At 45.3% G+C, this 144,179-nt stretch overlaps 1 pseudogene; it reads right to left on the reverse strand.

Moving 5' to 3' along the window:
• Positions 1 to 139,205: 139,205 nt before the first annotated feature.
• The window catches only part of LOC123116499 (GDSL esterase/lipase At5g45910-like), a 10,279-nt pseudogene continuing 5,305 nt past the window's right edge, over positions 139,206 to 144,179 (reverse strand).

Genomic DNA, 144,179 nt, shown 5'->3' on the forward strand with positions numbered 1-144,179 from the left:
GAGAGAAGCCTCTAGTGAAACCTATGGTCCCCGGGTCTATCTCTTATCATATTTCCTTCCAATATACTTTTATTTGCATCTTTATTTTCTGCATCTATATTATAAAATACCAAAAATATATTTATCTTATCATACTATCTCTATCAGATCTCACTTTCGCAAGTGGCCATGAAGGGATTGCCAACCCCTTTGTCGCATTGGTTGCGAGTTCTTTATTTGTTTGTGTCGGTTCGTGGGACTTTTTGAGGAGCCTCCTACTGGATTGATACCTTGGTTCTCAAAAACTAAGGGAAATACTTACGCTACTATTGCTGCATCACCCTCTCCTCTTCGAGGAAAACCAACGCAAGCTCAAGACGTAGCAGCGACCTCCTAGTCTGGTGTGGCTGGGCGTGGCCCAGGGAGAGCGGCGCGCTATGACCAATGTGGTGCCTCTAGTCATGCAGCAGTCATGCTACCCTCCATGGCCCATGGGATTTGAGGTCCCCGATGATGGTCGACGCGGTGGCGGCCGTGGATCTTGTCCCCAACCAAACCCTTCATCAATTTTGCCTATAGCCAGCCGACGGCATGTTGTGGTGTTGGTGAGGGTTGCTAATTCCCTGCCGGCGTACTGGTGGAGGCACATGTGTTCGTGGCGAGGCTCCGCGTGGTCTCAGCTAGCTACCAGATCGGGGCGACGTGGATTCCGGTAAAAATCGCGCCTACTGCGGTCATGGTGGACGATGGCGGCATCTCTGACGTCGTGTCCTCCTCAAGGCATTACCTTTGTAGGTTGCGTCAACACGATCGGGATGTTCCATGGGAAACCCTAGTCTGGGTCTCCTAGATCGGTTGATGACGGCGCCTTCGGTGTCGTTCTCCCACATGGGGGCATCATTTTGGAGTAGGAGCTGGCTATAGGGGACAGGAGCAGGAGTGGTGTTGAAAGAAATATGCCCTGGAGGCAATAATAAAGTTGTTATTTTATATTTCCTTATTCATGATAAATGTTTATTATTCATGCTAGAATTGTATTAACCGGAAGCTTGATACATGTGTGAATACATAGACAAAACACTGTGTCCCTAGTATGCCTCTACTTGACTGGCTCATTGATCAAATATGGTTAAGTTTCCTAGCCATAGACATGTGTTGTCATTTGATGCATAGGATCACATCATTAGGAGAATGATGTGATGGACAAGGCCCATCCATTAGCTTAGCATAATGATTGTTCAGTTTTATTGTTACTGCTTTCTTCATGTCAAATAGATATTCCTCTGACTATGAGATTATGCAACTCCCGGATACGAGAGGAATGCCTTTTGTGCTATCAAACATCACAACATAACTGGGTGATTATAAAGATGCTCTATAGGTATCTCCAAAGGTGTTTTTTGGGTTGGCATAGATCGAGATTAGGATTTGTTACTCCGAGTATCAGAGAGGTAATGCACATCATAAGAAGCCTTGCAAGCAATGTGACTAATGAGTTAGTTTTGGGATGATGCATTACAGAACAAGTAAAGAGACTTGCCGGTAACGAGATTGAACAAGGTATGAAGATACCGACTATCGATTCTCGGGCAAGTAACATACCGAAGACAAAGGGAATAATGTATGTTGTCATAATGGTTCGACCGGTAAAGATCTTCATAGAATATGTGGGAGCCAATACGAGCATCTAGGTTTCGCTATTGGTTATTGATCAGAGAGGTGTCTCGGTCCTATCTACATAGTTCTCAAACCCGTAGGGTCCGCACGCTTAACGTTCGACGACGATTTGTATTATATGAGTTATATGATTTGGTGACCGAATATTGTTCAGAGTCCCAGATGAGATCACGGACATGACGAGGAGTCTCAAAATGGTCGAGAGGTAAAGATTATTATATTGAATGATAGTATTAGGACACCGGAAGTGCTCCAGAATGTATCGGGTACATATCGGAGTACCGGGGGGTGTTACCGGAACCCCCCGGGGGGAAGATATGGGCCATATGGGCCTTAACGGGGAGCACACCAACCCACAGAGGGGCTGCTCCCCCGCCCCCAAGGAAGGAGGCCAAATAGGATTAGGAGGAGGGGCGGCGCGCCCCTCTTTCCTTCTACCCCCTCTCTTCCCTTCTCCCCCTTCCTCTAAAAGGAAAGGGGGCGGCCAAATCCAACTAGGGGCCCAAGTAGGACTCCTCCTACTTGTGTGCGCCTAGGGCTGCCTCTCTCCCTCTCCCTCCTTCATATATGTGGGGAGGGGGCGCCTAGAACACACATCAACTATTCCTAGCCGTGTGTGGCGTACCCTTCCACAGTTTACGCCTCCGGTCATATTCTCGCAGTGCTTAGGCAAAGCCCTGCGCGGATCACTTCACCATCACCGTCACCACGCCATCGTGCTGATGGAACTCATCTACTATCTAAACACTCTGCTGGATCAAGAGCTTGAGGGACGTCATCGCGCTGAACGTGTGCAGAACTCGGAGGTGTCACACGTTCGGTACTTGATTGGTTGGAACGAGAAGAAGTTCGACTACATCAACCGCATTGGCAAACGCTTCCGCTTTCAGTCTATGAGGGTACGTGGACACACTCTCCCCCTCTCGTTGCTATACATCTCCTAGATAGATCGTGCATGAGCATAGGAATTTTTTTGAAATTGCATTCTACGTTTCCCAACAGTGGTATCCGAGCCAGGTCTATGCGTAGATGATATGCACAAGTAGAACACCAAGACTTGTGGGAAGTGATCGTCATACTACTTACCACCAATGTCTTATTTTTATTTGGTGGTATTGTTGGATGAAGTGGCCCTGACCAACCTTATTTGACCACGTTCATGAGACTGGTTCCACCGACAAACATGCAACTAGTTTTGCATAAAGGTGGCTGGCGGGTGTCTTGTTGGGGAACGTTGCATAAAATAAAAAAAATCCTACATTCACCAAGATCAATCTATGAGTTCATCTAGCAACGAGAGAGAGAGAAATATCTACATACCACTTGTAGATCGCGTGCGGAAGCGTTCAAGAGAACGGGGTTGAGGTAGTCGTTCTCGTCGTGATCCTATCACCGGAGATCCTAGCGCCGAACAGACGGCACCTCCGTGTTCAACACACGTACGGTCAGCATGACGTCTCCTCCGTTTTGATCCAGCAAGGGGGAAGGAGAGGTTGATGAAGATCCAGCAGCACGACGACGTGGTGGTGGATGCAGCAGGGCTTCGGCAAGGCTTCGCCAAGCGACTACTGGAGGAGGAAGAGGTGTAGCAGAGGGAGGGAGGTGCCAAGACTCAGGGTGCGGCTGCCCTCCCTCCCCCCTCCTTTATATAGGCCCCTAGGGGGGGCGCCGGCCCTGGAGATTCAATCTCCCAAGGGGGGCGGCGGCCAGGGGGGTGGAGTGCCCCCCAAGGCAAGTGGTGCGCCCCCCCCCCCCCCCACCCTAGGGTTTCCAACCCTAGGCGCAGGGGGCCCAAGGGGGGGCGCACCAGCCCACTAGGGGCTGGTTCCCCTCCCACTTCAGCCCACGGGGCCCTCTGGGATAGGTGGCCCCACCCGGTGGACCCCCGGGACCCTTCCGGTGGTCCCGGTACAATACCGGGTGACCCCGAAACTTTCCCGATGGCCGAAACAGCACTTCCTATATATAATTCTTTACCTCTGGACCATTTCGTAACTCCTAGTGACGTCCGAGATCTCATCCGGGACTCCGAACAACATTCGGTTTGCTGCATACTCATATTCATACAACCCTAGCGTCACCGAACCTTAAGTGTGTACACCCTACGGATTCTGGAGACATGCAGACATGACCGAGACGGCTCTCCGGTCAATTACCAACAGCGGGATCTGGATGAACCACGATGTCGAGGATTCAAGCAACACCGTATACTATTCCCTTTGTCAGACGGTATGTTACTTGCCCGAGATTCGATCGTCGGTATCCCAATACCTCGTTCAATCTCGTTGCCGGCAAGTCACTTTACTCGTACCGTAATGCATGATCCCATGACCAGACACTTGGTCACTTTGAGCTCATTATGATGATGCACTACCGAGTGGGCCCAGTGATACCTCTCCGTTATACGGAGTGACAAATCCCAGTCTCGATCCGTGTCAACCCAACAGACACTTTTGGAGATACCTGTAGTGCACCTTTATAGTCACCCAGTTACGTTGTGACGCTTGGTACACCCAAAGCACTCCTACGATATCTGGGAGTTACACAATCTCATGGTCTAAGGAAGAGATACTTGACATAGGAAAAGCTCTAGCAAAACGAACTACACGATCTTGTGCTATGCTTAGGATTGGGTCTTGTCCATCACATCATTCTCCTAATGATGTGATCCCGTTATCAACGACATCCAATGTCCATAGTCAGGAAACCATGACTATCTGTTGATCAACGAGCTAGTCAACTAGAGGCTCACTAGGGACATGTTTTGGTCTAAGTATTCACACTTGTATTACGATTTCCAGATAATACAATTATAGCATGAATAAAAGACAACTATCATGAACAAAGAAATATAATAATAATCCTTTTATTATTGCCTCTAGGGCATATTTCCAACAGTCTCCCACTTGCACTAGAGTCAATAATCTAGTTACATTGTGATGTATCGAACACCCATAGAGTTCTGGTGTTGATCATGTTTTGCTCACGGAAGAGGTTTAGTCAACGGGTCTGCGACATTCAGATCCGTATGTACTTTGCAAATATCTATGTCTCCATCTTGAACATTTTCACGAATGGAGTTGAAACGACGCTTGATGTGCCTGGTCTTCTTGTGAAACCTGGGCTCCTTGGCAAGGGCAATAGCTCGAGTGTTGTCACAGAAGAGAGTGATCGGCCCCGACGCATTGGGTATGACTCCTAGGTCGGTGATGAACTCCTTCATCCATATTGCTTCATGCGCTGCCTCCGAGGCTGCCATGTACTCCGCTTCACATGTAGATCCTGCCACGACGCTCTGCTTGCAACTGCACCAGCTTACTGCTCCACGATTCAACATATACACGTATCCGGTTTGTGACTTAGAGTCATCCAGATCTGTGTCGAAGCTCGCATTGACGTAACCCTTTACGACGAGCTCTTCGTCACCTCCATAAATGACGAACATGTCCTTTGTCCTTTTCAGGTACTTCAGGATATTCTTTACCGCTGTCTAGTGTTCCTTGCCGGGATTACTTTGGTACCTTCCTACCAAACTTACGGCAAGGTTTACATCAGGTCTGGTACACAGCATGGCATACATAATAGATCCTATGGCTGAGGCATAGGGGATGACACTCATCTCTTCTTTATCTTTTGCCGTGGTCGGGCATTGAGCTGAGCTCAATCTCACACCTTGCAATACAGGCAAGAACCCTTTCTTGGATTGATCCATTTTGAACTTCTTCAAAATCTTATCAAGGTATGTGCTTTGTGAAAGACCTATGAGGCGTCTCGATCTATCCCTATAGATCTTGATGCCTAATATGTAAGCAGCTTCTCCAAGGTCCTTCATTGAAAAACACTTATTCAAGTAGGCCTTAATGCTGTCCAAGAATTCTATATCATTTCCCATCAAAAGTATGTCATCTACATATAATATGAGAAATGCTACAGAGCTCCCACTCACTTTCTTGTAAACGCAGTCTTCTCCATAAGTCTGCATAAACCCAAACGCTTTGATCATCTCATCAAAGCGAATGTTCCAACTCCGAGATGCTTGCACCAGCCCATAAATGGACCGCTGGAGCTTGCATACTTTGTTAGCATTCTTAGGATCGACAAAACCCTCCGGCTGCATCATATACAGCTCTTCCTTAAGATAACCGTTAAGGAATGCCGTTTTGACGTCCATCTGCCATATCTCATAATCATAGTATGCGGCAATTGCTAACATGATTCGGACGGACTTAAGCTTCGCTACGGGAGAGAAAGTCTCATCGTAGTCAACTCCTTGAACTTGCCGATAACCCTTAGCGACAAGTCGAGCTTTATAGATGGTGACATTACTATCCGCGTCCGTCTTCTTCTTAAAGATCCATTTGTTTTCTATCGCTCGCCGATCATCGGGCAAGTCAGTCAAAGTCCATACTTTGTTTTCATACATGGATTCTATCTCGGATTGCATGGCTTCTAGCCATTTGTTGGAATCTGGGCCCGCCATCACTTCTTCATAGTTCGAAGGTTCACCGTTGTCTAACAACATGATTTCCAGGACAAGGTTGCCATACCACTCTGGTGTGGAACGTGTCCTTGTGGACCTACGAAGTTCAGTAGCAACTTGATCCGAAGTACCTTGATCATCATCATTAATTTCCTCTCCAGTCGGTGTAGGCACCACAAGAACATTTTCCTGAGCTGCACTACTTTCCGGTACAAGAGGTAGTACTTCATCGAGTTCTACTTTCCTCCCACTTACTCCTTTCGAGATAAACTCTTTTTCCAGAAAGGATCCGTTCTTGGCAACAAAGATCTTGTCTTCGGATCTAAGGTAGAAGGTATACCCAATGGTTTCCTTAGGGTATCCTATGAAGACACATTTTTCCGACTTGGGTTCGAGCTTTTCAGGTTGAAGTTTCTTGACATAAGCATCGCATCCCCAAACTTTTAGAAACGACAGCTTAGGTTTCTTCCCAAACCATAATTCATACGGTGTCAGACGGTGCCCTATTTAAAGTGAATGTAGTTGTCTCTAGAGCGTATCCCCAAAATGATAGCAGTAAATCGGTAAGAGACATCATAGATCGCACCATATCCAATAGAGTGCGATTACGACATTCGGACACACCGTTACGCTGAGGTGTTCCAGGCGGCGTGAGTTGTGAAACGATTCCACATTTTCGTAAGTGTGTACCAAATACGTGACTTAAATATTCTCCTCCACGATCTGATCGTAACAATTTTATCTTTTTTTCACGTTGATTCTCTACCTCATTCTGAAATTCCTTGAACTTTTCAAAGGTCTCAGACTTGTGTTTCATCAAGTAGACATACCCATATCTACTCAAGTCATCAGTGAGAGTGAGAACATAACGATATCCTCCGCGAGCCTCAACACTCATTGGACCACATACATCGGTATGTATGATTTCCAATAAGTTGGTTGCTCGCTCCATTGTTCCGGAGAACGGAGTCTTGGTCATTTTGCCCATGAGGCATGGTTCACATGTGTCAAATGATTCATAATCGAGACACTCTAAAAGTACATCAGCATGGAGCTTCTTCATGCGCTTGACACCAATGTGACCAAGGTGGCAGTGCCACAAATCTGTGGGACTATCATTATCAACTTTACATCTTTTGGTATTCACACTATGAATATGTGTAATATTACGCTCAAGATTCATTTAAGAATAAACCATTGACCATCGGGGCATGACCATAAAACATATCTCTCATATAAATAGAACAACCATTATTCTCGGATTTAAATGAGTAGCTATCTCATATTAAACGAGATCCAGATACAATGTTCATGCTCAAACTTGGCACTAAATAACAATTATTGAGGTTCATAACTAATCCCGTGGGTAAATGTAGAGGTAGCATGCCGACGGTGATAACATCGACCTTGGAACCATTCCCGACGCGCATCATCACCTCGTCCTTCGCCAGTCTCCGCTTATTCCGCAGCTCCTGCTGTGAGTTACAAATATGAGCAACGGCACCGGTATCAAATACCCAGGAGTTACTACGAGTACTGGTAAGGTACACATCAATTACATGTATATCACATATACCTTTAGTGTTGCCGGCCTTCTTGTCCGCTAAATATTTGGGGCAGTTCCGCTTCCAGTGACCCTTCCCTTTGCAATAAAAGCACTCAGTCTCAGGCTTGGGTCCATTCTTTGACTTCTTCCCGGCAACTGGCTTACCGGGCGCGGCAACATCTTTGCCGTCCTTCTTGAAGTTCTTCTTACCCTTGCCCTTCTTGAACTTAGTGGTTTTATTGACCATCAACACTTGATGTTCTTTCTTGATTTCAACCTCTGCTGACTTCAGCGTTGAAAATACTTCAGGAATGGTCTTTACCATCCCCTGCATATTGTAGTTCATCACAAAGCTCTTGTAGCTCGGTGGGAGCGACTGAAGGATTCTGTCAATGACCGCCTCGTCCGGGAGGTTGATCTCCAGGCGGGACAGGCGGTTGTGCAACCCAGACATTTTGAGTATGTGCTCACTGACAGAACTATTTTCCTCCATCTTACAACTATAGAAATTGTCGGAGACTTCATATCTCTCGACCCAGGCATGAGCTTGAAAAACCATTTTCAGCTCCTCGAACATCTCATATGCTCCGTGTTGCTCAAAACGCTTTTGGAGCCCCGGTTCTGAGCTGTAAAGCATGCCGCACTAAACGAGGGTGTAATCATCAGTACGTGACTGCCAAGCGTTCATAACGTCTTGGTTCTCTGGGATGGGTGCTTCACCTAGCGGTCCTTCTAGGACATATGCTTTCTTGGCTGCTATGAGGAGGATCCTCAGGTTCCGGACCCAGTCCGAATAGTTGCTGCCATCATCTTTCAGCTTGGTTTTCTCTAGGAACGCATTGAAGTTCATGTTGACATGAGCGTTGGCCATTTGATCTACAAGACATATTTTGCAAAGATTTTAGACTAAGTTCATGATAATTAAGTTCATCTAATCAAATTATTTAATGAACTCCCACTCAGATTGACATCCCTCTAGTCATCTAAGTGTTACACGATCCGAGTCGACTAGGCCGTGTTCGATCATCACGTGAGACGGACTAGTCATCATCGGTGAACATCTCCATGTTGATCGTATCTTCCATACGACTCATGTTCGACCTTTCGGTCTCTTGTGTTCTGAGGCCATGTCAGTACATGCTAGGCTCGTCAAGTTAACCCTAAGTGTTTTGCATGTATAAAACTGTCTTACACCCGTTGTATGTGAAAGTAAGGATCTATCACACCTGATCATCACGTGGTGCTTCGAAACGAAGAACTTTAGCAACGGCGCACAGTTAGGGGGAACACTTTCTTGAAATTATTATAAGGGATCATCTTATTTACTACCACCATTCTAAGTAAACAAGATGCATAAAACATAATAAACATCACATGCAATTATATATAGTTGTGACATGATATGGCCAATATCATATAGCTCCTTCGATCTCCATCTTCGGGGCTCCATGATCATCATCGTCACCGGCATGACACCATGATCTCCATCATCATGATCTCCATCATCATGCCTCCATGAAGTTGCTCGCCAACTATTACTTTTACTACTATAGCTAATGGTTTAGCAATAAAGTAAAGTAATTACATGGCGTTAAATCATTGACACGCATGTCATACAATAATTAAGACAACTCCTATGGCTCCTGCCGGTTGTCATACTCATCGAGATGCAAGTCGTGATTCCTATTACAAGAACATGATCTCATACATCACAATATATCATTCATCATTCATCACAACTTCTGGCCATATCACATCACATGACAATTGCTGCAAAAACAAGTTAGACGTCCTCTAATTGTTGTTGCATCTTTTATGTGGCTGCAATTGGGTTCTAGCAAGAACGTTTTCTTACCTACGAATAACCACAACGTGATATTGTCAACTTCTATTTACCCTTCATCAGGACCCTTTTCATCGAATCCGCTCCAACTAAAGTAGGAGAGACAGACACCCGCTAGCCACCTTATGCAACTAGTGCATGTCAGTCGGTGGAACCTGTCTCACGTAAGCGTACGTGTAAGGTCGGTCCGGGCCGCTTCATCCCACAATACCGCTGAAGCAAGAAAAGACTAGTAGTGGCAAGCAAGTTGACAAGATCTACGCCCACAACAGATTTGTGTTCTACTCGTGCAATAGAGAACTACGCATAGACCTAGCTCTGATACCACTGTTGGGGAACGTTGCATAAAATAAAAAATTCCTACGTTCACCAAGATCAACCTATGAGTTCATCTAGCAACAAGAGAGAGAGATGCATCTACATACCACTTGTAGATCGCGTGCGGAAGCGTTCAAGACAACGGGGTTGAGGTAGTCGTTCTCGTCGTGATCCTATCACCGGAGATCCTAGCGCCGAACGGACGGCACCTCCGCGTTCAACACACGTACGGTCAGCGTGACATCTCCTCCGTCTTGATCCATCAAGGGGGAAGGAGAGGTTGATGAAGATCCAGCAGCACGACGGCGTGGTGGTGGATGCAGCAGGGCTCCGGCAGGGCTTCGCCAAGCGACTACGGGAGGAGGAAGAGCTGTAGCAGGGGGAGGGAGGCGCTAAGACTCAGGGTACGGCTGCCCTCCCTCCCCCCTCCTTTATATAGGCCCCCAGGGGGGCGCCGGCCCTAGAGATTGAATCTCCCAAGGGGGGTGGCCGCCAGGGGGGTGGAGTGCCCCCCAAGGCAAGTGGTGCGCCCCCCCACCCTAGGGTTTCCAACCCTAGGCGCAGGGGGGCCCAAGGGGGGGCGCACCAGCCCACTAGGGGCTGGTTCCCCGCCCACTTCAGCCCAAGGGGCCCTCCGGGATAGGTGGCCCCACCCGGTAGACCCCCGGGACCCTTCTGGTGGTCCCGGTACAATACTGGGTGACCCCGAAACTTTCCCGATGGCCGAAACAACACTTCCTATATATAATGCTTTACCTCCGGACCATTCCGGAACTCCTCGTGATGTCCGGGATCTCATCCGGGACTCCGAACAACATTCGGTTTGCTGCATACTCATATTCATACAAGACCCATCCATTAGCTTAGCATAATGATTGTTTAGTTTTATTGTTACTGCTTTCTTCATGTCAAATACATATTCCTCTGACTATGAGATTATGCAACTCCCGGATACGAGAGGAATGCCTTATGTGCTATCAAACGTCACAACATAACTGGGTGATTATAAAGATGCTCTATAGGTATCTCCAAAGGTGTTTGTTGGGTTGGCATAGATCAAGATTAGGATTTGTTACTCCGAGTATCAGAGAGGTATCTCTTGGCCCTCTCGGTAATGCACATCATAAGAAGCCTTGCAAGCAATGTGACTAATGAGTTAGTTTTGGGATGATGCATTACAGAACAAGTAAAGAGACTTGCCGGTAACGAGATTGAACAAGGTATGAAGATACCGACTATCGATTCTCGGGCAAGTAACATACCGATGACAAAGGGAATAATGTATGTTGTCATAATGGTTCGACCGGTAAAGATCTTCATAGAATATGTGGGAGCCAATACGAGCATCTAGGTTTTGCTATTGGTTATTGATCAAAGAGGTGTCTCGGTCCTATCTACATAGTTCTCAAACCCATAGGGTCCGCACGCTTAACGTTCGATGACGATTTGTATTATATGAGTTATGTGATTTGGTGACCGAATATTGTTCAGAGTCCCAGATGAGATCACGGACATGACGAGGAGTCTCAAAATGGTCGAGAGGTAAAGATTATTATATTGAATGATAGTATTAGGACACCGGAAGTGTTCCAGAATGTATCGGGTACATATCGGAGTACCGGGGGGGTGTTACCGGAACCCCCGGCCGGGGGGAAGATATGGGCCATATGGGCCTTAGGGGGAGCACACCAACCCACAGAGGGGCTGCTCCCCCGCCCCCAAGGAAGGAGGCCGAATAGGATTAGGAGGAGGGGCGGCGCCCCCCTCTTTCCTTCTACCCCCTCTCTTCCCTTCTCCCCCGTCCTCTAAAAGGAAAGGGGGCGGCCAAATCCAACTAGCGGCCCAAGTAGGACTCCTCCTACTTGCGTGCGCCTAGGGCTGCCTCTCTCCCTCTCCCTCCTTCATATATGTGGGGAGGGGGCGCCTAGAACACACATCAACTATTCCTAGCCGTGTGCGGCGTCCCCTTCCACAGTTTATGCCTCCGGTCATATTCTCGCAGTGCTTAGGCAAATCCCTGCGTGGATCACTTCACCATCACCGTCACCACGCCATCGTGCTGATGGAACTCATCTACTATCTAAACACTCTGCTGGATCAAGAGATTGAGGGACATCATCGCGCTGAACGTGTGCAGAACTCGGAGGTGTCATACGTTCGGTACTTGATTGGTTGGAACGAGAAGAAGTTCGACTACATCAACCGCATTGGCAAACGCTTCCGCTTTCAGTCTATGAGGGTACGTGGACACACTCTCCCCCTCTCGTTGCTATACATCTCCTAGATAGATCTTGCATGAGCGTAGGAATTGTTTTGAAATTGCATTCTACGTTTCCCAACAGTGGCATCCGAGCCAGGTCTATGCGTAGATGATATGCACAAGTAGAACACCAAGACTTGTGGGAAGTGATCGTCATACTACTTACCACCAATGTCTTATTTTGATTTGGTTGTATTGTTGGATGAAGTGGCCCTGACCAACCTTATATGACCGCGTTCATGAGACTGGTTCCACCGACAAACATGCAACTAGTTTTGCATAAAGGTGGCTGGCGGGTGTCTTGTTGGGGAACGTTGCATAAAATAAAAAATTTCCTACGTTCACCAAGATCAATCTATGATTTCATCTAGCAACGAGAGAGAGATATGCATCTACATACCACTTGTAGATCGCGTGCGGAAGCATTCAAGAGAACGGGGTTGAGGTAGTCGTTCTCGTCGTGATCCTATCACCGGAGATCCTAGCGCCGAACGGACGGCACCTCTGCGTTCAACACACGTACGGTCAGCATGACGTCTCCTCCGTCTTGATCCAGCAAGGGGGAAGGAGAGGTTGATGAAGATCCAGCAGCACAACAGCGTGGTGGTGGATGCAGCAGGGCTCCGGCAGGGCTTCGCCAAGCGACTACGGGAGGAGGAAGAGGTGTAGTAGGGGGAGGGAGGCGCCAAGACTCAGGGTGCGGCTGCCCTCCCTCCCCCCTCCTTTATATAGGCCCCCAGGGGGGGAGCCGGCCCTGGAGATTGAATCTCCCAAGGGGGGCAGTGGCCAGGGGGGTGGAGTGCCCCCCAACGAAAATGGTGCGCCCCCCACCCTAGGGTTTCCAACCCTAGGCGCAGGGGGGCCCAAGGGGGGTGCACCAGCCCACTAGGGGCTTGTTCCCCTCCCACTTCAGCCCACGGGGCCCTCCGGGATAGGTGGCCCCACTCGGTGGACCCCCGGGACCCTTCCGGTGGTCCCGGTACAATACCGGGTGGGGAAAACTTTGTTTTTGCCAATCTAGTTTTTGCCAACTTTGCTTATGCCACTCTAGAATTTGACATTTCACTTTTGCCACTCTTAGCTTTTGACAATACATCACTTTTGCCATTTCGTGGAAAAAACGATAATTTTAGAGTGCCAATTGTGATACATGTCAAAGGCTAAGAGTGGCAAAAGTGAAATGAAAAATTATCGTTTTTGCCACGAAATGGCAAAAGTGATGTATTGTCAAAAGCTAAGAGTGGCAAAAGTGAAATGTCAAATTCTAGAGTGGCATTAGCAAAGTTGGCAAAAACTAGAGTGGCAAAAACAAAGTTTTCCCATATCGGGTGACCCCGAAACTTTCCCGATGGCCGAAACAGCACTTCCTATATATAATTCTTTACCCCGGACCATTCCGGAACTCCTCGTGACGTCCGGGATCTCATCCGGGACTCCGAACAACATTCGGTTTGCTGCATACTCATATTCATACAACCCTACTGTCACTGAACCTTAAGTGTGTAGACCATACGGGTTCGGGAGACATGCAGACATGACCGAGACGGCTCTCCGGTCAATAACCAACAGCGGGATCTGGATACCCATGTTGGCTCCCACATACTCCTCGATGATCTCATCGGATGAACCACAATGTCGAGGATTCAAGCAACCCCGTATACTATTCCCTTTGTCAGACGGTATGTTACTTGCCCGAGATTCGATCGTCGGTATCCCAATACCTCGTTCAATCTCGTTGCCGGCAAGTCACTTTACTCGTACCGTAATGCATGATCCCGTGACCAGACACTTGGTCACTTTGAGCTCATTATGATCATGCACTACCGAGTGGGCCCAGTGATACCTCTCCGTTATACGGAGTGACAAATCCCAATCTCGATCCATGTCAACCCAACAGACACTTTTGGAGATACCTGTAGTGCACCTTTATAGTCACCCAGTTACGTTGTGACGTTTGGTACACCCAAAGCACTCCTACGGTATTCGGGAGTTACACGATCTCATGGTCTAAGGAAGAGATACTTGACAAAGGAAAAGCTCTAGCAAAACGAACTACACGATCTTATGCTATGCTTAGGATTGGGTCTTTTCCATCACATCATTCTCCTAATGATGTGATCCCGTTATCAACGACATCCAATGTCCATAGTCAGGAAACCATGACTATCTGTTGATCAACGAGCTAGTCAACTAGAGGCTCACTAGGGACATGTTTTGGTCTAAGTATTCACACGTGTATTACGATTTCCGAATAATACAATTATAGCATGAATAAAAGACAACTATCATGAACAAAGAAATATAATAATAATCCTTTTATTATTGCCTCTAGGGCATATTTCCAGCATGTCTGTTTCTCCAACTTTAGTTGAATCGAATTTGACTGCGGCCCGGTCCTTGTTGAAGGTTAAAACAGCAAACTTGATAACCAACCATTGTGGTTTTGTGCTGTAGGTAAGAACAGTTCTTGCTAGAAGCCCGTAGCAGCCACGTAAAACTTGCAACAACAAAGTAGAAGACGTCTAACTTGTTTTTGCAGGGCATGTTGTGATGTGATATGGTCAAGACATGATGTGATATACGTTGATGTATGAGATGATCATGTTTTGTAAAAGTTATCGGCAACTGGCAGGAGCCTTATGGTTGTCGCTTTATTATATGAAATGCAAACGCCATGTAATTGCTTTACTTTATCACTAAGCGGTAGCGATAGTTGTAGAAGCAATATTTGGCGAGACAACCACGACACTATGATGGATATCATGATGTTGCTTTGGAAATGGAAATCAAAAGCACAAGATGACGATGGCCATATCATGTCACATATTTTGATTGCATGTGATGTTTATCTTTATGCATCTTATTTTTATTAGTATGGCGGTAGATTTATAAGATGATCCCTTAACTAAATTTCAAGGTATAAGTGTTCTGTCCGAGTATGCACCATTGCGAAAGTTCTTCGTGCTGAGACACCACATGATGATCGGGTGTGATAGGTTGTACGTTCACATATAACGTATGCAAGCCAGTTTTGCACATGCGGAATACTCGGGTTAAACTTGACGAGCCTAGCATGAACAGACATGGCCTTGGAACACTGGAGACCGAAATGTCAAACATGAATCATATAGTAGATATGATCAACCTAGAGATGTTCACCATTGATGACTACTCCATCTCACGTGATGATCAGACATGGTTTAGTTGATTTGGATCACGTATCATTTAGATTACTTGAGGGATGTCTATCTAAGTGGGAGTTCTAAAGTAATATGATTAATTGAACTTAATTTATCATGAACTTAGTCCTGATAGTTTTTGCATATCTATGTTGTAGATGTTGTCCCGTGCTACCACTCCCTTGAATTTTAATGCGTTCCTAGAGACAGCTAAGTTGAAAGATGATGGTAGTGTCAGACCCCGATTCTATGCCACACCAATCTAGCATCTAACACTTCATATCACTTTACGGCCTCACGCACGGTATTCCCACGAGTGTCACCTTACCATGCCCGAGACCGTTTGCGCCTTTTGGCACACGTATATGATAATGTCGCTAGCATCCATATGAAAAAGAACCCGGGCTGACATGGCTAGTCGAGAACCCAAAGTGGCACTAACTTACAGGGACAGGCATACATGACCCAGCATCAAACGTGTCGGTCATCACCGAGTGAATCCGGGCTGTAGCAACTGGGCTAGCAGGACTCCGGTAAACCGGACTGTAGCAGGCTAACAGGACTCCGGTAGACACCGCGTGACATTTCCCCGAAGGGACAGACACAGGATCGAAGAAGGACACATGCCGGCCAGCCTAAGTGTTCCGGAGCAGTAGCAAGCTACCAGGGCTCAGTGGAAGCACTAGGAGACATTTCCCGGTAAGATAGGCTACTAAGGATAAACAACTAGATAGTCAGATCCCACACATAGCAATACACATTACACGTACGCATAACATGCAAGTATGTGTTGTACAACATGGCATCACAACATAACTCAACAACTCACATAGATAAAGGCTTAGAAGAGCCATCATAGCATTATTACAAGCAGGGGTCACCTGACCCAATATTCAGAGCAAACAGGCAACAAGCGGAAGCATTACATGTCTGAGTACAGACATCTACAAATGAAAAAGGCTGAAGAGCCTGACTATCTACAACATCCGATCAAGATCGTAGCTGAGGTACAAGCTACTTGTCGAAGTCCACGAGAACACTAGTAAGACCAAAGTCTCCGCTGCAAAAACATAAATAAAGCAACATGAGTACAAAGGTACTCGGCAAGACTTACATCAGATCCTATCATACATGCATTTGTATCAAGAGGGTAATGTGGGGTTTAGTTGTAGCAAGCCAGCTTTGACTCTGTGGCTATCCTGTTCTACGACTACGAGAAACTCTTGAGGTGAGACAACGTACACGAGTCCACTAATCACCACACAATACACTACTATGGATTCATCCCCGTCTCCCTACGAGAAGGCCATCCATAGCACTCTCTTGAGCATTTTAGAGTATCCACTTCAAGTTGTCTATGTACCATGTAAGCATCCAAGAAGTCCATAACCGCGGACCCGGCTATTCGAATAGATCATGTTAACCCTGCAGGGGTGTACTTCTTCACACACGCTCTCGCCACTTACCGCCATGTACACGTCATGTATCTCGGAAACCTTCAAGCGGAAGCCTGGCGAGGGTGTCGCCCACGACCTGACTAACCATACAAGACTCTAGTCCAGGTTTATCGCCTATTCGGGTTCCATCCGCAAGGAGATCCGGCCGGGGTGTCGCTCACGGCCCCAAACGATGTGTGCAGGGTTCCCGAGCCCACCATCCGGGTGCCACTCGGTACACCAGGCCACGTGTGCCTAGTCTGTCCGAAGCCCACCCTGTCGGGTGCCACTTGGTAGAAAAATAGCACTACCTACAAACACCAGAAACTAGTTGCGACTCCTGGACAGAGATCAAGTCGGTTAATAAGTCGAGAGAGTCAATTAAGGATCCCAATGTGTGGTAGTATCGAGTCATTGGACAACATACATAGAACTCAGTGCTTAAGGACGGTTCCAATGAGACAACACACCATGTACTCCTACATGACCTCTCACCGCTAGCTTTACCAAATCATGTTCACACACTTAACTCTCAGCATCAGAACATAGCATTGTACTCCAATTAATTCCCAATGAATCAGACCAGACACACTCTAAGCAATAGCAGGCATAGCATGGTAGGAACACAACAATGGCTTCAATCAACTCCTACACATGCTAGTGGGTTTCAAGTATTTACTGTGGCAATGACAGGTCATGCAAAGGAATGGGTTCAACTACCGCAGCACAAAGTAGCAGATGAATCGTTGTTGTCCTAATGCAATAACTGAGAGCAGGAGCTAGAGAGTAGGATTGTATCAGAATGAACAAGGGGGTTTGCTTGCCTGGTAGATCAACAGAGAGGGCACTGCTCCTCTGACAGGTACTCAGGAGCGCTCTCCGGAGCAGGACCTATCGAGAAGGAACGGTGTCGACAATCAATACACAAGCATATGCAACAATATGATGCATGAACATGGCATGTAGATGCGATGCTGTTTGAGATAATGCAGTTAGCAATCATTTGGTTGAAGTTCATTTGAACCAAGAGTTCAAATGCAACTCCAAATTAACTCTTTATTAATGCCATTTACATGTTTTCACTTATACAGCATGTATAAGTTGGTTTGTCATGCATGAAAATAGTACAGATGGAAAGATTGCATTTTTCTGATAATTTTTCATATATAAATTATTTCAATCTGAGTTACGGATGAATTTCTATGAATTTTTGAAGTTTATATCATTTTCTGGAATTTCCTGATTAATTTTAAATCCAGAAAATGAATAACTGCGTCAGCCTAACGTCAGCGTGACATCAGCGAGTCAACGGCCAGGTCCAGGTCAAACCTGACCAGTGGGACCCATACGTCAGTGTCATGATTAATTAATGGAGTTAATTAATTGTCAAGCTAATCTTAAACTAAAAATTAGCAGGGCCGGGCCCCACATGTCAGTGTCACGGGGGGGTTAATTAGCGGGGAAAGGGGGCTACGGCGCGAGAATGGAGGAGTGGGGAGAGGGGAATGGAGCATAAGCTCACAGCGGACTCGACGGGCTTGTCGGCGAGCTCGGGGACGCGCTGAAGACGGCGGGGCGGCGAAGACGATCTCCGGCGACCGGAGGCGAAGATGGCGACGGCGACGGCTCCACGGGGCGTCCGGCGACGCGTGGCTTGACGGGGAGGACGAGGACGATGGCACGGAGCTCGGGGACGTCTCAGATGCTCACGAGGGGCGCGGTGGCTACGGCTACGGCGAGCGGTGGCGACAGGCGCGTTTGGGCGGTCGAGAGAGAGAGAACCAGGGGAGGAGGGGGGAATGAGAGAGAGGGAGAGAGGCGCGGGGCGTCGTGGCGACGTCCAGGGAGGCCAGAGCGATGAGGAGGGAAGCAGGAGGTGGCGGCGACGTGGCCACGGCCGGCTGTGGCGTGGGCATGCAGCTGCTTGGGCGAGGGGGAGGAAGACGATAGAGGAGGAGTCCAGGTGGGCTGGGCTGGCCAACTGGGCCGGCCAGGCCGCACAGGAATGGGCTGCACAGGGAGGTAAGCGCCAGGTAAGTCTCTTGTCCCTTTTATTTCTGTTTTTGTTTCTCTTTTCTATTTTTCTGACATATGTTTTGATTTAATAAAAATGCTAAATCATTTTATTTACTTATACCAATTTTTGTAGGAACTAGTGGAATTATTCCAGAGCTCCTCAATAAATGGCATAATTTTTGGACATATATTATATATATAACAAATATATATCCAATGCAAATATTTATGCATTAATTCCAAATGCCCAAAATAAATACTTATGGGCTCTTAAAAATATTGGTTTGATTTTTATATCTGTCCAATATTTTCAGAGGGCAACATGAGCATTTTCTTGGACCTTTTTGGAGCAACTTTTATTTGGGTCATTTCCAGAAATGATTCTGAGGATTTCACAAATCCTCATTTCAAATTTAAATGGAAATTAAGCATGATGCACAAATGACTAGCTAGCCTTGAGCATACCAGAACTAGGGATGTGACAACTCGCCCCCACTTGAAAGAATCTCGTCCTGAGATTCATGGGTCGACGGAAAGAAAGTGGGGTACTCCAGTCGAAGACGATCTTCTCGCTCCCAAGTAGCTTCTCTCTCGGAATGATGAGACCACTGAACCTTGAGAAACTTGATGTTATGACGTCGAGTGACACGCTCTGCTTGATCAAGAATGCGAACAGGGTACTCTCGATATGTGAGGTTATCTTGGAGATCAAGCATTTCGTGGTCCACTCCGTGGATAGGATCCGAGAAGCAACGCCTGAGTTGAGAGACGTGGAAGACATCGTGCACTCTGGAAAGATGTGGGGTTAGTTCCAATTGGTAGGCAACCTCTCCTCGTTTAGCGAGAATGCGAAAAGGACCAATGTAACGAGGAGCCAACTTGCCCTTGATACTGAATCGATGGGTACCCTTCAAAGGAGTGACCCGAAGGTAAGCTTTGTCGCCAATTTCATAGGTCATATCCCTATGATGACGATCATACTGGCTCTTTTGACGAGACTGGGCTATTTTCAAATTCTCACGAATGATGCGAACTTGCTCTTCTGCCTCCCGGATCATGTCCGGTCCAAAGAATTATCTTTCACCGGTGTCTGACCAGTTCAAAGGTGTTCGACATCTTCGTCCATAGAGAATCTCAAAAGGAGCTTTCTTGAGACTGGATTGATAGCTATTGTTATAAGCAAACTCGGCAAAAGGAAGACATTTCTCCCAATCCATACCGAATGAGATAACGCAAGCTCTAAGCATGTCTTCAAGAATTTGGTTGACCCTTTCCACCTGACCACTCGACTGAGGGTGGAAAGCAGTACTGAAGGAAAGATGGGTTCCCATGGCAGTTTGGAAACTCTCCCAGAAATGAGAAGTGAAAATACTACCACGGTCTGAATTGATCTCTAGTGGAACACCATGAAGTGACACGATTCGAGAAATGTATAAGTCAGCAAGCTGACTAGCAGTGATACTCTCTCGAACAGGTAGGAAGTGTGCCACTTTGGAGAGACGATCAATGACTACGAAGATAGCATTATTCCCTTTATTGCTCCTGGGAAAACCGGTGATGAATTCCATACCAACTTTATCCCATTTCCATTCAGGAATAGCTAAAGGCTGAAGGGTGCCAGCAGGTCTTTGATGCTCTGCCTTAACGCGATGACAAATGTCACAGTTAGCAATGAACTGAGCAATCTCTCTCTTCATCCTAGTCCACCAGAACCTCTGGCGTAGGTCCTGATATGTCTTAGTACTACCGGGATGAATCATGAGAGGAGATTCATGCGCCTCCTTAAGAATCAATTGTCGAAGATGTTGCTTCTTGGGGACCACCAAGCGGTTCCCAAAGAAAACAACACCTCGATCATCAACAGAGAAACTACCAGCAACTCCCTTCTTATCGTTATCCTTGATTCGAGAAATACCTGTATCATATTGCTTGCTAGTTATGATCTGATCCTCAAGAGTAGGTTTCGCCACCAAGGTAGAGAGGAATCCGTGAGGAGCAATGTGAAGATTGAGCTTACAGAATTCCTCATGGACAAGTGGTTGGCCTTGTAGCAACATGAGATTGTTGCAATAGGATTTACGGCTTAGCACATCAGCCATGACATTGGCTTTGCCTGGGGTGTAGGTAATCCCTAGATCATAATCTGTGATCAACTCCAACCAACATCTTTGCCTAAGGTTCAAATCTGGTTGGGTGAAGATATACTTGAGGCTCTGGTGATCGGTGTAGATCTCGCAACGTTTACCAAGAAGGTAATGTCGCCAGGTCTTGAGTGCATAGACTACGGCTGCAAGCTCCAGATCATGTGTAGGATAATTCTCCTCATGTGGATGCAACTGTCGAGATGCATAGACAATCACATGACGATCCTGCATAAGAATGCAACCTAGTCCCTATCGTGAGGCATCACAATAGATAACAAAGTATTTAGTGAAATCCGGTGGCACAAGTATGGGAGCAGAAGTCAGGCACCTTTTCAGTTCCTGAAAACTGTACTCACACTGTGGGGACCACTCAAACTTTTTATCTTGAGAAGTTCTGTGAGAGGTTTGGCCACTTTAGAGAAGTTTTCAACAAAGCAGCGACAATAGCTGGCTAGACCAAGGAAACTCCTAACTTGTTTAACAGTTTCAGGTGGAGTCCAATCGAGAACGGCCTTAACTCTCTTGGGATTGACAGCAATGCCCTTACCAGAGATTACGTGGCCTAGGTAGGTCACTTCTGGCAACCAAAATTCACACTTGGAGAACTTGGCATAAAGGCGGTGCTCTCTGAGTTTTTCTAACACAAGTCTAAGATGTTCGGCATGCTCTTCCTCGTTCTTCGAGTAAATAAGAATATCATCGAGATAAACCACGACGAACTTATCTAAGTACTCCATGAAGATCGAGTTCATCAAGCGGGAGAATGTAGCTGGAGCGTTGGTTAGACCGAAGGACATGATGGTGTACTCGTACTGGCCATAACGAGTGACAAAGGCAGTCTTGGGGTTGTCCCTCTTTTTGATCTTGATTTGGTGGTAGCCTAACCTCAAATCCATCTTGGAAAAGACGGAGGATCCAGCGAGCTGATCATACAGGTCGTTGATCCTGGGGAGCGGATACTTGTTCTTTATCATGACCAAATTAACGGGACGATAATCTACAACCATCCTGTCCGTACCATCCTTCTTCTTGACGAAGAGGACGGGGCAAGCCCAAGGAGAAGAACTAGGACGGATGAAACCCTTTTGCAAGGACTCATCAAGTTGTTTCTTAAGCTCGGCTAGTTCTAAATGTGCCATTTTGTAAGGTCTCCTAGAAATTGGAGCAGTTCCTGGGATAAGATCTATGACGAACTCTACATCTCTGTCAGGTGGAACACCTGGCAGTTCCTCTGGAAAGACATCCGGAAAGTCACGGGCTACCGGGATATCTTCAAGGTCTGGAAGAGGGCTGACATTAAGAGAATAGAGCTGACGCTTTGCAACTCTAGTGGAGACAGTGACTATCTTGCCAGATGGGTGTGTAAGCTGAACAGATCTTGTGTAACAATCAATCTTGGCATGATGAGCTGTTATCCAGTCCATACCCAAGATGATGTTAATATCTGAGGACTTGAGGGCTACAAGTGATGCAAGAAATACAAGTCTATCAACAAGGATTTCATTACCATAGCTGATCCTGGTGGTTTGCCACCTAGACCCTGGGGTTTGAATTTCAAGCGGAATTGGCATATCACAAAATGACATGTCGTGCAAACGAGCATAGCCTTCAGAAATGAAGGAGTGAGATGCTCCAGTGTCGAATAGAACCGATGCTCGATGACAGTTGACAAGGAGTGTACCAAGAACGACATCCGGATCATCATGAGTGTCTTTAGATGAGACGTGATGCACACGTCCACATTCAGTGGGGGCTGGCTTGGCACTGATCATCTTGCTTGATGGCTTAACACAACCAACAGTCTTCTCGGGCTGGGGTGGAGCATAACTGGCCTGAGGGCAGTCACATGCATAGTGTCCTGGCTTCCCGCATGTGAAGTAAGTCCCTGAAGTTGGACGTGGACCCGTACTGACAAGTGGTCTACCAGTAGGCCTGGGTGGAACATATGACTGAGCTAGGGGAGGCGCCACATAAGTTGGCCTTGGTGAATATCTGGAAGGAAGAGCGGAGTTTGGAACCCAAATCCGGCGCTTCTGAGAACTAGAACCGGAGGAAGATCCCAAATCACGGGTGTGTTTACGAGACTCCTCGTAAGTGAGCTGAGTTGTCTCTGCATTAATGGCCTTGTTCACAAGGGCTTGGAATGTATCACAATGATGCAGGTGGAGATCACGACGCAACTTGGGGTTGAGACCCTTCCGGAACCTAGCCTGCTTCTTGGTGTCCATGGACACCTCTTCTATGGCATAGCGAGCGAGGTTCTCAAACTCTCTACTGTAAGCATCAACAGCCATCTTACTCTGGGTGAAACTACAGAACTCTTCTCTCTTGCGATCGATGAGGGCCTCAGGAATGTGATGCTCGCGAAAAGCCTCAGTGAAATCCCTCCAGGTAGGAATCTGGCCAGCTGGAAGCATAGCCTCATAGTTCTGCCACCAAAGACTAGCAGGACCTTCCAGGTGGTATGTGGCATAGGTGACCTTGTCATCTTCAGCTACGTTCACGGAATGCAACTTATGAGTGATGCTACGGAGCCAGTCATCTGCATCGAGTGGCTCGATGGAATGATGAAAGGTAGGTGGGTGCAAGCGGATGAAGTCATGAATGGTTACAGACCCTTTGAACTGATGTGCGGTGTTCTCCTCAATACGTGCCAACAAGCGGTTAGACTCACGCTTGTTCCTCTCCATCTCTAACATGAACTCTGCCAATGAAGGCTGGTCGGGAGGATCCTCGTCCCTACCATCTCCGTGGTTCTGGCTACGAGCAATAGAACTTCGCTTAGCTGATGACATCCTGAGAAACGAAACCAAGGACAGAATCAGCATCATCTACAGGCTATAGAATGTAGGACAAGGAAATTAGTATCTCTCGAACTCCTAGGGCAATTCCGGCAGCATAACGACAGTAAAATGCTCAGAATGAGACATCCTACTAAAATGGGGTAGTACAACAACTCAACAACACCACTCAAGGTTCTGGGATAGTACTAGACAGACTACACCGGAAGTACTCGAAACTGGGGTATGACTCTGATCAACCAATCCTATGGGACTACGGAGTAGTAACACGTGATCCTGATAGATGGAAGAGAAAGCCTAGTTCCTTAACCCCGTAGGAAAGATAGGATGACTCAGATCAGAAGGCCATGAGGTAAAGGAGTAAAAAGAGCCTTACGTTCCTTCCCACAATCAATTCCCTTACATAACTAAAGAATTTCTAGACTCAACTTCGACCAGTTTGGCTTGGTAATCCTACAGGCAGTCAGGCTCTGATACCAAAGCTGTCAGGACCCCGATTCTATGCCACACCGATCTAGCATGTAACACTTCATATCACTTTGCGGCCTCACGAACGGTATTCCCACGGGTGTCGCCTTACCATGCCCGGGATCATTTGCGCCTTTTCGCACACGTATATGATAATGTCGCTAGCATCCATATGACAAAGAACCTGGGCTGACATGGCTAGTCGTGAACCCAAAGTGGCACTGACTTACAGGTACAGGCATACATGACCCAGCATCGAACGTGTCGGTCATCAGCGAGTGAATCTGGGCTGTAGCAACTGGGCTAGCAGGACTCCGGTAAACCGGGCTGTAGCAGGCTAATAGGACTCCGGTAGACACCGCGTGACATTTCCCCGAAGGGACAGACAAAGGATCGAAGAAGGACACATGCCGGCCAGCCTAAGTGTTCCGGAGCAGTAGCAAGCTACCAGGGCTCAGTGGAAGCACTAGGAGACATTTCCCGGTAAGAGAGGCTACTAAGGATAAACAACTAGATAGTCAGATCCCACACATAGAAATACATATTACACGTACTCATAACATGCAAGTATGTGCTATACAACATGGCATCACAGCATAACTCAACAACTCACATAGATAAAGGCTCAGAAGAGCCATCATAGCATTATTACAAGCAGGGGTCACCTGACCCAACATTCAGAGCAAACAAGCAACAAGCGAAAGCATTACATGTCTAAGTACAGACATCTACAAATGAAAAAGGCTGAAGAGCCTGACTATCTACAACATCCGATCAAGATCGTAGCTGAGGTACAAGCTACTTGTCGAAGTCCATGAGAACACTAGTAAGACCGAAGTCTCCGCTGCAAAAACATAAATAAAGCAACATGAGTACAAAGGTACTTAGCAAGACTTACATCAGATCCTATCATACATGCATTTGTATCAAGAGGGTAATGTGGGGTTTAGATGTAGCAAGCCAGCTTTGACTCTGTGGCTATCCTGTTCTACGACTACGAGAAACTCTTGAGGTGAGACAACGTATACGAGTCCACTAATCACCACACAATACACTACTATGGATTCATCCCCGTCTCCCTACGAGAAGGCCATCCATAGCACTCACACTTTGTCTTGAGCATTTTAGAGTATCCACTTCAAGTTGTCTATGTACCATGTAAGCATCCAAGAAGTCCATAACCGCAGACCCGGCTATTCGAATAGATCATGTTAACCCTGCAGGGGTGTACTTCTTCACACACGCTCTCGCCACTTACCGCCATGTACACGTCATGTATCTCGGTAACCTTCAAGCGGAAGCCTGACGAGGGTGTCGGCCACGACCTGACTAACAACACAAGACTCTAGTCCAGGTTTATCGCCTATTCGGGTTCCATCCGCAAGGAGATCCGGCCGGGGTGTCGCTCACGGCCCCAAATGATGTGTGCAGGGTTCCCGAGCCCACCATCCGGGTGCCACTCGGTACACCAGGCCACGTGTGCCTAGTCTGTCCCAAGCCCACCCTGCCGGGTGCCACTTGGTAGAAAAATAGCACTACCTACAAACACCAGAAACTAGTTGCGACTCCTGGACAGAGATCAAGTCGGTTAATAAGTCGAGAGAGTCAATTAAGGATCCCAATGTGTGGTAGTATCGAGTCATTGGACAACATACATAGAACTCAGTGCTTAAGGACGGTTCCAGTGAGACGACCCACCATGTACTCCTACATGGCCTCTCACCGCTACCTTTACCAAATCGTGTTCACACACTTAACTCTCAGCATCAGAACATAGCACTATACTCCAATTCATTCCCAATGAATCAGACCTGATACACTCTAAGCAATAGCAGGCATAGCATGGTAGGAACACAACAATGGCTTCAATCAACTCCTACACATGCTAGTGGGTTTCAACTATTTACTGTGGCAATGATAGGTCATGCAAAGGAATGGGTTCAACTACCGCAGCACAAAGTAGCAGATGAATCATTGTTGTCCTAATGCAATAACTGAGAGCAGGAGCGAGAGAGTAGGATTGTATTGGAATGAACAAGGGGGTTTGCTTGCGTGGTAGATCAACAGAGGGGGCACTGCTCCTCTGACAGTTACTCTGGAGCACTCTCCGGAGCAGGACCTATCGAGAAGGAACGGTGTCGACAATCAATACACAAGCATATGCAACAATATGATGCATGAACATGGCATGTAGATGTGATGCTGTTTGAGCTAATGCAGCTAGCAATCATTTGGTTGAAGTTCATTTGAACCAAGAGTTCAAATGCAACTCCAAATTAACTCTTTATAAATGCCATTTACATGTTTTCACTTATACAGCATGTATAAGTTGGTTTTTCATGCATGAAAATAGTACAGATGGAAAGATTGCATTTTTCTGATAATTTTTCATATATAAATTATTTCAATCTGAGTTACGGTTGAATTTCTATGAATTTTTGAAGTTCATATCATTTTCTGGAATTTCCAGATTAATTTTAAATCCAGAAAATGAAGAACTGCGTCAGCCTAACGTCAGCGTGACGTCAGCGAGTCAATGGCTAGGTCCAGGTCAAACCTGACCAGTGGGACCCATACGTCAGTGTCATGATTAATTAACGGAGTTAATTAATTGTCAAGCTAATCTTAAACTAAAAATTAGCAGGGCCAGGCCCCACATGTCAGTGTCACGGGGGGGTTAATTAGCGGGGAAAGGGGGCTACGGCACGAGAACGGAGGAGTGGGGAGAGGGGAACGGAACATAAGCTCACAGCGGACTCGACGGGCTTGTCGGCGAGCTCGGGGACGCGCTGAAGACGGCGGGGCGGCGAAGACGATCTCCGGCGACCGGAGGCGAAGATGGTGACGGCAACGGCCACGGGGCATCCGGCGACGCGTGGCTTGACGCGCGAGGACGAGGATGAGGGCACGGAGCTCGGGGACGGCTCGGATGCTTTCGAGGGGCGCGGTGGCTACGGCTACGGCGAGCGGTGGCGACGGGCGCGTTTGGGCGGTCGGGAGAGAGAGAACCAGGGGAGGAGGGGGGATGAGAGAGAGGGAGAGAGGCGCGGGGCGTCGTGGCGACGTCCAGGGAGGCCAAAGCGATGAGGAGGGAAGCAGGAGGTGGCGGCGACGTGGCCACGGCCGGCTGTGGTGCGGGCACGCAGCTGCTTGGGCGAGAGGGAGGAAGACGACGGAGGAGGAGGCCAGGTGGGCTGGGCTGGCCAACTGGGCCGGCCAGGCCGCACAGGAACGGGCTGCACAGGGAGGTAAGCGCCAGGTAAGTCTTGTCGAGGCGACCCGCGAAGAATGTCAAAATAGACACTCAAGGCAACAAGCAACAAGAGGCGAGCAGGGCCGCGCCCGGCAACAAGCCTTGTCGAGGCGACCCGCGAAGCCCCCCTCGGCAAGCACCTTGCCGGGGCAGCTTGCAAAGAGACCAGCAGGGACACCACCCTTGGGGATGAGAGCTCTGACACCATCGACAACGTTAAGACCAAGATTTGGAGAGCACATGCCTGGTAGCATGCGTCCCCTCACGAAGATTGGCAACCCACGAGTCCCCGTGGGATCAGAAGATGAAGACCCCCGGCAAGACCCTTGCCGGGGACAACTCCAAGGCCTGCCGGGGACGATCGCTGGGCCGCGGCCAGGCCCGCGCTTGGTAAGGTTTTGCCACTTGACCATCTCTCCAACGCAGCGATAGGCATGCCAGCTAAGTAGTCGCCTGCGTGGCGGCATACAGATCTTCGTGGAAGCCTACCATTTCGACAACATAGCAGCTGGTTGGCCAGCGTGGCGATGCATGCCTCATCGGCCCGAACACGTGGTGAGGCGAGGAGGAGCGGCGAAGGATGAGATGGCCTCTGTTGCCATCTCCAATAAAGTGAAAGGACATGTAGGCAACGCATTAAATGCGGTTGTCCTACATTGATCAAGCGATAAGCTCGTATCACTGTAGCTTGCCACCTCCTATGTGCTGCTATGGCAACCCCTTTTTGTATAAAAGGAGGCCCAAGGCACATAGAGAGAGGATTCGTACTTTTGGACAAAGCAAACATCATGGCTAGTTCAAAAGCTCAAGACATTACGCATCCTTGCGGCCCGAACCTGGATAAAAATACTCGGTGCGCTAGCGAATCGGTTTGCTCTTTGTGCAACTAACCCCCCACCGAACGTAGAAGGGATCCTTGTGGCCCCATAGGTGATCGGTTTCCCCGACATCTTTGGCGCGCTAGGTAGGGGGCATTAGTCATGAGAATCTGGTCTGTAGTTGGTTAAGTAGCTCCTTCATCGCTATGCCTCCAAAGAAGAAGGCGACCACGATGGTCGGCCCGTCCTGGGCCGCTCCGCACGCCCGCACGCGAGCAGGTGACGGGGTGGGTGCCAGTGGTGGAGGACATCGAGATCGTCCACTCCATATGAATACAAGAAGTCAGGCCATCGGCGTCCTCCGCAGCGGCGACGGTGGTCGGCGCGCCGCCGTGCCCAAGGGTGGAGCTGTGCTACTTGCGGGTGGTGCCGGGACCGCCAAAGGCAAAAGATCGACCTCGCCAACACGCATGTCACGGTCCGCTCAGCTCGTGCATGACGAACTGTGCCGCGGTGATGAGGACCCCGGGCGTCGCCACGGCAAGAGCCCCCAATGTCAGTTTCAAGATATGCAGGGCCGACATGCACATCATGATGCAGGTGAAAAAGGCGCGCGGCCGCGGAATCATGATGGGACTCCTTCTAGCATTGCTAGAAGTCTGATTTCCTCCCATTCCTCGCACCCGTCGCTGCCACTCACGCGAGCGGAAGCACTGTCGCGAGCGGAAGCACTGTCGCGAGCGCAGCTGCTCCTCGAATTTCCTCGTGTCTTCTAGCCCTGACGGAGGGGCATGGCGTGAGGGCGATGAAAGTCAACATCAGCCCATATGCTGCCATTCCTGCAGCCCCTCATGTGAAGCCGCAAGGACCGCGGGTCCTCCTCCTCCATCACCCGGGTGAACGGGGTCAGAAACCGAAGGCGGCTACTTACAGGACTATATAGCCTGATGAAGAACTCATAGGGCTGGTCCATGATGTGGCCGCCCATCAGAGGGGGAGACGCCTGTGGATGCGCGGCTGGGATACCGCCCCGACTGCCTCCTCCCCGAGCACCGCGATGACCTCGGCCTTGCCCCCTTCCTCTTCCCCTCGCGGCGGGTTCTGCCACCAGAGGCTCCGGAGGAGGAGGGATGCGTTGTCGAGCAAAAGTCCTCGTCGCCGCCACCGAAGCGCCAACACGCCCTTTCACCATGGTAAGTCAGAGGAAGATGACGAGTGAGAAGGGGAGAGGAGGGCAAGTGTGGGGAAGCACCGTTGTCGGTGTCAAAACCGGCGGATCTCAGGTAGGGGGTCCCGATCTGTGCATCTTAAGCTGATGGTAATAGGAAGCAAGGGACACAATGTTTACCCAGGTTCGGGCCCTCTCGATGGAGGTAAAAACCTACTTCCTGCTTGATTAATATTGAAGATGTGTGTAATACAAGAGTAGATCTACCACGACATCGTAGAGGCTAAACCCTAAGAGCTAGCCTATGATGGTATGATTGTAATTGTGATCGGCCTTCTAAGGACCATCCTCTCCGGTTTATATAGACACCGGAGAGCTAGGGCTTACATGGAGTCGGTTACAAGGAAACATAATATCCGAATCCCCAAGCTTGTCTTCCACGCAAAGGAGAGTCCCATCCGGACACGGGCCAAAGTCTTGAGTCTTGTATCTTGACGCTTCTATAGTCCGGATGATGAATATAGTCCGGCTGTCCGGATACCCCCTTATCCAGGACTCCCTCAGTAGCCCTTGAACCAGGCTTCAATGACGATGAGTCTGGCATGCAGTATTGTCTTCGGCATTGCAAGGCGGGTTCCTCCTCCAAATACTCCAAGGTTATTATCGAACACGTAGGACGTGTCCGGATCTGCAAGATGATCTTCACATACCACCATAGAGAGAATGATACTTCAACTGACAACTTTTAGACGACGTGACATGCCATTCTGGTTAGGTCACTATCCGAGTCGTTTTCGCACTCCCAGCCTCAGCGTATATTGCGAGGCGGTTTCCTCAGCCCGTCTTTGTCGAAGCGAAGATCGTGTCCCCTTATCACGGGATTCTCATCAATACGGGTACGGGTAATCCAACCGCACCGCTAATCACGGCGAGTGGGAGGTGAGCGGGTTCCACCAGGCAAGTGGGGAGGCGCAAAAAACTCTTACCTTCTCTTATAAAGAGAGAAGGTCTCCTCCTCTATTACCCATGCCTTCCCCTCTGCTCGAGCCCTAACGCCCAAGCGCGCTACTTCTCCATCGAAGAAAGGTTTTCCAAAGATGTTCGGATCCGGAGCAGGAGGCAAATGGATGGCCTCTACTGTCCGGGAGAAGGATATCAAGAGGCTCCGGGAAGTCGGGTATTTGGCCAAGAAGATTGGCCACCGCCTCCCACGGCGGGACAGGTTGTCCCTACTCTGGAGCCTCACGAGAGAGTCGTGTTCCTTCCCCATTTCGTCTGTGGGCTCGGGTTTCCCCTCCATGCATTTGTACATGGAGTCATGTATTACTATGGGGTTGATTTTCATGATCTTTCCCCCAACTCTTTTCTCAATATCTCGACGTTGATCGTCGCATGCGAGGCCTTCCTCCGGATTCCGCCTCACTTCGGCCTGTGGCTAAAGATTTTCAATGTGAAGCCCAATGTGGTGAGCGGCGAACACGCCGAGTGTGGCGGCGCCATGGTGAGCAAGATGCCCAAGGTAGTTTGGCCAAAGGGCACTTTCAACGACTCCGTCAAGGAGTGGCAGCAGCAGTGGTTTTATATCACTGAACCACACGGCGAAGATTGGGCTACAACTCCTGAGTTCAGATCCAGAGCTCCACTGCGGCTCACGTCCTGGCCCAAGAAGGGCCCGAACTGGTGTTCGTCTGATGAGCTATCACTATTCCAGACGCCCGTTCAGAGTATGGTTAACAAGGACGTCAAACTTGTTGTCGTGGTCCAGGTGATGCTAGTTCGCCTAGTTCTCCCTTGTCAGCATCGAGCCTACACTTTGTGGGAGTTCGACCCAGCCGAGCACCAAACCCTCCGGGAGATCTACGAATCCTCCCACGAGGATATCTGGAAGGTGCTCTTCAGGTTCGGCAAATGGCCGGATTCCTCTGAGGATCGGGGGTATCAATTATCCCATTCTCCAAGCCCAGTAAGTTGCAGCCATGCCCTGTCCATCCATGCTTCAGTTGGCATGTCCTGAGGGAAAATTCTAATCGTGTCTCGTTGTGACCTCAGGGATGGATAAAGAAGGTGGAGCGGATACAATGTCCGGCCCCACTGCCGGAGGAACCGGCCGGACCTCTTCTAACGAAGATGCTGGTCCCTGCGCCTTACAAGGCGCCCAAGAAGGAGGCCTCCAAGAAGGTCAAGAAGACCCGGAGTGGCCTTCGCTGTCGCGAGGCTTCGGACGCCAAATCCGAAGGCTCCAGCGACGCTCCTTCCGAAGACGAAGAGAAGGAGGCATAGGAGGACGAGCCTCGCTCTGCAGGCGGGAAGAAGCGTGCAGCTTCCCCGTCCCGGGAGGCCGAATTGCCCAAGAGAGGGCGAGGTTCCCCTCCAGAGGCATCCACCCCGGCTGCCGATAATAGCCCGGAGTGGGATCCCGAGGCCCAGCCCCTGGGAAAATTGTGATTAACCGAAATCCAAATACGCCTATGTATCCAGGGTCGTCTAAGCATGGTAGTTTTAACTATCGCCACATTTCATATAGCCCGGGGGTTCTCCTGCCGGACAGTCCTCATCGGAGGATTCGTTGAGCTCGAACGCTGTGGCGAGTGAGACGCCTTCGGGGACTCCTTTTCCGAAGTCTGGGCGCGACACCGAGGTGTCGTCTCAAAGAGACTCAGAGTCGGATAAGGTTCTGGAGGCCTCTAAGGCTCCAGGATCGGGCGAGCGGCCACCTTCCACGGAGGGAGGTTTCACTACTCCGCCGGCAACCTCTGTCTATGCAGAGTTGCCAGGTGGTCTATTGACATCGTTAAAGAACGCGTCCGTCGTTGATGAACATCGGACCCTTATGGGTACGGTGGTTGGAAAGATTCAGGCTGCCGAAAGCGGGCTGAATGAGTCCTGTCTTGGCCTTATAAAGGCCTCTAAGGTATGGTTTTAAGGAACCTTTGAAGAATTAGTATGATATGAGGAGTAGCCCCTGATACACTGTCCGGCAAAAGAGAGTCGGGCAGGGGATCAAACCCTCTATTGTAATGGGAACCTTTGTTTAATGATGCATACTCATTTGTTTTGAAAACAGGCGTCTGCGGAGAGGACTGCCGCCCATGATGCGAAAGTGTTCGAACAGAAGCAAAGCCTGGAACGGGCTGAAGAAGAACTTGGCCGTGTGAAGAAGCAATTAGAAGAGAAGCAAGGTATTTATAAACATTGTCTTGCATTGAGCATAAGTGAGTAAGTGTGCTTATTGAAAAGTATTTGTGTTATACACCCTAGAAGCGAGTGCCGAATATGAGGCACTGAAGAAGGCAGCGGCTGAGGCCCAAGAGAAGGTTGCCGCCGAACAGGCGTTGCGTGAACAACACGAGGCTAGGGTCGTCACAGCTGAGCGGGAGCTCCAGGATGCTATGACGAAAAGCGAGAGCTTGGAGCAGAGTCTAGTAGGGAAAGAATCCGAACTCGCCCAAGCTCTCCAAGCCACGGAAGATGCTCGGGAAGAAGCCCGAGGTGCTGTACGGGACATTCAGGAGGCCCGGAAAGTTGCCGCTGGTAAGGCCTGTTGTATCTATTGCCATTATTACGTTATAGCATGGAGAACTCTAAGCGGCAAGCTGAATTCTTGTTTTTACAGGGGCGTTTGCGGATCTGCCTCGCAGCATATCAGATGCTGCCCAATTTTACCGGACCGAGGAGAGGGAGTCTGCGGGGAGGGACTTCTGGTCGCAGTATCTAGCGCCGAACTATCCGGTGCCTTTTATCGATCAGCTGAAGCAGCTGGTCGAATTGCACCAGGCGGCCAAACTAGCCATGAAGGACTTGACTATCCGGTTGTGGCCTGCAGAGCCAATTCCAAGCAGTTACTTCAGACTCGTGAAGCGGATTGTGGGCTCCTGTCCTCGGCTTGATACTATCAAGCGATCAGTCTGTATAGAAGGTGCTCGCATGGCGCTTGCCCATGCGAAAGTGCATTGGGGGAAGCTTGATGCGGAGAAGCTGATAACTGAGGGGCCACCGGAGGGTAAGGAGCATCGCAAGCCCGAACTGTATTATGAAGGTGTAATGAAGAGTGCCCGCCTGGCGGCGGATAAGTGCACCAAAGACATTATATTTCCCTGAGGGCATTCTTGCCAATGTTTGTAATATGGGATAATGGCACTATTATTATATGTTGCCTCTTTTGTTTGAACATATGTTCTTCCTTTGCGGCTGTTTATTCTATGTAAATTCTAAGAGTTGGCCAGTCGTCGGCTTTAGCCCCCACGTGAGCAGTACGGGGGTGTTCGGGGTATTTCTGAACACTCTTTATCCCATGATTGGGTCCTTATAAGGAGGTGTTTCACACCACGAACCAGGCAATCGTACTATAGGGCTTTACTAATCATACTTGGCCATAGGAATTCGAGTATGGTCGGCGCAGCCCCTAGTGTTCGGAAGGCCGGACTAGGGGCTCTATTGGCACCTGATCGGAAGACCGATCCGTCGCAATCTGCATTTTATAGTGGCGTTATGCGAAATAAATCTTTAAGGATTTTACAACCTCTCGAACAGCTGACCGGCTCTTGCAGCATCATGACAGTCGGTTTTCGGCTTTCTCTACTGAGGCACTCGTCTGGCTGAACTGGGACACAATCGCAATAGTTCTCCCAGCGCTACCTTAGCCGACGGAACGGAATGTAAGGCACCAAAACATGGGAGCCGGGAAAACCCAACCAATGACCCAAGACACGATTCGGAGCTGATGCATATAGTGCTATAAGTTCGGGGTGCCGAGCGACCGAAAAGGTGGTCGGACTTTGTTGCCGTATTGTGCAGCCCCTGGCATAACCAGGCGTAACACGAAGCGTGGCTGCTGTATTGTGGCAAAGAGGCGTCGATGACAATCGACGGCCAATGCATGTTATTTAAGTCTACGCATTGCAGTAGGATGATATGACTACGCATATGAATGCCATTGATAATTAGGAAAAAGAGATGGTTTTTTGGCGGAACCTGTGGTGGCCGGACTGGAAGGGGCTGTGAATGGATCAAAGGTGAATTCGAACTGCCGTCAACCTGCATGGTCCTATCCTTGTGTGTCCGGGCCAACTTCACACCGCCGAACCTGCTCTGCATAAAAGTTAGTTCGTGAAGGTAAGTGCGCGGAGGCCGCCGAACGTCCTCCTGTGTTTGGTCTAAAGGTTCCTGATCGGACCTTGGTGACCCCGGCCGCTATTCTGAGAAGTAGCCCGGACTCCTCGGTCGGTGTCCGGATAGTTGGCTGTCATATCAAAATATTGATAGGCATGCCCGACTTGTTACTCCGGCGGCTGTATGATTTCCGCTCTAGTGGCGGGGTTTGGCCTTGTACGTAGGCGTGAATATATCACTGGTGTTGGCCTTACGGCTTACCACGTGGAATCTAGTCAGCGTGGTTTATCCCGTTAGCAGATGGTGAGCTACCGTATGAGGGGAATGCGCTGATGATGCGGCGTTTTTTGGTCATCTGAGAACGACCGTTAGGGCAATGGGCCAATGAACTTGGCCTTTGCACCTGACATCTTGTAGAAGGTGTTATTTATAAATTTATACCCGTGGGGGCTTTGTGTATTATGGAGCCCCTGGACTACTAGGTCTTGGTATACGGCAATTGAATTGCCATGGTTTGTATGATAGGGGGGTCTCTTGACTAGACGCTTCCCTTCATTGTTTTCGGCACACCACCGGTCTCTTTGTTTTGAAGATCCGACATTCTCTATTGGTGTGTTTTGCCGTCTTTCTTGGAGTACCGTGGATTGCACACGGTTGATCAAGTATGTGGCTTGGGCCGAATAGGCTTGAGCCATTCTTTGTCTGTTGGCCGGACTGGGGGTTGCTGGACTTGGCGCCAGCTTCCTTGGCTTGACGTTTATGGCCACTGTGCCGAGGCTTTAGGATGCCTCTCTGTGTATCCTTTTTGCTGTCTTGGACCGTGGTGGTGTGTGAACGTCGGATTGTGTGCCTTTGATTCTCCTTCTTAGGTTGAGTAGCCAGTTCTGCCTCGTATGCCCTTTGCTAGGGCGGTCAAATCCGTATGTTTCGGCGGCCAGGATCTTGGTCCACCTATCCGCTAGCAAATCTCGGTCAGCTTGAAGCTGCTCTTGCTTCCTTTGCAGACTCTTTGCCGTGGCTATGAGTTGTTGCTTAAAGCGAACTTGTTCCACTGGGTCTTTAGGCACACCGAATTCGTCCTTGCCGAGGCTTACCTCGTCTTTGGAGGGGGGTGTATAGTCGTTCCTTTCTAAATATCCCACCATAGCCGGTCCGGCCTGCTTGAAGGTAGGTTGATCGGGGTTGTATTCCTCTTCGGCACCATCTGGGATGATTCCACCTCTGGGGCCGGTATTGATGTGGCGGGGCTTGGAGCGGCGCCGAGGGCGCCCATGCTTTGCTTTTCCTCCTGAGGGGTTATCTTTATTGCCTCGTCACCATTGGTTTCTTCTGGAGTATCCGCCATATGTATATCGTGTAAAGGGGTGGCTATCCACTGCCCTGTGGGCGGTGACTCCGGTATGTCTCCTGCATCATCGTACATACCGTCGATGTCTTCGAAGTCGAAGTCAAGCATGTCGGTTAAATCATCGATCGTGGCAATGAAGTGGTGGTGGGTGGGCAGCGAATTCCCTCGTCACCTACTTCCCACTCAAGCTGGACCTAGCTCGGCCCAGAGCCTCCTGACAAAGAGAGAGACTTTAATGAGTTCAGCATGTCGCCAAAGGGCGAGTGCTGAAAGATGTCCGCAGCGGTAAACTCCATTTCCGGAGCCCAAATTAGCTCGGCTGACTCGAGAGCGTGCGGACAGGGACCAATGACCGGATACGAGTCCGGGGTTCCAGGGTTACAGGCCTCCACAGAGATGAGACCTGTGTTCGGCTCCACCGCCGATGAGTGTGCGGCCTGCGGGGCGGGGTCCACCCCTCCGTCCTTGGGCAACGCAATCTGCTCTGGATTTAGATCTGGGGCTACTGCATGGATGATGTCCTGAGCATTGTCCGACAACAGGTCTAGGCCATGCTCGTCGTGACTGTCCGGCACTCCTGGCATAGGGTCGAATCCATCGAAGATCAAGTCTCCGTGAATATCCGCCGTGTAGTTCAAGTTTCCGAACCTGATCTGGTGGCCAGGGGCGTAGCTGTCGATTTGCTCCAAATGGCCAAGCGAATTGGCCCGCAGTGCAAAGTCGCCGAACACAAAGATCTGTCCGGGGAGAAAAGTCTCACCCTGGACCGTGTTGTTGACGATTGAAGATGCCATCAAGCCTCGAAGCAACGACACAGAGGAACTCTCAATGAAAGAACCAATGTCGGTGTCAAAACTGGCGGATCTCGGGTAGGGGGTCCCGATCTGTGCGTCTTAAGCTGATGGTAACAGCAAGCAAGGGACACAATGTTTACCCAGGTTCGGGCCCTCTCGATGGAGGTAAAACCCTACTTCCTGCTTGATTAATATTGAAGATATGTGTAATACAAGAGTAGATCTACCACGAGATCGTAGAGGCTAAACCCTAAGAGCTAGCCTATGATGGTATGATTGTAATTGTGATCAGCCTTCTAAGAACCATCCTCTCCGGTTTATATAGACACCGGAGAGCTAGGGTTTACATGGAGTCGGTTACAAGGAAGGAAACATAATATCCGAATCGCCAAGCTTGTCTTCCACGCAAAGGAGAGTCCCATCCGGACACGGGCCGAAGTCTTGAGTCTTGTATCTTGACGCTTCTATAGTCCGGACGATGAATATAGTCCGGCTGTACGGATAACCCCTTATCCAGGACTCCCTCAACCGTCCCTCTCCCCTTTTATAGAAGAGCGAGGCTGGAGCCTGGCCAGCCAGCCCAAGGGGCGGCCACCGCGCACGGCCAATGCGGTCGCTTGAAGCATGGGGAATCGGTACCGGACCGCTCCCCCAATCCACAAGCGCCTGATTTCTGCCTCAGCATTAATGCACACGTCCTCCGCACCCGCCGCCTGCCCTTCCCAACGCATGGGGGTACGTGGAAAAACAGAAGGGGACGCGAGGACAGGTGGTACAATTGATTTCCACCCCGTGATCGTGGGGTGCGGCACCATGCAAGCTATGACCCGAGTCCACTTAGTAAATGAGTATTGCCCCTGCAGATTCCTTCCTTTTTAATAAGGGAAATGCGGGCCGCCTCTTTGCTATCGATTACGAAGATGACGCATGCATGCTAAGGCCATCCTGCACATGACCCCCCACATCACGCACTCGATGCGAGTTGTGGGGAAGCGCAACTGACAGAAAGATCGTGGCAGTTCGCCTCTGCCATGCCCGCCCGCGCACTGCTTTGGGCCTGGCCCAACTACGCCTTGGGCTTATGTGTGGCCCAGGCCCGGGGCCTCCTATTGGTGTACAAAAGTGTGGGTACTTCTGTACCCCTTACTTGTGCACGGACGGTCGCAACCAGACCTACAGCTGGGCTTGGCAAAGCAGAGGAGGACAGCAGGAGGCAAGATAGGAACAAAGAATGTCAAAATAGACACTCAAGGCAACAAGCAGCAAGAGGCGAGCAGAGCCATGCCCGGCAACAAGCCTTGCCGAGGCGACCTGCGAAGCCCTCCTTCCCCCCCCCCCCAGCAAGCTCCTTGCTGGGGCAGCTTGCAAAGAGACCAGCAGGGCCACCACCCTTGGGGATGAGAGCTCTGACACCATCGACAATGTTAAGACCAAGATTTGGAGCACATGCCTGGTAGCATGCGGCCCCTCACTAAGATTGGCAACCCACGAGTCCACGTGGGATCGAAAGACGAAGACCCTTGGAAAGACCCTTCCCGGGGACAACTGCTTGCCGGGGACGATCGCTGGGACGTGGCCAGGCCCGCGCTCGGCAAGGTTTTGCCACTTCACCATCTCTCTAGCACAGCGATAGGCATGCTAGCTAAGCAGGTGCCTACGTGGTTGCCAGCGTCTTGGATATGGGGGTATCTAGCCCTGCCTGCCTGCGGCCCTCCACGTGGCTCCATCGACGGCCTGGTACGGCCTGACATAAACACCAACACCACAAGACCCTCGCGAGGGTCCAAGCCTCGCGAGGCGGACAACGCCAAGACCACCGAAGGGAGCAGCCTCCTCAGGAGGGCTCCCGAGGGGTGGAGAGTTCTATGGAAATACCTCATGAGGTTCAGCTGATGTGAGCCATGACGACCAAGGCCAGGTGGGTGCCAGGCGGGCGCAGAGTGCAGGTTTCCTCTTTGATGCAAGGGAGGCAAGACACAAGCATGGAGTCCCGAGGAATCAGCCAAAGGTTGCCATTCCGGTGCAACGAGACCATGACCGCTAGGACGGCAGGACAGAGGTCATCAACGAGCCCACCGCAGCGTCGCGATCAGAGGCTTTTCGCAGGCGAAGACTACTTTATTTAGGATAGACTGTACTACTTGTCCCCTTTCAAATCTATGAGCTGAGCATTGAGGCGGCCAACGGCAACGAGAAGATCATGGCAAACAGGTTCCTGATGGCCCTCAAGGATGGCGCGCGTTCTTGGCTCCTGAACCTGACCGAGGGGTTGGTCTCTTCCTGGGAGGAGATGTGCATCCGCTTCATCGCCAACTTCCAGGGCACTCACGACCGTCCGCTGGCCGCAGTTGACCTACGACGCATCAAGCAGCAACCTGGAGAGACCCTGCAGAAGTATATCCAGCGCTTCAACAACGTTCGCCTCAAGATCCCCAAGGTGTTAGACGAGGCCATCATATCCGCGTTCACCGATGGTGTCCGTGATGTCAAGATAAAGGAGGAGCTCGCCATCCACGAGGATCTTTGCACCGCTCTGGAGATGTTCGACAACAAGTGTGCGAGAGCTGAGGAGGGACGCATCTCCCTCCTCGAGCTCCCTGATGCTGAGCCAGAAGACAGGAAGACCAAGACCAAGGACACAAAGCGCAAGGGACCAGCCGTGCTTGCGGCCGAGCCAGAGACCAAGCGAGGCTGCGACCACCCCGAGTCATCCAAGGGCAAGCGGCTGTTCTGTGCCTTCCACAATGTTTACAGCCACAACACCAGTGACTGCCATGAGCTCAGAGCTCTCCCCGACAGGTGCCTTAGTCGACGCCCCGGGCGCAATGATCAAGGCTACGTTGGTGGAGGTGGCCGAGGTGGAGGACGTTAGGACGGACGCGACCATCATCAGGAGTGGCATGACCAGCCTCGTGAGAACCGCTGGCAGGACCAGCCTCGTGAGGGCAACTGGAGGGAGCAGCCTCATGAGGATCAACCTTAGGGCAACACAGCCTTGCCTCCTCTGCCTCCACCGCCAAGGAGGAATGAAGATCACCACCGGGGCGAGGGGGTTGGGGGCTTCCAGGAGCCGCGAGCCATTTCCTGCATCTTGGGCAGCTCACAGACCCCGGCTTCCCACCGCGTCATCAAGCAGTTCGTGCACTAGGTGAATGCAGAACTCCCCAAGCCTGAAGCAACTCGCCCTCTCAACTGGTCCTAGTGCACCATCACCTTCGACTTCTCGGACCGGCTCAAGTGCACGGCTACCGCAAGCGCACTCCCCATGCTCTGCTCCCTAGTCATCAGCAACGTGACCATCACTAAGACCCTCATCAATGGCGGAGCAGGGCTCAATGTTCTCTCTGTTCAAACGTTCGACAGGCTCCAGGTGCCATACTACCAGCTTCACCCCACCAAGCCATTCTTAGGAGTGACCGACGGATCAACACACCCGATCGGGCAGGTTCGCCTCCTGTCACCTTCGGCGAGCTCAACAACTACGACACCGAGCTCATCGAATTCGACATCACCGACATCTGTCTGCCCTACAACACCATCCTAGGGTACCCAGCACTAGCCAAGTTCATGGCAGCCATGCACCACGGCTACAACGTCCTCAAGATGCCAGGAAGCGATGGTGTCATCACAATCACCTGTCAGGAGAAGGATGCAGTGGGCTCCCTCGAGCGCGCCTTCCAAGCTACAACAGTTGAGAACCCCGAAGATGAAGATGGCACCCTCCCTCCTGAGGTCGCCCCCAAGACAAAGAAGCTGCAGCTGGGACAGGGGTCTCGTCAGGGAGCTTCACTCGAGGACGCAGCGCTGAGCCTCATGTCTCCGGACGCGGCACCTTCACCCATTGCATAGAAAGGCGCACCCGGTACCCCTCTCAGGCTGGGCTCGACGGCTCTCCTTTGGAGGGCCTCAGATCTAGCCAATGTCATGAGAGTGGCGCTCGGGAACCATGTGGAGGCGCTCTTCAGAGCACGCTTCCCAGGAGAAGGCAGCAGGCGTGAGGCACCAGGCGTTCAGGAGTTCATTAGCAAGGCAATCAAGGAGATTCAATAAGGAAGGGTTCTGTAAGGCGATCGTCGCTTGCCGCGTGGCGCGGCTCACTGCCTTGGTGAGGGTAAGGAGTTCCGTGTCTGCATCGACATCCCCAGGCTCAATAGGGCCGCGTCTCGGCAGCTCATGTGGCTGTCTCGTGTCGGCTGATGCGAGAGACCGCCTCACAGCTACATCCGCATGCCTTTTGGCCTGGCGGGCATGGCTGAGGCGTTCCAGCGCTGCATGAGGGACGCTCGAGACAGCCTGCGGGGCCAGGCACCAGGCGCTCCCAGTGGAGATGGAGGAGCACCTTCAGGAGCCTCTCGGCCCCTCCGAGTCTTCCGAGGCTCGGCACCAGAGCGGCTCATGACGAACAGCTTCAGCGGCGCGCATTTTTTTTGGCTACTTCGACAATTCTTCAACAATTCTCTCTAGTTCTTTCAGCTTGGGGGCTCCCCTCGGGCTGCATCATCTCCAGGCCGTGTGGGTCTAGCCCCGCGGCATGTACTGTTTTGGATTCATCAGGACTATCTAATCATTTTTGTGAGCTTGTCTATGGTTGTCACTCCATAATCACCATGTGTGCTGACTAACACCATTCCCGCATGGCCTCACGACACTCGCATTGGCACGGCACTTGTGCTCGGGTCCTTCCCTGCAACACTGACAAACCCAGGGATCAAGCTCTGGTTCGCGGCCTGCCTCGCGTACACAACCTCGCACGGTCCTTGGTGCCTCTGTCTCACGCCCTGGGGGCTCCCGGCTTTCTTTGTCATCCAGTCTGCAGGTTCACCTAGCGATGGGCCACGGGTCAGCCTCGACAACCACCATCTGGCCTTGCGAGTCGCTTGCACGTTAAAGGGGGGCCTCCCGAGCATCGCGCATCGGGAGCTCCTACTAGCTCTCCAGCCCTCACCCGCTGGCCTTGACCACGACATCGCGACCTGGCATACCAGCGTCGGCTGAGCTCACTCGAGGGCCGGGTCCCAAGGACGTAGAGCACCATGGCGAGCAAGATAGGAAGGTGGCCATCGCAGGTCACACCCAACGGCACCACGGTGCTACGTCTTGAGCTTGCGTTGGTTTTCCTTGAAGAGGAAAGGGTGATGTAGCACAGTAGCGTAAGTATTTCCCTCAGTTTTGAGAACCAAGATATCAATCCAGTAGGAGGCTCCTCACAAGTCCCACACAGCTACACAAACAAACAAAGAACTCGCAACCAACGCGATAAAGAGGTTGTCAATCCCTTCACGGCCAGTTGTGAAAGTGAGATCTGATAGAGATAATATGATAAGATAAATATGTTTTTGGTATTTTATAATATAGATTGGAAAAGTAAAGATGCAAATAAAAGTAGATTGAAAGCTTATATGATAAAAGATAGACCCGGGGGGCATAGCTTTCACTAGTGGCTTCTCTCAAGATAGCATAAGTATTACGGTGGGTGAACAAATTACTATCGAGCAATTGATAGAAAAGCGAATAATTATGAGATTATCTAAGCATGATCATGTATATAGGCATCACGTCCGTGACAAGTAGACTGACTCCTGCCTGCTGATACGTCCATTTTGCATCATGCTTTTATATCAATATTTATTGCATTATGGGCTGTTATTACACATTATACATCAATACTTATGGCTATTCTCTCTTATTTTATAAGGTTTACCATGAAGAGGGGGAATGCCGCCAGCTGAAATTCTGGCTAGAAAAGGAGCAAACATTGGAAAGCTATTATGCACTTCTCCAAAAGACCTGAAACTCCACGAAACTTATTTTTGGATTTAATAAGAATTATTGAGCGAAAGAAACACCTCAGGGGGGCACACCCTGGCCAGGAGGGTGGGGGCGCGCCCACCCCTACTGGGTGCGTCCCCTGTCTCCTGGGCCCCCTGGTGCCCCCCCCCCCCCCCCCCCGGTGTCCATCTTCTGCTATATGAAGGCTTTTACCCTGGATAAAATCGTGGGCAAGCTTACGGGACGAAACTCCGCCGCCACGAAGCAGAACCTTGGCAAAACCAATCTAGAGCTCCGGCAGAGCTATTCTGCCGGGGACACTTCCCTCCGAGAGGGGGAAATCATCACCATCGTCATCACCAACGATCCTCTCATCGGGAGGGGGTCAATCTCCATCAACATCTTCATCAGCACCATCTCCTCTCAAACCCTAGTTCATCTCTTGTATCCAATCTTGTATCTAAAACCACAAATTCGTACCTATGGGTTGCTAATAGTGTTGATTACTCCTTGTAGTTGATACTTATTGGTTTACTTGGTGGAAGATCATATGTTCAGATCCTTAATGCATATTATTACTCCTTTGATTATGAACATGAATATGCTTTGTGAGTAGTTACGTTTGTTCCTGAGGACATGGGTGAAGTCTTGCTATTAGTAGTCATGTGAATTTGGTATTTGTTCGATATTTTGATGAGATGTATGTTGTCTTTCCTCTAGTGGTGTTATGTGAACGTCGACTACATGACACTTCACCATTATTGGGCCTAGAGGAAGGCATTGGGAAGTAATAAGTAGATGATGGGTTGCTACAGTGACAGAAGCTTAAACCCTAGTTTATGTGTTGCTTCATTAGGGGCTGATTTGGATCTATATGTCTAATGCTATGGTTAGGTTTACCTTAATACTTTTGTTGTAGTTGCGGACGCTTGCAAAAGGGGTTAATCATAAGTGGGATGCTTGTCCAAGTAAGGGCAGTACCCAAGCACCGGTCCACCCACATATCAAATTATCAAAGTACCGAACGCGAATCATATGGACGTGATGAAACTAGCTTGACGATAATTCCCATGTGTCCTCGGGAGCGCTTTTCTCATTATAAGAAATTGTCCAGGCTTATCCTTTGCTACAAAAAGGATTGGGCCACCTTGCTGCACTTTATTTACTTTCATTTCTTGTTACTCGTTACAATTTATCTTATCACAAAACTATCTATTACCTACAATTTCAGTGCTTGCAGAGAAAACCTTACTGAAAACCGCTTATCATTTCCTTCTGCTCCTCGTTGGGTTCGACACTCTTACTTATCGAAAGGACTATGATAGATCCCCTACACTTGTGGGTTATCACCTGCATCTACTACTATTACTCCACACATCGACTGCTATCCGGCATGCATCTAGAGTATTAAGTTCATAAGAACAGAGTAACACATTAAGAAAGATGACATGATGTAGAGGGATAAACTCATGCAATATGATATAAACCCCATCTTTTTATCCTCGATGGCAACAATACAATACGTGCCTTGCTGGCCCTGCTGTCACTGGGAAAGGACACCGCAAGATTGAACCCAAAGCTAAGCACTTCTCCCATTGCAAGAAAGATCAATATAGTAGGCCAAACCAAACTGAAAATTCGAAGAGACTTGCAAAGATAACTTAATCATACATAAAAGAATTCAGAGGAGATTCAAATATTTATCATAGATAAACTTGATCATAAACCCAGAATTCATCGGATCTCGACAAACACACCGCAAAAAGAGTTACATCGAATAGATCTCCAAGAAGAGGAAGGAGAACATGGTATTGAGATTCAAAGAGAGAGAAGAAGCCATCTAGCTAATAACTATGGACCCGAAGGTCTGTGGTAAACTACTCACAACTCATCGGAGAGGCTATGGTGTTGATGTAGAAGCCCTCCATGGTGGATTCCCCGTCCGGTGGAGCGCCGGCGACGGCTCCAAGATGGGATCTCGCGGATACATAAGGTTACGGTGGTGGAAATAGCTTTTTGTGGTCGCCCTTGATGGTTTTGGGGTACGTGGGTATATAAGGAGGAAGAAGTACGTCGGTGGACGCCCGAGGGGCCCATGAGATAGGGGGGCGCACCCAGTAGGGGGGGCACCCTCCACCCTCATGGCCGCCTCGGCAGCTTCTTGACTTGCACTCCAAGTCCTCTGGATCACGTTCGTTCCAAAAATCACGCTCCCGAAGGTTTCATTCCGTTTGGACTCCGTTTGATATTCCTTTTCTTCGAAACACTGAAATAGGCAAAAAAACAGCAATACGGGCTGGTCCTCCGGTTAGTAGGTTAGTCCCAAAAATGATATAAAAGTGTAAAGTAAAGCCCATAAACATCCAAAACAGGTAATATAATAGCATGGAACAATCAAAAATTATAGATACATTGGAGACGTATCAAGCATCCCCAAGCTTAATTCTTGCTCGTCCTCGAGTAGGTAATGATAAAAACAGAATTTTTGATGTGGAATGCTACCTAGCATATTTCTCAATGTATTTCTCTTTATTCTGGCATGAATGTTCAGATCCAAATGATTCAAAATAAAAGTTCATATTGACATAAGAAATAGTAATGTTCAAGCATACTAATCAAAGCAATCATGTCTTCTCAAAATAACATGGCTAAAGAAAGTTCATCCCTACAAAATCATATAGTTAGGCTATGCTTCATTTTCATTACACAAAATACTCCCATCAAACACAACCCCGGTTTCAGCCAAGCAATTGTTTCATACTTTAGCAATCTCAAACTTTTTTCAACTTTCATGCAATACATGAGCGTGAGGCATGGATATAGCACTATGGGTGGAATAGAATATAATGATGGGGATTGTGTGGAGAAGACAAAAAAGGAGAAGGTCTCACATTGACGAGGATAATCAACGGGCTATGGAGATGACCTTCAATTGATGTCCGCATGAGGAGTAGGGATTGCCATGCAACGGATGCACTAGAGCTATAAATGTGTGAAAGCTCAACAAGGGAAACTAGTGGGTGTGCACCCAACTTGCTTGGTCACGAAGACCTAGGGAATTTGAGGAAGCCCATCGTAGGAATATACAAGCCAAGTTCTATAATGAAAAATTGCCACTAGTATATGAAAGTGACAACATATGAGACTCGCCATATGAAGAACACGGTGCTACTTTGAAGCACAAGTGTGGAAAGAGATAGTAACATTGCCCCCTTTTTTCTTTTCTTTTTCTTGGGCCTTTCTTTTTTTCTTTTTGGCCTTTCTTTTTTTTCTTTTTTTTCTTTTTTTTTCTTTGGCCTTTCCTTTTTTTTCTTTTTGGCCTTTTTTTCTTTAGGGACAATGCTCTAACAATGATGATCATCACACTTCTATATATTTACAACTCAAGAATTACAACTCGAAACTAGAACAAGATATGACTCTATATGAATGCCTCTGGCGGTGTACCGGGATGGGCAATGAATCAAGAGTGACATGTATGAAAATTTATGCATGGTGGCTTTGCCACAAATACGGTGTCAACTACATGATCATGCAAGGCAATATGACAATAGTAATGTATGTCATGATGATAAATGGAAGGGTGGAAAGTTGCATGGCAATATATCTCAGAATGGCTATGGAAATGCCATAAATAGGTAGGTATGGTGGCTGTTTTGAGGAAGATATAACGAGGTTTATGTGTGATAGAGCGTATCGTATCACGGGGTTTGGATGCACCGGCGAAGTTTGCACCAACTCTCAAGGTGAGAAAGGGCAATGCACGGTACCGAAGAGGCTAGCAATGATGGAAATATAAAAGTGCGTATAATCCATGGACTCAACATTAGTCAAAAGAACTCATATACTTATCGCAAAAATCTACAAGTCATCGGGGGAGGTTGGTAGGAGTTCACCATCGCGCGCCCCCGACCTCCACACAAAGGAAGGCAATCAAAAGAGCACCCCATGCAATAAATTTGTTACACAACTTTTACCATACGTGCATGCTACGGGGCTTGCTAATTTCAACAAAAGCATTCTTTAAATTCATAATCACCCAACTAGCATGACTATAATATCACTACCTCCATATCTCAAAACAATTATCAAATATCAAATTGATCATAGCATCCAATTCACTTCTATGATAGTTTTTATTATACCCAACTTGGATGCCCATCATTCTAGAACCAATTTTACAACCATAGCAAATACCATGCTGTTCTAAGAGACTCTCAAAATAATATAAGTGAAGCATGAGAGATCAACAATTTCTTCAAAATTAAGCCACCGCCGTGCTCTAAAAAATATAAGTGAAGCACTAGAGCAAAAATTATCTAGCTCAAAAGATATAAGTGAAGCACATAGAGTATTCTAATACATTCCAATCAAGTGGGCTTCTCCCAAAAGGTGTGTACATAAAGGATGATTATGTTAAACTAAAAAGAAAAGACTAATATCATACACGATGCTCCAAGCAAAACACATATCATGTGGCGAATAAAAATATAGCTCCAAGTAAAGTTACCAATGAACGAAGATGAAAGAGGGGATGCCTTCCCGGGGCATCCCTAAGCTTAGGATTTTGGCTATTCTTGAATATCTTGGGGTGCCATGGGCATCCCCAAGCTTAGGCTCTTACCACTCCTTATTCTATAGTCCATCAAATTTTACCCAAAACTTGAAAACTTCACAACACAAAACTCAACAGGAAATCTTATAAGCTTCATTAGTGAAAGAAAGAATAACCACCACATAAGGTACTATAATGAACTCATTATTTATTTATATCGGTGTTAAACCTACTGTATTCCAAGTTCTCTATGGTTCATACCCTTACATACTAGCCATAGATGCATCAAAATAAGCAAACAACACACGAAAGGCGGAATCTGTCAAAAACAGAACAGTCTGTAGCAATCTGTAACTTTTGAATATTTCTGGAACTCCAAAAATCCTACCAAAATAAGACGTCTTAGGAAATTTTTCTATTCATCTACAACGAAAATAATCAACGCAAAATCACGTTTCTGCGATTTATTGAATTATTTCTCGTGAGCACAAAGTTTCTGTTTTTCACCAGAATCAAATTAACTATCACCATAGGTTATCCTCTAGGTTCTACTTGGCACAAACACTAAATAAAACATGAAAACACATATAAACATAAAGTAGATAAAAAATTTATTACTAAACAGGAACAAAAACAAAAAACACAAATAAAATTGGGTTGCCTCCCAACTAGCGCTATCATTTAATGCCCCTAGCTAGGCATAAAAGGGAGGATAGATATAAGTAGTGCCATCTTTGACATTCGATTCATAAGTAGCTCGCATGGTAGATTCATAACATAATTTAATTTTGTTTCTTGGAAAGTGCTTCATGACTTTCCTTAATGGAAATTGGAATCTAATATCCCCTTCCTTCATATCAATAATCGTGCCAATCGTTCTAAGGAAAGGTCTGCCAAGAATAATAGGACAAGAAAGATTGCAATCTATATCAAGAACGATAAAATCTACGAGCACCAAATTTATACTTGCAAAAATGAGAACATCATTGATTCTTCCCATTGGCTTTTTAATGGTGGAATCCGCAAGGTGCAAATTTGGAGAGCAACCATCAAGATCATGGAAACCTAGAATATCACATTAAGTTTTCGGAATCATGGAAACACTAGCACCCAAATCACATAAGGCATAACACTCAGGATCTTTAATTTTAATCTTTATAGTAGGTTCCCACTCATCATTAAGTTTTCAAGGTATAGAAACTTCCAAATTAAGTTTTTCATCGAAAGATTGCATCAAGGCATCAACGATATGTTTGGTAAAGGCTTTATTTTGACTATAAGCATGAGGAGAATTCAACACGGATTGCAACAAGGAAATACAATCTACTAAATAACAATTATCATAATTAAATTCCTTGAAATCCAAGATAGTGGGTTCAATGCTATTTAAAGTCTTGACCTCTCCAATCCCACTTTTACTAAATTTAGCATCAAGATCTAAAAACTCCCTTATTAAGATTCATATTGCAAAACAAAGATCTAATAGGGGACACATCAATAACTTTAAGATCTTCATCATTATTTTCATGGAAACTAGAAGAACACCCTTTAACAAAGCAATCTTTCTTAGCATGCAATCTAGCGGTTCTTTCTTTGCACTTGTTAATGGAACTTCTCATAGCTTTGAGAGAATCATTGATATCATGCTTAGGAGGAGTAGATCTAAGTTTCAAAGAATCAACTTCAAGCGAAACTCTATCAAAATTCCTAGCCAAATCGTCAATTTAAGCAATTTTTCTTCAAGCAAGGCATTAAAATTCTTTTGAGAGACCATAAATTCTTTCACATTATTTTCAAAATCAGAGGGCATCTTATTAAAATTACCATAAGAATTATTGTAGGAATTTTCATAATTATTAGAGGAATTACTAGGGAACGGTCTAGAATTAAAGTTTCCTCTGTATGCATTGCTGCCAAAATTATTCCTACCAACTAAATTTATATCCATAGATTCATTATTATTCTCAATCAAAGTAGACAAAGGCATATCATTGGGATCAATAGAAGCACTCTTAGTAGCATACAATCTCATAAGTTCATCCATCTTTCCACTCAAAACATTAATTTCTTCTATAGCTTGCACTTTTTTACTAGTAGATCTTTCGGTGTGCCATTGAGAATAATTAGCCATAATATTATCAAGTAATTGTGTAGCTTCTCCTAAGGTGATTTCCATAAACGTGCCTCCAGTGGCTGAATCTAAAAGATTTCTAGAAGAAAAATTTAATCCGGCATAAAATTTTTGTATGGTCATCCATAAATTCAAACCATGAGTAGGGCAATTGCGAATCATCAATTTCATTCTTTCCCAAGATTGGGAAACATGCTCATGATCAAGTTGTTTAAAATTCATAATATCGTTCCTAAGAGTGATGATCTTAGCGGGAGGAAAATACTTAGAGATAAAAGCATCTTTGCACTTGTTCCAAGAATCAATACTATTTTTAGGCAAAGATAAAAACCAAACTTTAGCACGATCTCTAAGTGAAAACGGAAATAACTTCAATTTGACAATATCATTATATGTATCTTTTTTATTTTGCATCTCACACAAATGAACAAAGTTGTTTAGATGGGTAGCGGCATCTTCGCTAGGAAGGCCAGAGAATTGATCTTTCATAACCAGATTCAGCAAAGCAGCATTGATTTCACAACACTCAACATCATTAAGAGGAGTAATCGGAGTACCAAGAAAATCATTATTGTTGGTATTGGAAAAATCACACAATTTGGTATTATCTTGCGCCATGGCGACAAGTAATCCAACACACAAGAAAACAGAAAAAGGCAAGAGAAAGAGAGAGAAGAAGATTGGGAAAGAGAGGGTGAATAAAACGGCAAGGCTGAATGTAACGCCCCGGATCCGATGCGCCAGGTGTCTGTCAGTTATTCGCCGTCGTTGCCATGTCGTTGCCATGTAATTTGCTTGCATGTTGCATTTTATCATGTCAACATGTGCATTTCATTTTGCATACGTGTTCGTCTCATGCATCCGAGCATTTTCCCCGTTGTCCGTTTTGCGATTCGGCGCTCCTATGTCCTCCGGCGTCTCCCTCTTCTCTCTTTTTGTGAGTGGGTATTAAACGTTCTCTGAATGGACCGAATCTTGCCAAGTGGCCTTGATATACCACCGGTAGACCGCCTGTCAAGTTTCGTGCCATTTGGAGGTCGTTTGATACTCCAACGGTTAACCGGGTAACCGTAAAGCCCCTCTCTCTTTGCAGCCCAACACCCCTTCCAAAGTGGCCCAAAACACAGCAAACTCCCCTCCATGCTCTCGGTCGTTCGATCACGATTGTGTGGGCGAAAACCGCTCCTCATTTGGACTCTCCTAGCTCCCTCTACCTATAAATATGCCTTTCCCCCGAAATTCGCGGATCAAATCGCAGACGAAACCCTAGCCCCGCTCCCCTCGCGCGCCGGACATGTCCAACCCCGCCGGACATGTCCAGCCTCCACGTCGTCTCGGCCAATCCGGTGCCGCCACGTCGCCTCCGCCGCCGTCTCCTCCAACACGCAGCCGCCACGTCGCCTCCCAGCCGCCACGGCCCGCCCGAGCCCGCGCGTGGCCCATGGGGCCCATCTGGCCGCGCCGCCAGTCCGCGCGAGCCTGAGCGCATCCGTTCGCGTGGCTCCTCCCCGAGCATCCCGATCCGCGCCGCCGGAGTCCTCCGTCGCCTTCTCCTCGTCGCCGCCGTCCGCCGGCCTCGCGGAGCACCTCCGCCCGCCGGAGACCGTCTCGCCGGACCCAGGTCGCCGCTCCGCCCCATCCTGCCTTCTGCTCTCTCTCTCTCCCTCACCCATTCTCTCTCTCTCTCCGTGGACAGCGCCGCCGTCGGAGCTCCCGTCGTCGCCCGGCCTCGCCACCATCGGGAACGGATCCGGCCGGACCCGATCCGCTCGGATCTGGTCGGGGCCCCTCCCGCCTCGCCTGGCATTGCCGGCTTCTCTCGCCGAAGAGCCAGCCACTGCCGCCGCCTTGTCTCTGCTCGATCGGGAGGACGACGACCGCGCCCCGACCTCATGGGTCGCAAGGTCCAGCCAGGCCCGCGTCCGGCCCACCTCCTCCAGCCTGCCTCCTCTCCTTCCGAACTGGGCCGAGCCCATGGTGAGCTTCCCGCTATTCCCCGCCCGAGCACAACTTAGTTAACTTGCGCGCGTCTATTTTTTTCCAGAAAACTGCTAAGTCCCGAAATTGTAATAATATGTTGCTCTGTTCATCGCATGATATCTCTGCATCCGTAGCTCCGTTTTGCGCGTGTAATATGTCAAATTGTTCGTCTCGATGAGTACATCATTTCATTCAATTGCATCATGTTCATTTGAGATCATCGTGATGCCCGAATCATCGTTGCAAGAGTGTTTCATGATGTTTTCTGTTGTCTGTTAACAGAACGAGCTCAATTGTCATTTTTGCCATGATTGATGTGTGCATCCTATGAGGTTGATGTCTACATGTGTTTTGAACTATGCCATGACATCTTTACAGAGGTGCTTACCATGTATTTTTGTGATCAATGTGGTCACTAGCACAAGCATGCAAACTAGGCATCGTGATGTTGCTGTTTTTAGTCCCTGTTCTGCTGTTATTTTGATGCCATGTAAACTTGATGCTACAGAGAGATCCATGCATATTTTGAGATACTTAAGTAAGGACATTTTGAACATATGGTTTTCCTCTATCCATTCATGCCCCTGGTTGCAATTATGGAGTAGTATAGCATGTCATTTTCGTGCTCTACTTTTGCTACAAAATGTTTCCTGGCAGATTGTTTACATGTTATTCAATTTTGCCAAGGTTGTTGTAGTTGATCCTTGCATGCTATGAACTTGTTCTTACCTTGGTTTGTTTCATAAACATGTCTTCTTTCTTATGCTATGCTTATATTGTCATGCAAAGACTTGTGTTGAGTGAATCGAGCTTGTTAAGTAGGGTACATGTTGTTACTGTTTTGCTAGGCTGAATCTGTTATTTCGTGATGCTATGTAAACCTGCTGCTACAAGTCATTCTATGCATAATCTGGAGATGTTCACTAAATATGTTTTGTTCTACATGTCATGCTCTATCCATACATGCCCCTGGTAGCATTTATAGCTTGATGTAACTTGTTCATATCTTGCTCCAAAGTTGCTTGATAATGTTGTTGTCAGCCTGTTAACATTAAGTTCAGTTGTTGCCATGTGTTTTGCTAGTGATCCATGCACCCTATGGACTTTCTCTTGCCATGCTTAGCTTCACAAACATGCCTTCTTACTGTTGGTTGCCTTGCCATGCCATGTATTGCTCTGTGGTGAGTTGCACAAGCTCATCAACATGCCTTCATAATTATGTTCCTACCATGTATGAATCTATAATATAACTTGCTATGTTTACGTGGGTGCCATCATATTTTCTGATCCTTTTTGGCTTATGGTCACTAAGGGACTTTTGATCTATGCTTTGAGTAGATTCATGCCATGCCTTTGTTTGCCATTATAAGTTCCTGTAACATGTTGTTTGATAGCTCTAAACATTGCAACCTGATGTTATTTTCTGCAAAGTCTGAATTGTTATTACTTGCAATCTTGCCATGTGTGTTTGAGCATGTTCTAGTGATTTCTAGAGATAGCTCAATGTTCATATGTTGTAATGCTTTACCTGTACATCATGCCCATGTCTTTTGTTTTCATGTTGAGATGCTGTAGCATGTTGTTTTGGTGCTTGCAATATGCCTAGTTGCTGTTTTGGACAGATTGTTGCTATAACTTGTATATAGTGTGTGTGTTGAACCGTTGCTCCGTTTTGAGTGTGCTCTATATGAAACTTGCTTGATTTTGCATGTAGCTTCATATTATCATGTTGCATCCATGTTTTGAGGTGTTTGCTTGATGTTTCTATGCATTTTGCATCAATGCCATGTTTAACTTGTTTTGCTCATATCTTCTAGGCCGTAGCTCCGAACTAAATGAACTTTATATGTAACATAACTAGAATCTCGTGTAGATCATCTTGGTGCATCTTAACTTGCTGTTTAACAACTTCAACTTAATGTTTGTTCAGATCTGGACCATTTTCGAAATATGCATATGAGGACTTACCGGATTTGTTATATGTTGTTTCCGGCCTCATTTAAACTTGCCTTGATGTGTTGCTCTTGTTTGCATCATCTCTTGCCATGAGTAGCTTCATGTAGGCTTATCATGCATCATGCTTGGTTGTGCATCATGTCTTGTATATGTGTGGTGTGTTGACCATGTTGTGTGCTTCTTTTCGATAGCTCCTCTTTCGTTGCGATCGTGAGGATTCGTTCGTCTACGCTTGGTTCGGCTTCATCCGTTCATCTTCTTCATGGACTCGTTCTTCTTCCTTGCGGGATTTCAGGCAAGATGACCGCTACCCTGGATCTCACTACTATCATTTCTATGCTAGTTGCTTCGTTCTATCGCTATGTTGCGCTACCTATCACCTGTTTATTCAAGCCATCCCATATTGCCATGAACCTCTAACATTTGACACCTTTCCTATGCAAAATGTTGTTTGGCTATGTTACCGCTTTGCTCAGCCCCTCTTATAGCGTTGCTAGTTGCAGGTGAAGTTGAATATTGCTCCATGGTGGACAGGATTTTGGTTGGGATATCACAATATCTCTTATATTATTAATGCATCTATATATTTGGTAAAGGGTGGAAGGCTCGGCCTTATGCCTGGTGTTTTGTTCCACTCTTGCCGCCCTAGTTTCCGTCATACCGGTGTTATGTTCCCGGATTTTGCGTTCCTTACGCGGTCGGGTGATTTATGGGACCCCCTTGACAGTTCGCTTTGAATAAAACTCCTCCAGCAAGTCCCAACCTTGGTTTTACCATTTGCCTCACCACCACCTATATTTCCCTTGGGAGTAATTAACCCAAGGGTCATCTTTATTACAGCCCCCCCCCCCGGGCCAATGCTTGTCTAAGTGTTGGTCCAAACTAGAGCACCGTGCGGGGCCATCCCTTGGCAACTTGGGTTACGTCGGTACCTGTACGCTTAGCTTATCCGGTGTTGCCCTGAGAACGAGATATGTGCAGCTCCTATCGGGATTGTCGGCGCATCGGGCGGTCTTGCTTGTCTTGTTTTACCATTGTCGAAAAGTCTTGTAAACCGGGATTCCGAGTCTTATCGGGTCTTCTTGGGAGAAGGTATATCCTTCGTTGATCGCGAGAGCTTATCATGGGCTAAGTTGGGACACCCCTGCAGGGTATAATCTTTCGAAAGCCGTGCCTGCGGTTATAGGCAGATGGGAATTTGTTAATGTCCGGTTGTAGATAACTTGACACCAGATCCGAATTAAAACGCATCAACCGCGTGTGTAGGCGTGATGGTCTCTTTTCGGCGGAGTACGGGAAGTGAACACGGTTTCTGGGTTATGTTTGACGTAAGTAGGAGTTCAGGATCACTTCTTGATCATTACTAGTTGACGACTGTTTCGCTTGCTCTCTTCTCGCTCTTATTTGCGTATGTTAGCCACCATATATGCTTAGTCGCTGCTGCAGCCTCACCAGTTTACCCCTTCCTTTCCCTTTAAGCTTTGCTAGTCTTGATACCCATGGTAATGGGATTGCTGAGTCCTTGTGGCTCATAGATTACTACAACAATAGTTGCAGGTACAGGTTATGCGATGGTCATGACGCGAGAGCGATGCTTGCTTGTCTTGAGTTCTTCTGCTTCTTCTTCAATCAGGGGATAGGTTCCAGGTCGGCAGCCTGGGCTAGCAGGGTGGATGTCATTTGAGTTTCTGTTTGTGTTTCATCCGTAGTCGGATGATGCTATTATATATTGTGATCTTGTATTCGTGTGGCATTGTATGCCTTATGTATGTATCCCCATCTATTATGTAATGTTGATGTAATGATATCCACCTTGCAAAAGCGTTCCAATATGCGGGTCTATCCTTGGTGGGACCTTCGAGTTCCTTTTGGATAGGGTCGCATATTGGGCGTGACACTGAAGTGGGGGAGAGAAAAACGAGAGGCAAATGGAAATAATGTAATTGCGAGGGAGATGAGTTTGTGATGAGTACTTGATATGTCTTGACTTGAGCGAAGACCTCCCCGGCAACTGCGCCAGAAATCCTTCTTCCTACATAGCATAAGTATTTCCCTCAGTTTTGAGAACCAGGGTATCAATCTAGTAGGAGGCTCCTCACAAGTCCCACACACCTACACAAGCAAACAAAGAACTTGCAACCAATGCGATAAAGGGGTTGTCAATCCCTTCAGGGCCACTTGTGAAAGTGAGATCTGATAGAGATAATATGATAAGATAAATATGTTTTTGCTATTTTATAATATAGATGGGAAAAGTAAAGATGCAAATAAAAGTAGATTGAAAGCTTATATGATAAAAGATAGACCCGGGGGCCATAGGTTTCACTAGTGGCTTCTCTCAAGATAGCATAAGTATTATGGTGGGTGAACAAATTACTATCGAGCAATTGATAAAAAAGTGAATAATTATGAGATTATCTAGGCACGATCATGTATATAGACATCACGTCGGTGACAAGAAGACCGACTCCTGCCTGCATCTACTACTATTACTCCACACATCGACCGCTCTCCAGCATGCATCTAGAGTATTAAGTTCATAAGAAAAGAGAAACGCATTAAGAAAGATGGCATGATGTAGAGGGATAAACTCATGCAATATGATATAAACCCCATCTTTTTATTCTCGATGGCAACAATACAATACATGTGTTGCTGCCCCTGTTGTCACTAGGAAAGGACACCGCAAGATTGAACCCAAAGCTAAGCACTTCTCCCATTGCAAGAAAGATCAATCAAGTAGGCCAAACCAAACTGAAAATTCGAAGAGACTTGCAAAGATAACTTAATCATACATAAAAGAATTCAGAGGAGATTCAAATATTTCTCATAGATAAACTAGATCATAAACCCACAATTCATCGGATCTCGAGAAACACATCGCAAAAAGAGTTACATCGAATAGATCTCCAAGAAGAGGAAGGAGAACATGGTATTGAGATTCAAAGAGAGAGAAGAAGCCATCTAGCTAATAACTATGGACCCGAAGGTGTGTGGTAAACTACTCACAACTCATCGGAGAGGCTATGGTGTTGATGTAGAAGCCCTCCGTGGTGGATTCCCCCTCCGGCGGAGCGCCGGCGATGGCTCCAAGATGGGATCTCACGGATATAGAAGGTTACGGTGGTGGAAATAGCTTTCCATGGTCGCCCTTGATGGTTTCGGGGTACGTCGGTATATATAGGAGGAAGAAGTACGTTGGTGGATGCCCGAGGGGCCCACGAGATAGGGGGCGTGCCCAGTAGGGGGGCGCGCCCTCCACCCTTGTGGCCACCTCGGCAGCTTCTTGACTTGCACTCCAAGTCCTCTGGATCACGTTCGTTCAAAAAATCACGCTCCCGAAGGTTTCATTCCGTTTGGACTCCGTTTGATATTCGTTTTCTTCGAAACACTGAAATAGGCAAAAAAAAACAGCAATACGGGCTGGGCCTCCGGTTAGTAGGTTAGTCCCAAAAATGATATAAAAGTGTAAATTAAAGCCCATAAACATCCAAAACAGGTAATATAATAGCATGGAACAATAAAAAATTATATATACGTTGGAGACATATCACACGGGCATAGGAGTGAGCATCATCTCCCTAACGGATTTGGGCATCAAAAAGATAAGCCTCGGCTCGCTACAGCACTAATTTCTCTCCTCACACGCCTCGCCTCGCAATTTCACTTGGACAGTTCAACTCCTCTTTTCGATTTTCTATGCAGTTGCTTGCACGCCAAAGGGGACCTCGTGAGCATCGCGTCTCATGAGCTCTTACCAAACCCTGGGCCGCTCACCTCCTAGCCTTGACCACGGCATCATGACCTGGCATACTAGTGACGGCTGAAGCCTGCCTGGGGACTGGGTCCTGTCGGCGTAGAGTGCCACGCTGTCTAGGGAAAAGAAAAGGGAGGAACTTAGCCGAACTGGAATACACGTATCCATCACGAAACCAAAAGAAACAACATTATTATTAAGTACATTCCAATCCTTACAAACCCCCACAGGGGCTGGTCTTCATCTCGCGCAGGAGAAACAACTACAGGGCCGCACGGTGTCGCCGACGATGCCGGGCAGCAGCCGCAGCTATGATGCGGCCTCGGCGGGAGCTTGGCGGCACGTAGCTGTTGTCGCACGACTCCGGAGAATCACTGGGCTCAGGAGAGTCGCTGGATTCCCAAGAGTCGTCACCGCTACTGGACGAGGCGCTGAAGGGGACGGCAGCAGGTCCAGCGCCCGCTGCGGCGTTCCCCGAGGCGCCTCCTCCAGGGCAACACTCCAGCCGCTCGCCCTCCTTGTTGAAGACCTTGAAGAACAAGGTGGACGCACCATTGTACTCGAAGTGGATCCCCAGGGCTCCTCTATGCAGCAAGCCCGGGCGACCTCGCCCCATCCTCGTGTCATGAAGACGTCTCCAGGCGGCACCACCTCTACTTCGGCTCTGGTTGCTGGGCTGCGGCACCCAGCGTGCTACAGCCACAGCTCGACCGTCCTCCTCGGAGGCAGCTCACCAGGGAAGAACCGTGGGAGTCAGATCCAGCTGTCGGGGGGCATCACCGCCCACACCACAAACTCACGCGAGCTATCCTTGGCATGGGTCCATGGTGCGGACGGCGGGGCAATGGCGGCCCTGCCACCATCGTCAGGCGGTGCCCTGATGACCCACAAGTGTAGGGGATCTATCGTAGTCCTCGCGATAAGTAAGAGTGTCGAACCCAACGAGGAGCAGAAGGAAATGACAAGCGGTTTTCAGTAAGGTTTTCTCTGCAAGTACTGAAATTATCGGTAACAGATAGTTTTGTGATAAGGTAATTCATAACGGGTAACAAGCAATGAAAGTAAATAAGGTGCTGCAAGGTGGCCCAATCCTTTTGGTATCAAAGGACAAGCCTGGACAAGTTCTTATATAGAGTAAAGCGCTCCCGAGGACACATGGGGATTATCGTCAAGCTAGTTTTCATCACGCTCATATGATTCACGTTCATTACTTTGATAATTTGATATGTGGGTGGACCGGTGCTTGGGTATTGCCCTTTCTTGGACAACCATCCCACTTATGATTAACCCCTATTGCAAGCATCCGCAACTACAAAATAAGTATTAAGGTAAACCTAACCACAGCATGAAACATATGGATCCAAATCAGCCCCTTACGAAGCAACGCATAAACTAGGGTTTAAGCTTCTGTCACTCTAGCAACCCATCATCTACTTATTACTTCCCAATGCCTTCCTCTAGGCCCAAACAATGGTGAAGTGTCATGTAGTCGATGTTCACATAACACCACTAGAGGAGAGACAACATGCATCACATCAAAATATCGAACGAATACCAAATTCACATGACTACTAATAGCAAGACTTCTCCCATGTCCTCAGGAACAAACGTAACTACTCACAAAGCATATTCATGTTCATAATCAGAGGATTATTAATATGCATTAAGGATCTGAACATATGATCTTCCACCAAATAAACAAACTAGCATCACCTACAAGGAGTAATCAACACTACTAGTGACCCACAGGTACCAATCTGAGGTTTTGAGACTAAGATTGAATACAAGAGATGAACTATGGTTTGAGAGGAGATGGTGCTGGTGAAGATGTTGATGGAGATTGACCCCCTCCCAATGAGAGGATCGTTGGTGATGACGATGGTGATGATTTCCCCCTCCCGAAGGGATGTTTCCCTGGCAAAACAGCTCCGCTGGAGCCCTAGATTGGTTCCGCCAAAGTTCCGCCTCGTGGCAGTGGAGTTTCGTCCCGAAAGCTTGCTTATGATTTTTTTCTAGGGTAAAAGACTTCATATAGAAGAAGATGGTCACTCGAAGGCTGCCAGGGGGCCCACGAGGCAGGGGGGGCGCCCCACCCTCGTGGACAGGGTGTGGGGCCCCTGATGTTGATTCTTTCGCCAGTATTTTTTATTAATTCCAAAAATGACTTTCGTGGAGTTTCATGACTTTTGGAGCTGTGTAGAATAGGTCTCTAATATTTGCTCCTTTTCCAGCCCAGAATTCCAGCTGCCAGCATTCTCCCTCTTCGTGTAAACCTTATAAAATAAGAGAGAATAGGCATAAGTATTGTAATAACAGTCCCTAATGCAATAAATATCAATATAAAAGCATGATGCAAAATAGACGTATCAACTCACCCAAGCTTAGACCTCGCTTGTCCTCAAGCGGAAGCCGATATCGAAAAATATGTCCACATGCTTAGAGATATAGGTGTCGATAAAATAAAATACGAACATGAGGGCATCATGATCATTCTTATAACAGCAACATAAATTTTGTCATATGATTTCTTATGCTTAAAGTAACAATCTATTCACAATGTCAAGTATGAATCAGAAACTTCATTGAAAACTAACAAACTACAATCTTGGTCATTGAAGCAATTGCAATTTATCATAATATAGGAAAGAGTCAATATAAGAGCTTTTCAGCAAGTCCACATACTCAACTATCATTTAGTCTTTCACAATTGCTAACACTCACGCAATACTTATGGGTATGGAGTTTTAATCCGACACGGAGAAAGATAGGGGCTTATAGTGTTGCCTCCCAACTTTTTACCTCAAGGGTAATATCAACAATAATAGTTCATGCTAACTCACAACCAATTGGATATATATATATATATAATGTAAAAAGGAAAGGTGAAAATCACCATGACTCTTGCATAAGGTATAAGACAAAAAGTAAAAGATAGGCCCTTCGCAGAGGGAAGCAGAGGTTGTCATGTGCTTTTATGGTTGGATGCACGAAATCTTAATGCAAAAGAACGTCACTTTATATTGCCACTTGTGATATGGACCTTTATTATGCAGTCTGTCGCTTTTATTGTTTCCATACCACAAGACCGTATAAAGCTTATTTTCTCCACACTAATAAGCCATACATATTTAGAGAGCAATTTTTATTGCATGCAACATGACAACTTACTTGAAAGATCTTACTCAATCCATAGGAAGATATGGTGGACTCTCATGGCAAACTGGGTTTAAGGATATTTGGAAGCACAAGTAGTATCTCTACTTGGTGCACGGAATTTGGCTAGCATGAGAGGGAAAGGAAATCTCAACATGTTGGATGATCCATGACAACAAACTTTATTTCAGATATAAGAAAACATAACCCATTATGTTGTCTTCCTTGTCCAACATCAACTCTTTAGCATGTCATATTTTAATGAGTGCTCACAGTCATAAAAGATGTCCAAGATAGTATATTAATATGTGAGAACCTCTATTTCTTTATTACTTCCTGTGAATTGCAACGATGACCAAAACTATGTTTGCCAACTCTCAACAACTTTTATTCATCATACTCTTTATATGTGAAGTCATTACTCTCCATAAGATCAATATGATCTCTTTATTTCTTTTTATTCTTTATTTTATTCCCTCAAGACCATAGCAAGATAGCAAAGCCCTTGACTCAACACTAATCTTTATTATATATAGCTCACGGACTCTATTACATAGAAGGATCATAGGGCAAAAATCAAAACTAAATCATACAAAAACTTTATTCTACTAGATCAAGATATTACTAAAGGATCGAACTAAGAAAAACGATACAATATTGTGGCACCTCCCCCAAGCTTGGCAGTTGCCAAGGGGAGTGCCCATACCCAAGTGATTATGTCCCCTTGTTCGGAAGTGGTGATGATGGAGTTGTTGATGATGTAGGCTTCTTCCTTAATTTGTGCTTGAGGATGGAATTTTGCTCCCTTAGATCATCGATCTCCTGCTCAAGGTTTAATATTCTTTTGCATAGTTCTTGTTTGTTCTCCTGCAAGAGACGAAAGGGGATAAACTTGTTCTTAGGTTTCTTTGCTCTATCAGGGAGACTTGACTTTTTAAACTCCACATGCATGCCCCCAGGTTGAGGTAATGGGACTTCGTCTTCATCTAAGCTCGCCTCCTCCTTTCCCTTAGGCTCGTAGTCTTCTTCTTCATCAGTGGTCCAACCATAATGTTCCAAGTCCCCGTAGACCCTATGGTCTGCAAGGTATTCAGCCACATAGCTTTCTCCCTCCGAATCCTGGGAAGACATATTGCTCTAATCTGCGGCAGAAACAACGCGAAACAAAAACAAAGGATATTTGCATGATACAGTGGTCAAAACCTTTGGGAGATTATATAATGAATTTTTACCGACCGAAAGAAGTATCGTGCAAGAAAACGGAGTCCGGAGAGCATACGAGGTGCCCACGAGGCAGGGGGCGCGCCCTCCACCCTCGTGGACGCCTCGTGTCCTTCCTGGGCTACTTCTTATTTTCCTATTTTCTTAAATATTCCAAAACGGAGAAAAATTGCTATTGGAACTGTTTTCGAGTCGGTTTACTTACCGTGCCACATACCTATTCCTTTTCGGAGTCTAAAACGTTCTGGAAAGTATCCCTTATGTATTCCTCCTGGGTTACGGTTTCAATAACATTAGTTTCAACATTTATGGGGTTACCTGAGATATAATGTTTGATCATTTGACCGTTCACCACCTTCGGATTTGTGCCTTCGAAGTTGTTGATTTTTATGGCACCAGAACGATAGACCTCCTCGATAACGTAAGGGCCTTCCCATTTAGAGAGAAGTTTTCCTGCAAAAAATCTTAAACGAGAGTAGAAGAACAATACATAATCACCCACATTAAACTCGCACTTTTGTATCCTTTTGTCATGCCATCATTTAACTTTTTCTTTGAACAGTTTGGCATTTTCGTAGGCTTGGGTTCTCCATTCATCAAGTGAGCTAATGTCAAATAACCTCTTCTCACCGGCAAGTTTGAAATCATAATTGAGCTCTGTAATAGCCCAATATGCCTTATGTTCTAGTTCGAGAGGTAAGTGGCATGCTTTCCCATAAACCATTTTATATGGAGACATACCCATAGGATTTTTATACGTAGTTCTATAAGCCCATAATGCATCATCAAGTTTCTTGGACCAATTCTTTCTAGATCTATTAACAGTCCTTTGCAAAATTAATTTAAGCTCTCTATTACTCAATTCTACTTAACCACTAGACTGTGGGTGATATAGAGATGCAATTCTATGATTAACATCATATTTAGCAAGCATTTTACGGAAAGCACCATGAATAAAATGTGAACCACCATCGGTCATTAGGTATCTAGGGACTCCAGACCATGGAAAATAACTTCTTTAAGCATCTTAATAGAGGTGTTATGATCAGCACTACTAGTTGGAATAGCTTCTACCCACTTAGTAACGTAATCAACAGCAACTAAAATATGCGTATACCCATTAGAGGAAGGAAATGGTCCCATATAATCAAAGCCCCAAACATCAAATGGTTCAATAACAAGAGAATAATTCATAGGCATTTCTTGACGTCTACTAATATTACAAATTCTTTGACATTCATCACAAGACAAGACAAACTTACGGGCATCTTTGAAGAGAGTAGGCCAATAAAAACCAGATTGCAATACCTTATGTGCAGTTCTATCTCCAGCGTGGTGTCCTCCATATGCCTCGGAGTGACACTTGCGTAGGATCTGTTCATGTTCATGCTCAGGTACACAACGTCTAATAACACCATCTACTCCTTCTTTATAAAGGTGTGGGTCATCCGAGAAGTAATGTCTTAAATCATAGAAAAACTTTTTCTTTTGCTGGTATGTGAAACTAGGTGGTATGAATTTAGCAACAATGTAATTAGCATAATCAACAACCATGGAGCAATAGGAGAAGCATTTATGATAGCTAATTGTTCATCGGGAAAGCTATCATCAATAGGTAGTGGGTCATCAAGAACATTCTCTAACCTGGACAAGTTGTCTGCAACGGGGTTCTCAGCTCCCTTTCTATCGATAATATGCAAATCAAATTCTTGTAGCAAGAGAACCCATCTAATAAGTCTAGGTTTAGCATCTTTCTTTTCCATAAGATATTTAATAGCAGCATGATCAGTATGAATAGTTACTTTAGAATCAACAATATAAGGTCTGAACTTATCACAAGCAAATACAACTGCTAAAAATTCCTTTTCAGTAGTAGCATAATTTCTCTGGGCACTATCTAGAGTTTTACTAGCATATTGAATAACATTAATTTCTTATCAACTCTTTGTCCTAGAACAACACCTACAGCATAATCACTAGCATCACACATAATTTCAAAGGGTAAATTCCAGTCAGGTGGCTGAACAACAGGTGCATAAACCAAAGCTTTCTTAAGTATTTCAAATGCTTCTACACAATCATCATCGAAGACAAAAGGAATATCTTTTTGTAATAGATTAGTCAGAGGCCTAGAGATTTTAGAGAAGTCCTTAATGAACCTCCTATAGAAACCGGCATGACCAAGGAAACTTCTTATACTTTTAATGTCCTTGGGACACGACATTTTTTCAATAGCATCAACTTTAGCTTTATCAACTTCAATACCTCTTTCAGAAATTTTATGCCCCAACACAATGCCTTCATTAACCATAAAGTGGCACTTCTCTCAATTCAAGACAAGACTAGTATCTTCGCATCTCTGCAAAACTCGATCAAGGTTGCTCAAGCAATCATCAAAAGAAGATCCATAGACGGAGAAATCATCCATGAAAACCTCACAAATCTTTTCACAAAAGTCAGAGAATACAACCATCATGCATCTTTGAAAGGTAGAAGGTGCATTACATAAACCAAAAGCCATACGTCTATAAGAAAAAGTACCGAAAGGGCAAGTAAAAGTGGTCTTTTTCTTGATCTTCTGCTGATACAGGTATTTGAGAGAAACCAGAGTAACCGTCTAGAAAGCAAAAATGTGTATGTTTGGATAATATTTCTAGCATTTGATCAATAAAAGGTAAAGGGTAATGATCCTTTTTAGTAGCTTTATTTAATTTGCGGAAATCAATTACCATCCTATAACCTGTAACAATTCTCTTTGGGATCAATTCATCTTTATCATGAGGAACGACAGTAATACCTCCCTTCTTAGGGACACAATGGATAGGACTTATCCACTTACTATCAGCAACGGGATAAATTATACCTGCCACTAGGAGCTTTAGTATTTCCTTTCTTACCACTTCTTTCATCTTAGGATTTAACCGTCGTTGGTGATCAATAACTGGTTTGGCGTCATCTTCCAATTTTATTTTGTGTTGACATAGAGTGGGACTAATGCCCTTAAGATCATCAAGAGTATATCCAATAGCAGCACAGTGCTTCTTCAGAGTTTTCAATAATCTCTCCTCTTCTTGCTTTGAAAGGTTAGCACTAATAATAACAGGATATATCTTCTTTTCATCAAGATAAGCTTATTTAAGAGTATCGGGTAATGGTTTAAGCTCAAACACGGGATCTCCATTGGGTGGAGGAGGATCCCCTAGGATTTCAACAGGCAAGTTGTGTTTCAAAATGGGCCCCTGTTTAAAGAATACTTCATCTATTTCCCGTCTTTCATTCATGAACATATCATTTTCATGGTCTAGCAAATATTGTTCTAAAGTATCATTAGGAGGCACAGCAATAGAAGCAAGACCAATAATCTCATCCTTACTAGGCAATTCTTTATCATGGGGTTGTCTACGAAATTTAGCAAAATTAAACTCATGAGACATATCTCCTAAACAAATAGTAACAACATCTTTTTCGCAATCTATCTTAGCATTAACAGTATTCAAGAAGGGTCTACCAAATATAATGGGACAAAAGTCATCTTGTGGGGAACCAAGAACAAGAAAATCAGCAGGGTATTTAACTTTCCCACACAAGACTTCAACATCTCTAACAATCCCAACTGGCAAAATGGTATCTCTATTGGCAAGCTTAATTGTAACATCTATTTCTTCTATCTCAGCAGGTGCAATATCATGCATAATTTCTTTATATAAGGAATCAGGTATTGCACTAGCACTAGCACCCATATCACATAAGCCATGATAACAATGATATCCTATTTTAACAGAAATAACAGGCATGCCTACAATAGGTCTATGTTTATTTTTAGCATCAGGTCTAGCAATTCTAGCAGCTTCATCACAGAAATTAATAACATGCCCATCAATATTATCAACCAAGAGATCTTTAACCATAGCAATACTAGGTTCAACTTTAGTTTGCTCAGGTGGTGTAGGTGTTTTAGTATTACTCTTATGAACCACAGTTGAAGCTTTAGCATGATCTTTTATCCTAACAGGAAAAGGTGGCTTCTCAATATAAGTAGTAGGAACAATTGGATCATTATAAATGATAGTCTTTTCTTCAACTTTAATAGGTGCAACTACTTTTACTTCAGTGGGAGGATTATATTTAAACCACTTCTCCTTAGGGAGGTCAACATGAGTATTAAATGATTCACAGAAGGAGGATGCTATCTCAGAATCAAGTCCATATTTACTGCTAAATTCACGAAAGACATCGGTATCCATAAAAGATTTAACACAATCAAACTTAGGTGTCATACCTGACTCCTACCTTCGTCGAGATCCCAATCTTCAGAGTTGCGTTTAATTCTTTCCGATAAATCCCATTTGAATTCAATAGTCTTCATCATAAAAGACCCAACATAAGAAGTATCGAGCATGGAGCGATTGTTGAGAGAAATTCAAGCATAAAAAATTTAAATAATCATTTCTCTTGAGAGCTCATGGTTGGGGCATGAATATAACATTGACTTAAGCCTCCCCCAAGCTTTAGCGATGCTTTCTCCTTCGCAAGGCCAAAAATTATATATATAATTGTGATCACGATGAACAAGATGCATAGGATAAAACTTCTGATGAAATTCCAATTTCAATCGTTTGTAGTTCCATGATCCCATATCATCACATTTCCTAAACCAAGTCAATGCATCTCCCTTCAAAGATAAAGGGAATACCTTATTCTTGACAACATCATCGGGTATACCTGCAAGCTTAAATAATCCACAAACTTCATCCACATAGATTAGGTGCAAATCAGGATGCAATGTTCCATCTCCTGTAAAAGGATTAGCTAGCAGTTTCTCTATCATACCCGAAGGAATTTCAAAGTAAACATTTTTAGTAGGTTCAGTAGGTTGAGGAGCAACTCTTTGCTCTACTGGTCGGGGTGAAGATAGCCCTAACAAGCCCCTCAAAGGATTATGTTCCATAGTAACAAGTGATAGTAAATTTCAGCACACTATATAAATATTTCCTTACCAAGTTCCACTTACCAAAGGCACTTCACTCCCCGACAACGGCGCCAGAAAAAAGTGTTGATGACCCACAAGTGTAGGGGATCTATCATAGTCCTTTAGATAAGTAAGAGTGTTGAACCCAACGAGGAGCAGAAGGAAATGACAAGCGGTTTTCAGTAAGGTTTTCTCTGCAAGTATTGAAATTATCGGTAATAGATAGTTTTGTGATAAGGTAATTCATAACGGGTAACAAGCAATGAAAGTAAATAAGGTGCAGCAAGGTGTACCAATCCTTTTGGTAGCAAAGGACAAACCTGGACAAGTTCTTATATAGAGTAAAGCGCTCCCGAGGACACATGGGGATTATCGTCAAGCTAGTTTTCATCACGCTCATATAATTCACGTTCGTTACTTTGATAATTTGATATGTGGGTGGACCGGTGCTTGGGTACTGCCCTTTCTTGGACAAGCATCCCACTTATGATTAACCCCTATTGCAAGCATCCGCAACTACAAAATAATTATTAAGGTAAACCTAACCATAGCATGAAACATATGGATCCAAATCAGCCCCTTACGAAGAAGCGCATAAACTAGGGTTTAAGCTTCTGTCACTCTAGCAGCCCATCATCTACTTATTACTTTCCAATGCCTTCCTCCAGGCCCAAACAATGGTGAAGTGTCATGCAGTCGACGTTCACATAACACCACTAGAGGAGAGACAACATACATCTCATCAAAATATCGAACGAATACCAAATTCACATGACTACTAATAGCAAGACTTCTCCCATGTCCTCAGGAACAAACGTAACTACTCACAAAGCATATTCATGTTCATAATCAGAGTTGTATTAATATGCATTAAGGATCTGAACATATGATCTTCCACCAAATAAACCAACTAGCATCAACTACAAGGATTAATCAACACTACTAGTGACCCACAGGTACCAATCTGAGGTTTTGAGACTTTTGGAGCTATGCAGAATAGGTCTCTAATATTTGCTCCTTTTCCAGCCCAAAATTCCAGCTGTCGGCATTCTCCCTCTTCATGTAAACCTTATAAAATAAGAGAGAATAGGCATAAGTATTGTGACATAACGTGTAATAACATTCCCTAATGCAATAAATATCAATATAAAAGCATGACGCAAAATGGATGTATCATGCCCGTTGGCGCACTCCTTCGTCCTGAGCCCGGGCGTATACGGGGAGAGGGAAGCCAGGAGGAGGCCTCGAATGCCAAGGCCTGGTCACCTCTCGCCTCGCGCTGGTGTCATAAGGGAGGCGGAGCCGTTTCTTTAGTGGGAGAGGATCGGGCCCCTCCCTAGGGGCCTTCCCCTTCTCGGCCGTGGAATACCTTCCGATCGGTGCCATGGAGGCAAGATGGAGGAAAAGAGGGGCAGACGGGAGCAAAACGAAAGAAAGATAAGCGGGGGCTCCACACGCTCGCACATTTATAGCCAGGAGAAGGTAAATTGTCGGCCTCCCACGATTTCCAGTAATGATGATCCTCCCTACATGCAGCATGCAGTTGTCAAGTCGAACGGTTGCCGAGGTGACATGGGGAAACAGAGTCGCCCACGTCCAATCAATCGCCACGCGTCATCAAGGCTACAGGCTGATAGGGCACGCGGCACTCCGCACTTGCCCTTTGGCTTCACCTGGAAGCCAAGTCCGAGCGCGCCTTGGGCCCGAGGGCTACTGTCGGCATCCTAGATATGGGGGTATCTAGCCCTGCCTGCCTGCGGCCCACCACGTGGCTCCATCAACAGCCTGGTACGGCCCGGCATCAACACCAACACCACAAGACCCTCGCGATGGGCCAAGCCTCGCGAGGTGGCCGGCGCCAAGACCCACAAAGGGAGCAGCCTCCTTAGGAGGGCTCCTGAGGGGCGGAGAGTTCTATGCAAATACCTCATGAGGCTCGGCTGACGTGAGCCATGACGACCAAGGCCAGGCGGGCGCAGAGTGCAGGTTTCCTCTTCGGTGCAAGGGAGGCAAGCCATAGGCGCGGAGTTCCGAGGAATCAGCCAAAGGTTTCCATTCCGGTGCAATGAGACCAAGACCGCCAGGACGGCAGGACAGAGGTTATCAACGAGCCCACCACAGCGTCACGACCAGAGGCTTTTTGCAGGCGAAGACTACTTTTGTCAGGATAGACTGTACTACTTGTCCCCTTTCAAATCCCGCCGTTGTGGAATCCCTTCCCGCTCATATTTGGGAAGAGGACCAGGGCCACTATAAATAGGACTAGCCACCACCATAGGAAGGGGACCAAAATCAGAACAAGTAGAGCACCACACCAGCTCAAGAACACCTCTCCTGCGGAGGCTTGTTCATCGACTGTACTTGCTCATCCATAGCCCTTCGAGGCAATCCACCACACCACACTGGATTAGGGTATTACACCACAATGGTGGCCCGAACCAGTATAAATCTATGTGCCTTTGTGTCTCCTTGAGCTTGATGTGCTAGGCCTAGGAGGATCGCGAGTAGGCAGGCTGGACAGATTGAGATCTCCGCACGCACCCCAGAGTTCGAACCTCTCAAGGGTTGCCGGATCTCGAAATCTGATAGTGGCCACATACAGATCTTCGTGGAAGCCTACTGTTTCGACAACACAGCAGTTGGTCGGCCAGTGTGGCGCTGCATGCCTTGTCGGCCCGGATGCGTTGCGAGGCGAGGAGGAGTGGCGAAGGATGAGATGGCCTCTGTTGTCGTCCCCTATAAAGCAAAAGGATACGTAGGCAATGCATTAAATGCGCTTGTCCTACATTGATCGAGTGATAAGCTCGTATCATTGTAGCTTGCCACCTCCTGTGTGCCGCTATGGCAACCCCTTTGTGTATAAAAGGAGGCCCAAGGCACACAGAGAGAGGATTCATACTTTTGGACAAAGCAGGCATCGTAGCTAGTTCAGAAGCTCAAGAACGCACATATAACCAGATAAAGTAGGACTAGGGTATTACGCATCCTTGTGGCCCGAACATGGATAAAAATCCTTTGTGTGCTAACGACTCGACCTGCTCTTCATGCAACTAACCCCCCACCGAACGTAGAAGGGATCCTTGTGACCCCATAGGTGATCGGTTTCCCCGACATGGACCATATGAGATGTTCCAGGAGTTGCAGTTATATTTCAAGCAAATGCCCGGGTTGAGAGATATGAAGTCTCCAACAAGTTCTATAGCTACAAGATGGAGGAGACCAGTTCTATCCATGAACACATACTCAGAATGTCTGGATATCATAATCACTTGACTCAGCTGGGAGTTAATCTTCCAGATGATTGTGTCATTGACAGAGTTCTTCAATCACTGCCACTAAGCTACAAAGGCTTCGTGATGAATTATAATATGCAAGGGATGGAGAAGACTATTCCCGAGCTCTTCGCAATGCTCAAAGTTGCGGAGGTAGAAATCAAGAAGGAGCATCAAGTGTTGATGGTTAACAAGACCACTAGTTTCAAGAAAAAGGCCAAGGGAAAGAAGGGGAATTTCAAGAAGAATGGCAAGTAAATTGTCACTCCCGGGAAGAAACCCAAAGTTGGACCCAAGCTTGAAACTGAGTGCTTCTACTGCAAAGGGACTGGTCACTGGAAGCGGAACTTTCCCAAGTATTTGGCGGATAAGAAGGATGGCAAAGTGAAAAAGGTACATATGATATACATGTTATTGATGTGTACCTTACTAATTCTCGTAGTAGTGCCTGGGTATTTTATATGGGTTCGGTTTCTCATATTTGCAACTCGAAACAGGGACTACGGATTAAACAAATATTGGCTAAGGATGAGGTGATGATGCGCGTCGGGAATGGTTCCAAGGTCGATGTGATCGCCGTCGGCACGGTACCTCTACATCTACCTTCGGGATGAGTTTTAGACCTGAATAATTGTTATTTTGTGCCAGCGTTGAGCATGAACATTATATCTGGATCTTGTTTAGTGCGAGACGGATCTTCATTTAAATCAAAGAATAATAGTTGTTCTATTTATATGAGTAATATCTTTTATGGTCATGCACTCTTGAAGAGTGGTCTATTTCTGTTGAATCTCGATCGTGGTGATACACATATTCATAATATTGATGCCAAAAGATGCAAATTTGATAATGATAGTGCAACATATTTGTGGCACTGCCGTTTAGGTCATATCGTTATAAAGCGCATGAAGAAACTCCATGCAGATGGACTTTTGGAATCACTTGATTACGAATCATTTGATACTTGTGAACTGTGCCTCATGGGCAAGATGACTAAAACTCAGTTTTGCGGAACAATGGAATGAGCCAATGACTTATTGGAAATAATACATACCGATGTATGCGGTCCGATGAGTGTTGAGGCTCGTGGCGGGTATCGTTATTTTCTGGCCTCCACAAATGATTTGAGCAGATATGGGTATATCTACTTAATGAAACACAAGTCTGAAACATTTGAAAAGTTCAAAGAATTTCAGAGTGAAGTGGAGAATCATCGTAACAAGAAAATAAAGATTCTACGATCTGATCATGAAGGAGAATATTTGGGTTACGAGTTTGGCCTTCATTTGAAACAATGTGGAATAGTTTCACAATTCATGCCACCTGGAACACCATAGTGTAATGGTGTGTCCGAATGTCGTAGCCGTATTTTATTTGATCGGGTGCGATCTATGATGTCTCTTTCCGATTTACCACTATCGTTTTGGGGTTATGCATTAGAGACAATTGCATTCACATTAAATAGGGCAGCGTCAAAATCCATTGAGACGACACCGTATGAACTGTGGTTTGGCAATAAACCTAAGCTGCCGTTCTTAAAGTTTGGGGATGTGATGCTTATGTTAAAAGGCTTCAGCCTGATAAGCTCGAACCCAAATCGGAGAAGTACGTCTTCATAGGATACCCTAAGGAAACAATTGGGTTCACCTTCTACCACAGATCTGAATGCAAGATCTTTGTTGCCAAGAATGGAACCTTTCTAGAGAAGGAGTTTCTCTCGAAAGAAGTGAGTGGGAGGAAAGTAGAACTTGATGAGGTAATTGTACCTTCTCTCAATTTGTAAAGTAGCTCATCCGAGAAATCCATTCCCGCGATTCCTACACCAACTGGAGAGGAAGCTAATCATAATGATCATGAAACTTCAGATCAAGTTACTACAGAACCCCGTAGGTCAACCAGAGCACGATCCACACTAGAGTGGTATGGTAATCCTATTCTCGAAGTCATGTTGCTTGACCATGATGAACCTACAAACTATGAAGAAGCTATGATGAGCCCAGATTCTGATAAATGTCTTGAGGCCATGAAATCTGAGATAGGATCCATGTATGAGAACAAAGTGTGGACTTTGGTGGATTTTCCCGATAATCGGCGACCCATAGAGAACAAATGGATCTTCAAGAAGAAGATTGACACCGATAGTAATGTTACTGTCCATAAAGCTCGACTTGTTGCAAAAGGTTTTCGAGAAGTTCAAGGAGTTGACAACGATGAGACTTCCTCGCCTGTAGTAATGCTTAAGTCTGTCTGAATCATGTTAGCAATTGCCGCATTTTATGATTATGAAATCTGGCAAATGAACGTCAAAACTGCATTCCTTAATGGATTTCTTAAAGAAGAGTTGTATATGATGCAACCAGAAGGTTTTGTCGGTCCTAAAGGTGCTAAGAAAGTGTGCAAGCTCCAGCGATCCATTTATGGACTGGTGCAAGCATCTCGGAGTTGGAATATACGCTTTGATGAAGTGATCAAAGCATATGGTTTTGTACAAACTTTCGGAGAAGCCTGTATTTACAAGAAAGTGAGTGGGAGCTCTATAGCATTTCTAATACTATATGTGGATGAGATATTGTTGATTGGAAATGATATAGAATTTTTGTATAGCATAAAAGGATACTTGAATAAAAGTTTTTCAATGAAAGACCTCAGTGAAGCTGCTTATATATTGGGCATCAAGATATATAGAGATAGATCAAGACGCTTGATAGGACTTTCATAAAGCACATACCTTGATAAAGTTTTGAAGAAGTTCAAAATGGATCAGTCAAAGAAAGGGTTCTTGCATGTGTTACAAGGTGTGAAGTTGAGTCAGACTCAATGCCCGACCACTTAAGAAGATAGAGAGAAAATGAAAGTCATTCCCTATGCCTCAGCCATAGGTTCTATCATGTATATTATGCTGTGTACCAGACCTGATGTGTGTTTTGCTATAAGTTCAATAGGGAGGTACCAAAGTAATCCAGGAGTGGATCACTGGACAGCGGTCAAGAACATCCTGAAGTACCTGAAAAGGACTAAGGATATGTTTATCGTTTATGGAGGTAACAAAGAGCTTGTTGTAAATGGTTACGTCGATGCTAGCTTTGACACTGATCTGGATGACTCTAAGTCACAAACCAGATACATATTTATATTGAATGGTGGAGCTGTCAGTTGGTGCAGATCCAAGCAGAGCGTCGTGGCGGGATCTACGTGTGAAGTGGAGTACATAGCTGCTTTGGAAGAAGGAAATGAATGAGTCTCGATGAAGGAGTTCATATCCGATCTAGGTGTAATACCTAGTGCATCAAGTCCAATGAAAATCTTTTGTGACAATACTGGAGCAATTGCCTTGGCGAAGGAATCCAGATTTCACAAAAAGACCAAACACATCAAGAGACGCTTCAACTCCATCTGAGATCTAGTCAAGGAGGGAGACATAGAGATTTGCAAAATACATACAGATCTGAATGTGGCAGACCCGTTGACTAAGCCTCTTCCACGAGCAAAACATGATCAACACCAAGACTCCATGGGTGTTAGAATCATTACTTTGTAATCTAGATTATTGACTCTAATGCAAGTGGGAGACTAAAGGAAATATGCCCTAGAGGCAATAATAAATTTGTTATTTTATATTTCCTTATTCATGATAAATGTTTATTATTCATGCTAGAATTGTATTAACTGGAAACTTGATACATGTGTGAATACATAGACAAACCACCGTGTCCCTAGTATGCCTCTACTTGACTAGCTCATTGATCAAAGATGGTTAAGTTTCCTAGCCATAGACATGTGTTGTCATTTGATGAACAGGATCACATCATTAGGAGAATGATGTGATGGACAAGACCCATCTGTTAGCTTAGCATAATGATCGTTCAGTTTTATTGCGACTGCTTTCTTCATGTCAAATGCATATTCCTCCGACTACGAGATTATGCAACTCCCGAATACTAGAGGAATGCCTTGTGTGCTATCAAACGTCACAACGTAACTGGGTGATTATGAAGATGCTCTATAGGTATCTCCAAAGGTGTTTGTTGGGTTGGCTGATGTCTACTACGCAACTTTATTCTTGTAGACACGTGTTGGGCCTCCAAGCGCATAGTTTTGTAGGACAGTAGCAATTTTCCCTCAATTTGATGACCTAAGGTTTATCAATCCGTGAGAGGTGTAGGATGAAGATGGTCTCTCTCGAACGACCCTGCAACCAAATACAAGAAATCTCTTGTGTCCCCAACACACCCAATACAATGGCAAATTGTATAGGTGCACTAGTTCGGTGAAGAGATGGTGATAAAAGTGTAATATGGATGGTAGAAATATATTTTTATAATCTGAATAAATAAAAACAGCAAGGTATAAAATAGTAAACGGGCACAAAAGCGGTGTTGCAATGCTTAAAAATGAGGCCCAGGGTTCATACTTTCGCTAGTGCAACCTCTCAACAATGCTAACATAGTTGGATCATATGATTATCCCTCAAAGTGCAATAAAGAATCACTCCCGAGTTCCTATTAGCGGAGAACAAAAGATAGGAATTGTTTCTAGGTCACCAGACCACCTCAAAGCTATTCTTTACGTTCGATCTACTCAAGAGTTCATACTAAAATAACACAAAGCTATTTTTTCCATTTGATCTATCCTAGAGTTCGTACTAGAATAACACCAAAGCAAATTCATATTCATAATACTCAATCCACACAAAGAACTATAAAGAGACCCCAAAGTTTCCGTCGGAGAAAAACGTGCATCAAAGTATCCCTATGCATAGATTACCCCAATATCACCGCGAGAATCCGCGAGTTGAATGCCACAACACATATCAAGTGAATCAATAAGATACCTCATTGTCACCTCAAGTATTCATATTGCAAGACATATATCACGTGTTCTCATCTCTGAATATTCAATCTGACAAGACAAAACTTTGAAGGGTAAAGATTCAATTCATCATAACAAGAGTATAGAGGGGAGAAACATCATATGATCCGACTATATTAACAAAGCCCATGATATAGATCACAAGAGAGAGAGATCAAACACATAGCTACTGGTACAAACCCTCAGCCCCGAGGGTGGACTACTCCCTCCTCATCGTGGTGGCCGCCGGGATGATGAAGATGGCCACCGAAGATGATTCCCCCCTCCGGCAGGGTGCCGGAACAGGGTCTAGATTGGTTTTCGTGGATACAGAGACTTTGTAGCGGTGGAACTTCTGATCTAGGTTAACCCCAAGGATTTTGGAATATTTGTGAATTTATAGGTTGAAGAAGGGGTGCGGGAGGCCACCGAGGTGGGCATAACCCACCTGGACGCGCCTGGGGGCCCAGGCAAGCAAAAAACAAGCAAAAAACAGCAACTGGCACTGGGCACTGCATCAATAGGTTAGTGCCAAAAATGATATAAAGTTGCTATAAAGTGATTGTAAAACATCCAAGAATGATAATATATTTGCATGAATACTTCATAAATTACAGATACGTTGGAGACGTATCATTGGCATAGATCGAGATTAGGATTTGTCACTCCGAGTATCGGAAAGGTATATCTGGGCCCTCTCGATAATGCACATCATAAGAAGCCTTGCAAGCAATGTGACTAATGAGTTAGTTGCGGGATGATGCATTATGGAACGAGTAAAGAGACTTGCTGGTAACGAGATTGAACTAGGTATGAAGATACCGACGATCGAATCTCGGCCAAGTAACATACCGATGACAAAGGGAATAAGGTATGTTGTCGTAACGATTTGATCGATAAATATCTTCGTAGAATATGTGGGAGCCAATATGAGCATCTAGGTTCCGTTATTGGTTATTGACCAGAGAGGTGTCTCGGTCATGTGTACATAGTTCTCGAACCTGTAGGGTCCGCACGCTTAACATTTGATGACGATTTGTATTATATGAGTTATGTGATTTGGTGACTGAATGTTATTCAGAGTCCCAGATGAGATCACGGACATGACGAGGAGTCTCGAAATGGTTGTGAGGTAAAGATTGATATATTGGATGATAGTATTCGGACACCAGAAGTGTTCTGGAATGTATCAGGTACATATCGGAGTACCAGGGAAGATATGGGCCATATGGGCCTTAGGAGGGAGCACACCAGCCCACAGAGGGGTGCCCCCCCCCCCGCTCCAAGGAAAGAGGCCGAATAGGATTATGAGGAGGGGGCGGCGCCCCCCTCTTTCCTTCTCCACCCCTCTCTTCCCTTCTCCCCCTTTCGGTAAAAGGAAAGGGGGGAGGCTGAATCCAACTAGGGGCCCAAGTAGGACTCCTCCTACTTGGGCGCGCCTAGGGCTGCCTCTCTCTCTCTCCCTCCTTTATATACGTGGGGAGGGGGCACCTAGAACACACATCAACTCTTCCTAGCCGTGTGCGGCGCCCCCTTCCACAGTTTACGCCTCCGGTCATATTCTCGCAGTGCTTAGGCGAAGCCCTGCGCGGATCACTTCACCATCACCGTCACCACGCCGTCGTGCTGACGGAACTCATCTACTTCCTCGACACTCTGCTGGATCAAGAGCTCGAGGGACGTCATCACGCTGAACGTGTGCAGAACTCGGAGGTGACGTACTTTCGGTACTTGATTGGTTGGAACGAGAAGAAGTTCGACTACATCAATCGTGTTGGCAAACGCTTCCGCTTTCGGTCTACGAGGGTACGTGGACATATTCTCCCCCTCTCGTTGCTATACATCTCCTAGATAGATCTTGCGTGAGCGTAGGAAATTTTCTGAAATTGCATGCTACGTTTCCAAACAGGTGTTACATTCTTTGAAAGGTTGACGACAAGACTTGGTGGCATGGTGCAGCGGAGTGTCGCCGTCAAGCGCATGTAGATGGACATGCGCATGCTAGTGACACCGTCTAGCGTCGTGGTGACGTCAACAAGAAATGGGACTGGCAATATCTATGCAATGATCCCTCCTGATGATGGGATGGTGGAAGATGGCGGTGGCGGATCCTAGAGCATGCGCATGCGGTGTGCGTTGTGGGACGCCTAGACCGGTTGGTACTCTCAACCTCTAGGCAGGTGGCATTTGAGGCCTCTGGATTAGATGGTGTCCGTTGATGCAGTTGGGCCACATCTTAACACTTGCAGGTGTAGCGACTTTGTTCGCCTCGAAGGTGGCTTTGGGTTGATCTTTATATTCTTTTTGTCAGACTATGATGAAATTAATAAAGATGGTTGCATGCATCATTTTGATGCAGAGACATGGGGTAATCCTCCTTTTCGAAAAAATAAAATGCCAAAACAATAAAGTAAATTTATCCTGAAACACATTTTCCTATCTTGTATATTTGGTATTATAAATGTTTGTATTTTATTTTATAAGCTTTGTAAAAGTTTTCAAAGTTTGATTGAGGAGTAATGTGCACTAAATTCTGACATGGAGGCAGTAGCTTAAGAAACGGTAAAAAAAATATTCTCTCTAAATGCACAAAGACCACGTGCTAGACATGCATGACATTGGATAAGTAGAATATGTAGGTTGACACTAATTCGTTATGTGTGGAGGAGAGCGTATTTTTACGGGACAAGAAAAGTGGTGGCGATGATGCAACAATCAACTGAAGGTCATGATCAATAAATAATCTGGAACAGAACAAAATTGTAGTTTTCTTGCGGGGAATAAAAATGTAGTTACAACAAATAAAATACAAAGAAATAAAATAAACAAGAACACATAGCAAAAAAAAAGTGAATGAAACTCAAAAAACACACCCAAAGTATCACAAGCATTTTCACAAAGTCTCGTGCAAATGCCGTCTGTCGTGAAGCATGAACGACCGCTCCTTGGCACCTGGTGTCTCATTCGTCAGCACATCTGCACATGCTCGGCTTCTGCACATCGTCACGAGGTCGATCCCTGCTCATGATATATAGCCCAGACACCGTGCCATGTTGCCGCCTACTGATGTACGCTATCCATCCAGTTGTCGACCGCCCCTTTGCGCGTCGAGCACACGCTAGTATACTTCTACGGTTTTTCTTCTTTGAAAGGTGTCTACTTCTACATACAACAACAGTAAGAACTGAGTTTTGTTATAATAGGGTTACAATCGGGAGACAGAAGTTTCTCCATATATGGTGGTTCTTTATATAGCCATACAACAGTGCTTCTCTCCGTACGACTATACAACGCAAACCCATCAGCTATCATATTTTTGCTCACGCTTAATTTTTATAGGAATAAATCTCTACCTTTTGTAAGAAACTTGATCTCTGCAACCAAATGACCATATGCCGATCTCGATAAGCCCACCCCAGTCAAGGCCGACAATAAAACTCTTTTCAACTCGCAAAAAAGAAAAACTGAGTTAGTGTCCAGTAAATTAGGGGACCTGCTACGTGAGGCATTTTGGGTCAAACAGCAGCTCGACACACAGGCTTGACGCATGATTGGGCCGGCCCACCAACATGATCGTTGTTTCGTTCAACAGCGAATAGCAGGAATCGATCCCAGGACCGCCGACTCCAACCGCAAGCCATTAGCCACTACGCCACACACCAACAAGCGAACATGTAGGTGCAGAAATATATAACCATAGACAGCAGCATTGAGATTTGGAAAACATTTTGAAAATTGCGAGCAGTTTTAAAATGCCGCATTTTTTTTGTATTCCATTTTTAGGAAAACTGAAGATGTTTGTAATTCTGATTTCAAAATGAAACACAAACAAAATTTGCAAACATCAAACATATTCCAAAACGCGAACAATTTTAAAAAGCATTTCTGAAAAAACAAACAAATTACGAAAGCACGAACATTTTTTAAGATCACAAACAGTTTTTTTTAAAACGAAAACAGGAAAATTTTAAAATTCAGCACCAAAAAAGTTAAAACAGGAACTTCCTTCAAAATGCGAACAAAATTTGTATTGTATGCTTTTTTGGAAACGTGAACAAAATTTTAAACATGGGAATATTCATTGAAACGGCGAACAAATGTTGAAACCGCATACATATTTTGGAAAATGAACATTTTTCTGAAACGGTCAACAAATTTGGGTATTTTTTAAAATTCCTGAACACTTTTTGAAACATGAACAAATTTCTAGAACTGTGAAAATTTCGAAAATGAGAACATATTTTAAAATTGTGAACAAATTTTATAAATGAGATTTTATGAAATTGTGAACATATTTTGAAAACGAAAATTGTTTTTCAAATTCCTATATATTTTTGTAAGCATGCATTTTTTTTGAAAAAGTGAACAAATTTATAAAGGAAGAACATTTTTTTATAATTTCAACAAAGCGTTTTTTGAAATTATGAACATTTTTCTGAAAATCCCGAACATTTTTTAACATGCGGACATTTTTTGACAAAATTATGAATATTTGGAACAAAAGCATTTGCAACATTTTATGGAAACAAGAACATTTTCTGAAAATCGTGAACATTTTTGGATTTATGAACAATTTTCGAAAAGCAAAATTTTTTGAAATTTCGAACATTTTTTGAAGGTAAGAACTTTTTCTAAATTGAAGAACAATTTTCGAATATGAACTTAGTTTAAAAAAGATAAAATGACCTTGAAAATGAAAAAAGAAAAAAGAAACAAAAAACGTGAAAAACAAAAGATATACAAACATTTTCTGAAAATCAGGAACAAAAATTGAAACCGACATCGCTTTTTGAAGACATGATACTTTTTGAAAGGACGAACATTGTTCTGAATTTGTTAACAAATTCAGCGAACTGGAACATTTTTAATTTCAGCACATTTTTTGAATTTACAAAATATGTCCGTGGTTCCTTGTGAACAAAATTTGAAAGTGAGAACATTTTAAAAATTGTTCGGCAACATGAACATTTTTTAAAATTGTGAACAAAATCTTGAAAGTGAGAACTTTTTTTTTGAATTTACAAACAATGTCTTAAAACATGAACATTTTAACAAGTTGTGAACAATTTTTGACAGTTGGAATGTTTTCTGATTTTCTCAAGATGCGAACATTTGAAAATTGGACATTTTATATCTAAATTGTTGGAACATTTCTTGTATAAGAAGCGAACAAATATTTGAAGTTCTAATTGTTTTTGGATTTCTGAACATTGCAGAAAAAGAAAAGAGAAAACTGAAATAAAATAAAATGAAAGAAAAGAAAAGAAAAGAAAACAGGAAACTGAAAAAAAAACGAAAAAGGAGGTTAAAGAAAACTGAAACAGGAAAAAGGTAAAAATAAAGGAGAATAAAAAATAAACGGAAAATTCTAAATAAAAATCCGGTTCAGGAACCTGCTAGAACGTTCCTAAAACCGGGATTGTTGTAACGTATGTGGCGCTTAACTGGGCCGGCCCGTCATTGTCGACGCATGTGCGGCGCCCCCGACAACTTGACGCAAAATGCGTCAAATAGAAAAATCCGTAAATTAGGGCATTCATGACCGTCACCACGTAGCCCAATATAGAGGCTTGATGTCTTGTTTTTAGTACCACATTGGTTGTTTAAGACGAGTTAGATTTATTTATAAGCGTTTCCCAGGACATGGTTAGCACCACATGGTACGTGTGGTAAGCAATTTCATACTTGAAATGATGCTGTTAAGTTATATGAGGCTTTATTATTTAAGTGGTGATAGATAATAGAAAATAGAATTAGATGAAAAATAGAAAATCAAAAAAATTGAGAATGAAAAATATACAAAAAAAAGTTCCTTCTCACACACCGACATGGTGTGGTAGCAATTTTTTTGCCACTTTTCTTGGCTCGTGCCACGCGCTTTGCTTTTGTGTCTAACTGAGAACATCTCCAATAGATGGTCCAAATTTTGACGGTCCAAAACCGGAGATGTAAATTTTGGACTGCCAAAAAGTGCCTTTTGGAGCTCCGAAAAAAGGCCAACTCCAACAGATGGTCCAAATTCATGGTCCAAAAGAGCAAGATGGTCCAAATGTATGGTCCAAAACCGGCCAGCAGCCGCCTGGCTGCTGTTCATCCGCTGTCCAGCCACTGTACAACCGCAAAAATTTGAAAAATAACATTAAAATAAAATTGATCTCCACAATATCAAATTATTACATAGTTCTTCAGATCCAGGAGATGCAATGCAACACAAATATAACATAGTTTTGAACAAACAAATAATGAATCCATGCGGATCTTTTGCCATGCCATTTTCAATGCTCTTCCATCAAATCTTTCTGGAGTTGGTCATGCACATCGCTGTCTCTAATCTCGTTGTACACCTTCATGAAACGTCTGATGCGCTGTTCTTTTCGCATGGGGTTAGCAGGAATGCCCATCAAGTGATAGAAGTTGTAATCTAAATGTTTTTCACGCTCGTTCTCAATGATTATGTTATGCATGATCATGCAAGCGGTCATGATGTACCAAAGGATCTTTTGATCCCAAAATCTAGATGATCCTCGCACAATAGCAAATTGGGATTGCAAAATCCCAAATGCCCTCTCAACATCTTTTCTAGCCACCGCTTGTGCATTATGAAAGACAAGTTCTTTCTTACCTTCAGGTTTTGCAACCGGCTTGACAAATGTACTCCACCTCGGGTAGATCCCATCTGCAAGATAGTACCCATAGTTGTAGGTGCGGCCATTTGCTTCGAAGGTCACCGGTGGTGCTTCTCCATTTGCTAAGTTGGCAAAGAGAGGTGACCGGTCGAGCACGTTGATGTCGTTGCAAGAACCGGGCATACCAAAATATGCATGCCAAATCCATGTTTCATAATCAGCAACTGCCTCAAGAATGATAGTGGCATCCTTCCCACGACCCCTGAATTGTTCATGCCATGCTTTTGGACAATTCTTCCACTTCCAATGCATGCAATCCACAGACCCGAGCATACCTGGAAACCCTCGAGCTTTGTTCATCTCCAAAATCCTCTAAATGTCCTAAGCATTGGGTGCTCTCAAATACTGTGGACCGAACACTTCTACCATAGTTATTGCAAATTGCTTGACATAGAAGATAGAAGTGCTCTCTGCCATCGCCAAGTTGTCATCAATGTAATCTGCCGGAACACCATATGCCATAATGTGCAAAGCGGCAGTGACCTTCTGCTCAATGCTATGGCCAAGCAACCCGACACAGTTCCTTCTCTGCTCGAAGACTGGGTTATGCTGCTTCACTTCATTGCAAATACGAAAGAACAAGTCTTTCAACATTCTGAAACGGCGTCGAAAGTAATTCTCCGGAAAAACAGGTGACGATGCAAAGTAGTTGCGCACCAACCGTTTGTGCGCATCAATCCATTCTCTCCGAATGAACGCACGACCATAAAACGGAACCACCGTGCTTCGGTTTCTTCCTCTTGTGCATGGCCACTAGCATAGCAATCTCCTCTTCTTCATGCAAATCGAATTCCTCATCCGACGATGAATCATCCACGAAAGAGAAGTCAACCAAGCTCATCTACAATGCACACAACTACTGTCAAACATACTATCCAATCCCAAGTTAAATCATCAAGTTTTGTCATTTTTTTACCTTGGGGAATTCCGTCGAACACCTTGTGCGCGCGGTGGAAGAAGATGGCCGCCGGTTGGATTGGCTGCTGTTGACGGCTACGGACGGCTACGGTCGGCTCCGGACGGCGGCGGTGATAAGAAATGAGGTTGGAGGCCGACCAAGAGGAGCTCGGCGGGCGGCGAAGACTAGTTCGGCAGCCGGGCGGAGTGCGGCGGGGAGGCGGTCGTGTGGCCGGCGCAACGGCCGTGGATAGGCTCACGGCGGACGGGAGGAGGTCGGCAGCAGCCTAAGACCCAGCGGAGGCCTACCGCGGCAACCGAACCGCCGGAGGGGCTGAATCGCGCGCCGGCTGCCACCCGATTCGGCGGCATCCAGGCGGCGGCGGGGAGACGACAGGGGCAACGGGGGCGGAGGACGGCAGCGTAGGGGATGTGGGGTGGTGGCGGCCCCGACGACAAGGTTTTGGGCGGTCGCAGCGGCGGATTCCGGTCGGCTGTTCTTCGGGCGGGCGGGCGCGGGCGGGAACGGAAATGAAGTAGCGGTTGGGCGTTCGCGGGCGGCGGCTGGTTTTGGACCAGATGCATCTCGTGATGTATATTTGCATCGCGAAGTGTTGCATTTTACATCATGAGGAGGCCGCGGTCCAATTTTTTTTTGCATATGGACCATCTATTGGAGCAGCGTTTTTTGCCCGAGACGGTCCAAAAGTTAGTTATTTTTACATTTGGACTATCTATTGGAGATGCTCTGAGATTGGCAGTACCTCTTTCCGCCAAAAAAAAGAAAGAGATTGGCAGATCTCCTGCAAGTATCCTGATCGAATTGTCCGGACCATGGAAGCCATCCAACGCCGGTTTGTATCGGTCCCTCGAGCGGTCCAGACCATGTTTTTCCTCTAAAATGGAATCAAACATGAGGTTTTTGCGGAAGTCTGGACGTCCACATGACGAATCAAAAGCCACCACGTATCCCTCTTATCTCTGTCCGGATGGCGAAAGACTGTTGTTGTACTGCTATTTGGGTTTAGCGAAAGGATTAGTATGCTTAACGTTGGCGGATAGCATGTTTTAAAGTTTGGTGGAAGCCACTTAATCATTTTGTTTTAATTTGTTTCTTAAAATGCTTCATTTCATTTGGCCGAAGGTAGCTAGGCAAGTATGCTTTGGCAGAAGCTACAAGGATTATAGCTAAGCAAGCATGGTGTGCTTTGAATTAGTAGCTTCATTTTCATTTGGCGGAAGCTTAGTTGAAGCCACCTTCCGCCATGCACCATGGTGCTTATTAGTACTACCTTGCTTTAAAGAACTACCCCCTCTATCGATAATTTAAGACGTGTAGTATCAAAAAACGTCTTATATTACAAGACGGAGGGAGTATATGATTAGTAACCATCCCCCAAATAACAAGCTACTAATCAAATTATAAATCACACTTGTTTTTTTAAGTTAAAAGAGGTGGACATACAGTAGCTAGTTTTGGATGACCAACTGACGCATGTGTGTCCAGAGACCCATCTGGACCAATTTTCGGACAAATACCGTGTTCGTTTGGGGATCGGCGTTGGAGATGCCCTTACTAGTAGTATGTACTAGCTTTTCTGTGGTACACAATTATACCCATAAGTACTTTGAAATATGAATCTAATGATTTCGCAAAAAAGGTATGAATCTAATGCCATTATAGTTTTTTATACTCCATCCTTCTCAAAATAAGTGTCTTTGATTTAACACAGAGTCTAACATAATAAGTACTCCCTCCGATCTAAAATAAGTGTCGCGGTTTCAAAACAGCGACAGTTATTATGGATCGAATGTATTACACATCATCATGGAGGAAGCAATGTCGATGAAGATTACCTCCCCAATGGTTTTCCCCTCCGACAAAGTACCGGTGGAGGCCTCCAGCTGGGATCGTGAAAGAATCGGCGGCGATAAAATTGATTTGGGTCTCGCTTTAGGGGTTTCTGGATTTTAGGGAATTTATAGGCCAAGAATTAGGTCAAGACGATAATCATAGGGAGCGCAAGCATGGACGGCACCCCCTGGGGCACGCCCATTGAGCTTGTGGCGTCCTTGTGTGTCTTCTGGTCTCTCCCCGAAGCTTCTAGGGTCTCTTCTGGTGCAGAATAAACCACCATAAATTTTAATCGTGTTTTGACTTCATTTGGTATGGTTTTGCTACGAAACAAGGAAATAGGCAAAAAACAAGAAGTGGCACTTGACACTAAAATTATATAAAATAGAATATGAAGCACAGAAGATTGATGATATAATAGCATGAAACATTGAAAAATTGTAGATACATTGGAGATGTATCACCTCCCTGATGGTTTACCCCTCCGACAGACTACCGAAAAAGGCCTCTAGGTGGGATAACGGAAGAACAGAGGCTTGTGGCGGCGGAAAAATTGTTCTGGGTCTCGCTCCAAGGGTTTTGGAATATATGGGTATCTATTGGCTGAAAATTAGGGCAAAGGAGCATCAGGGGTCCCACAAGCTTGCTAGGCGTGCCTACCCTCTGGGTGTGCCATGTGGGCTTGTGGCCCCTTTGTCGGGGATATACCCCGCGGTATGACCCGACCAGATATATGACCCGGCTGGGACTTGGCATTTCATTGGTAACCCGCTAGAGGATTGGTGACTCACGAGTGTGGCGGCTCACTGGTCTGACGACTCATGAGCCTGCCGACTCACTAATGGCCCCGGCGGCGGGTTAGTTAGAGGACTAGGCCCAAGGCCCAGAAGGCCGGCTAACGCTATGGTGGGCCGACATAAGAGGAAAGGCATAAAGAGTTTTCCCTTAAGGGGGCAAGACTAGGATCCCGCTTGTTATAGAATAGTCCTAGTCCTACTAGCACTCCACATGTAACCCGTCCCTCCAACTTATATAAGGAGGGGCAGGGTACCCCAAGAGAGGGCAAGAAAATAATCGTTAAGGCTAGACACAACTAGAGAAGAGCCGGTTTTGCGGCGTCTCCCTCATGAGCATAATGAGACCTAGCCACAAACAACATGTAGGGATATTACCGGATGATGTTTCCCGGGGCCCGAAGCTGTCTAAATCTTTGTCTTGTGTGTTGATTCGCCTCGCACATCTCTCGTCCCGATCAACCCCTCTCAAGCTACCACATATATGCGTTGGCCTCACGACTAAGTCCTCATATTAGGACATCTACCGTGATGTTTCCATGACACTTGGTGCCCACCATGGGGCCTTGTGCGCGGTGGGGCCTTCATGTATCTTCTGATCTCTGCCCGGAGCTTCTAGGGTCTTTTATGTTTCAGAAGAAAAAAATCACCATAAAGTTTCATCGTGTTTGGACTTCGGTAGGTATGGTTTCCTGCGAAACAAAAAACATGCAAAAAATACGAACTAGCACTGGGCACTAAATTAATAGGGTAGACCATAAATATAATATAAAATGGCATATAAAGCATATAAAAGTGATGATATAATAGCATGAAACAGTCAAAAATTATAGATACGTTGCAGACATATCAGCATCCCAAGGCTTAATTCATGCTCGTCCCCGAGTAGGTAAATGATAAAAGCAGAATTTTTTATCTGAAATGCTACCCACCATGTTCTTGATCATGTAATAGATTTGCGGTATGAATATTGGGAAGCAAGTAATTTAAGACAATATTCTATCAATTTGGCATCAAAACAATATTACACAAGAATACTAGCCAACAATCATTGCCTTTCAAAATAAAAATGCTAAAGAACGTTATCCCTACCCACTTAATCATATAAGCATGGCATAGCTCAGTCTTCCTAACACAAATATATCTATCATGAACACCCCGGTGCCAAACCAAGCAATTAAACCGTACTTCTTCTCGGTTATCTTTTTCAACTCCCACACAATATTTGAGCATGATCCATGGACATAGCACTTTGGATGGCAAAGAGAATTATGGCGGGAGTTTATAAGAAAAGACAAAAAGGTATAAGATAGTCTCATATCAATGAGGCTGATTGTTAGGCAATGGAGAGGCCTTACATTCTATGTCAATGCGAGGAGTAGTGATTGTCATGCAATGGATGCACTAGAGTTATAACTATATGAAAGCTCTCTATACGAAACTAAGTGGGTATGCATCCAACTTGTTTGCTCATGAAGACCTTGAGCATTTGAGGAAGCTCATCATCGGAATATATAAGCCAAGTTCTATAATGTAAAAATCCTACTAGTATATGAAAGTGAAAATTCATGGAGACTCTCCATATGAAATACATGGTGCTACTTTGAAGCACAAGTGTGGAAAAAGGATAGTATTATTGGGGAATGTAGCATGCAATTTCAAAAAAAAATCCTACGCTCACACAAGATCTATCTAGGAGATGCATAGCAAAGAGAGGGGAGAGTATGTCTATGTACCCTCATAGACCGTAAGAGAAAGCATTTGACAACGCGGTTGATGTAGTCAAATTTCTTCTAGCTCCGACCGATCAAGTACCGAACGTATGGCACCTCCGAGTTCTACACACGTTCAGCTCGATGACGTCCCTCGCCCTCTTGATCCAGCAAGGTATAAAGGAAGTAGATGAGTTCCGTCAGCACGACGGCGTGGTGATGGTGATGGTGAAGTGATCCGAGCAGGGCTTCGTCTAAGCACCGCGATAATATGACCGGGGGTGAAAACTATGGAGGGGGGCGCCGCACACGGCTAACAATTGATGGTGTGTCTTCTAGGCGCCCCCTCCCCATATATATATATATATATATATATATATATATATATATATATATATATATATAGGTGGGAGGGAAGGAGAGGCAGCCAGGGGGCGCCCCAAGTAGACCGAATCCTACTTGGGGTCTTCCCCAATTCGGCCTCCCCCCTTCCATAATTGTCGGAGAAGAAAAGGGAAGGGGGAAGAGAGAAGGAAGGGGGGCTGAACACCCTCCTCTCCTTCTCCTATTCGGCCTGCTTCCATCGGGGGGGAGCCACCCCTTGTGGGATGGTGCTCTCCCCTATCATGGCCCATATCTTCTCCCCGGGGGTTCTAGTAACCCCTCTGATACTCCGATATGTACCCGGTACCCTCCGGAACACTTCTGGTGTTCGAATACTATCGTCCTATATATCAATCTTTACCTCTCAACCATTTTGAGACACCTAGTCATGTTCGTCATCTCATCCGGGACTCTGAACAACATTCAGTCACCAAATGACATAACTCATATAATACAATATCGTCAACAAACGTTAAGCGTGCGGACCCTACGGGTTCGAGAACTATGTAGATATGACCGAGACACCTCTACGGTCAATAACCAATAGCAGAACCTAGATGACCATATTGGCTCCCACATATTCTACAAATATCTTTATCGGTTGAACCGTTATGACAACATACGTTATTCCCTTTGTCATCGGTATGTTACTTGCCCGAGATTCGATCGTTGGTATCTTCATACCTAGTTCAATCTCGTTACCGACAAGTCTCTTTACTCGTTCCATAATACATCATCGTGCAACTAACTCATTAGTCACTCTGCTTGCAAGGCTTCTTATGATGTGTATTACCGAGAGGGCCCAGAGATACCTCTCCGATACTCGGAGTGACAAATCCTAATCTCGATTTATGACAACCCAACAAACACCTTCAGAGATACCTGTAGAGCATCTTTATAATCACAAAGTTACGTTGTGACGTTTGATAGCACACAAGATATTCCTCCAGTATCCGGGAGTTGCATAATCTCATAGTCGAAGGAACATGTATTTGACATGAAGAAAGCAATAGCAATAAAACTGAACGATCATAATGCTAAGCTAACGAATGGGTCTTTTCCATCACATCATTCTCCAAATGATGTGATACCGTCTATCAGATGACAACACATGTCTATGGTTAGGAAACTTAACCATCATTGATCAACGAGCTAGTCTAGTAGAGGCTTACTAGGGCTATGGTATTTTGTCTATGTATCCACACATGTATCAAGTTTCTGGTTAATACAATTCTAGCATGAATAATAAACATTTATCATGAAATAAGGAAATATAAAATAACAAATTTATTATTGCCTCTAGGGCACATTTCCTTCAATTTCCCACTTGCACTAGAGTCAATAATCTAGATTACATTGTAATGATTCTAACACTCATGGAGTCTTGGTGCTGATCATGTTTTTCTCATGGAAGAGGCTTAGTCACCGGGTCTGCTATATTCAGATCCATATGTATTTTGCAAATCTCTATGTCTCCCTCCTTGACTTGATCACAGATGGGGTTGAAGCGCCTCTTGATGTGTTTGGTTGTTTTATGAAGTCTGGATTCCTTCGCTAAGGCAATTGCTCCAGTATTGTCACAAAAGATTTTTATTGGACCAGATGCACTAGATATTACACCTAGATCCGATATGAACTCCTTCATCCAGAGTCCTTCATTTGCTACTTCCGAAGAAGCTATGTACTCCGCTTCACACGTAGATCTCGCCATGACACTCTGCTTGGAACTGCACCAATTGACAGCTCCACTATTCAAATAAATATGTATCCAGTTTGTGACTTGGAGTCATCCGGATCAGTGTCAAAGCTAGCATCGACGTAACCATTTACGACGAGCTCTTTGTCACCTCCATAAACGAGAAACATATCATTGGTCCTTTTCAGGTACTTCGGGATATTCTTGACCGTTGTCCAGTGATCCACTTCTGGATTACTTTGGTGCCTCTCTGCCAGACTTATGTCAAGGCACACATCAGGTCTAGTACATAGCATAGCATACATGATAGAACCTATGGCTGAGGCATAGGGAATGACTTTCATTTTTTTCTCTATCTTCTACAGTTGTCAGGCATTGAGTTTGACTCAATTTCACACCTTGCAACACAGGAAAGAACCCTTTCTTTGACTGATCCATTCTGAACTTCTTCAAAACTTTGTCAAAGTATGTGCTTTGTGAAAGTCCTATTAAACGTCTTGATCTATCTCTATAGATCTTGATGCCCAATATATAAGCAGCTTCACCGAGGTCTTTCATTGAAAAACTCTTATTCAAGTACCCTTTTATGCTATCTAGAAATTCTACATCATTTCCAATCAACAATATGTCATCCACATATAATATTAGAAATGCTATAGAGCTCGCACTCACTTTCTTGTAAATACAGGCTTCTCCGAAAGTCTGTATAAAACCATATGCTTTGATCACCTCATCAAAACGTGTATTCCAACTCTGACATGCTTGCACCAGAACAAAGATGGATCGCTGGAGCTTGCACACTTTGTTAGCACCTTTAGGATCGACAAAACCTTTTGGTTGCATCATATACAACTCTTCTTTAAGAAATCCATTAAGGAATGCAGTTTTGACGTCCATTTGCTAGATTTCATACTCATAAAATGCGGAAATTGCTAACTGATTCGGACAGACTTAAGCATCGCTACGGGTGAGAAAGTCTCATCGTAGTCAACTCCTTGAACTTGTCGAAAACCTTTTGCGACAACTCGAGCTTTGTAGACAGTAGCATTGCCATCAGCGTTAGTCGTCTTCTTGAAGATCCATTTATTCTCTATGGCACGCCGATCATCGGGCAAATCCACCAAAGTCCACACTTTGTTCTCATACATGGAACCTATCTAAGATTTCATGGACTCAAGCCATTTATCGGAATCTGGGCTCATCATAGCTTCTCCATAGTTTGTAGGTTCTCCATGGTCTAGTAACATGACTTCCAGAACAAGATTACCGTACCACTCTAGTGTTGATCGTGTTCTGGTTGATCTACGAGGTTCGGTAGTAACTTGATCTAAAGTTTCATGATCATCATCATTAGCTTCCTCTCTAGTTGGTGTAGGCATCACGGGAATGGATTTCTCTGATGAGCTACTTTCCAAATTGAGAGAAGGTACAATTACCTCATCATGTTCTATTTTCCTCCCACTCACTTCTTTCGTTAGAAACTCCTTATTTAGAAAGGTTCCATTTTTAGCAACAAAGATCTTGCCTTCAGATTTGTGGTAGAAGGTGTACTGAGGGAGTTCCGGACTAGGGGGTGTCCGGATAGCCGAACTATCATTATCGGCCAGACTCCAAGATTATGAAGATACAAGATTGAAGACTTCATCCCATGTCCGGATGGGGCTTTCCTTGGCGTGGAAGGCAAGCTTGGCGATATGGATATGTAGATCTCCTACCTTTGTAACCGACTCTGTGTAACCCTAGCCCTCTCCGGTGTCTATATAAACCGGATGGCCTTAGTCCATAGGACGAACAACAATCATACCATAGGCTAGCTTTTAGGGTTTAGCCTCCTTGATCTCGTGGTAGATCTACTCTTGTAACCCACATCATCAATATTAATCAAGCAGGACGTAGGGTTTTACCTCCATCAAGAGGGCCCGAACCTAGGTAAAAACATCGTGTCCCTCGTCTCCTGTTACCATCTGCCTAGACGCACAGTTCGGGACCCCCTACCCAAGATCCGCCGGTTTTGACACCGACATTGGTGCTTTCATTGAGAGTTCCTCTGTGTCGTCGCCGATAGGCTCGATGGCTTCTTCGATCATCATCAACAATGCAGTCTAGGGTGAGACCTTCCTCCCCGGACAGATCTTCGTATTTGGCGGCTTCGCACTGCGGGCCAATTCGCTTGGCCATCTAGAGCAGATCAAAAGTTACGCCCCTGGCCGTCAGGTCAGATTTGGAAGTTTGAACTTCACGGCTGACATCCGCGGGGACTTGATCTTCGACGGATTCGAGCCACAGCCGAGCATGCCGCACTGTCACGTCGGGCATGATTTAGCTCTGCCGCCGGACAGTACCCTGGAGGCCACACTCGAGCCCGCTCCGATCCTCAATTCGGAGCCGGCCGCGCAGATCGAGGACGGATGGCTAGACATCGCCTCGGGTGCTGCAACCTCTACGGCGATAGAGCCGAACACTGACTTTGTCCCTCATAAAGCTCGTGACTCGAAGGTGCCGGACTCCTCGCCGGACTCCGAGCCCCCCGCGCCCGCCCTGATCGAATCCGATTGGGCGCCGATCATGGAGTTCACTGCAGCGGACGACTTTCAACACTCACCTTTCGGCGACATCTTGAGTTCGCTAAAATATCTCTCGTTATCAGGAGAGCCCTGGCCGGACTGCGGTCAGGACGGTTGGGATGCGGACGACGAAGAAATTCAAAGCCCACCCACCACCCACTTGGTAGCCACTGTCGATGATTTAACCGACATGCTAGACTACGACTCCGAGGACATCGACGGTATGGACGACGATGCCGGAGATGACCAAGAACCAGCGCCCACTGGGCACTGGACAGCCACCTAATCGTATGACATATACATGGTGGATATCCCAAAAGATGGGAATGGCGAAGGAACAGAAGAGGATGACCCCTCCAAAAAGCAGCCCAAGCGCCGACGTCAGCGGCGCCGCTCTATATCCCGCCACAGCAAGAATGAAGACTCCGGCACCGGAGACAATAATACACCGGACAGTGCCGAAGACAACCCGCTCCAGCAAGATGCAGCGTAGGAGGACGGAGACGCCAGCCCTCATGAGAGAGCGGCAGAAGAAGAGGTAGAGGATTACATGCCTCCCTCCGGAGACGAGGCAAGCCTTGACGACGACGAATTTGCCGTGCCTGAGGATCCCATGGAACAAGAGCGTTTTAAATGCAGGCTTATGGCCATGGCGAACAGCCTCAAGAAAAAGCAGCAACAACTTAGAGCTGATCAGGATCTGCTAGCCGACAGATGGACTGAAGTCCTCGCGGCCGAAGAGCATGAGCTCGAACGCCCCTCCAAAAGCTACCCTCAACGCAAGCTGCTCCCCCGATTAGAGGAGGAGGCTTACGAACCCGCATCACCAGGAGACAATACGGCTGACCCACCACCCCATGGTCGCGATAGAGTGGCCTCTAGGCCCTTCACCAGACCCGTACCCCGGCATCGCTTGAAAAGCATACGGCGACAGGGGAACACTCCGGACTTGCGAGATATATTGGAGGATAAGGCAAGACAATCAAGATCAATCTATGGATCGCGTGGGCGTCCCACGATACATGACGACAATCGTCGCGCTGGACACAGTAAGTTTGGCCGGGCCGAACAAAATAGACCAAGCTCCCTTGAGCTCCGTCGTGATATCGCCCAGTATAGAGGCGCCGCACACCCACTATGGTTCACAGATGAAGTAATGGATCATCAAATCCCCGAAGAGTTTAAACCCGTCAATATTGAATCCTACGATGGCACAACAGACCCCGCGATTTGGATTGAAGACTATCTCCTTCACATCCACATGGCCCGCGGTGACGATCTTCACGCCATCAAATACCTCCCCCTCAAGCTTAAAGGACCAGCCCAGCATTGGCTCAACAGCTTGCCAGCAGAGTCAATTGGGAGTTGGGAGGACCTGGAAGCCGCATTCCTCGATAACTTCCAGGACACTTATGTGCGACCACCAGACGCTGACGACCTAAGCCACATAATTCAGCAGCCAGACGAATCGGCCAGGCAATTCTGGACACGGTTCTTAACCAAGAAAAACCAAATCATTAACTGTCCGGATGCGGAGGCCCTTGCGGCCTTCAAGCATAACATCCGCGATGAGTGGCTTGCCCGGCACCTGGGACAGGAAAAGCTGAAATCCATGGCAGCCCTCACATCACTCATGACCCGCTTCTGCGCGGGTGAGGACAGCTGGCTAGCACGCAGCAACAACCTCAGCAAAAATTCTGGCAGTCCGGACTTAAAGGACCGAAATGGCAGGCCGCGTCGCAACAAAAACAAACACCGCATTAACGGCGATCATGTTGAGGATACGGCAGTCAATGACGGATTCAGAGGCTCTAAACCTGGTCAGCGGAAAAAGCCATTCTAAAGAACTACTCCGGGCCCGTCCAATTTGGACCGAATACTCGACCGCTTGTGCCAGATACACGGCACCCCTGAAAAGCCAGCTAACCACACCAACAGGGACTGTTGGGTATTCAAGCAGGCAGGCAAGTTAATTGCCGAAAACAATGACAAAGGGCTACATAGCGATGACGAGGACGAGACCCAACCGCCGAACAATAGAGGACAGAAGGGTTTCCCACCACAGGTGCGGACCATGAACATGATATACGCAACGCACATACCCAAAAGGGAGCGGAAGCGTGCACTCACGGATGTCTACGCGATGGAGCCAGTTGCCCCGAAGTTCAATCCATGGTCCTCCTGCCCAATCACTTTTAACCGAAGGGACCACCCCACCAGCATCCGCCACGGCGGACTCGCTGCACTGGTCTTAGACCCAATCGTCGATGGATTTCACCTAACCAGAGTCCTGATGGACGGCGGCAGCAGCCTGAACCTGCTTTACCAGGATACAGTGCGCAAAATGGGCATAGACCCCTCAAGGATTAAACCTACCAAAACGACCTTTAAGGGCGTCATACCAGGTGTAGAAGCCAATTGTACAGGCTTAATTACACTGGAAGTGGTCTTCGGATCCCCGGATAACTTCCGAAGCGAGGAGTTAATCTTCGACATAGTCCCGTTCCGCAGCGGCTATCATGCCTTGCTCGGACGTACTATGTTTGCAAAGTTCAACGCGGTGCCGCACTATGCATACCTCAAGCTCAAGATGCCAGGCCCTCGAGGAGTCATCACGGTCAATGGAAACACTGAACGTTCTCTCCGCACGGGGGAACATACAGCGGCTCTCGCGGCAGAAGTGCAATGCAGCCTCTTAAGGCAATTCTCGAGTCCGGCCTTTAAGCGGCCGGACACAGCTAAGCACGCCCGGAGTAACTTACAACAAGACCACCTGGCACGTTCCGAGCATGCGTAGCAGTGCGGCCCCAACCCCAGCTCCTGCAAAACGTTAAAGCAGGTCCTTTGCGTACACCATTATGCTCTGAAGATACCATGGGCATGGGGAGAGGGGCACGACCACGATAAACCCAGACTGCGGCTGAACCACACCAGGGGCTCTCAAGTGTGTCGTTCTTTTTTCTTTTCTTTTTTACCTTTTATTTTTTACACACAGGACTCCGTTTGTCAGAGGCCCTGTCCGGCAGCAGATCTGCCGAACTCATGATGCAACAACCAGGGAAGGATAAAGGCTACAACGAATATACAGGTGGTCTCCGTTACGAGCATTTTTATACACCAATCTGCAGCCTACCCCTGGAGGGGGACATGTTTAACAGTCCCATACCTTGCTTATCACACTATTTGTATCGTTCTGCATTCGTAGCAGCACTTATTGAATAAAACAATGCATCACCTTTTTGCTTATAATTGCATTTCCTTTTCATACATATGTTCATTCACGGCATGTTGCATCCGTACACTTTGGTACGGCTAATACACACCAGGGGCTTATGTTCCCCACGTCATGGTGTGATGAGTCCGAACACTTTCACAAGTGCGGCACCCCGAACTTATAGCACTATATGCATCGGCTCCGGATCATGTCTTGGGTCAATAGTTGGGTTTGCCCGGCTCCCATGTTTTGGTACCTTACGTTCCGTTATATCGGCTAAGGTAGCACTAGGAGAACCACTGCGATTGCGCCCCAGTTGAGCTGGGTTAATGCCTCAGTGGAGAAAGCTAAAACTGACCGTCATGATGAGGCGAGAGCTGGTCGCTGTTCGAGAGGTTTTTTGCGAGTCCTTAAAGACTTATGCCGCTTAGAGCGAGGAGCCGGATACTGTCCGGCCAAGGCGTGGATAGCGCCCCAAATTCGGCCTTCCGAAGACTAGGGGCTTCACCGAAATTTAAAATTATAGAATTCTATGGCTAAGTGAGAGTGTTCAAGCATTATAAGTCCGGTTGCCTTGTTCGCTGTGTCGAGCGCCTCCCTAGATGGACCCAAAAATGGGAACAAGAGCGCTCGAGTTTATCTCGAACACCCCAGCACTCGTTGCATGGGGGCTGAAGCCGACGACTTGCCATCTCTCAGATTTGATAAACAGCCGCACAGAAGGTAATATTTTAAATTAACAAGCGTTGCTTAGCGCATATGAACCAAGTTTTCAGCGCACAGGATAACAAAATGCGAGTCTACTCAAATATTACATCTTTGGAGCACTCACCCGCAATAGTGCGGGCGCCCTTCAGCACACTCTTATAATACATCTCGGGCGTGCGATGCTCCTTGCCCTCTGGTGGGGGGGTCTGTCACAAGCTTCTGGGCATCCATCTTGCCCCAGTGCACCTTTGCGCGGGCAAGGGCCCGACGGGCACCCTCAATACAGGCGGAGTGCTTGATAACTTCAACCCACGGGCACGCATCCACCAGCCGCCGCACCAGGCCGAAGTAGCTCCCAGGCATAGCCTCCTTAGGCCACAGCCGAACTATGAGGCCCTTCATGGCCTGTTCGGCCGCCTTGTGGAGCTCGACCAGCTGCTTCAGCTGGTCACTAAGGGGCACCGGATGTCCGGCCTCAGCATACTGAGACCAGAAGACCTTCTCCGTCGAGCTCGCCTCCTCGGCCCGGTAGAATGCGGCAGCATCGGATACGCTGCAAGGAAGATCTGCGAACGCTCCTAGAGAGCTCCGAATTCGGGTAAGCGACAGGTAATTAACACTCACATGCTTACTTTGCATGAAAAATGCCTTACCCGCTGCTATTTTCTTTACCGCCTCGATCTCCTGGAGGGCCTTGTAGGCTTCGGCCTTAGTGGCTTTGGCACTCTCAAGAGCCGTTGCAAGCTCAGACTCTCGAGTCTTCGAGTCATGCTCCAAGCTCTCATGTTTTTTCACGAGATCCTGGAGCTCTTGCTGTACCTCCGCCACCCGCGCCTCTTGTTTCTCTCGCTCGGTGCGCTCCATAGCCACATTGCGTTCGGCCGCGGCCACCGCCTCTTTCAGGGTCGCCACCTCATTAGTGGCCCCTGCAATACCCAAGTTATCCTTGTCATTTTTCTTGCAACCAAATCCTTTTCTGTAAGGTACAATTTTCATAAGGTATTACTCACCTTCTTTTTCCTCGAGCTGCTTCTTGGCACGGCCGAGCTCGTTCTCGGACCGCTCGAGGTTTTCCTTCATAGTATTGACCTCCGCAGTCAGTGCGGCGGAGGTCAGCAGCACAGCCTGCAATCCCATATTGACATATTTTCATGACTCCTGCATTTATCTTTCTAAAGATCCTCAGTCCGGCTTTTCTTTCCGAACACCGAACCGAGCATCAGGGGCTACTGTCTATGCGGTACCATTTTACATATATTGAAATTCTTACCTCAAAGCCTGTTAGAAGGCTGCTGCAGGCTTCGGTCAGCCCGCTCTTGGCGAGCTGAACCTTCTGAATCACCGCACTCATAACAGTGCGGTGTTCCTCTTCGATGGAGGTGCCATTGAGCGCCTCCAGCAAATTATCCGGCACCTCCGGTTGGACGGAGGCAGCCGGCGTCACAGTCTTGCCCTTCTTGCAAAGGGGTCGCCCGCCGGACTCCGGAGCCACTGTGGGTTCCGGGGACGAGTCCGGTGCAAAGTCCGGGAGGTTGTCCTGCGACACCTCCGGGGCCCTCTCCTCCTGGTAGGTCCCTTCCTTGGATCCCACCTGGGCATCGTCCGCGTCATGGGGGGTGGAGGAAGTCGGAAGAGAATCCATATCCGACGCCCTTAAGGACCCGCTCGACGAAGTGGGAAGATCATCCTTGGGCGGACTGCAGGGTTGTATGCGGCATTAGAAAGACATTATGTGGCGAAAAGAAAAAACCTTGAAGTTATTTGGGAGTCCAGATACTTATGATCTCGCCAGGGGCTTGGCCCTTGGTGGCCAGTCCTCGTCGTCGTCACTGGCATTGGCGGAGTAGTCCGGGGGAAGAGTTTTTCCCCTCTTGGACCCTTCGGCCTCCCTTGTTGGGGAGGCCTTCCTTTTCTTCCCTCCCCCGCTGGGGGAGAGGCTTTCTTCTTCTCCTCCTCGCCTTGGTGGGAGGAGTCGGCCTCGGATTCATCATCCGATAGCACCTGAAAACGGGAACTCTTCCGAGTCCCCGTGGCCTTCTTCTTGGCCTTCTTCTCCGGCACCACGTGGGGTGCCGGAGCCAGCAGCCCCATTAGACGGGCCTCAGCTGGGTCCTCTGGCAATGGGGCCGGACAGATAGCCTATGCGGCTTTCTTTAGCCAGTCCTGTCAAAGGAAAGGGAGTTTAGATCCCGCATAGAGTCAAACTATGGAAAACAAGCGTCCCTTAAAGGACAAAGTAACTTACCTCATCAGCTGGATGCTCCAAGCTGAATCCGCGATCTTCGGTAGCGGATGCGGGAGCCTCGGCGCCTTTGAACAGCACCTTCTAGACCTCTTCGTACGTAGTGTCGAAGAGTCCATTCAAAGTCTGGTGCTGCGCCAGATCAAACTCCCACATATTGAAGCCCCGTCGTTGGCACGGGAGAATCTGGCGGATGAGCATGACCTGGACTACGTTGACAAGCTTGACCTTCTTGTCCACCAGCTTTTGGACGCAGGCTTGGAGTCCGGTCAGCTCCCCCAAATCCCCCCAAATCCGGCCACTCTCTTTCCAGGAGGTGAGCCGCGTGGGGATGCCAGATCTGAATTCGGGGGCCGCTGCCCATTCGGGGTCACGCGGCTCGGTAATGTAGAACCACCCCGATTGCCACCCCTTGATGGTTTCCACGAAAGTGCCTTCCAGCCACGTAACGTGGGACATCCTGCCCACCATGGCGCCTCCGCACTCCGCTTGGTTGCCCTTCACAACCTTCGGCTTGACACTGAAGGTCTTGAGCCACAAGCCGAAGTGGGGCTGGATGTAGAGGAAGGCCTCACACACGACGATAAACGCCGAGATGTTGAGGATGAAATTCGGGGCCAGATCGTGGAAATCCAGGCCGTAGTAGAACATGAGCCCCCAGACAAAGGAATGGAGCGGGAAGCCCAGTCCGCCAAGGAAATGGGGAAGGAATACTACCCTATCATGGGGCTTGGGGTGGGGATGAGCTCTCCCTCGATGGGGAGCCGGTGCGCGATGTCGCTGGACAAGTATCCGGCGTTGCGCAGCCTCTGGATCTACCCCTCCGTGACGGAGGAGGCCATCCACTTGCCTCCTGCTCCGGACATAGTTGGAGAAGGTTGAGGTGAGATGTGCGGGCTTGGGCGCTGGAGCTCGGGTTCGCGGAGATGGATAAGCCAAGGAGGAAGAAGGCGCGGGTAAAAGGGTTGGGTCATTATCCCCTTATATGGGCGGACGAAAACATGCATCCCCACCGGCCTGATAAAACTCGCTTATCCCCCAAGCGCCGCAATCAATGCCGCGGTTGGGTTACCCACGTCCGTGTTGATGGGAATCCTGGAATAAGGGGAACACGATCTCTGCTTTCACAAGACATGCCAAGGAAACCGCTTCGCTAAACACGCTGAGGTGGTATAATAAAAACAATTTAAGTAAAGGCTTGGTTGTGGTGTGACGTCACGCCATCAAATACGTCAGTAGATTGAACTTGTGTAAATATTATTCTCTCTACGGTGGTATGTGGAAATTATTTTGCAGAGCCGGACACTATCCTGGTGTTCACAATCTTCTATGAATTATTCGGAGGGAGAACCCGCCTTGCAATGCCGAAGACAACATGCGTGCCGGACTCGTCGTCATTGAAGCCTGGTTCAGGGGCTATTGAGGGAGTTCCGGACTAGGGGGTGTTCGGATAGCCGAACTATCATTATCGGCCGGACTCCAAGACTATGAAGATACAAGATTGAAGACTTCGTCCCGTGTCCGGATGGGACTTTCCTTGGCGTGGAAGGCAAGCTTGGCGATACGGATATGTAGATCTCCTACCTTTGTAACCGACTCTGTGTAACCCTAGCCCTCTCCGGTGTCTATATAAACCGGATGGCCTTAGTCCATAGGACGAACAACAATCATACCATAGGCTAGCTTCTAGGGTTTAGCCTCCTTGATCTCGTGGTAGATCTACTCTTGTAACCCACATCATCAATATTAATCAAGCAGGACGTAGGGTTTTACCTCCATCAAGAGGGCCCAAACCTGGGTAAAAACATCGTGTCCCTCGTCTCCTGTTACCATCTTCCTAGACGCATAGTTCGGGACCCCCTACCCAAGATCCGCCGGTTTTGACACCGACATGTACCCTAATGTTTCCTTAGGGTATCCTATGAATCCGCACTTCTCCGATTTGGGTTTGAGCTTATCAGGCTGAAGCCTTTTGACATAAGTGCCACAACCCCAAACTTTAAGAAACGACAACTTAGGTTTATTGCCAAACCACAGTTCATACGGTGTCGTCTCAAAGGATTTAGACAGTGCCCTATTTAACGTGAATGCAGCTGTCTCTAATGCATAACCCCGAAACGATAGTGGTAAATCGTTAAGAGACCTCATAGATTGCACCATATCTAATAAAGTACGGTTACGACGTTCGGACACACCATTACATTGTGGTGTTCCAGGTGGTGTGAGTTGTGAAACTATTCCACATTGTTTTAAATGAAGGACAAACTCATAACTTAAATATTCGCCACCGCGATCAGATCGTGGAAACTTTATTTACTTGTTACGATGATTCTCCACTTCTCTCTGAAATTCTTTGGACTTTTCAAATGTTTCAGACTTGTGTTTCATTAAGTAGATATACCCACATCTTCTCAAATCATGTGTGAAGGTTAGAAAATAATGATACCCGCCGCGTGCCTCCACACTCATTGGACCGCATACATTGGTATGTATTATTTCCAATAAGTCATTGGCTCGCTCCATTGTTCCGGAGAATGGAGTTTTAGTCATCTTGCCCATGAGGCATGGTTCGCAGGTATCAAATGATTCATAATCAAGTGATTCCAAAAGTCCATCTGCATTGAGTTTCTTCATGCGCTTTACACCAATCTGACATAAACGGCAGTGCCACAAATATGTTGCACTATCATTACCAACTTTGCATCTTTTGGCATCAATATTATGAATATGTGTATCACTACAATCGACATTCAACAGAAATAGACCACTCTTCAAGGTTGCATGACCATAAAAGATATTACTCATATAAATGGAACAACTATTATTCTCTGATTTAAATGAATAACCGGCTTGCACTAAACAAGATCCAAATATAATGTTCATGCTCAACGTTGGCACCAAATAACAATTATTCAGGTCTAAAACTAATCCCGAAGGTAGATGTAGAGGTAGCGTGCCAACGTCGATCACATCGACCTTCAAACTATTCCCGACGCGCATCATCCCTCATCCTTAGCCAATCTTTGTTTAATCTGTAGCTCCTGTTTCGAGTTACAAATATGAGCACCCGAACCAGTATCAAATACCCAGGCGCTACTACGAGCATTAGTAAGGCACACATCAATAACATGTATATCAAATATACCTTTGTTTACTTTGCCATCCTTCTTATCCGCCAAATACTTGGGGCAGTTCCGCTTCCAGTGACCAGTCCCTTTGTAGTAGAAGCACCTAGTTTCAGTCTTGGGTCCAGCTTTGGGCTTCTTCCTGAGAGTGGCAACTTGCTTTCCATTCTTCTTGAAGTTCCCTTTCTTTCCCTTGCCATTTTTCTTGAAACTAGTGGTCTTCTTAACCATCAACACTTGATGCTCCTTCTTGATTTCTACCTCTGCAGCTTTGAGCATTGCAAAGAGCTCGGGAATAGTCTTCTCCATCCCTTGCATATTATAGTTCATCACGAAGCCTTTGTAGCTTGGTGATAGTGATTGGAGAACTATGTCAATAACACTATCATCTGGAAGATCAACTCCCATCTGAGTCAAGTGATTATGATATCCAGACATTCTGAGTATGTGTTCACTGACAGAACTGTTCTCCTGCATCGCAGCTACAGAACTTGTTGGAGACTTCATATCTCTCAACTCGGGCATTTACTTGAAATATTAACTTCAACTCTTGGAACATCTCATATGCTCCATGACGTTCAGAACGTCTCTGAAGTCCTGATTCTAGCCGTAAAGCATGGCACTCTGAACTATCGAGTAGTCATCAGATCGAGCTTGCCAGATGTTCAAAACATTAGCATCTTCTCCTGCAGCAGGCCTTTCACCTAGCGGTGCATCAACGACATACTTCTTCTGTGCACCAATGAGGATAATCCTCAAGTTACGGACCTAGTCCGTGTAGTTGCTATCATCATCTTTCAACTTAGCTTTCTCAAGGAACGCATTACAATTCACGGGAACGGTAGCACGGGCCATTGATCTACAACATAGATATGCAAATACTATCAGGACTAAGTTCATGATAAATTAAGTTCAGTTAATCAAATTACTTAAGAAATCCCACTTGGATAGACATCCCTCAAGTCATCTAAATGATACGTGATCCAAATCAACTAAACCATGTTCGATCATCACGTGAGATGGAGTAGTCATCAATGGTGACATCTCTATGTTGATCATTGTTGGGAAACATGGTAATTTCAAAAAAAATCCTACGTACACGCAAGATCATGGTGATGCATAGCAACGAGAGGGGAGAGTGTTGTCCACGTACCCTCGTAGACCGTAAGAGGAAGCGTTATGACAACGCAGTTGATGTAGTCGTACGTCTTCACGATCGACCGATCCTAGTACCGAACGTACGACACCTCCGCGATCTGCACACGTTCAGCTCGGTGACGTCCCACGAACTCACGATCCAGCAGAGTGTCGAGGGAGAGCTTTGTCAGCACGATGGCGTGATGACGGTGATGATGAAGCTATAGGAGCAGGGCTTTGCCTAAGCACTACGATGATATGACCGAGGTGGATTATGGTGGAGGGGGGCACCGCACACGGCTAAGAGATCAATGATAAACTTGTGTGTCTATGGGGTGCCCCCCCTCCCCCGTATATAAAGGAGTGGAGGAGGGGTGACGGTGTCCTGGACCAGGGGGTACTCACCACGTCGTCTCCCAATCAGTTGGATTGGGCCAAGGACCCCCATGGCCGTATACTCATGGGCCAGTTCGGACAGCTGCCGCATACAAGGAAGATTCCACAAGACTTGGTGATCAAGACAAGGACTCCTCCCTGACCGGCGTATTCGGCTAGGACTCTTGTTATCCTAGGCCTCTGGTACATTATATAAACCGAGGCCAGGCTAATCGATAGAGGATTATGACATTACTCATCATACCTCTAGGTTTTAGACCACAACATATGATCTCAAGGTATATCAACTCTTGTAACCCCTATACTTATTAAAGTCAATCAAGCAGCATGTAGGGTATTATCTCATCAAGAGAGCCCGAAGCTGGGTAAAATCCCGTGTTCATGTTACCATCGATCCTAAGACGCACGGCTTGGGACCCCCTACCCGAGATCTGCCGATTTTGACACTGACAATGGTGCTTCCACTGAGAGCTCTCCTATGTGATCGGCAAAAAGGGTCAATGGCTCGACTGCAGATCAACTGCGACGTCGGCTTCTTCGTCACCACCTCGACTGGTCACCTTGGCTTAACCGAGGACTACTCCCTACCTCCAATCGTCATGTTCGGATGAGGGCCTTCGTCAACATCAACTCCGATCTCCATCAAGATCATGGAGGAATCATCCATGGAGCTCGGGGGCTCAATGTCAACATTGCCCTTGGGCGACCGTGCTGTTTTTCTGGACAGCGAACTTGTATCCGCCGCCATCGCCTCCTCGAGTGTCGCTTAAATGATTGCTTCAGTGGAATTGTGCGGAATTGAGTCTACAACAACACTGCAAAAGTCTGTTGAGTTCCGGTGGAGGAATCTCCGGAAATCTCCGATATACCGGAGTCATGTTGAATCTGGACGGGAATCCGGACGAGTTTGGAGCATGGTGTCCAGCATCTAGCTCGGACGTCCTTTGGAAGACCCAACCGTTGATCGGCTGCGGAAGTCTTATATCTACCACCTGTCAAAAATTCAGCTTGATCCGACCGTCCAAACTCCGGGAACCTTCCGATTAGTGCATCACTTTTCGAATCTGTTTTCTGCGTGAGAATGAATCCGACCCAAGTTGATCTTCTTTATGAACGGGATTTCGGACATCCTTTTTGAAGGAAGTTTTTGTATGGGGTATTGTGTTTTATTCTCAAACACATCCCACTAATATTATAAGTATTTTTCCAATATAATCTTCACCATCGCGCCGGTGTCAAACCATCCCGACAACATCACTCCACGGCGGCCGACCTGCGCTAGACACATCGTCGCTTTGTTGAGCCGAGCTCAACTTCTTCAGATCATCATCTCGGCCAGCCGAACAATAGTTCGGCATCGCGAAGGATAAATCGTCACCAACATCGTGGCCCCACAGATTACACGGAGCGGGCGCACCGGCATAGCCGCATGGTCACTTCATCAAGCCATCATTGACCACATCACAAGTTACGACTTGCATCGGCATGGCTGAACCGTTGCTTCATCGAGCCGATGTCCATCGAGCCGATGTCCATAGCACCGAACTACTTCAACACCTCGGCTGACATGGCAGCTGCAACATCTCCTCACCGACCTGCTCCGTCTCCTCGCCTGGACTGGGGGCTTCGTCATCCCTTCATGAACTTACTTCGGAGACTTCGGCGTCACCGGCCGACCAGCTTCATCACATTAGCTGGACCACAGGCTTCGCCGCGGCGAGCCAACCTTTGCCAGCATCACCATGCCATCGCTTCATCACCCATCAGGCAATGGGTGTGCGGATCGAGTCCCAATTTTGGGAGTAACCTTTCTTCGGACCGCTACAACAAATAAACCAGGTGCTATTAATCCTAATTTTTGCTTGTTTGGGTTATTTTTTCCAAGGAATCATTACTCTACTTTGTTCCACCATCTATACACAGGTCTATCAAATGGTGGCCGCATTAACAACAGTCGCGTAGTGGTTCGGACAGTTTCCGTACATAGTTCGGCGAACGCCGTATCCGAAACTCGGACCGACCTGTGAATTCGGGGTTTGCCACGCCCTTACCACATCACGCTGATGCCCTTCATCGACATTCACCTTGACGCTCAGGCCATATCTCTTTCATTATTTACTTCACTTGTATTAAATAAGTAGAAGAATTTTTTTAATATACAATATTATCTTTATTTGTCATTACTTTTGGTTTGCACTATTTTATCTGCGCAACCGATTGACTCAGACTGAGCCGCGATGTCGCCTCCATCGACCAAATTGTGTTGTCACCTTGGTGCGCTGCCCTATGTTGGAAACTCCGCATCGTCGCTTCGTTAGCCTATTCGGCTGGAGCCTCTGGTGTCATCAATGCCGAACACATTAACTAGCTAAATCGCTTTCATGGTCAAAAACGTTCAGTTTTAAATTTTGTTCGGTTCAACCAAGCATTATACTTTTTGGCAAAAAGTCCTTTGTGACAGAATTCCTTGCCAAAACTCTGTTGGCGACACACAAATTCATATACCCCATTTATTCAGGGGCTTCCTTTATGAAGCCTTTCCTCTTGCATATGATTATACTTGTACGGCTTCGTTCTTTGCGTGTATTACGCCAAAATATGCACCATATTGACTTAAGTGATTCCGCAAGCTGGGTTGCCTGGCTCCTATGCTTACCCCTATGTTCTCGATCGTTCGGCTAGGGAGTAAAGGGAGCACCTCTACAATTGTCATGACCGGTTCATCCGAGCTTGGACCTCAGACTGGGTGAAGCCGAAAGCTAGCGCTCTTATGGTTTTCAATCATGGTCGGCACACAACGGAACTCATGAATACAGAAAATCTATTGCATAAGTCTCATAGTAACAATGAGCACCGAAGAAAGGTATCGGTGGAGGTACTATTTTCTTCGAAGATGCTTCTTACACATCGTTAGTAATATAGCATAAGTTCCCTGAGCGCGCTTTGTCTGTTACAGCCTTATGGCCTGATTGCCTGGTTATCGGAAAAACTGTCGATATTCTCGACAGGTGGAGTACATAACACTTTTCGGTCGTTAGCCGAAGAGGGAGAAGCCGACGATCGGTTAAGACGCGTTCAAAGTTTGGGTGAACACAGATGTGATATATGTACTTCGTACATACAATCATCATACATAAAATTCTTTTACCCAAGTCACCTGGGAGCTCTTAAAATTTATATGAGTTGTTTTATAGTAAATGTGTCTCCTTCTTGGTCGTTGCAAAGGGCTGACCCACGTGAAGTCTTGAGATCGGATGCGTCATGTTAAAGCACGACAGAAGCACAATTTTTTTTCCAATTTTCGGATTGGCACCGAACACTTGATCTTGTTCGGACGTCAAGTTTTTCCTCACGTTTTTTGGTTTTCCAAAGCTTATGGCACTTTTAGACTATTTGTGTGTTTCCAGCATAAGTCTCTCTGTGCAACGCCGGACACCTTTAGAGATTCGGCAAAAAAACATTCTCGGATATTGTTATATATGCATCGGTTTCAAATTGTGTCTTTGGTCAATAGTTGGATTGCCCGGCTCCTGTGCTTGCCTCCTACGTTCCGCTTTGTTCGGCTAGGTGTGCAAAGGGAGAACCACTGTGATTGTGCTTCTAGCTCGCATGGTTAAGCACCTCAGTGGATAAAGCCAAAAACTGACTGTCACAATTAATAAGCGTAAACCGGTCAGCGATCCGATGATTATGTTAAATGACGGGCCATTCATAACATTGGCCGAAGTGTTTACGGTTTGACCTCGGCTGTGGCTGAACACTAACCGGGGGCTCGTAGTTAGCTTCGCCAGTTTAAAGCTCCTATGACTAAGTGAAAGTTATAAAGTCCAGATATCTGATTGCCTTGTTTCCGCTAACATAACCGCCTTCGGGCACCGAGACGTCGGCTAAGGGTTGTCTTGTTATTGCAGAAACACCCTGCGTAGTATCTACAAAGGGGTAGAAGCCGACGATGGGCCACTTTCAACTGATAAACGGTCGCAACAGAGTCAAAATAAACATATCGTCGGCATTTGTATTTAATATACAGGGGCCGCCTTCCGTAATCATCGTTATAAAGCCATGAATATGCATCAATTTGACTTAAGATTTTGGCCAAGCTGGGTTGCCTGGCTCCTGTGCTTACCTTTATGTTCCCGATTGTTCGGCTAGGCGGTAAAGGGAGCACCTCTGTGATTGTTACTACCGGGTCATCCGAGTTAGTACCTCAGACTAGGTGAAGCCAAAAGCTAGCAATCTTAAAGAATCACATTGTTTGGCAACTACAGAAATGAAAATTTTGGTTCATTACCATAGAGTTCGAGAACTTTCCCCGAACTAAATCCTCAATATTTTGCTCCCATATTGATCGGAGCTAAGGTTTCATGATCATGCTTAGCATGACAACCCAAAGAAAGGAACCGATAGCGGGACTATTTTCTCTGGAAGATGTTTCTTACGTTAAAAAGTAATATAAGATATCTCTCCGTGTACCTTTGTTTATAAAACTGTATGGCCGGGTTGGCTTGTTTTCCATAAATATTTGCCCTTATAATGGCTTCATAAAGTAGGAAAACACTCCTCGGCTACTGTCCCAAGAGGTTGAAGCCGACGGTCGGTCAACAAAGTTTTGTACAATGCGGATCCGAGCATTAATGATGTAAAGTACTTGGATACATAGAGTCATTACACATAATTTGTGATTATACGATGGATATCGGTCCTTAATTCGGCCACCCGTGCCTGCATTAAGCCTCGGGGGCTACTAGGCTTCGGGCTTATTATTTACAAATATTAAAGGGGCACATCAATCCCCTGATCTCGTGTTGCCACCCGACCAGTGTCTCGGGGGCAACTGCATTGCCTATTCAATGCAGAAAATTCGAAGTGCTCAGTGTTCGGATTGACTGAACTATGCGCAAACGCGTCTTCAGACAACAATAGGTACCATATGGACCTTTCCCGCATCAAGCTGGTATATTACGGCAACTTCTCAAGACCCTCTCTCAAGGGCTCATTCGCCGATCACTATTATTTCTAATATGTTACACTGCGTTTCTATTCCTATGTATGCTACCGAGCTAGGAGTTGATCCTCATGCCAATTTCGCGCATCGACCTGAGTCTCAGGGCCTACTAGGAACAGTGGTTTCATGTTTTCCTTCAGGTGCATCTCGGATTTTAGACTGATACACACCTTGAGGGCTACCGGATATACATATATTGGCTATATATCTCGGCAGAGAATAAATTGCACCAATCAAAAAATTAGCCCGCAGTCAGGGGTGGTGCACCACCTCGGAAACAGTCCGGCATAAAGCCTGGGCGCTAGTGGCTAGCTCCATAGAGGGCATTTCCGGCATTAAGCACGGCTAAACTCCTTCAACTTTTTAGAACCAAGGTGGTCTATGACACCTCAGATACAGTCCATCGTTGGAGCTTGGATATAGTCTGGTGTTGGAGCTCAGATACTGTCCGGAGTTGGAGCTCGGATACAGCCCGGTGTTGATGCTTGGCTGCAAAAGATACCTAGAATACAGTCCAGTGTTGGAGCTCGGATGCAAGAGGGCACCGCCGCCAAGGAACAACTTCAAACCCGAGGTGTGGCGTGAAAAATAACCAGGCATTGATAAAGGCCGATAACTTAAAGGGGCTCCTCGGATACCCGACGTGTAAACTCTTCGGATTTACTTCGGCGATCCTCAAGATCGAAGATAAGAAGATTTGTTGAACCAGTTTTCAAGACCGACGGCCGAAGATGAAGAACAGTTCAAAGAATCGAGGAGTGTCCCCAACTTGAAGATCGGTTCAGGGGGGCTATTGACGGTGTCCTGGACCAGGGGGTACTCACCACGTCGTCTCCCAATCAGTTGGATTGGGCCGAGGACCCCCATGGCCATATACTCATGGGCCAGTTCGGACAGCTGCCGCATACAAGGAAGATTCCAAAAGACTTGATGATCAAGAAAAGGACTCCTCCCCCACCGGCGTATTTGGCTAGGACTCTTGTTATCCTAGGCCTCTGGTACATTATATAAACCAAGGCCATGCTAGTCGATAGAGGATTATGACATTACTCATCATACCTCTAGGTTTTAGACCACAACATATGATCTCAAGGTAGATCAACTCTTGTAACCCCTATACTCATTAAAGTCAATCAAGCAGCATGTACGGTATTATCTCATCAAGAGAGCCCGAAGCTGGGTAAAATCCCGTGTTCATGTTACCATCGATCCTTAGACGCACAGCTTGGGACCCCCTATCCGAGATCTACCGGTTTTGACACCGACAAGGGGGAGGGCCGGCCCTCTACTATGGCGTGCCCTGGGGAGTCCTACTCCCACCGGGAGTAGGATTCCTCCCCTTCCAAGTAGTAGGAGTAGGAGAGAAGGAACGGGAAGAGAGAAGAGAAGGAAGGAGGGGGCGCCGCCCCTCCCCCTAGTCCAATTCGGACTAGGCCTTGGGGGCGCGCGGCCTGCCCTAGGTAGCCCCTCTCTCTCTCCCTTAAAGCCCAATAAGGCCCATATACTCCCCGGCGAATTCCCGTAACTCTCCGGTACTCCGATAAATATCCGAACCACTCAGAACCTTTCCGATGTCCAAATATAGCCTTCCAATATATCGATCTTTACGTCTCGAACATTTCGAGACTCCTCGTAATGTCCCTGATCTTATCTGGGACTCCGAACAACCTTTGGTACATCAAAACACATAAACTCATAATACCGATCATCACCGAACGTTAAGCGTGCGGACCCTGCGGGTTCGAGAACTATGTAGACATGACCAAGACTCATCTCCGGTCAATAACCAATAGTGGAACTTGGATGCTCATATTGGATCCTACATGTTCTACGAAGATCTTTATCGGTCAAACCGCATAACAACATACGTTGTTCCCTTGGTCATCGGTATGTTACTTGCCCGAGATTCAATCGCCGCTATCTCAATACCTAGTTCAATCTCGTTACCGGCAAGTATCTTTACTCGTTTCGTAATGTATCATCTCGCAACTAACTCATTAGTCACATTGCTTGCAAGGCTTATAGTGATGTGCATTACCGAAAGGGCCTAGAGATACCTCTCCGGCAATCGGAGTGACAAATCCTAATCTTGATCTATGCCAACTCAACAAGTACCATCGGAGACACCTGTAGAGCACCTTTATAATCACCCAGTTACGTTGTGACATTTGGTAGCACACAAAGTGTTCCTCCGGTATTCGGGAGTTGCATAATCTCATAGTCATAGGAACATGTGTAAGTCATGAAGAAAGCAATAGCAATAAACTAAATGATCAAGTGCTAAGCTAACGGAATGGGTCAAGTCAAACACATCATTCTCTAATGATGTGATCCCGTTAATTAAGTGGCAAATCATGTCTATGGCTAGGAAACTTAACCTTCTTTGATTCAACGAGCTAGTCAAGTAGATGCATACTAGTGACACTCTATTTGTCTATGTATTCACACATGTACTAAGTTTCCGGTTAATACAATTCTAGCATGAATAATAAACATTTATCAAGAAATAAGGAAATAAATAATGACTTTATTATTGCCTCTAGGGAATATTTCCTTCAGTCTCCCACTTGCACTAGAGTCAATAATCTAGTTCACATTGCTATGTGATTTAACACCAATAGTTCACATCACCATGTGATTAACACCCATAGTTCACATCACCATGTGACCAACACTCAAAGTGTTTACTAGAGTCAATAATCTATTTCACATCGTCATGTGATTAACACCCAAAGAGTACTAAGGTGTTATCATGTTTTTCTTGTGAGAACAGTTTAGTCAACGGGTCTGCCACATTCAGATCAGTATGTGTATTTTGCAAATTTCTATGTCTACAATGCTCTGCACGGAGCTACTCTAGTTAATAGCTCCCACTTTCAATATGTATCTAGATCGAGACTTAGAGTCGTCCAGATCGGTGTCAAAGCTTGCATCGACGTAACTCTTTACGACGAACTCTTTATCACCTCCATAATCGAGAAATATTTCCTTATTCCACTAAGGATAATTTTGGCCGCTGTCCAGTGATCTACTCCTAGATCACTATTGTACCCTCTTGCCAAACTCCCGGTGAGGTACACAATAGGTCTGGTACATAGCATAGCATACTTTATAGAACCTATGACTGAGGCATAGAGAATGACTTTTCATTCTCTTTCTATTTTATGCCATGGTCGTGTTTTGAGTCTTACTCAACTTCACACCTTGCAACACAGGCAGGAACTCCTTCTTTGACTGTTCCATTTTGAACTACTTCAAAATCTTATCAAGGTATGTACTCACTGAAAAATATTATCAAGCGTCTTGATGTATCTCTATAGATCTTGATGCTCAATGTTTAAGAAGCTTCACCGAGGTCTTTTTTGTAAAACTCCTTTCAAACACTCCTTTATGCTTTCCAGAAAATTCTACATTATTTCTGATCAACCATATGTCATTCACATATACTTATCAGAAATGTTGTAGTGCTCCTACTCAGTTTCCTTTAAATACAGGCTTCATCGCAAGTCTGTATAAAACTATATGCTTTGATCAACTCATCAAAGCGTATATTTCAACTCTGAAATGCTTGCACCAATCCATAGATTGATTGTTGGAGCTTGCACACCTTGTTAGTACCTTTAGGATTGACAAAACCTTCTGGTTGCATCATATACAACTTTTCTTTAAGAAATATCCATTTAAGGAGTGCAGTTTTGACATCCATTTGCCAGATTTCATAAAATATGGCAAGTGCTAACATGATTCGGACGGATTTAAGCATCGCTACAGTTGAGAAAATCACATTGTAGTCAACACCTTGAACTTGTCAAAAACCCTTTTGTGACAAGTCAAGCTTTGTAGATAGTAACACTACTATCAGTGTATGTATTCCTCTTGAAGATCCATTTATTTAATATGGCTTGCCCATCATCGGTCAAGTCCACCAAAGTCCACACTTTGTTCACATACATGGATCCCATCTCAGATTTCATGGCCTCAAGCCATTTTGCGGAATCTGGGCTCATCATCGCTTCCTCATAGTTCGTAGGTTCATCATGGTCTAGTAACATGACTTGCAGAACAGGATTACCGTACCACTCTTGTGCATATCTTACGATGGAAGACCTACGAGGTTCGGTAGTAACTTGATATGAAGCTTCATGATCATCATCATTAGCTTCCTCACTAATTGGTGTAGGAATCACATGAACTGATTTATGTGATGAACTACTTTCCAATAAGGGAGCAGGTACAGTTACCTCATCAAGTTCTACTTTCCTCCCACTCACTTCTTTCGAGAGAAACTTCTTCTCTAGAAAGGATCCATTCTTAGCAAAAAAGATTTTGCCTTCAGATCTGTGATGGAAGGTGTACCCAACAGTTTCCTTTGGTTATCCTATGAAGACGCACTTCTCGGATTTGGGTTTGAGCTTATCAGGTTGCAAAACTTTTTCACATAAGCATCGCAACTCCAAACTTTAAGAAACGACAACTTTGGTTTCTTGCCAAACCATAGTTTATAAGGCGTAGTCTCAACGGATTCTGATGGTGCCCTATTTAAAGTGAATGCAGTTGTATCTAATGCATAGCCCCAAAACGATATTGGTAAATCAGTAAGAGACATCATAGATCGCACCATATCCAATAAAGTGTGGTTACGACGTTCGGACACACCATTACGCTGTGGTGTTCCAGGTGGCGTGAGCTGTGAAACTATCCCACATTGTTTAAAATGAAGGTCAAACTCGTAATTCAAATATTCTCCTCTACGATCAGATCGTAGAAACTTTATTTTCTTGTTATGATGATTCTCCACTTCACTCTGAAATTCTTTGAACTTTTCAAATGTTTCAGACTTATGTTTCATTAAGTAGATATACCCACATCTGCTCAAATCATCTGTGAAGGTCAGAAAATAATGATACCCGCCACGGGCATCAACACTCATTGGACTGCATACATCAGTATGTATTATTTCTAATAAGTCATTAGCTCGTTCCATTGTTCCAGAGAACGGAGTTTCAGTCATCTTGCCCATAAGGCACGGTTCGCAAACATCAAATGATTCATAATCAAGTGATTCTAAAAGTCCATCTTTATGGAGTTTCTTCATGCGCTTTACACCGATATGACCCAAACGGCAGTGCCACAAATAAGTTGTACTATCATTATCAACTTTGCATCTTTTAGCATCAATATTATGAATATGTGTATTACCACGATCGAGATCCAACAAACTATTTTCATTGGGTGTATTACCTTCGAAGGTTTTATTCATATATACAGAACAACAATTATTCTCTGACTTTAAATGAATAACTGTATTGCAATAAACATGTCATATTCATGCTCAATGCAAACGCCAAATAACATTTATTTAGGTTCAACACTAATCCCGAAAGTATAGGGAGTGTGCGATGATGATCATATCAATCTTGGAACCACTTCCAACACACATTGTCACTTCACTCTCAACTAGTCTCTGTTTATTCTGTAACTCATGTTTCGAGTTACTAATCTTAGCAACCGAACAAGTAACAAATACTCAGGGGCTACTATAAACACTAGTAAGGTACACATCAATAACCTGTATATCAAATATACCCTTGTTCACTTTGCCATCCTTCATATCCACCAAATATTCAGGGCATTTCCGCTTCTAGTGACCATTTCCTTTGTAGTAGAAGCACTCAGTTTCAGGCTTTGGTCCAGCTTTGGGTTTCTTCACGGGAGCGACAACTTGCTTGCCATTCTACTTGAAGTTCCCTTTCTTTCCCTTTGCTCTTTTCTTGAAACTAGTGGTCTTATAAATCATCAACACTTGATGCTCTTTTCTTGATTTCTACCTTCGTTGATTTCAGCATCACGAAGAGCTCAGGAATTGTTTACGTCATCCCTTGCATACTATAGTTCATCACGAAGTTCCAGTAACTCTGGTGATGGTGACTAGAGAACTCTATCAATCACTATCTTATCTGGAAGATTAACTCCCACTTGATTCAAGCGATTGTAGTACCCAGACAATCTGAGCACATGCTCACTGCTTGAGCTATTATCCTCCATCTTTTAGCTATAGAACTTGTTGGAGACTTAATATCTCTCAACTCGGGTATTTGCTTGAAATATTAACTTCAACTCCTGGAACATCTCATATGGTCCATGACGTTCAAAACGTCTTTGAAGTCCCGATTCTAAGCCGTTAAGCATGGTGCACTGAACTATCAAGTAGTCATCATATTGAGCTAGCTAAACGTTCATAATGTATGCATCTGCTCCTACAATAGGTCTGTCACCTAGCGGTGCATCAAGGACATAATTCTTATGTGCAGCAATGAGGATAAACCTCAGATCCTGGACCCAGTCCGCATCATTGCTACTATCATCTTTCAACTTTAGTTTTCTCTAGGAACACATATAAAAACATAGGGAAGCAACAATGTGAGCTATTGATCTACAACATTATTTGCAAAAAACTACCAGGACTAAGTTCATGATAAATTAAAGTTCAATTAATCATATTACTTAAGAATAGAACTCCCACTTAGATAGACATCCCTCTAATCATCTAAGTGATCATGTGAGCCAAATCAACTAAACCATGTCCGGCCATCACGTGAGATGGAGTAGTTTTCAATGGTGAACATCACTATGTTGATCATATCTACTATATGATTCACGCTAGACCTTTCGGTCTGAGTGTTCCGAGGCCATATCTGCATATGCTAGGCTCACCAAGTTTAACCCGAGTATTCTGCATGTGCAAAACTGGCTTGCACCCGTTGTATGTGAACGTAGAGCTTATCACACCCGATCATCACGTGGTGTCTCGGCACGACGAACTTCCGCAACGGTGCATACTCAGAGAGAACACTTGTACCTTGAAATTTAGTGAGAGATCATTTTATAATCCTACCGTCAAACTAAGCAAAATAAGAGGCATAAAGGATAAACATCACATGCAATCAATATAAGTGATATGATATGGCCATCATCATCTTGTGCCTTTGATCTCCATCTCCAAAGCACCGTCATGATCACCATCTTCACTGGCACGACACCTTGATCTCCATCATAGCATCGTTGTCGTCTCGCCAACTATTGTTTCTACGACTATAGCTACCGCTTAGTGATAAAGTAAAAACAATTACATAGTGATTGCATTGCATACAATAAAGCGACAACCATATGGCTCTTGTCAGTTGCCGATAACTCTGTTAGAAAACATGATCATATCATACAATAAAATTTAGCATCATGTCTTGACCATATCACATCACAACATGCCCTGCAAAAACAAGTTAGACGTCCTCTACTTTGTTGTTGCAAGTTTTACGTGGCTGCTACGGGTTGAGCAAGAACCGTTCTTACCTACGCATCAAAACCACAATGATTTTTCGTCAAGTATGTGTTGTTTTAACCTTCAACAAGGACCGGTCGTAGCCACACTCGATTCGACTAAAGTTGGAGAAACTGACACCCGCTAGCCACCTGTGTGCGAAGCACGTCAGTAGACCCAGTCTCACGTAAGCGTATGCGTAATGTCGGTCCAGGCCGCTTCATCAAACAATACCGCCGAATCAAAGTGTGACATGTTGGTATGCAGTATGACTATTATTGCTCAAAACTCTTTGTGTTCTACTCGTGCATATAACATCTACGCATAAACCTGGCTCAGATGCCACTGTTGGGAAACGTGGTAATTTCAAAAAAAATCCTACGTACACGCAAGATCATGGTGATGCATAGCAACAAGAGGGGAGAGTGTTGACCATGTACCCTCGTAGACCATAAGCGGAAGCGTTATGACAACGCGGTTGATGTAGTCATACTTCTTCACGAGCGACCGATCCTAGTACCGAAGGTATGGCACCTCCACAATCTGCACACGTTCATCTCGGTGACGTCCCATGAAGTCACAATCCAGCAGAGTGTCGAGGGAGAGCTTCGTCAGCGACGGCGTGATGATGGTGATGATGAAGCTACCGTCGCAGGGCTTCGCCTAAGCACTACGACGATATGACCTAGGTTGATTATGGTGGAGGGGGGGCACCGCACACGGCTAAGAGATCAATGGTCAACTTGTGTGTCTATGGGGTGCCCCCTCCCCCGTATATAAAGGAGTGGAGGAGGGGGAGGGCCGGCCCTCTACTATGGAGCGCCCTGGGGAGTCCTACTCCCACCGGGAGTAGGATTCCCCCCCCCTCCAAGTAGTAGGAGTAGGAGAGAAGGAAGGGGAAGAGAGAAGAGAAGGAAGGAGGGGGCGCCGCCCCTCCCCCTAGTCCAATTCGGACTAGGCCTTGGGGGGTGCACGGCCAGCCCTAGGTAGCCTCTCTCTCTCCCTTAAAGCCCAATAAGGCCCATATACTCCCCGGCGAATTCTCGTAACTCTCTGCTACCTCTTAAGCACTGCGTTGGATTTCCCCGAAGAGGAGAGGATGATGCAGCAAAGTAGCGTAAGTATTTCCCTCAGTTTTTGAGAACCAAGGTATCAATCCAGTAGGAGACCATGCACAAGTCCCTCGTACCTACACAAAACGATAGCTACTCGCAACCAACATGATTAGGGGTTGCCAATCCCTTCACGGTCACTTACGGGAGTGAGATCTGATAGAGATGATAAATAATATTTTTGGTATTTTTGATAGATAGATGCAAAGTGAAAAGTAAAAGGCAAAGTAAAAACAAAGCAAGTAAATAAAACGATAGAGATTGATATGATGAGAATAGACTCGGGGGCCATAGGTTTCACTAGTGTCTTCTCTCAAGAGCATAGATATTCTACGGTGGGTGAACAAATTACTGTTGAGCAATTGATAGAAAAGCTAATAATTATGAGCATATCTAGGTAATGATCATGTATATAGGCATCACGTCCAAGACAAGTAGATCGAAACGATTCTGCATCTACTACTATTACTCCACTCATCGACCGCTATCCAGCATGCATCTAGAGTATTAAGTTAAAAACAAAGTAACGCCTTAAGCAAGATGACATGATGTAGAGGGATAAATTCATGCAATATGATAAAAACCCCATCTTGTTATCCTCGATGGCAACAATACAATACATGCCTTGCAACCCTTTCTGTCACTGGGTAAGGACACCGCAAGATTGAACCCAAAGCTAAGCACTTCTCCCATTGCAAGAACTACCAATCTAGTTGGCCAAACCAAAAAGGATAATTCGAAGAGACTTGCAAAGATAACTCAATCATACATAGAAGAATTCAGAGAAGATTCAAATATTTTCCATAGATAAGTTGGATCATAAACCCACAATTCATCGGTCTCAACAAACACACCGCAAAAAGAAGATTACATCGAATAGATCTCCACAAGAGAGGGGGAGGACATTGTATTGAGATCCAAAAAGAGAGAAGAAGCCATCTAGCTACTAGCTATGGACCCGAAGGTCTGAAGTAAACTACTCACACTTCATCGGAGGGGCTATGGTGTTGATGTAGAAGCCCTCCGTGGTGGATGCCCCCTCTGACGGAGCTCCGGAACAGGCCCCAAGATGGGATCTCGTGGATACAGAAGGTTGCGGCGATTGAATTAGGTTTTTGGCTCTGTCTTTGATCTGTCGGGGGTACGTAGGTATATATAGGAGGAAGGAGTACGTCGGTGGAGCAACAGGGGGCCCACGAGGTAGGGGGCGCGCCCAGGGGGCGCCCTCCACCCTCGTGGCCACCTCTGGCACTTCTTGGAGTAGGGTCCAAGTCTCCTGGATCATGTTCGGTGAGAAAATCACGTTCCCGAAGGTTTCATTCCGTTTAGACTCCGTTTGATATTCTGTTTCTTCAAAACACTGAAATAGGCAAAAAAACAGTAATTCTGGGCTGGGCCTCCGGTTAATAGGTTAATCCCAAAAATAATATAAAAGTGGAAAATAAAGCCCAATATAGTCCAAAACAGTAGATAAAGTAGCATGGAGCAATCAAAAATTATAGATACGTTGGAGACGTATCAGGCATCCGCAAGCTTAATTCCTGCTCGTCCTCGAGTAGGTAAATGATAAAAAAAGAATTTTTGATGCGGAGTGATACTTTGGCATAATTTCAATGTAAATATTCTTAATTGTGATATGAATATTCAGATACGAAAGATTCAAGACAAAAGTTCATATTGATACAAAAATAATAATACTTCAAGCATACTAATCAAAGCAATCATGTCTTCTCAAAATAGCATGGCAAAAGAAAGTTCATCCCTACAAAATCATAAGCTATGCTTCATTTTTGTCACACAAAGATGTTCCCAACTTATATACCCCCGATGACAAGCCAAGCAATTGTTTCATACTCAAATAATCTCAAACTTTTTCAACCTTCACGCAATACATGAGCACGAGCCATGGATATAGCACTATGGGTGGAATAGAATATGATGATGGGGATTGTGTGGAGAAGATAAAAAAGGAGAAAGTCTCACATTTATGAGGCTAATCAACGGGCTATGGAGATGCCCATCAATTGATGTCAACATGAGGAGTAGGGATTGCCATGCAATGGATGCACTAGAGCTATGAATGCTCAACAAAAGAAAACTAGTGGGTGTGCATCCAACTCGCTTGCTCATGAAGACCTAGGGCATTTGAGGAAGCCCATCGTAGGAATATACAAGCCAAGTTCTATAATGAAAAATTCCCACTAGTATGAAAAGGACAACTTTATGAGACTCACTACATGAAGAACAAGGTGCTACTTTGAAGCACAATATATGAGACTCACTACATGAGGAACAAGGTGCTACTTTGAAGCACAAGTGTGGAAAAAGAGATAGTAGCATTGCCCCCTTTTTTTCTTTTCTTTTTTTGGGCCTTTCTTTTTTCCTTTTGGCCTTTCTTCCTTTTTTTGGGCAATGCTCTAATAATGATGATCATCACACTTCTATTGATTACAACATAAGGATTACAACTCGAAACTTAGAACAAGATATGACTCTATATGAATGCCTCCGACGGTGTACCGGGATGGTGCAATGAATCAAGAGTGACATGTATGAAAAATAATGCATGGTGGCTTTGCCACAAATACGATGTCAACTACATGATCATGCAATGGCAATATGACAAAAGTAATGTATTTCATGATGATGATGATGGAAGTTGCATGGCAATATATCTCGGAATGGCTATGGAAATGCCATGATAGGTAGGTATGGTGGCTGTTTTGAGGAAGATATAAGGAGGTTTATGTGTGATAGAGCATATCATATCACGGGGTTTGGATGCACCTGCGAAGTTTGCACCAACTATCAAGGTGAGAAAGGGCAATGCACGGTACCGAAGAGGCTAGCAAAGGCGGAAAGGTGAGAGTGCGTATAATCCATGGACTCAACATTAGTCAAAAGAACTCATATACTTATTGCAAAAATTAAGAAGTCATCAAAAATCAAGTACTACGTGCATGCTCCTAGGGGGATAGATTGGTAGGAAAAGACCATCGCTCGTCCCCAACCGCCACTCATAAGGATGCACAAGCCAGGTACACTTCATGTTTCAAATTTGTTACACAACTTTAACCATGTGTGCATGCTACGGGACTTGCAAACTTCAACACAAGCATTCTTTGAATTCATAATCACCCAACTAGCACGACTTTGATATTATCACCTCCATATCTCAAAACAATTATCAAGCATCAAACTTATCTTAGTATTCAATTCACTCAAAAGAAAGTTTCACATATCTTGAATACCAAGTATATTAACATTAAGCAAATTACCATGCTATTAATTACTCTCAAAATAATCTAAGTGAAGCAAGAGAGATCAATAGTTTCTTTAAAACAAATCCACTACCGTGCTCTAAAAGATATAAGTGAAGTACTAGAGCAAAAATTATCACGCTCAAAAGATATAAGTGAAGCACTATGAGCAAAACTATCAAGCTCAAAAGATATAAGTGAAGCACATAGAGTATTCTAACAAATTCCAATTCAAGTATGGCTCTCTTAAAAGGTGTTTACAGCAAGGATGATTGTGGTAAACTAACAAGAAAAGACGCGAATAATACAAGACGCTCCAAGCAAAACACATATCATGTGGTGAATAAAAATATAGCTCCAAGTAAATTACCGTTGGAAGTGGGTGAAGGAGGGGATGCCTTCCGGGGCATCCCCAAGCTTTGACTTTTTGGTGTCCTTGGATTATCTTGGGGGTTCCATGGTCATCCCCAAGCTTAGGCTCTTGCCACTCCTTGTTCCATAATCCATCAAAAGAATTCACCCAAAACTTGAAAACTTCACAACACAAAACTCAATAGAAATCTCGTGAGCTCCGTTAGTGAAAGAAAACAAAAGACTAATTTAAGGTACTGTAATGAACTAATTCTTTATTTATATTGGTGTTAAACCTACTGTATTCCAACTTCCTTATGGTTTATAAACTAATTTATTGGCCATAGATGCATTGAAATAAGCAAACAACACACGGAAAACAGAATCTGTCAAAAACAGAAAAGTCTTTAGCAATCTGTAACTAACGCAAACTTCTGGAACTCTAAAACTTCTACCAAAATATGAAGTACTGGAAAATTTGTTTATTGATCAGAAGCAAAAAGAATCAATGCAAAATCACGTTTTTGTGATTTATTGAATTTTTTCTCGTGAGCGCAAAGTTTCTGTTTTTCAGCAGAATCAAATCAACTATCATCGTAGGTTATCCTATAGGTTCTACTTGGCACAAACACTAATTAAAAGATAAAACCACATCCAAACAGAAGCTAGATGGATTATCTATTCCTAAACAGAAGCAAAAACAAAAAACACAAAATAAAATCGGGTTGCCTCCCAACAAGCGCTATCGTTTAACGCCCCTAGCTAGGCATAAAAGCAAGAATAGATCTAGGTATTGCCATCTTTGGTAGGCAATTCTTCAATGAGGCATCTACCACCTTTAGAATTTTCTTTCTTTCTAGTAATTGACAAATTTTCAAGCAAAAGATCGAAAAATTCATTCATAGCACAAGGTTCCTTAGTGAGGGTAAAAAGATTGGGATGAAAACTTATAGATTTAAGATCCGCAATTTCCTTACTAGATGATTCACCCTTATTCTTAGGAACAAAAATAGGCTTAGTATTTTTAGTATACGAACTTGGAGTGTTTTGTACGGAAGAAAAAGCGGTTCCCAAGTTGGTGATGATACCCTCAAGTTTATCAATTCTTGTGGAATCTAGATTTATTTTCTCATTAACTATGGGTTCTTTTTATTTAATATTTTTCAAAGTCATTCCTACCTTAGATCCATATTGGGTAATTTGATTGTGGATCTTTTTATCAAGATTTTCAATTGATTCAATGGTAGCAACTTTATTCTCAATAATTTCAAGTCTTTGCATAACATGCTCAAAAGTTAACGTAGTTCCATTAACCAAAAGAGGTGGTGAGCCAAATAAATCTATTAAAGCATTATAAGAATCAAAAGTATGACTACCCAAGAAATTCCCTCCGGTAATGGTGTCAAGGATATATCTATACCAAGGATTAGCACCTACGTAAAAAATACGATGAAGAACTGAAGTAGATTGCTTCCTGCTAGATTTATTTTGAGCATTGCAAATTCTATACCAAGCGTCTTTCAGATTTTCTCCCTCCCTTTGCTTAAAATTTAGAACTTCATTCTCGGGAGATAACGGAGAAGATATGAGACTAGACATAATGATAAGCAAGCAAACTAACACACGAGCAAACAGAAAGGCAACGAGAAAAAGAGGAGGAGATTGATTAAGAGAGGGCGAATAAAACGGCAAGGGTGAAGTGGGGGAGAGGAAAATGAGAGGCAAATGGCAAATAATGTAATGCGAGAGATAGGGATTGCGATGGGTACTTAGTATGGTTGACTTTCTTGCGTGAGCCTCCCCAGCAACGGCGCCAGAAATGAGCTTAGTTGACGGAGTGTGAGTACCCTTTACCTAGCCTCCCCGGCAACGGCGCCAGAAATTCTTCTTGCTACCTCTTGAGCACTGCGTTGGATTTCCCCGAAGAGGAGAGGATGATGCAGCGAAGTAGCGTAAGTATTTCCCTCAGTTTTTGAGAACCAAGGTATCAATCCAGTAGGAGATCACGCACAAGTCCCTCGTACCTACACAAAACGATAGCTACTCGCAACCAACGCGATTAGGGGTTGTCAATCCCTTCACGGTCACTTACGAGAGTGAGATCTGATAGAGATGATAAATAATATTTTTGGTATTTTTGATAGATAGATGCAAAGTGAAAAGTAAAAGGCAAAGTAAAAACAAAGCAAGTAAATAAAGCGATAGAGATTGATATGATGAGAATAGACCCGGGGGCCATAGGTTTCACTAGTGGCTTCTCTCAAGAGCATAGATATTCTACGGTGGGTGAACAAATTACTGTTGAGCAATTAATAGAAAAGCGAATAATTATGAGCATATCTAGGTAATATCATGTATATAGGCATCACGTCCAAGACAAGTAGATCGAAGTGATTCTGCATCTACTACTATTACTCCACTCATCGACCGATATCTAGCATGCATCTAGAGTATTAAGTTAAAAACAGAGTAACGCCTTAAGCAAGATGACATGATGTAGAGGGATAAATTCATGCAATATGATAAAAAACCATCTTGTTATCCTCGATGGCAACAATACAATATGTGCCTTGCAACCCTTTCTGTCACTGGGTAAGGACACCGCAAGATTGAACCCAAAGCTAAGCACTTCTCCCATTGCAAGAACTACCAATCTAGTTGGCCAAACAAAAAAGGATAATTTAAAGAGACTTGCAAAGATAACTCAATCATACATAAAAGAATTCAGAGAAGATTCAAATATTTTCCATGGATAAGTTGGATCATAAACCCACAATTCATCGGACTCAACAAACACACCGCAAAAAGAAGATTGCATCGAATAGATCTCCACAAGAGAGGGGGAGAACATTGTATTGAGATACAAAAAGAGAGAAGAAGCCATCTAGCTACTAGCTATGGACCCGAAGGTCTGAAGTAAACTACTCACACTTCATCGGAGGGGCTATGGTGTTGATGTAGAAGCCCTCCATGGTGGATGCCCCCTCCGGCGGAGCTCCGGAACAGGCCCCAAGATGGGATCTCGTGGATACAGAAGGTTGCAGCGGTGGAATTAGGTTTTTGGCTCTGTCTTTGATCTGTCGGGGGTACGTAGGTATATATAGCAGGAAGGAGTACGTCGGTGGAGCAACAGGGGGCCCACGAGGTAGGGGGCGCGCCCTCAACCCTCATGACCACCTCTGGCACTTCTTGGAGTAGGGTCCAAGTCTCCTGGATCACGTTCGGTGAGAAAATCACGTTCCCGAAGGTTTCATTCCATTTGGACTCCGTTTGATATTCTGTTTCTTCGAAACACTGAAATAGGCAAAAAAAACAGTAATTCTGGGCTGGGCCTTTGCTTAATAGGTTAGTCCCAAAAATAATATAAAATTGGAAAATAAAGCCCAATATAGTCCAAAACAGTAGATAAAGTAGCATGGAGCAATCAAAAATTATAGATACGTTGGAGACGTATCACTCTCCGGTACTCCGATAAATACCCGAACCACTCAGAACATTTCCGATGTCCGAATAGAGCCTTCCAATATATCGATCTTTACGTCTTGAACATTTCGAGACTCCTCGTCATGTCCCTGATCTCATCCGGAACTCCGAACAACCTTCGGTACATCAAAACACATAAACTCATAATATCGATCGTCACCGAATGTTAAGCGTGCGGACCCTACGGGTTCGAGAACTATGTAGACATGACCGAGACTCATATCCGGTCAATAACTAATAGCGGAACATGGATGCTCATATTGACTCCTACATATTCTATGAAGATCTTTATCGGTCAAACCGCATAACAACATATGTTGTTCCCTTTGTCATCGCTATGTTACTTGCCTGAGATTCGATCGTCGGTATCTCAATACCTAGTTCAATCTCGTTACCGGCAAGTCTCTTTACTCGTTTCGTAATGTATCATCCCGCAACTAACTCATTAGTCACATTGCTTGCAAGGCTTATAGTGATGTGCATTACCGAGAGGGCCTAGAGATACCTCTCCGACAATCGGAGTGACAAATCCTAATCTTGATCTATGCCAACTTATCAAGTACCATCGGAGACACCTGTAGAGCACCTTTATAATCACCCAGTTATGTTGTGACGTTTGGTAGCACACAAAGTGTTCCTCCGGTATTCGGGAGTTGCATAATCTCATAGTCATAGGAACATGTACAAGTCATGAAGAGAGCAATACCAATAAACTAAACGATCAAGTGTTAAGCTAACGAAATGGGTCAAGTCAACCACATCATTCTATAATGATGTGATCCCATTAATCAAATGACAACTCATGTCTATGGCTAGGAAACTTAACCATATTTGATTCAACGAGGTAGTCAAGTAGAGGCATACTAGTGACACTGTATTTGTCTATGTATTCACACATGTACTAATTTTCCGGTTAATACAATTCTAGCATGAATAATAAACATTTAACATGAAATAAGGAAATAAATAATAACTTTATTATTGTCTCTAGGGCATATTTCCTTCAGATCATATCTACTATATGATTCACGTTCGACCTTTTGGTCTCCAGTGTTCTGAGGCCATGGCTATACATGCTAGGCTCGTCAAGTTTAACCCGAGTATTCCGCATGTACAAAACTGTCTTGCACCTGCTGTATGTGAACATAGAGCCTATTACACCCGATCATCACGTGGTGTCTCAGCGGGACGAACTATCGCAACTGTGCATAGTCAGGGAGAACATTTATACCTTGAAATTTAGTTAAGGGGTCATCTTATAATGTTACCGCTGTACTAAGCAAAATAAGATGCATAAAGATAAAACATCACATGCAATCAAAATATGTGACATGATATGGCCATCATCATCTTATACTTTTTATCTCCATCTCCAAAGCATCATCATGATCTCCATTGTCACCGGCTTGACACCTTGATCTCCATCATTGCGTCATGGTCGTCTCGCCAACTATTGCTTCTACAACTCGCTCTACTGCATAGTGATAAAGTAAAGCAATTACATGAAATTTGCATGTCTTACAATAAAGAGACAACCATAAGGCTCCTGCCAGTTGCCGATAACTTTTACAAAACATGATCATCTCATACAGTAATGTATATCACATCATGTCTTGACCATATCACATCACAACATGCCCTGCAAAAACAAGTTAGACATCCTCTACTTTGTTGTTGCAAGTTTTACGTGGCTGCTACGGGCTTTTAGCAAGAATTGTTCTTACCTACGGCACAAAACCATAACGGTGATTTATCAACTTTGCTGTTTTAACCTTCAACAAGGACCGTCCGCGGTCAAATTCGATTCAACTAAAGTAGGAGAAATAGACACCCGCCAGCCACCTTTATGCAAAACTAGTTGCATGTGTGTCGGTGAAATCAGTCTCATGAACATGATCATGTAAGGTTGGTCAGGGCCGCTTCATCCAACAATACCGCTGAATCAAAATAAGACATTGGTGGTAAGTAGTATGACAATCACCGCCCACAACTCTTTGTGTTCTACTCGTGCATATCATCTGCGCATAGACCTGGCTCTGATACTAGTGTTGGGGAACGTAGCTTGCAATTTCAAAAAATTCCTACGTTAACGCAAGATCTATCTAGGAGATGCATAGCAACAAGAGGGGGAGAGTATGTCTATGTACCACCGTAGACCGTAAGCGGAAGCATTTGACAACGTGGTTGATGTAGTTAAACTTCTTCTAGCTTCGACCGATCAAGTACAGAATGTACAGCACCTCCGAGTTCTACACACGTTCAGCTCGATGAAATCCCTCGCCCTCTTGATCCATCAAGGTGTCGAGGAAGTAGATGAGTTTCGTCAGCACGAAGGCATGGTGATGGTGATGGTGAAGTGACCGCGCAGGGCTTCGCCTAAGCACCACTAGAATATGACCAGGGGTGTAAACTGTGGAGGGGGGGGGGGCGCCGCCCACGGCTAACAATTGATGTTGTGTCTTCTAGGCACCCCCTCCCCACATATATATAGGACACACAACCAGGGGGCGCCCCAAGTAGGCCAAATCCTACTTGGGGTCTTCCCCAATTCAGCCTCCCCCCCTTCCATAATTGTCGGAGAAGAAAAGGGAAGGGGAGAGAGAAGGAAGGGGGGCCGAACCCCCTCTTCTCCTTCTGCTATTCGGCCTCCTTCCATAGGGAGGACACGCCACCCCTTGTGGGCTGGTGCGCTCCCCTCTCTTGGCCCATATGGCCCATATCTTCTCCCCGGGGTTCCGATAACCCCTCCGGTACTCTGATATGTACTCGGTACCCTCTGGAACACTTCCGGTGTCTGAATACTATCGTCCTATATATTAATCTTTACAGCTCGAACATTTAGAGACTCCTCATCATGTCTGTGATCTCATCTGGGACTCCGAACAACATTTAGTCACCAAATCACATAACTCATATAATACAATATCGTCATTGAACGTTAAGCGTGCGGACCCTATGGGTTCGAGAACTATGTAGACATGACTGAGACACCTCTCCGGTCAATAACCAATAGCGGAACCTAGATGCTCCTATTGGCTCCCACATATTCTACAAAGATCTTTATCGGTCGAACCATTATGACAACATATGTTATTCCCTTTGTCATCGGTATGTTACTTACCCAAGATTCGATCGTCGGTATCTTCAACCTAGTTCAATATCATTACCGGCAAGTCTCTTTACTCATTCTGTAATACATCATCCAACAACTAACTCATTAGTCACTTTGCTTGCAAGGCTTCTTATGATGTGTATTACCGAGAGGGCCCAGAGATACCTCTCCGATACTCGGACTGACAAATCCTAATCTTGATCTATGCCAACCCAACAAACACCTTTGGAGATGCATGTAGAGCATCTTCATAATCACCCAGTTATATTGTGATGTTTGATAGCACACAAGGTATTCCTATGGTATACGGGAGTTGCATAATCTCATACTCGAAGGAACATGTATTTGACATGAAGAAAGCAATAGCAATAAAACTGAACGATCATAATTCTAAGCTAACGAATGGGTCTTGTCCATCACATCATTCTCCTAATGATGTGATCCCATTTATCAAATGACAACACATGTCTATGGCTAGGAAACTTAACCATCTTTGATCCATGAGCTAGTCTAGTAGAGGCTTACTAGGGACACAATATTTTGTCTATGTATCCACACATGTATCAAGTTTCCGGTTAATACAATTCTAGCATGAATAATAAACATTTATCATGAAATAAGGAAATATAAAATAACAACTTATGTGCATGGCAATGATCTAGCGTAACATATATAACAATGGTGAACGATGTCTTTCCCACAAAATATCATGTCAGCTCTATGATCATGCAAAGCAAGATGACAATGAATGCTCAAGTCATGTTAATAGTAACGGTGGAAGTGCATGGCAATATATCTCGGAATGGCTATGCAAATGCCATAATAGGTTGTTATGGTGGTTGTTTTGAGGAAGGATACAAGAAGGCTTATGTGCGAAAGAGCATATCATTTCACGGGATTTGGATGCTCCGACAAAGTTTGCACCTAGTCTCGAGATGAGAATGGACAATACACGGTATGGAAGATGCTAGCAAAATATGGATATGTGGAAGTGCTTATAGTCCAAAAACTAACATTAGTCATAAGGAACTGAAATACTTACTGCGAAAGCTTATTAGCCCTCGAAGCAAAGTACAACTTGCATGCCCCTAGGGAGGAGATTGGGAGGATTTAACCATCATGCGTGCGCAATCCGAACAACACAAAGGATATCAATCAAGGATAAATCATGCTCCAACTACCTAGCTATGCCAAAAGCGACACTTTCATTAATTGGAAATCACAAACCTTAACACCAATATTCCTACTAAACCAAGATCATCCACTAGTACATCCTCATGTTACCATCTCAACATCGCAAAATTATTCCAAGGAATCAAACCAACATATTCAGTGATCTACATGAAAGTTTTTATCATACCACCTTTATATACCTATTATTCTTGGACTAAACATATAACTCATGCAAATTAACACTTCATATTTAACTCTCAAAAGGATATAAGTGAAGCAAGATAGTGCAAATAATTTCCATCAAATATATTTCGCCTTGCGCAAACAAATATATGAAGAACATGAGCAATTGCCTCAACTCAAAAGATATAATTGAAGATCAATGAGTATTATATAAATTTGAGATCAATATGTGTCTCTCATAGAAGGTGTGATCAGGAACCAATGATAGCTCCAAGTGAAGTTACTGACATATTCAAGACGAAAGAGGGGATGCCTTCCAGGGCATCCCCAAGCTTGGATGCTTGAGTCATCCTTGAATATTACCTTGGGGTTCCTTGGAAATCCCCAAGCTTAGGCTCTTACAGCTCCTTATTCTCTTTTTATTGTCATCTCACCTAAAACTAGAAAACTTCAGCCACACAAAACTTAACGAAACTCGTGAGATGGGTTAGTATAATAAAATGAATCATTCACTTTGGTACTGTCAAGACAAGATTCATGATTGTTCCCACATAATACCTACTATAATCTATTACAAGTTCGACCGAAGTCTCTATATCTTAGGTAGAGGCTTCCGTACCAGTCGCGGTAGGGAATTCTATAACCACTTCTAGTGTTTCTTTTCTTTGACTTGATGACGAAAAATCTATCATCTTGTTGAATTGCACTGTCATCCCACTCACTATTTTGCACAAAACATTTTCTCAAAATTTAACTGCTCTTTGTGGAAAATACTTTGCCTAGGTGTAATGATAGAGGAATACCCAACCACTTGGGACACCTACAAAATAGCACTAATCTGACTTGGGAGGTAAATCATAAACATTTTTCCATATGTCTCATATTCCCAAACATTAAGAAAAGACTAAATGGTTTGGCGTATCATAACATATCTTTTCTTTTCAACAGATTTGATGGTGCTCTTTTTCAGTGGAAAATTTGCATTGTCTAAAGCAGCACATTAAAACTACAATGGCAAATTGATTAATGCAATCTTTGATCTCGCCATGTCATACATAGTTTGATTACATCTACTAACATGTAACTCAAATATTCCTTTCTGTAATCTAATTGTACACACATAATTTTCTTGTTACAATAATTTTTTACTTCATTCTAAAAATATTTTGAAACATTTCAAAGAATCTAGATTTGCGTCTTATTAAGTAAATATAAATACCTAATTAATACACCCTTGAAGATAGATAAATCCACTGCTTGCAACAACACTTATTCGACTACACACATCAATATGAATGTTTCCAATTATTTTGTTGCTCGTTCTTTATGGCCTATGAATGGTATTTTAGTTTACTTCACTATTTGGATAAAAGTTGCAAGTGTTAGATGATTCATAATCAGATGACTTCAAAATCCATCACTATGGAATTTCTCCATGCGGGTTTCTCCAATGTGACTAAATGCAGTGCCACACATATGTGGAATTCTTGTAGTCTTGCGACATTTATCGTCAGTGTTATGGATTTTCAATTTTATCATCAATATTCATAGCATGCATCCATTCATAATAGGATTATGGCCTTTTGTTCATAACATCGAACAAGAATTGTTCTCTCATGAACAACATCTTTGCAACTTATATGCAATGGGCTAGAGTGTACAAAACTCTCAAATGAATTATGATAATAAATACAGAGGTAATATGCTGATGAAAAGGGTCATAACTTCTACAAAGTTTCTAATATGTATGTTAACCACACTATTTGCTAGTCATTTTAGGCCGTAGTAGTTCTTGTATCAAATTGCAAAAGAATGCAATCGAATCGGTATCCTTGTGACCAAGTTTTTAACCACAATCCCGACAAATTATTGATCAACAATTTAATCACATTTCCCAAGAAATACACTTACTTGACCAACTTTCTCTACATCTTATAACTTGTATGGCATTCATACCTGAGCTAAACATTTCAGTCTTCTTTATTTCTGCCATTTACTACTCATAGTTTTACTTCCAATATTTCTCCTACTCATAGAAGAAGCATCCAACTTTAAGAGTGGCGTGCGCCCTAAACTTCCCTAGGCATGTAAGTCTCCTTACATCCTTCGGATTTTTTCTTTCTCTTTAAATTCTTACCATCAACTCATGACTGGCATTCTTGCGGATCCTATGCCTTTCAGTCTTAAACATAGTTGAACACTTCACTAGAACTTGCAAGAAAACACTTCATTAGATATTACATATCTGTTAGCCTTTGTTTGTTTCTGAAAACAATTTTCAGTTCCAAGAATAAAACATGACTATCCCAAACATTATGAAGTTCGAGTTTCTTGGAAGCAAGCAGACCGTGATAGGATTTGGATCAAAGGATGTGAGTCTCATCATCCACGGCATCTGCGGGAGAGTATTGTAAGCATGAAATAGGAAAAAAGCTTCTCGGCACTCTAGAGGACGATCTCTCATTATGTTTACCAATCGTAAAGATTCAACCAAATAATAAAAAACAACTAACCAATTTCAACAGGAAAGGTGGAACCGCGAGCCATTATTCTACAACTATAATGCAAACTACACATAGACCATGTTCAAAATTAATTGCACTAGTGATTAAACTTAATTAATACATAATTGTGCTCCCACTTAAACCAATATCTTTGACACTAGGAAGAGCCCTAAAAACTTCATATTTTATGTGAGAGATCACCCTAATAATAATGACTAGTGCGCAATCAAAAAGGTACAAAAAGGGATAAACAACTCAGAATTCATAATAGTATGATATGGTATAGCCATGGTCGTCGGTGAAGTCCTCTTCGTCTTTGCAAAATTTCAGCAAAAGATGTTGTCGTGGCAGCAGAAAAACGGTGTCGTGGCAGTAGTTTTAAAAAATAGATTTCAGTAAAAAAATGCTTGTCATGGCAACCTAAAGATGCTACTGTGGCAGCAATTTTGAAATTCACTATTGTGGCAGCAGTTTTATAGAACTAGAATTATCTCAAAACCGCTTGTCTTGGCAACCTTAAAATGGTGTCATGGCAGCAATTTAGAAAATCATTGTCGTGGAAACAGTTCCTTCAACGATTCTTCTCCATCGTCTTGTACAGCCTCTTTGCACTGGGATCCTCCGTTGCAAGCTTGTCACTACCATCTGTAATCACACAACTATCTCTATAGCTACTCTATTACATTAAATTTTTGACACACGGGTCATTAAAGAGACAATCCTGTGGCTCCAGCCATCATGTCTTATTGTGACGCGTAGGTCATTTAAGCATTATAACATATAATCATCTCATACATAAACTCATTATTATGACCAAGGCTATACCACATCACATGCAACCTACAAAACCAAGTTAAATGTCCTCTAATCGGTTTAGCCAAATTTAAATTTACTTGGCTTCTAGGGTTTTGGAGAATACTAGCTACCTACATCCACCATCAAGTATGATTATTCTTGTTTCTAGATTAACTTTGCGGGGTGTGTGAGGGAAGAGACTTAATTAAAATTCTCTAGCCCCACACTAAACTTCGTCAACATAGGTGACCGCCATGTAGATCAAAATCTTCATGCCCTCTCATGTTTGCGGCGGTTCACTATTCTTGACTATGATGTAGACCAAAGAACTGCTAGCAGATCGCTGACGGTCAGAGTCAATCGATTGCCAAAACTTTGCAGAAATGTATATCATGCCGCTAACAAATTGAAACAAAGCAACATTCAAGGGAAGAAAACAAGAACATCATGTAAAAGATCTTATCTTCTACTCACACGATTTTCTTAAGCTCTAGAACTCACCTAGTTCTAGCAATAGATCAAATTCATTACTAAAAACTTTGTACAATACCCTCACAATCACATGTGATCTAGATCGAAACCTGCATCTACTCATGGAACCGCTCATGATGCCTCTATTGAGAAACATAATAGAAACAAAAAAAATTGTCCTACATATACGGTCCACGAACACTATCAAGATGCACTAGAGGTTTAGATCATATCGTTACCAACTTTGAGTTGCATCGGAAGAAGAGTTGGTGTAGACCGTTAATGAAGTCCCTTGAACCGTTCACAAACGATCCCTCAAACCAAAGACAGAAAGCACGGCATCTCTACGGATTGCAAGTGTACAGTCTTCATGACTCGGTAGCGCTTCGTCGTCCAGATCTAATCATTGGCAGAGAATTAGAGGGAGAAGAAGAAAACCTCACAGGGCTTCTCTATTATGAGGATTATAGACAACTAGGTCTATCTCTAATTTAGATAAACTCTAAATCTCTATATCTCTACTACCTAAAATAAACATAGTGTTCCCTCTCCCCTCTTACGTCTTTTCCTTTCGTCCGACTCTCCCTCCTCGCGTCATTCCTCCCATCCCAAATCATCGTTCCACCTTCCAAAATCGTGGGTAATCAACCTCTCTTTGGTCCGCCAACCGTTGTCCCTCTTTGGTCCATCTCCAGCTCTTACCAATTTATTTCCCATCATCAACCCATTCATCGGCATGCTCCCTCTCATCTGCTCCTTAATCACCGTTGTAATTGTCGGTTCCCTTCTCGAAATCCCTCACTGAAACCCCTCACAGGACATCGTCCCGCTGACTCCATCTGCTTCCATCTTCCTGGCTGCTTCGTCTCCCCTTCGCCAAACCCCGGCCTCACTGCGGATGGAGGTCCAGATGGAGTTGCGCTAGTTCCGTCGCTTCTTCGATAAGAAGATGGTGCTTGACGCCTCCGAGATTGACCACCTCCCCGCCGTCGCATTCGCCGCGTGCGGTACCTCACCCGCATCTGCTCCAGGCTCTGCGTCTACCAATATGCATGCCTCCGCCTCGGCATCTGGCTCGCTGACAGGGATGAAGGCGAGGAGCAGGATCATGAGGATGATGATTACTACCCGGAGTTCCGATGCTAAAACGGGGAGTACTATGAGACGGGCGGGAGGGAAGCGAGGATGATTTCGTGGGTGAGGTTCTGAAGTGTCGTATCTGCCTCCTCGAGAACGGACAAGATAGGGATGTAGATGAATAGTTCCCAGGTTCCTACTTGTATGCAGTTGAGGCATTGCTATGCTTGGATGGGCAAGAAACAATTGGATTTGGTGCTGACGAGGTGTTACATCAGGAGTCTGTGGAAAAATGCAGATGAGACATTGCTGGACTTGTCAGGACTTTCTCCAAGGTCATGTTTGTTAAGGTATGGTGATCTTTTGTGCTGATATGAAACTTATGTTGGCATGGAATACATGCCTTGGTTGTTACCTTTAGGAATTGTTACTGAGTCGTCAATATTGCTTTAGGCTCATAGGTTCAAGAATTAGAAAATTTATGAAACAGAAGCATTGGTGGTTCATTAAATTTTTTATATGGGGCATTTGTGCAGATTCGTTGATCTTGCAAGATCCAAATATAAAAAAATCTATCATATATCTTGCATAGGTTTTGTCATGGAAGTTTGGAATGATTGTTGTTGAATGTTGCTTCGGGTCAGACTTACTGATTCACGTTGTGGCGTGTTTCGAGTTTCACGTACTGACCTTCTATATCTATTGGTCAGTTAATTAATTGTTCAGACAGATTTTGCTACATGTAGCTATGAGAGGACTTGAGGATGGATTCAGGTGTGAATGTGATACAGGCATGTATATCTATGAGAGAACAGCGAGAGGTACGTGATACAGACTTAATTAACTACATATATGATCCTCCCCGAATATGAAGCATTCTATTAGAGGGATGGTTACGATTGGATGGGTCATACAGATAATACCATCTTCTTCTATCTTTTCTAGGCTTCAATGCAGCCATTCTGAGGTTGTAGCTCTTAAATTTTGTTGTGTAGCCAAGAAGTTGAGCACCACACATACAAAGGCAGTAAGTGAAGGTACCTCCCTGAATTTTTGTTGTCTATGCCAGTATATTGATCACAATTTTACCTCTATATACTCATTGCTCGTGTGTAGATTGTATTTTGCGTTCTTTCATCGGGGGTTCACAATGCGCCATTGACAGTGAACTGGGGAGATAGATAATAGGTGACTCGTAGAGAAAAAGAGTGATTTAGTGGTATAAAAATGTCTACTATGTCATCCTAAAAAAATGTCGCTTGATAATGCATGCAGATTCTAAAGGTGCATGCTCACAGAATTTGTATGGAACAACTAGAATATGTTGCCATTCATTGCAACACATGGACAATTTCTGATAGGTATTAAAAACAACAAGTAACATGAAAGAGTTTTCTTATCGTGGCTTTGGTTAATGGTTTCTCGCATATATAACTGGGGCACCGCAATCCTATTGCGCCCAATGTGCCATTGATGTTGCAGTGGTGAGACAGATAATAGGTGGCTGGCCGAGAAAAAAAGAGTGATTTAATGGTATTAAAAAGTCTACTATATCATCCTAAAAAACGTTGCTTGATAATGCATGTAGATTCTAAAGTTAAATGCTAACACAATTTGTGTGGAACCACTAGAATATGTTGTTATTCGTTGCGATGCATGGGCAGTCAGCACTATAATTTTTATGTCATTTAGGGCTTTCTCAATGTCGTATCACCCAGAGTTGTCTCATGTCTCTGAATATATTGATTTCACAAGGTAATAAAATTTACAAAATTATACTTATCATACTTAGAACAAAAAGTTAAATCATGCATGTTTTCATGAATTAAGTTCAAAATCATGTTGTTGGTTTAAGTTCAAAATCATGTTGTCGGTTTCTTCAATGTCTAAGTTGCAAGATCTTTTTTCCAATTATTGGGGAAGTATTTAGTTGTGCTCGATTTTCGTATTTCACGCGCCTTTGGTCATCATGGTGATATATATTTTGTCACAATGTATGTAAATTCAACTATGCTATCAAATAATCATTCATTTATTGATCGATACAATCATTAAATTGTGATTATGTGATTCTTGTTGCCCGTAGCAACGCACGGGCATTGTCCTAGTTAGAATGAAAACTAGAGAACGAGAGGAGGCTCCAAAACTTGTGTCTCACGGGCATAATCCTCTAGTATAGATTTGTGTAGGAGAGGGAAGGGGAACCACACAAGAAGGGAAGGACTCCCTCCTTAGTGCACCGACCTAAGGGGAGGAGGAGTCCCTCCCCCACTCCAATTTGGCACCCTTCTAGCTTTGTTTTAGACAATACCCTTCTAGCTTGTCATACAAGGTAGGGGCGCCCCACTTTGTTATTGGGCCCTAGGGCCCAATAATTCTCCACCACTTGGCCTTCTATATATTTTATTTGGCCCAATTATATTAAATTAATTCTAAAAGCCTAATAATATATATTAGAATCTTTTATTATTAATTTAGCATCTCCAGAAACATTTTCCACCTATATATCACCCGGTAAACCATGAAACTCTTCTGGTAACTCTGAAACGCTTCTAGTTTCTCACGAAACTATTTCTAATTTTTGTGAAAATATTTCTTGAATATTTTCTCATAACTCTTACTCCATTGACACTCAACAAATCGTGACTCCCTTAAGCTTATGACCTTGTAGGTTTGGTAAAACATACACATGAACAAAACTCCCTTTTGTTCAATGACCAATACTGGAACCATGGACATCCATATTGATCCCTATGAATACATGAATTATATTTGAGTGAACCTTTGCTTATCATGTGATATTCCCTTTGCTTTGCGATAATTCACAAAACCCGAGGTGAGATATATCGACATCCTCTTGAGTCATTCTCATGCTCACTATACCGGTCTCCTCGTTTCCGGTTTCGTTCTTCTTTCCCATTGACATGTTCCGGCATCCGTGTGACCTAGTCACCTGTGTCTGGCCAGTCGATGATAGATGTCGTCACACCGAGAGGACCCTAAGAATATCTCTCCATCGTCAGAGAAGAAAATCCCACTCTTGAGCTATCTAGCCCCTTGTCATACTTTTCAATGAACCCGAATGTTGTCGTTATGATCACCGTGTTACAAATGACATTTGAGCAACCCCAAAGTCCATCATTTGGTAAGAAGTGACTACGATACTCTCATGGTATAAAAAACTAAATCATATGTTAACTCTTCGTGTTATATCGATTGACTTGTGAAGATTGCATTTCAAAGTATAACAAACAAGTTATGTCAATTCAATATGATTGTTCTTCTAACATCATACTCTCAATGTTGTTTTAGAACTATCGTTACACTTAACAATATCTCAAGATCCAGAAAACATGATCAACATACAACACTTGAGCTAGTCCTCAAGGCGAGACTAGGAATCGGAATTTACCGTTTATCATTTACACGTGCTAATGAGTTTTTCGCTGAATCGCATATTCCAGAATCATAACAATTATAGCATAGAACATAAACTCTTAATTATAAATGTGAAAATAATAATACAATATTGTTGCCTTTAAGGCATATTTCCAAAAGTGTGGCCCACTAGTTGGTAGTTTGGTGGTCTTCGGCCCAACCCATGTTGGGGCTGACGTGGTTAGCACCCCCTATGTAGGACACCATCAGAGGTCCCTACAATGCTTGACAGGCCCAGGCACACTATTGAGGAAGATCCTAGAGGAGGAAGTATGGAGCAAAGCGATGACCCAATATAAATTTACTTTGAAAGCCTCCCGATTGGAGGTCTTGAATGAACTTACTTTTTAAGATATATTCCCTTCATCCCGTAATATAAGTGTTACAATAGTGTCAAAACTGATCCTATATTGTGGGGCGGAAGGAGTATGTTATTGGACGCATGCAGTACGAAATCCAAAAACATGCACGATTATGTCAGCCTTTGCCCAATTCTTCATGATCAGAAATTCCTTAAACGGAGTCAGACATACGAGACTCTGCAATCCACATAGCTCTCCAGCAGGCCTGCTCTCCATGATTCCGGATTTATCTTCTACTACCTCCATCCTGATTTATTAACCAGGACGGAGGTAGTACCACCTTGATTACAAACTGGTATAGCTGGCCCCTCTTAGAGCAAGTCTAGTAGAGCCCTCAAGCCCTCAAACCCCTAAAAATAACTATTTTTAACAGTTTTCGCCGAAAAAAAAGCCGTAGACTAGAACCTCTAAACCCTCAAACCTGTTAAAAAAATTTAGAGGTCCAACCCTCAAACTGTTTCCCAACCTGTAGAAGTGAGGTTTGGGAGGAAAAACTCCCCCCAACCCGCACTCCTCTTTCCTCTCGTGCGGGAGGGAAATTTCATCCCCGCCTCCCTGGCTCCTCCCGCCGCCTCGCCCCGCGCCGGCCATGGAGGCCTTTGCCGCCGCCGCGCCCCCGCCTGCCGCCGCGCCCACCCTGCCCGACTCGGGCCCCGCCCCCGCCCCCGCACCCACACCCGCCCAGCACCCGACCGTGGCCGACGTGGTGGCGGCGACCCACGTCGGGGCCAGGCGGCGGCGGACGGGCCTTGCACCGCCTCCTCCCGCCTCCCCGGCCCTCGTCCCCGCCCCGGCGCCCGCCCCCGCCACTGCGCCCGCCCCCAAGAAGAGCCAGCCGAAGGCGGCCTCCCATGGGCCGCGAGGGGCTTCCTCCAAGGTCATCGGCTCGTCACCGGCCATGAAGAAACCGCGGAATAAGCCCGCGGCCCCGCCCACCGTCGTCGCCGAACCTCCTCCCGCCATGCACGAGGTGTTCAAGGAAATGGCAACCCCATCATCGTTCATGGACCTCCTCCAAGACGCGCAGGTGGACCTCGGGGCTCCGCCTCTAGAACCCTTTAGGTTTGGTGATGACTTGGAGGAAGATGAGGAGGATGAAGGAGATGATGAGGAGGAGGTGGCCAAGATAGGGGAGGAGGCATTCACCGCCGCTTCCCTCCCACCCGCGCGGTCGACAAACTACACCGAGGCGGAAGATATCCTCTTGGTTCGTGCTTGGGCAGCTGTGGGGATGGATGCAAGCACCGGCACCGATCAAACCGGTAAACGGTATTGGCAAAGGATCGAGGACAACTATTGTAGGATCAAGCCGAAGAATAGTGGGTTCATCTCTCGCACTTACCGATCGCTTCAAGGCCGGTGGGAGTTGATGAAGCCCGCTTGTGCTCGTTGGAGTGCGGACATGGACCAAGTGAAGGATGCACCACCTAGTGGAACCGTGGAGAGTGACTATGTGAGTACATATCTCTTCACTATTTTGATTATGTGTGTGTACTATGCTATTGGTGGGTTCTTATGTGATTATGTGTGGTTGATAGGAGACAATTGCCGGCATGAGGTACAAGGAGATGGCCGCTTCCAAGGGCAAGCCATTCCCATTTAAGCATGCTTGGGCAATTCTTCAAACCTTTGACAAGTGGAAGTTGAGGGATCAAGAGACCGCACCCAAGAAGTCGGCAATGCTTAGGATGGATGATAGTGAAGATGAGGAGGAGAGGAACTTAGGCAAGCCCGAGGGAACCAAGAAGGGCAAGCTAAGGGTGAAGATGGAAGGAGAGGCGTCAAGCCTAAGGGAGAAGATGGAGCACATGATGAAGGCAAGAGAGGAACTGACAACGAAGACATTGGAGACAAAGCTTCTTATCACCAAGAAGAAGAAAGAGGTCAAGCTTGCACAAGTTGAAGCAAAGCGTGAAGAAGCAAAGCGCAAGGCCGACTTGGAGGAGAGGATGATAAAGCTCAAAGAGGCAAAGGTATGGAAAGAACTCATGGTGGAAGAGAAGGAGCACATGATGATGTCCAAGAAGGACATGGATCACAACCAATTGCAATGGTGGAAGGACTACAAGGAGGACATCGCTGAGAGGAAGATGATGTTCCGTGGTGCGTCCTCTACTTTTCGAGGTGACACTCCGATGAGTAGTTGTGGTGATGGCGGTGTGGACGACTCCACCGGCGCCTATGGAGATGCTTGATGGAGCCCGCATGTGGTCTAGGAGATGGCACCGAGGTGCAACTTTTTGGTGATGGTGCTGATGAGAGGGGGAAGATGATGATTTTGTGATGTAAACTATTAAACCATGCATCAATAATTGTCATTTGGTAGTTTGTTTAGAGGTTGATTGTGTTCTTGTAGTCATAAATTGTGAGATGTCAAATGATAGATTTAAAAGTTGGGGTTGAGGCAAAGACTAGAACCCTCAAACCCAACCATTAGAGCAGTTTAAGGGTTGGGTTTGAGGGTTCTAGTCTTTACCCCTGTTTTTCAATCCTTAAAAGTGCCAAAAACTAGCACTTCTCAACCCTTAAAACTGCTTTAAGGGTTTGAGAGTTTGAGGGTTCTACTAGACATGCTCTTACAGTGGTGTCGTCTATGCTGCGCAGCAAGAGGTGAGCCATGTGGTGGTAAGCTACCTCTGTGGGGTGGGCGCCATCCCAGAAAAGGCGAGCCAAAGGGTTCTCGCGTAGGTTTCCACCGTCTTCACCACAAAGAAGCGTGTTGGGCCCTCCACAACACGAGGTAAGAAGAGCATCCTCTTCAAGACCTGCAAAGCCGCAAGCATCAATACAATCCTCACCGGCACACACCATGCGAACAGGCTACGTACAGAATAGAGAAAAGTACACATTACAACCCTAAACTAACCACACAGTTTGATATTCAACCCTCAACTACAAAACCGGTCATCCTACACCCCGAACTAATCACTCGGTTCAGAAATCAACCCTCCATCCGGTTTTGACTCATTTGAGCGGTTTTGACAGATAACTGGACAGTGCCATGTCACCTTCTGACCCCTCACATGTGGGACCCACTTATAGGAAAAAATATCCTCATTCTCTTTGTTCTATCTTTCTTTTGGAATACCCCTAGATGACCGGCTGCACCAACGTGAGATTCTCTCACGTAGCTCTCTTTCTCTCTCTGTAACTACCAATGCATGATTGCACGAGCTTATCTTGATGAGTTGGTCACGGAGGTAGTCAACGTAGCGGCCGTACCTACGTGCTCCTCATTTTTTCGCGATGACCTATGTGCTCCTCTTCTCTACTTACAGCTTCTCTCTCGCGGGCGCCATCGCTGCCATCGAGGTCGTCGGCGAGAAGTGCGTCCGGACCCGTCTCCGTCCCGTCCCAGACCAGTCGAGCCCGTGACACCTCGCCGGAGAGCTCACTGCCGGTGTGCTCTTCTGTATAGAAGAAGGGGAAGGGGTCAACGAGGCCGTGAGGGCGGCAGAGCGAGCGGGGTAGGGCGGAGCTCCTACCCGCAGGGACAGGAGATATGGGGGGAGGTGCAGCGCTGCTGGTTGGTCGCCGGCGGTGGACGCCGTCAAGGGCGGCGGGGCTGTCAGACAAGGCAGCGGCGGCTATTTTGCAGAGCCCGGGTCAGAATTCAACGAGAGAACTACAGAGAGAATGATCCAACTAACTTTTTTATTGCATGGGCTGCTGATTTGGCACTGCCAAGTCACCGGTCAACGTGGTCAAAACCACTCAAATGAGTCAAAACCGGATGGAAGGTTGATTTTTGAACCATGTGGTTAGTTCCGGGTGCAAAATGGCTGGTTTTATAGTTGAGGGTTGAATATCAAACCGTGTGGTTAGTTCAAGGTTGTAATGTGGACTTTTCTCTACAGAATATGTGGTGCTAAGCTGACTGACCAAACTTGGCAGGCGAATCCATCATGTCCATGACGGGGCCGAATTGGTCGGCATAGACGATGGTGGTGTCGGGATGCCTGACCCGGAGCGTGTCCAGGGCCTCCTGCAGCAGTAAGTTGTGGTGCATTGCTAGCTTGTTGTACTCTTTGAGGCAATAGTCGTCGGTGAGGATCTTGGGACGCATCCCAACGGGATCACCCCAGGCACGACTAAACTCGTCGCCCCATGCTTGATGAGCCTCTGTTTGAACTTTCAAGTGCTAACCAACGCGCACAGCTAGATAAAGATAATAACCTACAATATTGAGGCAATTGAGGTCCGTACCTCGACGGCCATGGAGATGGCACCGACGACATCTGGAACTAGCGGCATCAGCGTCATCCCTGCCATGCCGTTCAGCACGAAGATGTCGTAATCATTAGTCCCGAATTCCCCCACGACAAAGAGTGATCTACTGAAGAACGTTTCGCACTCTACGTACGTAGATCGGAAATTAAATAAATTTGTTACCTTGTCACTTTGTAGTGTATGCAGTTTACTGGCTGAAATGCACGCTGAATATATGCCTTTGCGTAGGCAGATACTTAATAAGTTTTCCCACTAGTAGAAAACAGGGCTTTCGTTCGGCCCTGGCCAGCCCATTAGTTCCGGTTCAGTCAAGAACCGGGACCCATGAGGGCATTCGTCCCGGTTCATGAGCCCAGGGGGCCGGCCGGGGCCTCGTGGGCATTGGTCCCGGTTCGTATGGACCCATTTGTCCCGGTTCCTGGCACGAACCGGGACCAATGGTCCTCGCTCCTGGCCCACAACCTTTGGTCCTGGTTCGTGGCTTGAACCGGGACAAATGAGTTGCCTATATATACCCCATCGCCACAGCAGAGCACTCCACAGTGCTCTGTTTTTTCTGGCCGGCGAGGGGAGGGCGTTTGGGTGCTCTAGCTCACCTCCTATGCACATGAGGTGTTCGATGAAATGTCCGAGCCACGCTAGTTAATCGTTCTCCTCTCGAAACTCGACCTCCAAGCTCCCTTTTCCCCGAGATTTGTCTAGGTTTAGCGCTCCATCACGTCTCTTCCCCGTCTTCACCGTCGTTGATCGCCCGCGCCGATCTCGTCGTCGGCACCATCGTGGTGAGCCTCTTGTTCTTATCTTCTTTCTGAAAGAAAAAAATTTCTTACTTCAGATAGATACTTGTCTAATTTTCTTACTTTTATTATTTCTTATTATTATATAGTGCGATGGTTTTGGTATCCGCCCCGCCGGCCCTCATCCTGTCTATGATTCGGATGTGGTATATATTATCTTTTGATAACTATTTGGTTCATTTATTGTTTATGACAATTATGCCGACCAAAGCGACATAGATTTTATTTATTTAGGAGGTGGTTGAACCGGAAACTCCAACCGACCCTATTGTCGAGAGGTTAAATTTAGTTGAAGAAGAAAACAATTACTTGAAGGAAAAAATAAGAAAAATTGAGGAGAAGATGATATTGGAGTGGCATGTTGCAAATGTCGTCGATGATCACAAGATCAAGATGGATGCAATGCGGTTGAGGATTAGAAAGATTAGAAAATATGCCATTCATACCGAGGCTTGGTATCATTATGCAGTTGGATTAGTTGTTACCTTGGTTGCGATTATGATTGCATTTGTTTTTCCATATAAATTTTTTACATAATTTCAATGTATGGTTTAATTAGATGCTCCGGAGAGCTATATGTTGCACATGCTATGTGGGTGAAATCCCTTTGTAACAGACGAGTTTCCGTATGAAACCCTGGTACTTCAAAAGAGATTGTTTGTTTTGTACACGAAGTGCATCCAGGTTTTGCCGTAAGCCTCTGTACTTTCTTGCACATGCTATGTGGGTGAAATGATGATACCATGCCAACTTGGAACCTTTTCAGAGTTCATTTCAAATGCTTTTCAATTTCATGGTCTTATAGCTCAAAATAATCAGTAAATGCATGAAAAATAACAAATGAAGTCAGAAAGGGTTGTAAATTGATGATGTGGCTTTGAATGGTGCATTTTGAACACAGAAAAACTATGGAGTTCAAATAAGTTCAAAAAAATGAAATCCCTTTGTAACAGACGAGTTTCCGTATGAAACCCTGATACTTTGAAGGAGATTGTTTGTTTTGTTCACGAAGTGCATCCAGGCTTTGCCGTAAGCCTCTGTACTTTCTTGCACATGCTATATGGGTGAAATGATGATACCATGCCAACTTGGAACCTTTTCAGAGTTCATTTCAAATGCTTTTCAAGTTCATGGTCTTATTGTTCAAAATAATCAGTAAATGCATGAAAAATAACAAATGAAGTCAGAAAGGGTTGTAAATTGATGATGTGGCTTTGAATGGTATATTTTGAACACAGAAAAATTATGGAGTCCAAATAAGTTCAAAAAAATGAAATTCCTTTGTAACAGACGAGTTTCTGTATGAAACCCTGATACTTTGAAGGAGATTGTCTGTTTTGTACACGAACTGCATCCAGTTTTTGCCGTAAGCTTCTGTACTTTCTTGCACATGCTATGTGGGTGAAATGATGATACCATGCCAACTTGGAACCTTTTCAGAGTTCATTTCAAATGCTTTTTAATTTCATGGTCTTATAGCTCTAAATAATCAGTAAATGCATAAAAAATAACAAATGAAGTCAGAAACAAAAAATAAAATAAATAAGTAATTTGAAACAAAATAATATAAACTTTAATAAAATAGATAAGTAGAAACAAAAAAAAATAAACTTTAATAACATAATAAAATTTATGAAACTAAAATTATCAAAGTATTTTCTCTTCGAAACATTATAAGCAACCTCTAGTATTATTGAAACTAAAATTATATAAAATTGATGCAACTAAAATTATCAAAGTATTTTCTGTTCAAAATCATTAAAAGCAAAAGGAATTTTCATAAAGAACTTTTTTGTTAGAAACTTTAATAGCAAAAAGAATTATCATAAAATAAAATTAATAAGTAATTATAAACAAAATAAAAATAAAATAAATAAGTATTTCGTTGTAAGTAGAAACAAAACAAAATAAATAAAGCAAAAAAGAAAACAAAAAAACTGGGAAAAAATAAAAAAATTGCCATCAACTGGGCCACCACGGCCTGAATACGACTAGAAACCCATCCATGGGCCAGGATTCAGGCCCGCAAAAGGCCCAGAAGGCCCATCAGGCATAGCAGTAATAATTAGGCCCGTAAGCCTGGAATGGAGAGGAGCTCGAGAGGGGTGCGGCAGTGGAGCTTATAAACCACTGCGCGCCCCTCTCAACTAGGGAGGTGGGACTAAACTTTGGCCGCGACACGGGCAGCACAGGGGCCTTTGGTCCCGGTTGGTGGCACCAACCGGGACTAAAGGAGGGGGCATTGGTACCAGTTCCCTTTAGTCCTGATTGGTGCCACCAACCGGGACCAAAGGCCTCTGCTTCCCGCCCTTTGGGCTGCTGAAAAGAGACCTTTGGTTCCGGTTGGTGGTACCAACCGGGACTAAAGGGTGGCATTGGTCCTGGTTGGTGCCAAGAACCGGGACCAAAGCCTTTGCTATATAAGAAACATTTAGCAGTTTCTGCAAAAATCACTTCTTCTCCGCCCCAACGCCCCCATGCTACTCCTCGTCGTTGTCGCCGCCGAGCCTTGCCCCGACGTCGTCGCCCGCGCCCTCACCCAACGCCGTCGCCGCTCGCTGCCCTGCCCCGACGCCGTCGCCCGCGCCCTCGCCCGACGCCGTCGCCGCTCGCCGCCCTGCCCCGACGCGCGCCGCCCCGGCCCTACCCCGATGCGCATCGCCCCGGCCCGCCCCCGTTGTCGCCGTCGCGCTCCCCCGCCCCCTTCGTCACCGTCACCCTGGGCGCCCCTGCCTCGTCGCCGACCCCGTGCCCCTGCCCTCCTCACCTTGGTCCGGCCGGCGCCCTCCCCTATTTCCTGTTTTTTTAATATACGTGATGATTTATATGTGTGTTTTTTCATATATATGATGATATATATGATTGTTATCATAATTGTTTTTGTTCATATATATGATGATTTTTTATAGAATATGATGTTTTTTCAGATTATATGTATATGATTTTTTTATAGAATATGATGTTTTTGCTTTTTTATAAAAATATATATAAGTTTGTATGTTCTCTGTGTATATATGTTCATATATGCAAAAGTTAGATTTAGTACATTTTAGGTTAGTTTCATTTTTAGAAAAGTTTTATGTATCTAGCTATAGGAAAGGAAGAAGAAGAAAAAGAATGAGAGGAAAAAGGAAAATAAGAAGAGGAAGAAAGGAGAAGAAGAGGAGAGGAAGAAGAGGAGAAATAAATAAGAAGAGGAAAAAAAGAAGAAAAAGAAGAGGAGAAGAAGAAAGGAATAGAGGAGAAGAAGAATAATTCTATTTTTTTTCTTCTTCTCCTCTATTCCTTTCTTCTTCTCCTTTTTTTCTTCGGTCGCTTCTCTTCTATTCCTTTCTTCTTCTCCTATTTTTATTTCTTCTTTTGTCTTCTTATTTTCTTATCGGGTATATGTCGTTGTCGATATACCCCTTCCTGATAACTTCAACACGAGGGGGGGTTGATATACCCCCTCCCCAATAACATTATTTTCCCATGTATGTATGTCGTCGTTGTCGATATAACCCCCTCCCGGATAACTTCGACATGAGGGGCGGTCGATATATATATATTTCCCCTCTCGACCGTGATAACTTATACCACAGGAGCACCCCCCCCCCCCCCCGACCCTCTCGCTCGACCAGAACTCTCGAAGACACCCAAACCCTAGAAAAAAATGATGTTGGTCTCCTACCTCCTCCCGTCGCGCCCCTACCCGCAAACTCTCTCGAGGCCACCCAAATTTACCAAGCTAAAAGAGCGTTGTCGTCGAGGCCACCCCAAACCCTTGAAGCGTTGTGTCGAGGCCACCCCAAACCCTTGAAGTGTTGTCGAGGCCACCCCAAACCCTAGAGAAGCAGTGTCGAGGCCAATA

The sequence above is a fragment of the Triticum aestivum genome, chromosome 5B (assembly GCF_018294505.1).
Source record: "Triticum aestivum cultivar Chinese Spring chromosome 5B, IWGSC CS RefSeq v2.1, whole genome shotgun sequence".
In the NCBI taxonomy this organism is placed as follows: Eukaryota; Viridiplantae; Streptophyta; class Magnoliopsida; order Poales; family Poaceae; genus Triticum; species Triticum aestivum.